At 41.3% G+C, this 142,736-nt stretch overlaps 8 protein-coding genes and 2 pseudogenes across 12 annotated transcripts; 1 reads left to right on the forward strand and 9 right to left on the reverse strand.

Annotated features, from left to right (window-relative positions):
- Positions 1-647: 647 nt before the first annotated feature.
- On the reverse strand, positions 648-2,843 carry fhl5 (four and a half LIM domains 5). Its single transcript, XM_085257086.1, has 6 exons — positions 2,720-2,843; positions 2,344-2,523; positions 1,997-2,171; positions 1,414-1,583; positions 1,053-1,239; positions 648-935 (listed from the first exon to the last, which is right to left on the reverse strand). Exons 2-6 carry the CDS (start codon positions 2,503-2,505, stop codon positions 784-786), a joined length of 846 nt encoding a protein of 281 aa, XP_085113212.1. The 5' UTR covers positions 2,506-2,523; positions 2,720-2,843; the 3' UTR covers positions 648-783.
- Positions 2,844-8,983: 6,140 nt separating this feature from the next.
- Positions 8,984-11,487, reverse strand: LOC146552325 (4-galactosyl-N-acetylglucosaminide 3-alpha-L-fucosyltransferase 9-like; annotated as a pseudogene).
- Positions 11,488-18,047: 6,560 nt separating this feature from the next.
- Positions 18,048-22,772, reverse strand: LOC146552326 (4-galactosyl-N-acetylglucosaminide 3-alpha-L-fucosyltransferase 9-like). Its single transcript, XM_085256382.1, has 2 exons — positions 22,636-22,772; positions 18,048-22,373 (listed from the first exon to the last, which is right to left on the reverse strand). The coding sequence occupies exon 2, from the start codon at positions 22,363-22,365 to the stop codon at positions 21,283-21,285; it is 1,083 nt and encodes a 360-aa protein (XP_085112508.1). The 5' UTR covers positions 22,366-22,373; positions 22,636-22,772; the 3' UTR covers positions 18,048-21,282.
- Positions 22,773-26,646: 3,874 nt separating this feature from the next.
- On the reverse strand, positions 26,647-33,021 carry manea (mannosidase, endo-alpha). Of its 4 annotated transcripts, none has more exons than XM_085256378.1 (5): positions 32,679-32,903; positions 31,793-32,402; positions 30,193-30,302; positions 29,975-30,051; positions 26,647-29,854 (listed from the first exon to the last, which is right to left on the reverse strand). In XM_085256378.1, the coding sequence occupies exons 2-5, from the start codon at positions 32,292-32,294 to the stop codon at positions 29,221-29,223; spliced, it is 1,323 nt and encodes a 440-aa protein (XP_085112504.1). In that variant the 5' UTR covers positions 32,295-32,402; positions 32,679-32,903; the 3' UTR covers positions 26,647-29,220. The 4 variants fall into 4 exon arrangements, with proteins under 4 accessions (XP_085112504.1, XP_085112507.1, XP_085112505.1 ...); XM_085256381.1 differs by lacking the exon at positions 32,679-32,903 and adding an exon at positions 32,948-33,021 and having other exon boundaries at positions 27,433-29,854; XM_085256379.1 differs by having other exon boundaries at positions 27,433-29,854; positions 32,819-32,929.
- Positions 33,022-36,557: 3,536 nt separating this feature from the next.
- LOC146552328 (serine/threonine-protein phosphatase PP1-beta catalytic subunit-like) lies at positions 36,558-49,412 on the reverse strand. The gene is made up of 8 exons (XM_085256357.1): positions 49,281-49,412; positions 45,217-45,348; positions 40,173-40,403; positions 39,994-40,098; positions 39,799-39,870; positions 39,367-39,518; positions 38,511-38,645; positions 36,558-38,419 (listed from the first exon to the last, which is right to left on the reverse strand). The coding sequence occupies exons 1-8, from the start codon at positions 49,330-49,332 to the stop codon at positions 38,315-38,317; spliced, it is 984 nt and encodes a 327-aa protein (XP_085112483.1). The 5' UTR covers positions 49,333-49,412; the 3' UTR covers positions 36,558-38,314.
- A 2,285-nt stretch (positions 49,413-51,697) lies between these two features.
- LOC146552329 (phospholipase B1, membrane-associated-like) lies at positions 51,698-65,551 on the reverse strand. Its single transcript, XM_085257376.1, has 43 exons — positions 65,247-65,551; positions 64,482-64,525; positions 64,307-64,370; positions 64,039-64,102; positions 63,857-63,891; positions 63,190-63,256; positions 63,053-63,101; positions 62,320-62,385; positions 62,155-62,220; positions 62,016-62,071; positions 61,840-61,897; positions 61,629-61,736; positions 61,476-61,517; positions 61,055-61,123; positions 60,841-60,918; positions 60,663-60,723; positions 60,512-60,570; positions 59,868-59,941; positions 59,743-59,786; positions 59,330-59,438; positions 59,171-59,222; positions 58,186-58,266; positions 57,610-57,675; positions 57,430-57,530; positions 57,263-57,344; positions 56,530-56,634; positions 56,320-56,415; positions 56,134-56,205; positions 55,949-56,026; positions 55,765-55,825; positions 55,627-55,685; positions 54,971-55,038; positions 54,837-54,880; positions 54,599-54,698; positions 54,447-54,498; positions 54,239-54,319; positions 53,362-53,427; positions 53,118-53,212; positions 52,714-52,795; positions 52,503-52,607; positions 52,259-52,354; positions 52,076-52,150; positions 51,698-51,986 (listed from the first exon to the last, which is right to left on the reverse strand). Exons 1-43 carry the CDS (start codon positions 65,305-65,307, stop codon positions 51,729-51,731), a joined length of 3,249 nt encoding a protein of 1,082 aa, XP_085113502.1. The 5' UTR covers positions 65,308-65,551; the 3' UTR covers positions 51,698-51,728.
- Positions 65,552-72,664: 7,113 nt separating this feature from the next.
- LOC146552330 (protein yippee-like 5) lies at positions 72,665-76,767 on the forward strand. Of its 2 annotated transcripts, none has more exons than XM_085257433.1 (3): positions 72,665-72,842; positions 74,383-74,554; positions 74,661-76,767. In XM_085257433.1, exons 1-3 carry the CDS (start codon positions 72,667-72,669, stop codon positions 74,883-74,885), a joined length of 573 nt encoding a protein of 190 aa, XP_085113559.1. In that variant the 5' UTR covers positions 72,665-72,666; the 3' UTR covers positions 74,886-76,767. The 2 variants fall into 2 exon arrangements, with proteins under 2 accessions (XP_085113559.1, XP_085113560.1); XM_085257434.1 differs by having other exon boundaries at positions 72,688-72,842; positions 74,411-74,554.
- Positions 76,768-78,840: 2,073 nt separating this feature from the next.
- Positions 78,841-101,669, reverse strand: lclat1 (lysocardiolipin acyltransferase 1). The gene is made up of 6 exons (XM_085257613.1): positions 101,303-101,669; positions 84,687-84,854; positions 84,030-84,228; positions 83,625-83,771; positions 82,174-82,290; positions 78,841-81,219 (listed from the first exon to the last, which is right to left on the reverse strand). Exons 2-6 carry the CDS (start codon positions 84,852-84,854, stop codon positions 80,693-80,695), a joined length of 1,158 nt encoding a protein of 385 aa, XP_085113739.1. The 5' UTR covers positions 101,303-101,669; the 3' UTR covers positions 78,841-80,692.
- On the reverse strand, positions 88,558-93,084 carry LOC146552332 (uncharacterized; annotated as a pseudogene).
- Positions 101,670-108,834: 7,165 nt separating the features above from the next.
- Positions 108,835-116,585, reverse strand: lbh (LBH regulator of WNT signaling pathway). Its single transcript, XM_085257574.1, has 3 exons — positions 116,315-116,585; positions 111,803-111,905; positions 108,835-109,203 (listed from the first exon to the last, which is right to left on the reverse strand). The coding sequence occupies exons 1-3, from the start codon at positions 116,341-116,343 to the stop codon at positions 108,982-108,984; spliced, it is 354 nt and encodes a 117-aa protein (XP_085113700.1). The 5' UTR covers positions 116,344-116,585; the 3' UTR covers positions 108,835-108,981.
- Positions 116,586-142,736: the final 26,151 nt, after the last annotated feature.

The following is a 142,736-nucleotide window of genomic DNA, read 5'->3' on the forward strand; positions in this document are numbered from 1 at the left end:
AGATGGATATTTTTGAGGTGGCCACAGTTACGGCTTCTTGTGTTCTTGGTATGCGCGTAGGGCTGAAGCGGTCACTTTGGTCAGTGGATAATGGACAAGCAGAAGCGATCTGCTGATCGTGGTTTGTTTGAGTTTGTTTACAATGTCCGTGAGATGGGTGTGATGAGGTCAAGAGGCAACAGAAACACAGCAAGGGGGATTGTTTTATAGCGATGATTGCCCCAAGGATGACTAAGAGAAGACACTGTGGTCATAAAAACAGAAAAAAAACCTACCACCGCAGCTATATCTGTTACAGTGAACTTTGTGCCCTCTGTCCTCACTATGGAATTTGAGTTAAATATACAAAAGGCCCGGAGCAGATTAAGTTATGATGAGATGAACAAAAGCAGTACTAAAAAAGATCTATATGGCAAGACATATTTCACCTGAGGCAAATCCAAAAATCATGCATCATTTATTGTTTCTTTAGTGTGGATACGTTTATATCTAGGCACAACAGATGTACAATAAACTGCATCAGACAGCTAATGATTGCTTTGTCATCAAGAAAAACATACATGCCAGATTAACTTTAAAATCTGTGTGTGGGTGTGTGTGAGTGACATACAAGAGATAATGTCTTCTTTTTAAAAAAAAAACAAACACACTAAAATAATGACACTTGAAGGCTTTTTATGTGCAAGGCATTCTTGTGCGAGACTTTCGTAGATCCACAGTATTTCTATCAGACAGCAGGCGTTGTTGTCATTTGGGTAGAGCTGTGATCCTGGCATGTAAAGGTCATTTGTCCCTCCCGCAGTCAGTGCACAAAATGTTGTCACGCTGGGTGAGGAAGCCACGCCCCACCAGTGACACAGAGCACTGCATGCAGGTGAAACACTCACTGTGCCACTGGCGTTCCTCAAAGGAGATGTACTTGGCTCCTGCCAGACCTGCATGCATCAGAGAGCCATGCATTTATGTCAATGTAAAATCATCACCTTGTGTTGCTAACACTCCCTCGACAACACAAACTTAAAAGCTTAAATGTGAGTAGAATGAAAACTCACTAGTAATGGGCTTGGTGCAGCCCACACACTTCTTTGCGTATAGGTTGCTGAAGCACTCCAGGCAGTAGGGGTAATTTTCTCTGGTGGTGAAGCGCTGGCCTGACAGCTGCTTTCTGCATCCAATGCACAGAAAACACTCGCGGTGCCAGGGCTTCTCTTGGTAGGTCACCCCACCTGTTGTGATGGCCTAGAAGAAGCACAAGCAAGAGAAATAGAGCGCTTAGCAAAAAGAGACATACAGTGCTATTCCCATTTCTTCTCTTTATTCTCCTCCCTGCAGTGTGACTAACACAAAAATGCCAGAGTCAGGGGGATTTACTGTAGCACTCAATACACGTAATCCACTCAGCTGTAACCCTACCTTCTTACAAGCGGAGCACTGGTATGCAAACTGCTTCTCGAAGCAGGCCACACAGAAGTAACCGGTGTCTTTAGGGATGAAGGACTTGGTTCCTATTGGCTGCTGGCAGCGGTGACACAGGAAGCAGGTCTCATGCCAGCTGTTCCCCTTGTATTCCATTTTGCGGGAACCTGGCACACGGGACGAGAGCAGCTTAGTCAGCATATGGTCCCTCTATGACAGAAACACACCGCGGCCCAAAGCTGGCCTGCTTTGTCTGCAGGGAGGGGATGATGCAACTGAAATAATCTTGGAAAGAATTTTAGGCAAAGGAAGAAATTCTAGTCTTTTGAACTCTTTTTTTTCCCCAATAAGAAATAAATGTGTGTAATAAATGTGTGTAATAAAAACTTGTTGAATTTAGATTTTCCCAGGCATATCTTTTTGTTCATTGTAGCTTCAAAGTCGATACTTTAAGAGGTTTCACCAATTCATTGCTGCCTTATCCTTAAATTTTAGCCATAACCTCTGAATATATATTTAACACTATATTATGATCTAGCGTTCAGGTGACATTATCCAGTACCATCATCACTGCATGTACCTGGCATGATGGTTTTCTTGCAGGTGGTACACTTGGAGGAGTAATCCTGTGCATGGCACTCAGTGCAGAGCAACAAATCATCCTTGGCGGCAAAGGCCTTTTCCACTAGAGAGCGGCTGCACTTGCCACACTTGAAGCACTGCTCGTGCCAGTGACGATCCTTATAGGAGAGATCCTGCAAATATTTTGCATGTGATTATTATTGATGTTCTGTAAGGCTAATGGTTCATTTAACAGCTCTAAAACTGAAATCCTTCCACATTTCTCATCTACAGACTCAAACCACTAACCTCACATTCTCATCTCGCACTACACTATTCTCACTGTCTACACTGTTGCTTCCTTACCTTGCAGTTACAGCCGATTGGTAAGGAGCATGCCTCGCAGTTGTTAGCGAACAAGTTCTCGTAGCACTTAGTGCAGTACTGCGTGTCATCTTTCATTATGTACTTCTTCCCCAGCAGGGAGTCTTTGCAGTAATGGCAGTCTAAACGCTCGCTGGTGGGCATCTTATTTGCTTTTCTTAGCTGCAGGTCAAAGAGAGCAGAAGGATAAAAAAATGAACAATAAGGAAGAACAGGAGAGATAGGGAAAAGTAATAATAGTCCAGGCAATTTATCCTCTTTCTCATCAAGCAAGTAAAGAGGACAAGCAATTTCCCCTTCTTTCAAAAATAATTTAAAGGGGAAAAAAACAACAGTGTTGTATTAAAGAGTTCTCTACCTCAGTTGATTCAGGGTGAGGATGAGACTGAAGCCAGAGACTGCAGAGGCACAGGGATGGGGCAGGGATGAAAAGGGGTCAGGCAGGATTATGGGGTATCCACTAGGGGGGCTCTTCTATAAATACAGGCCCTCTTATTAGCAGTGATCTCCGGGGAGAATGGGCATACTTCACTGGATCGTTCTGCACCTTTTAAGGGAGTTGATGGTGTGCTGATCTCTAAGCCTTTGGACTGATTTATTCTTTGTTGTCTCATCCCCCGAATGCAAAAAAGCAGAGATTTGCAACTTTAGCACAAGAAGATTACTGTTGGGAAACATGACTGACCACCATATAAATAATGTAAGGCTTCCAAATCAGTTTCACATGTATACAGACAGTACATTAAAAGAGAAGATTTGAGCTTGAAAATGTTAAATCTTTTCTACACACTATTATCAGCTTGGACAGTGGTACCACAGCAGAGATAGTTAGTCATTTGGATGCTGTAACATGTCTGGACACACTTGTGGCCTTTGTCAGTGCCTCCTACACACACAAGCAGTTGCAGATGGCTTATGAGAAGTAGGTGCCAGCAGCTTTGTGACTGCCAGGTACTGAACTATATTGCCAGGACCTCTCAGTGGCTATTGAGAGCACCTTGGCAGCACTTCAGAAGGGTGAAGCTGCGTGCTTGTGGGCCTTCAATCCATCCCCAGCAAAATAAGAGAGGAGGAGCAGTAATGACAGTTTAAATGGTGACCATCCTGCTAATAGCGATACTCTTGTTACTCCTCTCGTTCTTTCCTACCCGTTTAAACATTTAAATTCACCTACGTCTTTGATTGACGGTTGACTAATTGTATTTGAATCATGGAACATATGCTCCGATCAGTTTTCCAAAGGATCAGGGGAGCAGACATCTTCATAAAAATAGCCTGGGAAGACCACCAGCCCGACCCACTGGTTTAATCCCTCACACACACACACACACACACACACACACACACACACACACACACACACACACACACACACACACACACACACACACACACACACACAGGAAGGTCAGTGACAGTGATGAGGCTGACAGGAATGCAGTTTTGTGTAGATGAACTCTATTCCCCTTTGTCTTCTCCCTACATTAACTCCAGTAGCACTCCTTGTGAAGAAATTCATCTAGAATTACACTCTGGTACTAAATCCATTTTGGGATCAGCAGATGATGCTGGTACATGGTTTTGCAGTGTATGTAGGCGGTATCTACAAACCTCTGAGGGATAATGTAACACCATGCTATTTTTTTTTACCTACGCTATATGTGTTATGTTAGGCTTTAAGCACAAAATAACAATTTCATGTCAGTAATTCAGGCAGGTTTTTTGTAATACATTTAAATATGTATATATATTTCTGATTTCAAGTCATAGCATCCTTCAGGTTCTTCTTAATTCTAAGCAGATCCACTGGATTACACCAAATTGTCTGGTGCTCTGGATTAAGTTATCACTGTATTGAATCCTTGTCTCCCGCTGCTCTTCATACAGTAGCAGTGGCTGCAAATCAAAAAGCCACACAAAATGTAAACAAACCAAGCAACCCAACTGTAGGACCAGTGCGGCCACTGCCTTGCGAAAACTTCTAATCTTTGTTGCATTGCTTCTCTGTATGTCTGTCGTCATGTGACACGCAGGCAGGGAGGAGGTGACCTATATTCTCCACCAAACAAAAACTCTTACTCCTCTCCCTGAGTGTGTTGCCATAATACGAAAACCATGAGAAATAAATTGCATGTCAACCGCCAGTGTTATTCATTGGATATTAAAGCGGAGATTATTGTTTATTGCAGCTCTATCTGATAATCTGTGCAGGCATGGTTGTGATTTTATTATCGTGGCTTTGATTTGCATCTGATGGGAAGCAGGTGCTGGTTGTTGTCTCTTGGATTATTAACTTCTAGAGCAGACAGCGCCAACTCTGCCAAGCAAAGAGCTTGCTGATCTTGCATATTCCTTTTTGCCCGCATAATCCTCTGAAGTCAGCAAGTGGGCAACTGCCAACAGATTTCTTATGTGGCCTGTCAAGCCCCAATAAATAGGCCTTTATTTGACCTGGACTCAGGTGTCCTCTTATCTTAATGTATTCAGGCTTTACAATAATCAAATGATCGCAGAGAAGAAGAGAAGCATTTACTTTGGTGGCTCCTTTGAGGTGGTGACTTGTTGTAGACTGAGACAGATCAACACGACACAGTTGCATCTCTCTGAAGCACAAAAGCCTCACTGCACCAAAGCTGACAGCTGGTTGGCATGGTGATGACAGCATAAGTGGGATCCATTAGATTGAGATGAGGAGCTGCCCCAGTAGTTAATAAGTGGACTCACAGAAAGCTGCCCTTTGAGCAGGCCTCTGTGCTTTTCTGCCATGTGGAGAGTCTGCTTTCAACACAATATTTCTAACTGAACAGGATAGCCACACTGGGGGGTCGCTGGGGGGAGGAAGATACAATCTACTAAGTCTACAATCTCACAAAACATTACACCCCTTCAGGGAGGCCCCGTGAATGCCGGGGTAATGCCTTCACCAACTCTGCTCCTCAATCCACACTCTAGTTCTCACCAAAGTGAGTCATGGTATGAGCAAGTGACAAGATGTGCTACAGAGCCAGAAATCTGATTGCATTACTAAAGAGGAGACAGAATTGTCACCTCTTAGGCATGTAGACCCGGAGACTTTGTAGAAGAAGGACTTTGATACAACCCACTGAAATGTTCTCTGGTGACTTGCCTTATTTTGTGGTATTTGGATCAGCTGTAGGTAAAGTTAGCGTTTCACTTCGAATGACAGTGTAGTGCTGAATGTTAGAATTTTTGTAGGCATTTGGAAGTATTTAAATTCTAACATGCCTTCTAGAAAGCTTCTCTTCTTTCTTCTGTGTTCGGCAACACCGTCCTGTAATGGTAGCTTCATGCTTACTGAAAGACAAGCAGTGAAGCATAAATAAACAAGTGTAATGTAAACATGCTTCAGATTCTTAGACAATTATAAAAAAAAAACCCCACACACTCATTAGTGTGGTAGGAATTTAAATGTTTAAAAAAATAGCTGGTGGGAAATTTTGGAACTTATTAGGTTAATTGGCAACACATCAGTGTTGGTTTTGGGTGTTGGTATTGGGTATCTTAGAGAGGCATAGTTTTTCAAAAGTGGGCAGAGGTTCACCAGTCTACAAAAAACTACATCTAACATAACAGTTATCGTCTAGACTGCATAATATCATCAAAATATTCTGGGAGAATCTTATGGAGAAATTCTCAGATTAAACATTTTCAGTTTTCTGTGTTTTATACAGTGAAAAATTTGGATTTGTGATATTTCCTAATCACTATATTCTGTTTTTATTTACAGTTTAGGCAGCTTCCTTTTTTGGAAATGGGGTTGTTAAAAAAAAAAAACTAGGATAGAGGCTAGAAGGAAGATGAAAGGAAATGCAAAGTGCAAAGTGAGTGATAATTACCTCCAGGTTCATCGGTACAAGTCATCTCTGATATGACCATTGTGAAATGTTCTGTATTGTGTGCAACAGAGCAAATGTGAAATCTACAGTTAGGGACAGTGACCCTTGTCTGTGGCACGGACAATCTCCCCACCACCGTCTGAACTTTCACATTAATCCCCAATTGACATGGATGGATTATTTCTGCCACTGATCTCAGCAACACCCATGTTGACCTGTGGCGTTGAGTGGAGGTACTTGACAAAACTGTGTCATCTCTGCGTGGTGTATTGGATGACTGGAAATACCAAAGTACCAGTGAGGATATGGGGTAACTAACAACAGCCGGAAGATTGATTTGTAACCACCACAACACTCTCTCGTCCCTCTCATCAATCAGTTATCAAGGCTTTTGGATGGCTATTTATACCGCTGCCTGCATTACATGGCAATGTAGAACAGTGTGGGCATTGAGTGTGGAAATGACATTTGATATAGATGCAAGAATGCACATTAGGCAGCATCCTGCAAAATATTTCAAGCCAATTCTCATTTTTAACTTGAAAAATGAGAATGTTGACATAATATTTATAAGACAAATTTAAAGGAATAGTTAGGAAATAAGCTTATTTGCTTTCCTGCCAAGATGCAACTGATACAAATGTCATGTCTGTGTAAACGCTATGACACTACGGCAGCAGCTGTTTAGCCTAGCTTAGCTTAGCTTAGCATAGTTACAGGGGAAACAGCTGTATGGGGATTAAACAGGTATTTGTTTAACCCCATTTAAAATGGTTGTGCTGCTTTTATAGAGCTCAGCTTCACTACAAGAGTTTGTTTGTTTTCAATTTTTATGCTAAGTTATGCTGGCTAGCTGGGTTTATAACAATAATAATAATAATAATAATGTATACTTTATTAATCCCTTAGGGAAATTATTCCTCTGCATTTAACCCATTCACTCAGTGAAGCAGTGGGCAGCCACCAATCCAGCGCCCAGGGAGCAGTGTGTAGGTACCTTGCTCATATAGAAGTGGATTTCCAAATGTGTAAAAGCAAGCATTATGTTTTTTTCCAGATAGTTTTAGCATAATCCAGCCATCCTTTGTCATGTAATACATTATGAACGAGCATCATTGGAAAAAAGAAGAAAAAATCATTAGTTTGTCCAAATCTTTATTTTCTTTTTGACACTATCAGACATATACAGTAAAACACAGCAGCTGGCAAGATACAACGATGGCGAAAAAAAATTAACTGACTTCTAATGGATTATTTCAGTGAACTGGCCTCAAATGGTACCTTCTGGAGAAACAACATCCCACCTAACCCCTAAAACTACAGCGTTTTTTTTTAGGGAAACCAGGTCATATATCATCTAGAGAATTACTCTCCGGTGCAGCAGCGATCCACGAACAAATTTAAACAGGATGATAGACAAGCTAAAGCTCCTTTTCTTTGTTTTTGTGCAAAAAAAAAAAAAAGCAAAGAGAGAGAACATGAAGGAGACAGAAGACACCCAAAAAACAGATAAAAAACCAATTCCTGTTTCAGTTCACTACATTGTTTGAATGCAGGGTCCACTATGACATTTGGAACCATACTCCATAAGAAAACAACTGTTTTTATTCTATTTTGCATCAGTGGACACATCAAGGATGAGGTGTAACGCTATATTTTAAAAAAATAAATAAATAAAATAATCGAGAATCACATTTTCCATATGCAGACACTTACTCCCAAACAACACTGTGGTATGATGATTATACAACAACATAGATAACCTTGCAGCAAGCATGAAAACAGATCACATCTTTCACTGTTTTCTTCACATGGGAGCCAATTTCATTAGATCTTAGTTAATACTTACTTTACCCATATGTCAAAGTCTGCCCGAAACCATGAAACAATATCAGTCTATATATCTGAAGTCATAAAGTGGGATGAGAGTGCATCACTCAAATAAATAGCCTAATCAAGTCGATATACTATGTGCTCATTAAATGCTCTTTCTGCTTAATGCAGTCAGTCAGAAATGACAAATTTGTGTGGGAGTTTCATATTGCAGTACAATGGCTCTGTGCTGTGCTATCATCATCATCCACATGGTATCCAAAACACTGTGACAAAAATACAAGAGACAATAAACAATTCACAGCAATATTAATTAGCAACCTCCCTCTCACATAACAGTGACACCTTCTGTCAGATACCACCAGGGTAAAGATCTCCAATTCAAATCTACAAATGCATAATGACCATCTGTCTGATGGTGCGTGCCTGGAGAGGTTGGAAATCCGAATTTTAGAGTTCCCAGTCGGAATTTGAATCTGGAACACCTCCTCAAGTGGAATTTCCCTCTCAGATAGTTGGAGCAGCCCGTGTAGACCGAAACTAAGGGTCCATGATGGCTGCATTAAATGTACACAGTAGTAAAATTTTAAACTTTTAATCTGTACTGCCACTATTGTATATTTGCGACTTACTAAATAAGCCATGTATGTCTTTTTTAAGCACAAAAAGCAATTATTATGTTATATTGCCTGTGATACCTGAATGACTCTACCTTGCTATGGACAAAAACAAATGCTGTTTTTCGTACACACTAACTTGGGAGTGAAGTCACTCCTGATTTCGCATTAGTGTAAGTATGTAAAGATAAATAACAGTTTGATTAGCATTGCAAATGAAAACTACATATTTTCAAAAAGACTCAGTAAGTACATGACCCTGTTAAACCCCTTTCAGATTGGACTTTTGTAAACAATGCATAGGTGAATTCATCATTAGTACACACTAGCTCTGCCTTCAACAATATAACAAGGTCCACGTAGACCTTCAAATCTCTGGTTAACCCAGTACCACTTATCAAGGCTATTGAATGCCTTGTATTCTTTGTGCCTTTGCAAGTAATCACAAGCCAGGCATGTGTGCTCTGCCCAAAAATAGGCCTTCTTTACTTTAAAGTGTTGCCGCCACTCAAAGTACCTGAGGTACATTTCCTCATTTTTGTCCAGGAGCAGCAGGTAATCAGCCAATTCCTTGGGCGAGCTGAAGTCGTCAACATGAATGAAGGAGTCTCGTGGTTCTCATAGTTCTCATAGTTCTTCCTGGGTGGGCCAAACACCACTGGCACTGTCCCCACATTGAGTGGGTTGTAAAGTTTCTCTGTAATATAATCTTTGTGGATGGAGTTCTCAAACGCCAGATAGAATTTGCAACTGGTGATGGTGGGGAAGTAGTCTTGGTCAGAGATGTATTTCCCGAAGGCCTGTCCATATGCATGAACCTCAATGTGTTTGTGCAGTTCATTATAATATTTCACCCGTATGTGTTGCTGGTTCCAGTTGTTTACAATCCAGCAAATCAGCTTGTTTTTGCTGGGTGGTACAAAATCCTCTTCCCCTTCTGCTGCTACGATGGACCCATAAGGCACTTCAATGTCAGCATCTCGATTGAGAGTAGAGATGGACCGATCCGATATTACGTATCGGTATCGGTCCGATACTGACCTAAATTACTGGATCGGATATCGGAGAAAAATAAAAAATGTAATCCGATCCATTAAATATCACGAAAGCACCTCACAAAACTTGCAACACGCCGTAACTCGCCTCAGAACGTTAGCACGTCGGAGCAGTATGCATCACGTGATAGAGCGGCTGTGGCATGCGGGACCTGTCGGTGGTCTGGATAGCATTTGGAGCTTCGCTAGCAACCCGGCATTTCATCTCCGACAAAGTTATCCCGAGAGAAGTAAAGCAAGTGTGTAAGTCCATCTCTGAATGTTTGTAAAGCATTCCTGCGTTAAGCTTAACAAGCGACTGCCTCTCGCTCTCCTGCTGCTACTTCAATCATGAAACTGCTAATGATCAGCTGATCGGCTTTTCTGTCGAGAGTCCTTGTCTGTAGTTTGCTTTTGGCCCACTTTGCACCAGAAAGAGGAAACCAGCGGCTGAACAACAGCAGCACGTTTAAGCTTGATCAGCTGTTGTTAGAATTTATTTAATATTACTTTCTACTCGAGGATCTTTTTCTACGTAGCTGACGGCTGGTAACTGTGCAGGGGCGCATCTAGCAAAGTTTAGCCAGGGGGGCCGATAGGGCATGAACAGGGAAAAGGGGGCACAAAGACATACTTTTCTTTCTTATTCTCATTTAAAATGTCAAGCTTTTAATAAATAATTATCTGACACCCAAAGTTTTAATTTGATGTAAAATGTATAGAAGTCAATTACTGCATATAGTAACTGTTAAGTCTAATATACCCTAGTAAGCTATAGTACTTTTTCCTTTGGGAAGGTACCATCTGTGCAGTCTGCAATTTTGTTGAAGAAAGATGTTGAATCTATTTAATATTTCTTGAAAAATAATTGATTTCTGTGCATTTTTTTTCACACTGCATCAAATTAAGGTTGATTACGTCGATTAAGCATCATGAGGTGGAGCGTGAGGGGTGGTTCCCTATTTTTTATTTATTTATTTTTGTTGTTGCTGGGAGTTGGAACCCTATTAGTTAGGTTGCTTAATATTTATGCTAAGTACTCTTTAAAATACCAGAATAGGGAGGATGGTGTAGGTTTAAGTTTATTAGATTGATCAGTATTGCTGAACTATGAAACATTTTTTTTGCATACAGGTATAACAGAATAGCTTTAGTGTAGTTGTTGTTTTAAACTTGAGTATGAACTTATACAAAATGCAGCAAGATATTTAAAAAACACTATATCGGATTCATATCGGTATCGGCCGATATCCAAATTTATGATATCGGTATCGGTATCGGACATAAAAAAGTGGTATCGTGCCATCTCTAATTGAGAGTCAGATTAAACAGGTTCTCTATCCCAGGCAGCTGGGACGAATGTGTCGGTGACTCAAAGTTCATCCATATCCACTTCTGGAACGACGGTCGCTTGAACGGTGGCAGATTGGACAGGTCAGGGCTAATGTCACAGTGATGGATGACGACCCCATCAGACTTTATGTAGTGCTTCCTGTCTGCTGTGATGAAGAAGCCATCAATGTTAAAGAGAGAGCTGCCGAGGCATGGGTCGTACGTTTGTCCGAAGGGCCAGAGCCAGATCAGCACAGTGGTCACGTTTTTATTGCTCTTGGTGGAGAAGAGGTTCTTGACCCAGTCTGTGGATACTGTTGACTCTACAGGACCTGATAACCAGCTTGTAGAGGGTTTACCATACATCCAAAAAAACAGAGTCACAAAGCATCCCAGTATAAAAGTACCAAGCAGAAGGAATTGCAGGATTCTGTAAAAAGTTGTAGATGCCATATTATGTCCTAAAAAGAGAAAACCAAAGAGAAAGAACATGATCTCATGGACAGCAGGACACAACATCAAGATTAACCATCATATCATATTAAGGTTTTACATATTACCTTACTTAGACTTAGACTTAGATCCTCCCATCGGGCGACAAGAGAACGCCATTGAACTCGGTCTATCGCGGCAGTTGTTGCTTCATCCCATGACAGTTCGACTGAACGTAAATCTTCAAGGAAAATCCTCCTCCGTGTTATTTTAGGTCTTCCTCGCCGTCTCTTTCCATTCTTCGGGTTCCACAGAACTGCAACACGGGCAGGTCTCGGGTCCGGTAGCCGAAGGATGTGACCAGCAAATCTGAACCGACGCTTGGTGACTTGGACATGGAGCGGCTCTACTCCCGCACGGCAATATACTTCTTCATTGGTAACGCGATCCCGATATGTGATCTTGAGACATTATTACATATTACCAACATGTAATAATGTCTGCTGGACCTCTGACTCTGAACAGAATCGATGGCTTTAAACACTTAGTGGTATGAATATCATAAATAAAAATGTGAAGCCTTTTACGCACTATCACAATACAAACCTGGTGGACACAAAGCACTTTGATGACTCTTCCCACACTGCGTAATCTCCCCTTATTTGGCTACAGGTATGCTATCAACCCTGTTTGACAGATACGCTATCGAACTGGTTTCCCAGTTTCTTGGATTCCTCCTTTTTTTCTCTTGGGATGTATCTACTTTCCACAATAAACACGCCCGTTTCACTTAGTTGTAGAGTGCCTCTAAGTGAGCGCACTTTCTTCACACAAGGTTTGATTTCTCTAGCTTCCAAAAGTTTTGATAGCATTTTATGGTGAAATATTGTCAATAGTAGAAATATAATTGACCTGACTTATGACTTATGTAGTGACCTTCCACCCTGTTTTCACTGCAAATCCAAAACTAGCCCATTCTTTTCATTAGTGATGTGTGGATCGATCCTGAAATATCGATTCCTCCAATACCAGTCATTTATGTTCTAGAATCGATTCTCACATTAAAATATCGATATTTTAGTAATTTAGGGTAAATCTGTAGTTTATCATTAACAGGAACACAGTGGAAAGGAACTATAACATTCGGATTGTCTACATTCGAAGGAACTACTTCTTCTTCCGCCTTTCATAGTCATGTGCGAAATACGGCTGTATAAATGTGTGGCAGCCCTTGGCGTGCGCACTCATAACAATGGCTGAGCATAATTGGAGTCATGTGCAGACGTATTTTACCTCCACAAACAGCTGAGACGTGGTTTGCGATACATGTGGCAAAAAAGTGAGGTGTTGCCGCAACACCACTGACCTTGTCAAACACTTCAGAGTAAATCATATCACAGAATATGACGAGCGTATGTTGAGGCGAACTGAAGAGGAGGAGAGGGACAGGTGCTGCTAGGGCGAGACAGACGTCTCTCACGGAGTCCTTTAGTGCTGCAAGCAGGCAAGCAGTTCAAATAGCACAACTTCAGGTTTTTTATTTCTACATGATGAACTCTGCATTATTAAGTGATAAGAACAAGTAATCTGATGTCCTGTAATCATTATGATGCTATAATTTGAGATACCATAAATAAAAGTTTTTGTACAGAGTATCGGTATCGGATCAGTATCGTCGATACCACCCTGAATTTTATTTGGTATCGAATCGGAAAGGAAATCAGTGGTATCGCACATCACTACTTTTCATTCATTCATTTCATGTGTTAATGCTAAACAAGACTTTGTTTATGAAATAAGAGAAATGTGGAAACAATGTGCTTTAGTGCATAGTGTCTGCAGATAATTCCTCAATAATATAGCTGATGGTTGATTCAAACTCAAAATAATTGCAATCACACTTTAACTTTTCCCCACTGGATTAATTATACATGATTTTTCTGATCTTTTTATGATTTCTGAACTGTCAGAATTAGTGTCAAGACAACTACTGTTTGTGATACTTTTTATGAATTGTATGAGTAATGTGTTTATTTATTAATTTATTTATCGTCAATCTTAGGAAAGCAGGGAAGGGCCTCAGCCAGTTGTTGCATTTTAAAATGCAATGTGTTAACTGTCTAAACTGTCAGAATGTGCTGTTTTTGCACTTATAAAGATATTTATATAATACATACAGTACATACATATATAGACACATTTATATATCCATAACTACTGCGGTATTAATTTAGTGACTGAAAGATTGGGCACTTTTTGTGCAGCAAATATATGTTGTTGTGTTTGGAGTATACCTTTTAAAGCATATAAGTATTAAAATGTATCACACTGAGGTGATACACTAATATTAGTGGCAGACAACTGCATCGAATCTCTAAAGCAAGCATGTTGACTGTGACTGATGCTCCTAGGACTTTTAATCGTTCTGATTCCATACATGAGAGGATTGCCTTTAGTTGCAAGTGCAAAGCTCTGGTTCTCTCTACTATAATGCCTCACCTCACCCCAGATTTATTTTTAGACTTTAGAGGTTTTATTTGATTTAGTGCTTAGTTCTGATAAAATAATTATAGTGTGTGATTTTAATATCCATTTAGATGCTGAAAATGACAGCCTCAACTCTGCATTTAATCTGTTATTAGATGAATTGGCTTCTCTTTATCTGATCATTTTTATTAACATCTAAATTTTACAATAATAGATTTCCCTAAGGTGAGAAATAAATTTCATTAGTAGATGTCGTTCTGAAAGTGCTGTGACTAAGTTGAAGGATATAATTCCTCCACTTTTATCTTCTTCAATGCCATGTGCCAACACAGTGCAGAGCAGCTACCTAAACTCTCGAAAGTCACTGTACTCCCTGGTTTAACTCTCAAAGGTTCACCTTAAAGTAGATAAGCTGGAGTCAAATTGGCATGTCAGTAGTTTAGAAGACCTGGAAAAGAGCTTTTTGCCCCTTTTTTTAAAAAAAAGGAAAAAAAAAACCCTCTAGTTCTCTTTTCAGCACTGACAAAAATTCAGAGCTCTATGAATTTATTCACAAATAAAAATTCAACCATTAGAGAAAAATTACTAGTAACCATCTCACAGACTCATCATTACGTACAGCTGCTTTAAACACTATTAATATTTTTTGGACTCTTGCACTCTGATTAATTCTTCTGAGTTAACTTCAATAACTACAAATGCTTTAATCCCAAATGTCACCTATCTCTAATAATAGGCTACATCCATTAAGGTGCCAGTAATTAAACCATTACTTAAAAAGCCATCACAACCCACCTGCATGGACTGCTCTTTAAACTTCCCTTTTCTCTACGCATCCACTTAACACACTGTTTGCTGCTACAACTACACATGTTTCTTTTCCAAATATTTATTTATAAGTGACTTATGTATGTATGTATGTATATATATGTATATATTGTACTATTCTTAGTTAGCGTATTGTCTGTCTTGTCTTAATGTTGGTTTAAAATGGAGCACTGTAACAAAAAATAATTTCCCCCAGGGATCAATAAAGTATTCTGATTCTGATTCTGATTCTGATTCTCTAACATTCCTGAAAGAATAGTTATTAAACAGCTAACTGATCATTTTCAGAGGAACGGTTTATTTGTTTTCTCTGTAATATTTTACGTCACAATAAAAAGCCCCTTGAGGCACCTTGGGGTTGTGTTTTGACGCTGTATGAATTGAAATCTTATTAAAATTTTAGAACAGACCCCCCACATATTTCTTTTATATTTATTTAGAACAGAATACAAACACATACATTATTGGTGCGCAGTTTGAGTGCTCTTTTTCTCACTTGCCCTTGCGTCACATCTAAAATACACCTGTCACTGACAATTCAAGTTTAAATTTTGACTACACTTTTTGTATAGAAACATGTGACAGTGAAGTTAAATAGTGGGCATTAAGGCCAGTTTTGAGATCCTTTCCCAGGCCCCTTAACGCCCACTCACATCCTGGGCCATTTGACCTCAGGAAATCACATGATAGGGTGGGGCTAGGTTTCACTGCGGGTTCACCCGAAACCTTGGCTGTATCCCAATTCAGGGTCTGCAGCCTTAAAGTACGCAGCCTCAACGATCCTCAAGGGCCGCGTACTCAAAGACCGCTAAGGCTGGAAGTGCGAGGCTTGTGAAATGGGACGGTCTAGCCTCCGTTGCGCTGCCCAGGTTGCCTAGCAACCATGATACTAACAGCTGATAACGTGTCATACAGCTTTGTTTGACAGAAATGAAGGAGAAAATCTTTGGTTCATTTGTTTGTTTGTTTCTACATGAGCTTTGATCATTCTCTGTAAGATTAAGCTCAGCTATTGAACGGCGTATATTTTAAAGTAAAGGCTTTAAAATCAAGTTAGTACAAACGTCACTAATGTCACATAACTTTGCCGACATGTGGCCAACAGTAATGTTTAATGTTCTTCGTTATTAAACATTTGCACATAAATAAGTGACATAATATTCAGTACTTACTTAAAGTTTACTCTTCGGCCGCCCCTCATCCGCCGTTTTTTTTCAGCAAAATTATCCACACCCACCGCCGCGCTATGCATTCTGGGATATGTTGGGCCACGAAGTCTACACTGCCACAGCCTTAAAATTCAGGGAAATGTAGGACACATTTCAGGGCCGCATTTCGAGCAGGCTTTGAATTGGGACAGCCTTCGGCGCGCCGCTGTGACATAATCGGCCTTGAAATGAGTACTTTAAGGCTGCAGACCCTGAATTGGGATACAGCCATAGGCTGATTGTGGCCTACACCTGTTTTCACACCTGGGCTCGTCTGATTAATGTAGAGGATCAACAGGGGGTTCTTGACTGACTTGGGGGACACTCCCCTAGGACTTACATCTGGGACTGTCCACCATTTGACCTTAGAACTGAAGAAGCTGTTTGGATGAGAGGTGAAACATCTTCAAGCAACTTAAAGAAGTCCAGATGCTTTTCTTTCCAAAAACTCGTTAGACATCACTTTTTGTCTTCTGCTGTATGTCGCTTGTTCAGTGTGTACAACCTCTAAATTGTATGCTGCCAATTAGCCTATATCAGTGTTTTGAATTATAGAACCCTTTAACATAGAATGGATTAATAAGCAGTGTAGAAAGATGTAAATGAATGAGCTTCCATTGTCACTACCTCTACTGGTGTATACATAAGATATTAGCACTGGTTTTCCTCAGTGCTGTTTAGGGGCATTAACACTTGTGGTGGCTTTATACATATCACAGGCAGGGGATCTCATTGGTCAAGAACCAGCCGAGGATCCGCCAAGGATCCACCATGGTGTTGTCAAGATCAGCTCACCATTTTAAGTAACTGTATTTGTATGTCAATCAGAGATATCCTGTGTTCTCACTGGTAGTCAAAAAAATTTATCTCGGATCCCACACAGTGATCATTTCACTCATAGTCACTGAATATCCTTGACTTTCTGTGGGTTCTGGTTGCCACATTGCAGTAAATTGCTTCCAGTGTGGACATACGCTCCTAGAAATATCAAGTGTGCAGAAAGGATAACTGACAGTACTAGTAGAGGTAAGATAAAAACTTTTTAATAAGTCTACTGTGTCTTTCAATCTACAAGGTTTAATGTGACCCTTTTTGATATTTTGGCTGTTTCATTATTTGGCTAAAACTGGAACTTTTAGTAGATTACAAAATAATATATGTATATGTGGGAGGTTTAGCTGCAGTGATCAGATCAAGCCTGTTAAGTTATAATGTGTGGCTCCACTGTGATTATCATAAGAGGGAGCACTTTTTTTGCATTTTATTTTGATCTGCCTTTTTATCTCTAAACCACCAAACTGTGACTACATGTAGCTCATTAACATTTTAGAATTAAAATATTGAATGCATTGTGATGTATTTTGGACACAGAAAGAGCGATGCATGAATAGTCTTCCATTTCACTCCATCTCTGGTAAGAATTACTTTCCAGCTACTGAAGGTCATTTCAAAATGTGATGCTATAGTAGAGCCACTCATTAAAATGGTTGCCTTTGACACTGCATTGAAGTTGATCTAAAGGAACCCCTTTATTGCCCCTTTACTGTAATAGGAAATATTTTTTTTGCTATCCTGCAATTAAAGAATTATGCAACTGATACCAATGTGATTTCTGTCCAAAAAAATGAACCTACAGTCAGCAGCTGTTTAGCTTACATTAGCTTGGCTTAGTTTAGTTTAGCTTAGCTTAGCTTAGCTTAGCTTAGCTTGGCTTAGCTTAGCTTAGCTTAGCTTAGCTCAGCTTAGCATAGCATAGCATAGTTACAGGGGAAACCAATGTATGGTTATTAAACAGCCATTTTAAAATGGCTGTTCTGCTTTTTGTACAGCTCAGCTCAGAGTTGTCCTGTTTTCAGCCATTATGCTAAGCTATGTTGGCTAGCCAAGTTTATATATAAATCCACTTATATATAAACTTGTTTAAAATGTTTAAAAGCAAGCATCATACATGTTTTTTCCAGACAGTTTCAGCATAATCCAGCCTATGTCATGTAATACACATCAGGCATCTCTTTAAAAAACAAAAATAAAGAAATACTACAGTACACTTTACAAATGTTTGCTCATTTGTCCATATCTTTATTTTCATTTTGACACTATCAGACATATACAGTAAAACACAACATTTGGCAAAATACAATGATTTGGCAAAAAAAAGTATTGATTGACTAACAGATTATTTCAGTGAACTGGCATTAAAATCAAATTTTTTTGGGATACCCAGTCATATAGCATCCAGAGAATCACTTCTGGGTGCATCAGTGAACCTCTCACAGATTCAAACTGGACAACAGAGAAGCCGCAGCTCCTTTTCTTTGTTTTTGTGCAAAAAAAAGAGAGAGAAGATAAAGAAGACTTATGCGGCCCAAAAAGATAAAATGAAAAAAACTTTTTTTCTTAAAGTCACCAACCACATTGGACAAGAAAGCTTTGTTTTCATACATGAGATTGGACTGTACAATATGAAACCATGACTGGCAGCTTCATAGTTATCCTGTGGGACGTGCCAAGGTCTTGGAGGACAGTTTATAAACTCACAATAGCTTCATCTAAGACGACAACTGGCACAGTGAGTCACACTACTCGAAATGAATAAAAGTGCTGTATTTCTGCTGCATTTTGGCACAACTTTTTCAATTAGGTCATGCCAACAGGATTGCCACCAAATATAAACAAAGAAGAAAAAAAAATCACTCCTCAAATGTAAAAGTGCCTGCCTTGATGAAAATGTCCACCTCAAAACCGTTAAAAGCATCATTTCAGATGCTCTTAATTCTTTTTCAAGTGTCTCTCCCTTTAACTTAATTCACAGCCACTCAAAGCACCGGGCATTACTTACAAATGTACAGCGCAGTCACAGTCACTTCCAGACAACAACTGCATGATATAAAGAGATTTACCATGAAAAATATATACAATGCTGCTGGAGTTCCCACTGTCTGCTAGACATAAAGGAATGATCTGTGTTTTGGGCTGGTTTGATCCAATTCCTGCTTCAGTTCACTACAGTGTTTATGTACAGAGTCCACTATGGCATTTGGAACCGTACTCCATAAGAAAAATAATTGGTTTCATCCTATTTTACATCAATGGTCCCTTTGAAATTGAAGAAATGTTAACCTCACTGTTTTTATACTTTGACACAGAAGCTCATCTTGCATAAAATGTTGACAAGAATTTGTACAGTACTTTCTGTAAAAAACATAAATCTCTGTTAATAGCTGCTGAGTGCTGTTGCAATGCATTGTTCAATGAATTAGCCGTTCCAACAACATCTGAATGTGATGCAATATCTGCGATATATGCAGATACCGAGCTGTCTTTTTGTAGTGTGGTCTCAAGGGTGTGGTGCAGTGCTAAAACAATCAGAATCACATGGAAACACTCGCTCCCAGACAACACTGAGGTATGATGATTCATACAAAAATACGGGTAACCTTGCAGCAGCCATAAAGATCACATCTTTCACATCTTAAGTTATAATGTGTGATGAGAGTACAGCACCTAAGTGAAGAGCTTAAGCAAATGCTTGTACTACGTGCTCATTTTGTGCTCTTTCTGCTTAATGCAGTCAGTCAAAAATGACAGACTTTCCAAATTAAGATGCAATGTGAGGAGGTGTGTGTGGGAGTTTCATATTGCAGTACAATGGCTCTGTGCTGTTCTATCATCATCATCCACATGGAATCCAAAACACCGTGACAAAATTACAAAAGACAATGAACAATTCACAGCAATATTAATTAGCAACCTCCCTCTCACATAACAGTGACATCTTCTGTCGGATACCAAGGTAAAGATCGCCAAATCCAATCTACAAATACATTGACCATCTGCCTTAGTGTAAGTATGTGAAAATAACAGTTTGATTAGCAGTGCAAATGCAAACTTATAAAAATATGGGGAAAAAATTACAGCTACATAATTCCAAAAATACACAATATGTACATGACCCTATTGAACCATTTTCACATTGGAGTTTAGTAAACAATGCATAGGTGAATTCATCACTAGCACAGATGAGATTGTTTTTTATCATATAATGCCTCATTTGAATAAATATTACATAAATATTTTCACTTTTATGTCAGCCCCTCTTCTCCAGCTAACACTTTCCCCAATGTCAGCTTGTGCCACTTCATAAGCAGGGGATAATAAAAAACAAAAACTTGCATCATGAATGTTATCAGAACATTTATACAATCATGCAATCACACTAAAAAATAGGACAAAATCATTTAAAAAAATAGCAGCAGATGAGGTTATGTTAAGTAAAACATGGTCAGAAATAATTTTTAAAAAAACTGTGCACTTGTAAATCATAAAAAATAAATTAAAAATTATAAATTAAAAACTCAAAAGGCAAAGTAAGGCTTAACTAAAATTCAAAGGACAAAAAAAGAACAAGCTAGATGTGTCACTGGGCCTCTGAACCAATAGAAAGACACCATTCAGCTGCTCACGACAGAACAGCAACGAACCTTTGTGTTAACTGAAGGACAAATATTTTACAGTACTGCCTTCAACAACATAACAAAAATCACACAGTGTGATGGCATCAGCCACACATGGGTAAATCAGTCCATTTGTTCACTTTATTAGTTTGTTTTGCAGTTTTCTTCATTAATATAATTCATTAATCATTTGGTTAAACCTAACACTGATATTATGAGGCGCGCACATAATAGCGTTGTGTGGTTTTTCTAAAAATGTTTTCTGTTATATTAATTATGTTTTTGTTTTTTTTTGAGTTACCTGGGTTTGGGCGGTGGCTGTTTCCTGTCTGGGAAAAAGGGACCTTCTTCTAAATTTTTATTGTTGGTTGGCAAACAACTGAAAGGTTGTTTGCCAACTGGTTGTGGGGGCAAAAGGCATGGCTGAGGACTCTGAGAACAATAGGCCTGCTCAGAAGGACCAACCATGTGCTCATCAGGAACAGGGATGTTTTAGGTTTACTTAGGTTATTCTGTGCTTAGTTAATATTAGAGTGTGTTTTTGTTTTCCCCCTATTGTGTGTAAACGGCCAAACCACTATAAAAGCTACTCTCTTGTGTCTTTGTAATTAGGGTGGTTTGTGAGTTAAGTTATGTCCACTTTGTTTGTTTAAGCTTCTGAAAATTACTTTTTGTAGAGTTACATTTAGTTGACCTCTTTTATGGGCTTGCTACTTATGTTTTTGAATTTAGTCTTTTTTGAACTTTTTGAGGGTTAAAATAAAGAAAACCCTTTTTGAAGAAATTTTTTTACCTGTGTTCTTGGCTGCTTAGCCCCTCACACACAGCCCTTCAAATCTCTAACCGCCCCAGTACCACTTATCAAGGCTATTGAATGCCTTGTATTCCTTGTGCCTTCGCAAGTAATCACAAGCCAGGCATGTGTGCTCTGCCCAAAAATAGGCCTTCTTTACTTTAAAGTGTCGCCGCCACTCAAAGTACCTGAGGTACATTTCCTCATTTTTGTCCAGGAGCAGCAGGTAATCAGCCAATTCCTTGGGCGAGCTGAAGTCGTCAACATGAATGAAGGAGTCTCCCTGGATAAAGTTCTCGTAATTCTGCCTGGGTGGGCCGAGAACCACTGGCACTGTCCCCACTGAGAGTGGGTTGTACAGTTTCTCAGTAATGTAATCTTTGTGGATGGAGTTCTCAAACGCCAGATAGAATTTGCAGCTGGCGATGGTGGGGAAGTAGTCTTGGTCAGAGATGTACTCCCCAAAGGCCTGTCCATATGCATGAACCTCAATGTGTTTGTAGAGTTCATTATAATATTTCACCCGCACGTGATCCTGGTTCCAGTTGCTTACAATCCAGCAAATCAGCTTGTTTTTGCTGGGTGGTACAAAATCCTCTTCCCCTTCTGCTGCTACGATGGACCCATAAGGCACTTCAATGTCAGCATCCTGACGGTAATTGAGAGTCAGATTAAACAGGTTCTCTATCCCAGGCAGCTGGGACGAATGGGATGGCGACTCAAAGTTCATCCATATCCACTTCTGGAACGACGGTCGCTGCAGCGGCGGCAGATTGGACAGGTCAGTGCTGATGTCCCGGTGATGGATGACGACTCCATCAGACTTATTGTAGAAGTTCCTGTCTGCTGTGATGAAGCAGCCATCAATGTTAAAGAGAGAGCTGCAGACGCTCAGGTCGTACGTTTGTCCGAAGGGCCAGAGCCAGATCAGCAGAGTGGTCACGTTTTTATCGCTCTTGGTGGAGAAGAGGTTCTTGACCCGGTCTGTGGATACTGTTGACTCTACAGGACCTGATAACCAGCTTGTAGATGGTTTAAAATACATCAAAAACAGAGTCACAAAGCATCCCAGTATAAAAGTACCAAGCAGAAGGGGTCGCAGAATTCTGTGAAAAGGTGCAGATGGCATACTCTGTCCTAAAAAGGGCAAACCAAAGAGAAAAATACCACACAGTCAGCAGGACACAACATCAGGACTGATCATCTTATCGGGCTTTACATACTACCAACATGTAATAATGTCTACTGGATCATTGACTCTGAACAGAATCTGTGCCTTTAAATACTTAGTGGTATGAATATATACTGTGTGGTGTGTAAGGCAATAGTTTGCATCGGTGCTCAAATAAAACTGCTAAATAAAACTGTGATGCCTCCTACAACATATTGCAATACAAACCTGGCGGATTTTACTGAATGCTGAAATCCAAGCAAGAGTAGAGGTTGTGGGAATTTGAGGGAACAGCTCCTACATCGGATCGAAGCTTGGGTTAACCTCCTCTGTGATTCGGTGCTCATAGGAAAACAAATTGCAGGATGGAGCTAGAAGATGCTTCTTTGCTCTTAGGCTGAATAATAACGATCCTTAATGACTGAATGAAGTGTGTTTGATCTTGAATTTACTGGTCTTCTTAATGATGCCTCCTTTATACAAGCAAAAAGAGAAAATGAGAGAGAATCTATTAAGCCAGAAAAAGAGACAAAAAGCAAGCACTTTGATGACCCCTCCCATTTTGCCTACTCTCTCCATACTTGACCACAGGTATGCTATAATCAGTCTTGGCATAACAAATTAGTTTAGTGGCTTTTTTCCTAGTTAGTAGTGATATGAATTTATTTTGGACTTTCCTGTTAGTTGGCTCCTATGAAAGTTTATTTTTTATCAGTAGTGTAAAAAAATCTTTCTCGGGGATACAAACAGGTTTTAAGCTTGGACAGAGAGAGCTTCGTTAGCCAATTCTTGTTAGCTCATGAACTTTGAGTTCATTAGTGCAGTGGTGGTTCTTGAACTCACTTACTAGGTTTAAGACACTAGGTTATGTGTAGGGAATCTGAAGGAAACGGTTTCCAGGGCCTACTCCGTGGATCGGCTTCCTCCGAGGCGTGGACGTCTATCAGCAGAGAATGTACCTTCACCTATCAGCAGAGAATGTCCCTTAACACAGTCAAATATATTCTCAAGTAATATTCAAGCATGCCATTCAGCGTGTTAGTACGAGCTCGGGAGCAGCTTGGGAGAACAAGAAAACAGAGACTGTTTCAGGTTGTCTTCCCAAATTGACTCAACTTTATTCACAAGTACAACAGTTTATATAGAGGGTAAAATTCATGAGACAGCAGATTATCAGTTTAAACCAGTACAGACCAAGATAAGGGAGCATCTTCCTGCCCATGGGTGAAGAAGCATCCTTTGTGTAGTTTATTAGTTCAGATACAATTGTGATTATCTCAGCGACATATTTTCAAGGCACAAAACAAAGAGTTCTTTCATTAGTGAAATCTGAAACAAACCATTTGGCCTTCAACAGGCGTCTAAAAGATTAAGAAACTAATGTAGCTGAGGGAGTGATCTCTGTGGTATTTCAACCTTGTACCAGCCTGTGATTCTCACACATCAATTCTTGGGTCAAAGAGAAAAATAACTAAAACAAAGGGGCCTTATTGAATGACAGAGTTTTCCTGTATAATGTCACTATAAAACAATATCCAGTAAATGCTACCATGGTACTAAAATACCTAACAGAATCCACTGAGTCACCTGTTACATTAATGTGGGTAGAGATATATGCTTGGGAACACCTCAGTGGTTTTGATGGGATCACTGGTTTAACCAGTTGCCACTCACTTAACCCCTACTTTTAACTGCCTAAAGGCTAGGGTTAAGTTAGATGGTTTTGGTTGCGAGAGTAGGAGGACTGTTCTCCAGCTTCCTTGGCTTGTCCCTGACTTGTAATCGGCTCCTTCATTAGAGTCACTGAATCAGTGCCCAAAGGCTTTTGTCTTATAAACTGTAGAACACTTTGTTAGTAACTTGTTGTGGTGCAGGACCTTAATATTGCGACAACATATCGCGTTTGGTTAGGATTATTTGTTGCTGCTTTTGGTTGTAACTTGGGTTTTGGCTGTTATGCTCTTTTGTTCTGGATATCTTACTATTGTCTGTGTCCAGTATAGAAACTTTGTCATCCTTAAGCTGTGTACACACTGGAACTGATTCTCCTGTTGCGTGTCGCTTTAAAGCTGGCAGCTGGTGGCTTGCGGATGTTTCAAATTCTGGTTGCCATATTTACCACCAGATCATATGTTAATTAGTGATATCCTGCATTCTCATTAGTAGTCACTTCAGTCAGTTGCCTGGGATTTGAAAAATGTTTACTCCAGGCTCCACTAACTTCATGCAGTGATAATTTCACCCATAGTCACTGAATGTCCTTGACTTTTCGCCATGTTGCACTTCCGGTTTGAAAATAGCTTTTTTCACATGTGGAACCATATGGAGGTTTGGGATATGACTGTCCAGTTAAGCTACCTAGCATGTCACTGTTTGCTTTCTAGTTATTCCTCCTCTGTCTTGGTCTGTTCTGTTCTCTTAAAAATGCTCCTAGAAGTATCAAGACTGTAGAAAGAGTAGCTGACAGTACTAGCAGAGTTGATATAAAACTTTTTAATAGGCCTATAGTATTTGTCAGTCTATAATCTTTAACATGACAAGTGCCAGAGAAATGGCTTTTTGTAAAAAAGAAGCATATCTGTCATCGCTTGGCTAACTGTCAAATACCTGCATCCACACACTCACCATGACTGAGCTAGGCATTGTACAGTTCTTAATTCAATTGTGGTTCTTTCAAACTCCATTACTTTGTGGGTTTCCCTATGTTCTGTGCCCACTGAGCTACTTCATAGCGCCACAGAGAAAGCTTGTATTTCCAGCATGCATGCAGAGATGAGCTTAATCTCTACAAACAAGTGTATAAGGCAAAACAAAACTTCTCACACAAATAGTCAGGTAGTCCTAGATAGTCCTAGATATCTTTTAAAAGTTTCCAGTTAGGCATGGATGTAGGTTGTTATTTTGGGTATCCACTGTGTGTTGTAAGAGAATGCTGCCATCTTAAGGCTGAGAAGAATAGAAGAGCTCTCTGGGGCTCAGCACACCTGCATTTGGCACAGAGGCCACACAAGCCTGACATGCCAAGTGCAGAATCAAAGCTTGAGAGACGATTTTTCTTCCATGCATCCCTGAAGCATATCTGAATCAGTAAAATCAAAGGAAAGGGTAACATGCATCCATGCTTCATCCAAATCTTTGACTTTGTTACACAGATATGCACCAAGCGGACACACAAGTCAGAGATGGATTGAGATAAGAGCCAAATGAGTGCCACTCGTTTTAAAGGCTTATGGTATCAATACATTTTCATGTAGGGACAATCCTCTTACAGCACTCAACCATGCCTCCTGTGAGCTGCAGTGATAAGCTCTGTGGTTAACAGGATGCATCCCATGCATGCCATGATGTGCTGGTGTCAATTATATAAAACACCCCATAGGATGGAGGTTGACCTGTATTGCAGTGATCAGGTCAGGCCTTTGAAGTTCCAGTGTCTCCAATGTGATTATTTAAAGAAGGTGCACAATGTTTTATTTATTTATTTAGATATGTCTTTCTATCTCTAAACCACCAAAATGAGACTAAGGGGAGACTCCTGCAGCTCATTCACATTTTAAAAAAAGCATAGCTGTGATTTTGTTAAATGCATTGTGATGTATTTGGGACACAGAAAGAGCACCGCATGGGTGAGTAGTCTGCAGCGAGGCCACGTTTGAAGTGGCTGGAGAGCAGTAAGGGGAGGAAAAAAACGCAGTCACACATTTTCTGTGGCAATATCAGTCACAGAAATCTCAAATCCCAAACAGCGTTTTGTAACGGGTATGCAAAGGCTAAAGCTGCACATGTACACCAAAATTGTTGTCTTTAGATTGCAACTCATAATTTCTGGAAGGAGCTCCGCACTGGCTGAAAACGGACACTCCATCTCAGGTGAGAATTAATTTCCAGCCACCGAGCACTGAAGGTCATTTCAAAACGTGACGCTGTAGTGGAGCCACTCTTTAAAATGGTTGTCTTTTGGCGTGACACTGCATTGAAGTTGATGGGAATAATAAAGATACACTGGAATATTTTCCAGTGCTGACTAACAGAACCTAGATAATAGCGCGCCGTGGGCATAATATTTGCAGCTATAAGGGCAAGGTTTGAAATACAAGTCACATTCACGGGAGAAAAACATCCATGTCCCCTGCAGTGTGTGAACTGTCTAGTGCATTAAACATTTAAAAATGCAGTGTACAATCAAACACCCCGGGGAAAACGAGAAGCGGTCTATATTTGTAACATTTGTTTTGCGCATTTTCTTTTTGGCGTTTGCAATTAGCTACAGATGATTTGCCTTTAAAATCAGGTAGAAGATCAGACATAGGATGCAAGAATGGGGGGGAGAAAGACTCAGCCAAGCATTTTACTCACCATCGCGACAGGCGTGAGTCAAAATAAAGCTTTCTTCTCATTTCCTCCTCCTCACTTTCAAAGACACATAGGAACATACGGAAGATGTGGATGCGTTTGGAATAAAAAATCGAGCCCGCACGCCGTGTTTGCAGCAATAGAGCCCGCATCCATCGTCTTGATCCCGAAAAAATGATGATACCTACTGTAGTAATGTGCGCTGAATCTTCTCCGCTACTGCACACCGACGCAGAGAATGATGGCTGCAAGTGAAAAAAAGGGGGGAAGAAAGAAAGAAAGAGGGGGAAATCGCGACTACCTCGTTCGCTTGCACACTAAATTCATATCTCGGTGTGCGAGGGCGCCATGTATGCTCAGGGATGTGATGCGATGTGGAATAATTCCCTGCTGGCTGCCCATGCGCTACCTTGCTCTGTTTACCGTGGATGCAGCTGCAGGCTGTGGCGGAGCGCTAGTTTGAGTGGGATGCTGCGATTCCGCTTTAGTACCATATTACACTTTAATCGTTTGTTTAAGGTTCTCATTTGAATAAACAGGTCAGTCATCTCTGAAGGATTCACCTCAATTGGTCTGTACAAATTAATCTTTCAGTGATGTAAAAGCTGAAGTCTGATTGCCAGTTAGCGAGGATAATGCACCACAGCCACCTTCAGAGGCCCAAAAACACAATTCTGTTAATTTTCAGCGAGTTTATTTAATATTTTTCGCATTCTTAAATCACATGCAAAAACAACTTACAAAAAAAGTAGGTTCAATTATCTATACAGAGGCTCACAGATGCAGTTTGCCCCATTAAACCTTGTGATTTCTTTTAGCCAGTCAATTAATCATTTACGGGGTTGCTCTAGTGGTTTAATGTTGTAATTCAAAACAGTTGGAGTCATCATCACAGGGTTCATTTCAAAATTAACGACTAAATTTCAGAAGTGCATCAACACGATTTTGCATGGGTCAAACTCCAAAAAACTTTTCTTACACAGCGTCGGATTAAAGGCAGCCTTGCACAACAGCAAGGCAAGAGGACATGAAGACGAGATCTTTGAGTTTGACTTCAGTAGGCAAAGCAACACCTGGATGAGCCAGAGCCAATTGGAAAACAAGTGCTGTGTGCAGGTGAAGCTCATTTGGCTTTTTTGGCCACAATCACCAAAGGTACCGTTTAAGAAAAACTAGTAAAAAGCATTTAATTGAAAAATAAAGCAAACACACACACACACATAACTTGCCAACTTTTAAGCATGAAAGCTGTTGCAGTAATATTCTGATTTGGGAGCGTCGGGAAAATTGCCTGGATCGAGGCAAAAATAAATTCCAATAAAAGTCAGCAAATTCTGGATGCAAATGTTCCGCAGCCAGCCAAGGACGTACAACTGAGAAGATGCTGGGTTGTACAATTAGACAGTGATCTATAGCAGTCCTTAAAACTTGCTGTGAACTGCTCCAGGAATCCAAGCTGAAGCTGAATGGCTTTCACAGCCATGCTTGCTTATAAACCTGTGGGTAAACATGCTGCATGGCTGCGGAAGCCGAAACACCACCAACAAAAATTCTCACAAGTTCAAGTGATCTGGAAGAAGGACTGGGCTGAAAATTAAGAGGCAAGAATAAAAAGACCACTGTATGTTTTCAGTGGAGAGATGGCTTTGCTGCGGGGGCAGTTTTAACATAATGCGTGATTTGTGCAGATGCAGCCAAACAGCTGTGGCCACGCAGCTGTATGCACTGATAGCACGTCTAGTAAGAGAAGTATCTGTTAGACTTGTACTGTACCATGGCAACAGCTCATAAATAAGAAGGCAATCTACTGCACAGATAAAAACCTATCTTGATTTTGCCCTCCATTCCCTCAGCTACAAATCTGTTTCAACAACTGAACTGCTATCCTTCCATCCCGCCGCTGTTTGCATCATTATGACTCATCTCAGATTTTAAACTGACATGTCTTTGAAATGTCAAAATCTATGTTGCAGGGTTTTTTTATTTTCTTGTACTGTATTTTGGGCTGAAGCCGAGTTGAAAGCAGAATGAGGCAACAGCTTTATTCCACCAGACTGCTTTGTTTACTCGTGTCTCTGCCTCGTTCCAGAGTGCACTTTATTTCTATTCGGGTCTAATATAGTCACAGATCACAGAACTGCAAAACATGCCTATGCTGTTTCGGCTGGTGAAAATCCAGGAATAGCAAAAATGCACAAGGGTGTGCAAACAAGCGTTAATAAGACATCAGTTAAATTCACAATAATTCGTTCAAGTGCAACAAAACGACATACATCAGCGCAGCCAAAATTAGGATAATTAAGTGGTTCACTTGCCTACGGCTTTGCAAATCATTTGGCTTTTCTCATAAAGTTGGTCTTCATTTGCATTTTGCTCTGCGTTCAGCAAGCAGAACTCCATTTAGCTTTCATTTTGTTTATACCCCCATGAATAAACATCTGCTATGGCTTTTAGTCATTTTCATTCCTGCCACTTTCGTCTCTCACCACCAAATATCGCCGCCCATTTGCGAGTTATTTCCAGGTAGATTGATGGTTTGTTGGGCAGATAGTCCAGATACACCGTCTGGCTTGTTTTTGGAATTGCCATTTCAATCTGAGTCCCCTCGTGCCACTCGTTAAAGGATGTGATAGAGATAAAATCAGGCCTGGCTTCCAGTGCTGCACTCAGCGAGGTTTCGTAGTATTTGCCATTGATGCGGTTTCGAGTGTTTTGGAAATTCCAGGGTCGAATGCTCGTGTCGATATATCCCGGGCCTACACTTGGAATGAACATCAGGTTGTTATCTTCACAGAAAGCTTTTATAGAGGCCCAGTTACGCTGCGTGGAACCGTAGGAAAAACCATTAGTGGCAAAGTAGGTGTAAACGCCGTCGAACCCTGCTGTCAGGATATCTCTCTTGTCTTTCTCCTCCACCAGCAGCGCGATGAAGATGGCGTCATACGGGGTATCCCTGATGCTGTTGGTCTCCGTGTGCTTTAGCAGCTTGGCCCACTGCTCCGAGTTCAACAGATATGAGTCATACACATAGAAGAGCGGAAGAAGTTTGCCAGTGTTTGTCAAGTACTTGAAAAAAGCCGGGTGCTCTCCGTATCTGTGGAGGATGGGATGGGAAAAACAACCAGATGTCAAAGGAATAGAAAGATGAATCTAAATATGCAGATAACATTAATGATGACATCTGAATGACTCTGTGGACGAAATCACTACTCACTTCTCAATGATGTATTTAACATTAGTAAACATGTTGACTTCATCCCTTCCTTTGTATGGCTCAATGTGAAAAGCTACCTATAACACACACACACACACACACACACACACACACACACACACACACACACACACACCGGGGATCACAATCACAAATCCTTTCATTAGGAATATAATGACGTTTCATTCAAGCAACTGCTGCAATCTCTACACACACACCTTAATGTGGTATTTATGAGCCACCTCAAACAGCAAAGGCACAATGTCGTCTGTTGAGTCCCCGTTGTCATCCTTCATATTGGGAGGATACCAGGAAACAGCAATGACACCTTAAAATAAACAGTTACAGTATCAATATGAAATCTAAAAGAAAAACACCCAGATGGACATTCATAAAGATAACTGGATTCATTTAATGTAAATGTGTAATAAATCTGTATTAAATGTGTGCCTGGAGCAATATTATTAGGCTTTCCTTGTATCAGTGTGTCACTATTATCATAGCTGCCGACACAATTCAATTAGAAGAGTTTTTGTTTGATAGTTGGGAACAATATGTTTATTTTGTGTGAAAAACTAAACACTAACCTATAAATGTCTGCAGCTCACTACATAGATTCAGAATGATCCAAAGAATAGGCAACATGTCATTCCTGTTTGAGCTTAACTGCATTGATTTATTTGGCCTCCTGGTCTCTGAGGTCATCCTCCATCAGCTTATCTCAGCGCCACCTTTTCGCCTAAAAGCCAAAGGCGAACAGGCTTTTCCAGCTGTTACTGCCACCAGGGCAACAACAGCTGGAATTTTCCGTGAACCCACATAAGCACATGTCTAACTGACAATAAACCACTTCTAAAGACATACAGTGTGGTGAAAAAGTATTGGCTCCCTTATATGCAAAAATCAGTTTTTTAAAAAATGATTTCATTTATTAAAAGGGTGAAATAATAATAAAAAAAGCTATCCAAACCTAACTGGCCCTGTGTGAAAAATGTTATTATCTCCTAATTCTAATAACTGGTTGTGCCAACCTTGGCAGCAATAACTGCAATCAAGCTTTTGCAATAACTAGGAATGAGTCTTTCACATCCCTGTGGAGGAATTTGGCCCACTCTTCTTTGCATTTTTAAAAAAAAATTCAGACACATTAGAGGGTTTTCCCGCATGGACGGCCTGTTTAAGGATTTGACTAGACCACTTCAAAACCTTCATTTTGTTTTTGTTTCATTCAGAGGTGGACTTGCTGATGTGTTTAAGATTATTTTCCAGCTGCAAAACCCAAGGTTCTTTGAGCCTCAGGGAAAAAAAGGATGGCCGGGCATTTTGCTTTAGGATTTTCTAGTAGAGAGCAGAGTTCATGGTTTCGACAATTACAGCAAGTCATCCAGCCGCCCGAGACCACCACACTACCACCGCCGTGTTTGACTGTTGGCATGATTTTTTTAAAATAAAATAATGTGTTAGTTTCATGCCAGATGTAACTGGACTCAAACCTTCCAAAAATATTTTCCTGAAGGTTTTGGGGATCAAGATGTTTTCTAAGAAATGTGTACAGTGTGAAAAAAATTAAGACATCAGGAAGGGAGCAATATTTTTTATACAGCACTGTATATATTTTCACTAGCTTTTAGTCAAGTATGCGTTTAAATTTTTCTTACTGGTCTTTTATTTCTAGTGTTATTTCTATTGTTATACTTTATTTATGACTTCTTTTTATTCATATTTTGCCATCATTGCATTGCCTGCCTGGAAAGCACTCTGGCTCAGCTCCTGTTGTTTTAAATGTGGTATATAATTAAAAGTGACTTGATGCCTTACCGATGGCTGCTGTACGCAGCTGCTGCATATGAGCCTCTATAACAGAGGGGTCTCTAGAACTGTAAACCCCTAAAGCAGGGTAAAAGTTGGCTCCAATGTCATCAGGTGGGCTGTGTCTCCCTTGTGGATATCCCTGAGCTACCTTAACGTCCCAGTGTGGCAGCTGTGGATGGTCCCAGTGTATGTATTTTCCATCAATCTTTGGGTTTCCATACCACGTGTAGTAGAAGGCATGGAGGTAGTAATTTGGAGGAGGGAACTTCCTCAGTGTCGCTTCCAGTTCTGCATCCTTGTCTGACTGAGCTGCGCTGCTCATTTTGATCTCCTCTGGTTTTTTGTTGCGGTTTTCCTGGCTCTCTGGTTTGGGAAACCCCTTTATATCGGCTGGGCTGCTGAATGGAGAGTCCCGTGATATTAGCTCACTTAAGAACACAGTTATGGCGAGTATAAGCAACACCAGAGCAATTAATGTGATGCAAGGCTTGCGCTTAAATCTTGCCATTCTTCAGTTAGTGCTTGAGGCTTTCCATAGTTCATTGTTGAGACACCAGTGAGTGACTGTGGTTGGATGGGGAGCCAGTAAAGCTCAGCCGGAGAGTGTTTACCCAGCCTAGAAATTGAATGATATAAGAGATGTGAGTACGTCTGTTGATCTTCCCAGAAGTGCCCAGTCATTAAATAATAGACAAAATTGCAGCTTTAGTTATTTTTGCAATAATGTAAAGCTAAGTAATTTCCCATCTATTAATTAATAAAGCAAATAAAAAAGTGGAAATACCAAGTTTTATTTACACTATAAATACAATAGCTGGTTACAGTACGTCCATTACTGCAGCTTAGCACCACACAGTTAAAAAGCTAGCAGCATTAGCCACATGAACTCTACCTGCACTGAACTTCAGACTTGTCAACACCACACAGGCACCACAGGGCTGACACGACATCCGTTTTATTCGTCTACGGCCTAACAGTTAGCTTCTTCTTGCACTAAAACTATAACATTTTCATATCTCACATGAAACACACCCAGTCCAATGGCTCGACCCAGTCCTCATAAATTATTTTCGCTGCTGGGATGCAGAGGACGAGACACAACCTGCACTTCTGGTTTATTGCCTGTCCTGGAAAACGTCACAGATCTACAAACACACTGACCTGAGACTGCTACTGCACTGTTACCCATCCATGCGGTATAGGAAGCTGCCTCCTCTTTAGCTAACAACAGTCATAGAGGCGGTTTAACTGAATGACAATGAGTGACAGCGCCCCCATCGCCGTGGAGGGTTCATTACAGAAAATAATAAAATTAATACCACAGGAATGAATGATAAGATAAGATAAGATAAGATAAGATAAGATAAGATAAGATAAGATAAGATAAGATAAGATAAGATAAGATAAGATAAGATAAGATAAGATAGAACTTTATTAATCCCTCGGGTGGGTTCCTCTGGGAAATTCGATTTCCAAAAAGCACAGCACCGACAGAAGTTACAGTTACAGAATATTATATATATATATATATATATATATATATATATATATATATATATATATATATATATATATATATATATATATATATATACACACACACACACACATACACACACATATATAAATACAGAGACAAATATAAATAAAATATACGAAGGGGATAAATAGAATAAATAGGAATAAAAATAAAAATACAAGTGAATTGCACATTTCAAGTATTGAGGTCTATTTGCACCATTGACTATTTACAAACAGTATTGCACAAGGTATTGTACAGTGAGGTGAAGAGGCACTACAGCTTAGTTGTTCCCCCCTCCTTTGTCCTCCTGTTTCCCCTCCCTCTCCCCTCCAGAGAGGAGTTAAACAGTTTGATGGCGTGTGGGACAAAGGAGTTTTTAAGTCTGTTAGTTCTTGTCTTGGGGAGAAGCAACCTGTCACTGAACAGACTCTTCTGGTTGTTTATGGCCGTGTGCAGAGGATGCCCAGCATTGTTCATAATGTCCAGAAGCTTTTTTAGTGTCCTTTTCTCTGCCACTGTCACCAGAGTGTCCAGCTTCATGCCGACCACAGAGCTAGCCTTCCTGATCAGTTTCTCTAGCCTGCATGAGTCCTTCTTTGCTGTGCTGCTCCCCCAGCACACCACAGCATAGAAAAGTACTCCAGCAACCACTGACTGGTAAAACATCCTCAGGAGCTTCCTGCAGATGTTAAAAGACCTCAGCCTCCTAAGGAAGTACAGTCGGCTTTGGGCTTTTTTATACAGGTGCTCTGTGTTGCATGACCAGTCCAGTTTATTGTCCACCCACAGCCCGAGGTACTTGTACTTGTTGACCACCTCCACCTCCTCCCCCTCTATCTGAACCGGCAGTGGACCTTCTCTGGACCTCCCGAAGTCCACAACCAGTTCCTTAGTCTTTGAGGTGTTGAGTTGCAGGTGGTTTGTGTGACTCCATGCGACAAAGTTCCTCACCAGACTTCTGTACTCCTCTTCCTGATCATCCCAGATACACCCCATGATGGCTGCTGTCTACAAACCAAACATCACAGCAGGTCTATCGTCTTGTCTTCATCCACACCGCGCTGCCTGCACTCCCTTAGTCCTCATGTGTACTGTCCATTGCTTTAGATGGTTGACAGGTTTAAACTCATTTACCTTCACTGACTCCACTCCTTGCATATTCATTGTTAATTATATATCATATTGTAATGTTGTGTAAATCAAAGCATTTCTGTGAATGCAACATCACTATTCAAACCAACAAACCTCATTTGAAACAGTGGTTTAACTTCAAAGATCAGATTTGTTTCAGTGAATAATCTTAACATTTAATATGTACAATAATTAGTTTGGAGTGATTATTCAATCAAATGTTATTCCAGAATTATCTGGGTAGTGACATTTTGAATGGAAAAACCAGTGACACAACCAAAGGAGAAACAGAGGACTCCTCCTTATCTGACCTTTTCCTATGTGAAGTCTGTGGACAGTGAATATATCCAGTGATGATGATAGCCTCCAGCAGTGTTTCCACAGGTTATGAAAGAAGATTATTTTGTGCACATGTTTACAAATAAATAAAAACCCCATTGCTATTTCTTTATTGTTCTGAAAGTGGTACTATGGCTCATTGTTGGTTGGCTCTCATCTCATCTCCACTTGGACCCTCACTGTTTTCTCTGTCACTGACCTCATTGTGTTCAGGCCTTTTTTTCCAGAGGGCTCTGAAATGGCCTTAGAGTTGTTTGGCATTTTTAGCTGCCTAAACTGCCACACTGGTTCACTTCTGCTGCATACAAAAGGATGGAGATGGAAATGTATGAATGAGTGAAGAGGGTGTGTTGAAAATATGAAAGGAGTAGAGCACTTTGAAGAGCTGTTGAATGAGGGAAATGAGAGTGAGAGGAGGACAAATTAAGGAAAGTTAGTTAGTGCATAGGATGAGTGAAGGGAAGCGAGGCCAGCTATGAAGAAGATGAAGAGTAGGAATGATGGTTGATTCAGATGACATACTTGTGGAGGTATGAAGATGTCTTGGAGAGACTTGGAGAGAGAGCCGTGGACTTTTTTTCCAGATTGTTTTTTGTTTGGGATGGAGAAGTGTGTTAGCACTGACTTTCAAGAAGAAGCACAATGTTCAGACCTGTAGTAACTACAGAGGGATGATAAGCTATATCATGAAGCCATGGGAAAGAGTTGATGAAGCTTTGTTAAGCAGAGGTGGTGATCAATGAGCAGTAGCATGGCCTCATGCTGAGAAAGAGCACCACAGATGTGATGTTTACTATGACAGTGCTGATGGAGAATTACAGAGAAGCTCAGAAGGAGTTGCACTGTGTATTTTTGTAGATCTAGAGAAAGCATTTGATAGGGTGCCAATAGGAATTCGGGAGTGGCAGTGAAGTATCTGAGGGTGGTGGAGTACAGTGAGACAGGGGTGAGGTATGTGGAAGGCGTGACCTTTGAGTTCAAAGTAGGGTTGGGATGACATCTGGGATTGGCTCTGGAGGTTTTCTGGTTTGCAGCAGTGATGGATAGGCTGAAAGATGAGGTCAGGCAAGAGTGGACAAATATTAATGTTTGCAGACAACATTGTGATCTGCAGTGAGAGGAGAGAGTAGGTCTAAGAGAGACTAGAGAGGTGAAGGTATGCTCTGGAGAAGAGAAAGGAAAGTCAGTAGATGCAAAACAGATTATGTGTGTGAATGACAAGGAGGCAGGTGTAACAATATAGATACAAAGAGCAGAGGTAGTGAAGGTGGACGAGTTTAAATACTTGGGGGTCAAATGTCCAAAGCAATAGATATTAGACCAGAGAAGTGAAATACAGTGCAGCTAAGGTGGAGTGGGTAAAGATGAGTGCCAGGGGTGATTGGTGACAGAAGGATAGCAGCAGGAGTAAGAGGAAAGGTTTACAAGAGGGTAGTGAGGCCTGCTATGATGCATGGTTTGGAAACAGTGCCCTTGACAAAAAAAAAAAAAGATATACTGCACAAAGGATGTTGAATATTGACCTGCCAGGCAGGAGGAGTAAAAGAGGAAGGGCACAGACAAGATTCATGGATGTAGTGAAGGAGGGCATGAGAGGGTTGGTGTGACAGAGGATATTAGATATAGGGTGATGGAGGAGGAGACAAAATGACCACGCAAATGTGGACCCTCTCTTATTTAAGCCAGGAGAATATAAAACTTTAACTATATATTGTGACAAATAAGTGTACAGTGTGTAAAAGCTGCCCACACATTACAGTCAATAATTTAAAAACAGCGTTTAGGTTCCATCCATTTTATTGAATTTAAAGACTTTCAAACAAACTTGTACAAATTGCAAAACAGATTTTGGTAACACCTCATTTTATTCTTATTATCATTATTAGGAAATAAATTAAGTGAAATGAAAGTAAACAATGTGAACAGACAACATAAAAATACAACAAAGAGCAAAACAAAGTAGAAAGAATGAAAGAAAAGAGGCAACTGTTTTTCACAAAATTTCAACTGCACCTCATGTGCAGCACACTAAAGCTGACTCACCAACCAAGCTTATTGCTGGCCAGTGTCTAAGTACTTTCTTGTAGCAAAGGACACCCCATGTGTGGACTGCTAATATGATGAAGCTCCATCCTGAAGTGTCTAATTTGAAATCTTATCATTTTTTTAACTGTAGTATTGTATTTACACACCAGGTGGCAACACAATCGTACAGTGATGCTAAAACTGCCTGCTCCGCCACCCACTCCCAACTCGATCAGTTTATCCTGGACGGCTGGCATTTTCCCACAAAGCTTCTAAAAAGCTTTGTGTTTGTTTTCACTGTGCTACATGCACGTTGAACTAAACACTTGTAATATTGTGGGGCATTTTGTCAAGCTTTTTTTTTTTTTAAACAATGTAAGAGCTTATTTAGAATCCTGTGAAATTGCAGCCAGTGGTTTAACATTTCTTATCTTTATTCTCTCCATACAAAGATCCAGCTTTGCAGAGCACAATCTCCTTATATTAGCTGCTCCCATTTAAAACCCACCACTGTCATAAATGCTTCTGCAAGAACTTAACCCACCACAGACATTCAAACATTCAAAAAGTCTCTCTCGCTCACCTTTCACTATAAATCAAGATCTTTTTTTTTTTTTTAATGAAGGCAAATTATCCTAATCAGAACAAATATTAAATACACCAAAGAAAAGGTTAATGCCAGCTTTCTGTGGAGAGCGGCATGTTTTTGTGTGGGAGTGGAGCTGTGGCGCAGGGAGGCATTAACAGAGTGGAGAAATCGATGCCCAGAGGGCGTTGTTTTCGGGTAGAGCGTGTCACTGCCAGCAGCATCTGATTTAGCCTCTATATTTCATTCAAGTCGGTCTGTTCACATTCTCTGCTACTCATTGGGAGTTGCGCTTTCTCATTGGTTAAATATATAAAACGGGCTTGTGCACAACAACCACAAAGTGCACTGCACATGCTGTAACGAGTTTAAGATGTTAAACTGGATTAAAAGAAATGTTATTTGTGTCTAGGGAACTATCATTGCACAGAAACCGCAGTCTGAACTGAAACACACGGAAAAGATTCTCTCGGCTTTTTCAGAGGTCAAGGCAAAATAACGTTGAACCTTCATTTTGTTTTGAAAAAGATTTATGGTGACTTGGTCATGTTGCCGCTCTAAACAGAGTAGCCATTCCTTTACACAACACAGAAGCCCAGAAAACCAGAGAAGAAAGAAAACAAAGCATTAGAAATAAAACCACCAAAAAAGATTATTTGTTAATAATATCAAAAATACCAACAAACAGGCAAAAAAAGAGAAAAAGATTGGTCACAGCAAATTTATGTACACGTACACATTAAGAAAAGAGCTGTCAGTGGAGTTGACGGGGGGTTGGTTGAGTGGGGAAGGAGGAGAAAAAAAGATTCGGGCAATTAGATAAGCCCTGTATCTTCACTATACAGGGGAGTTACAGAGGGGTGCCATGACGGCAGACGGGGGTTGTATGAGGTGAGAAGGAGGAGGGAGAGCCACGGTTGTATGTTCACCTCTTCTTGGGGGCTTGGGTGGTGCGGGGTGGGGTGACGGGCCGGCCAGAATTTACACCACCGTACTGATACTTGGCCTTCTTCTCTGAGGGCTTTAGGATCTTTAAAACACAAACACAGAGAAATGTGTCACTGTCAGTTCACACACACATAAAACAAACACCCGAAAAAGGCAAATGGTTTTCACACTACCTGGAAGGAGCACATGAGGGATTCATCAACACTCATCATACCGCCTGCATTATCAAACTCCCCGCAGTAGTTTGGAGCAGAGAAAAGTGTGACCAGTTGGCGTTTGGCAAAGAACTCGTATCCATCCTCCACAACCTGTTAAAAGAAAGATGACATTATTCCAGCGCCTACAAAAAAATCAATACCAAGAAACAGGCCTTCAGCTAGTTTCACAATCCAAGTTTGCTATCAAGGTTGAGTGTACGTAACCACCTACATCTGAAATCAATAAGAAAAACCAAATGCAGAGCTGAAATAACCGTGGGTAACTTAGGAACCAGTCTCCTGATTGTTCAGTTGTATGATCAGTACTTTGAGAAAGTCTTATTTGTGACAATCAACAGGCAACAGTGTCATAAGTGGATGACTCTTTATACTACAAGTGTTGCTCCTGTTTACCTTTCTCCATGCACTCCACTCCACTGGTAGGAGATCAAGTTAAGCAAGAGACATCTATTCTATCTCCAGGCCGTAAATGAATAAAGTGCCTCGTCATAGTTTGCATAATAATATTTTAAACAAGAAAAAATATTATAAACTGAGTGCCTGTATGTACAATACATGGGAGGAATACAGAGAACGAATGGGAGCAGGAAATTAGAAAGCTTCTATTAATAGATGTTTTCTGCTCTGTTTTCTGTGTCCTCTCATCAACAACATTAATTAAAATTGAGGATGGACATAACTGAAGCAAATGGATAAACAATTTTAAATCACAGAAAAAAAGAAAGAAAAAGGCTAATCAATATCCTAGCTTTGTGCCTACAGGAACTTTCACTTCACAATCAGACTCGTACCCAATTCCACTCCCAATTACCTGGTGGGCTCTGCAGATGAGGTCCAGGTCATGCCGGTTTAGGAACTTACTGACCACATCTGCTCCGAAGGTGAAGGAGACCCCGCGGTCGTTCTCTCCCCAGCCTTGTACATCCTTGTCTGGATCTGACCACAACAGGTCACACAGCAGACCTGGGATACACACAGGTAGAAGATAGATGGACCCGAGGAACACAAAGCGGGGAAAAAAGTGGAAAGGAGAGAATAAACAGACAAATGGAAAAATCTGCTAAAACCTTGGCTGATGTAACAAAGATGATCTACTGATGAAACAGTCATACACTCAGGAAGAGCGAGGCTGTTTTTTCTATTTAAAAATAAACTTAAATTCCTGGGAGGAATCCAGAGGAAGTGAACATGTTCAGTGTCAAGTACGAGCATACATCTAAGAACGTGCAGGTACACACAGTACCTGTGTCGGGCACGTCTGTGGGCCTCATGATCCTGCGGATTTGCTCCATCGACTGCAAGTCCGGTGACAGCCCTGGAACAAAAAGGCAAAAAGATTGCTTTTGATTAAAGAAACTATAGAGCTATTTCAAACACGGGTTAATAAAAAGCTGCAGTTCAGATTCAGGGCAGCGAGTGTCGACGGTAGCTCCCTCACCTCCATGGCAGCAGAAGATTTTCTCATCAATAATAGCAGCAATGGGGAGGCAGTTAAAGCAGTCAGTGAAAGTCTTCCACAACTTGATGTTGAACCTGCGCTTGCCTGGTGAAAGAAATCAAAAGATATTCTCAGAACTGAACTGCACCTGTGTAAAGCCTCAGTTTATTAGTACTTACACTCGTCGTAGAACCCATAGATGCGGTTGATGGAAGCACACTCATGGTTGCCCCTGAGCAGGAAAAAGTTCTCTGGGTATTTGATCTTGTAGGCAAGCAGAAGGCAAATGGTTTCCAGGGATTGTTTCCCTCTGTCTACATAATCACCCAGGAAAAGGTAATTTGCCTCTGGAGGGAAGCCACCATATTCAAACAGCCTCAATAGGTCTGTGTACTGCCCATGAATATCACCTGAAACAGAGGTAAAAGGGATGAGGGGACAGGCAAGTAAGGGTGTTAATTTGACAGTTTAAAGGCAGGATGTTGTAGTTAAACAGAGACAGGCAGGAGGAGAATTCTGCCTAGAGGGAAAAAAAGTGTAGAAATATTTTTAATGCTGTGTTTTTCTACCTCCTGGCTCCTACATGCACAACTCACTGAAGTTGTTTGGATTTTAAGATAAGATCTGCAAGACATGTAGTTTGGTTGGGACATAAGACTGAGCCTATATTAGGACTGCGTGAGCAAGCCAAACAACACACACACACACACACACACACACACAAAAACCATTAAAACTGTCACCAGAGCACGCAAAGTAAGCTACTGAGGCAAAGAACGCTCGCAATCCACATTAATTACAAAAGGACATCCATCCAAAAATCCACACACACACACATATCTACACAAACTTGCTTTAATTTTAACCACTCTCTGAGGATTAACGCTCAATTTCCTTCCTCTTTGACATTTAGACAGGCAGTGATGAGCGGTAGTCGCTCTCACCAGAGCACAGGGTCTCTGCAGAGGAGACTCACTTCATCACCTAGCCAAGACCTGCTTCCTTTTATATCCTCTTGCACCAGCTAAAGAGATGCTCTAATTTGGGCTAAGTGCTCCAGACACAGATGACTACAGAGAGGCCTACCAGAAAAGCGTTGCAATAATAACAGGCTTTATTATGACCAAAACGGAAAGCCAATTCATGCACCACACTCATTACAACATGGCACAAATTACAATGAAATGACAGCCCTTGTTAAGCAGTCCAGCTGTCTGGCCTTAAAATAAAATGACCAATGAAAAAGTAAATTTTATATTGAAGTCATATTGAGGTTGGCTGGCATGATTTTTTCCCCTATTTCACGGTGCCCATCAGGCATCCATGCACCAAAACCCAAACCAAGGCTGGCACCAAATCGTATATGGCTACAGGCCTACACTTAGGACAGCATGCAAAGGCACATTCTTCCATGCAAACAAATAATTTATGGAATAGCTTTAAGTCTGGCAGTATGTTATTTTCTGTTTTTGGTGTTCTTAGCTGGCTGGCTTGTGTTTCACAGCCTCCTACTTTATCTATTTATTTAAAGTTTTGCTCCAGACATGCAGCCCACTGGTCAAGATCTAAGGCATTTACACTGTAGTAACAACTTCATAATCCTTCACATTAATATTACAATATTGAAACGTGAGCGAATTACATATTAATGCAGACATTAATGCACAAAATCCAGGTCATAAGCTGTCAGTATGAAATCAGCAAAGCTTCTTAAAAGTCCAAACTACCACTTTAATTGCTGTTTTTAAAGTGATATCTGGAGTTTAACCTGCTCATCAGAGAGACATGAGGAGTTGGTGGGTGGGCTGGGGTGTAAGAGAGGGATCAGCATTTTTTTTGTTTGTTATTTTCCCATTTTGAGTTGTGGAGGGTGGCATAGTGACATGGTGGTTAGCACTGCCTTTCTGGATGGAAATTGCATGTTCTCCCTGTGCCTGGATGGTTTATAACTGAGTTTTCTGAAGTTCCCAAACACATGCATCCTAGGTTAACTGCTGATTCTAAATTGGCCATAGGCATGAACGGCTGTTTGTCTCTGTTGTGTCTGTTTAGGGTGTTACCTCTTTCTTGCCCTATGACAGGGATAGGCTCATGACCTTGGACTGGATAAGAAGAAGAAAAATGGATGGATGTCTGATGGAGGTCAACTATAGCTTACTATTATGTTAACTTTAGCTGAGGTGTGATACTATGGCAACTTTTTATTTCTCCCTTCTCCACTGATGATGCTGAATATCCAGATTTTACCTGTACAAGTTTAATATATTTTAAATTACTATTAGTACAAGTCACAGACAGTATTTGTTTTGCTCACAAAGGTCTGCCAGGTTCATTTTACACTCGGTATGATCAATTCCACACTAAGAGCTACTGTATGACTAACATGAAAAAAAAGAAAAAAAAATGAAATGAAACATACTGATATGAATGTGAATTTGCAGGATTTTTTTTGGTTTGTTTGTTTTTTTTAAAAAAAAGGGCAGCCTCTGCCTGCACTCTTACAAGAAACTGTAGGATGTCAGTGAGTGAATTATTTACTTGGCCTGTTTCTGTTCCGTCAAAACAAACAGACAGTAGAAGCACAGAGATTATGGGTTCAAAACCAGTGCAGAAAAAGGAAAGCTAAAAACAAAACAAAACACAATGCAGAACCGCAAATTAGCAGGATTTATCTTCCAAGAGGACGCAATATAAAAGTTCATAAAACATTTTTAGAAAAACAACAGTGCACAACAGCATGGGATATGTTGTCCATTTGTGGTACAAGCATTAGAGTACAGGTGTTTTAGGAATACTGAATAATACCGCTCAGAGTATATTTGTAAACACTAAGCTAACAGGGTTATTGTCTCGAACGATAGTATAGTGTGTTCAGGTAAGAATATCACCTTGGGGATCATGACGCACACGTCAAATTTAAAGAAAAACAACAAATGTAAATAAAACAGGTACAGTACACAGATCAAGTTTTCGTGATCTTTAAAATATTACAGTAGCCTAATACAGCAATGTTTCCTCCTGCTTCTAGAAACACTCTTGCTCCACTGGCTGAGGCCAAACCCTGTCACATGTTTTTTTCCCTTCTTCCTTAAGTTTGTCCTTTACCACTTTCCTTCAACAAAAACAAAATAAACAGCTGTCTGGTTAAAGACTGACCTTGCCGAATTCTGTGATTTAACGATAATGATGGTAAATGCAAGAAAAGAATCTATTTTAGCATCGCAGACAGACTTGCAATCAACTTAATCCAGGGTCTTTAATCAAGAAAACTAGAGACGTCTTAATTAAAGGAAAAAGTCTACAATTGAAACTGATTTGTGGTGCAATCTTGTGTTCTGTTCTAACTAACTATCAACACACACCCGCCTAATGTGCTCCCTACTTGGGACAAACACCACAGTCTCGTTAAGAGCAAAATTGCACCAAATTAAAGTGAAGTTTATATTGCACCTTGGCAGAATTTGTAAAATCTTAGTGATGTTTTGCAGTTCCAATAGCTTTAGGTCCTCTTTATGTTTCCATGGATAGTGTGAGAGTTTATTCTAGCTGCAGCAAAAGGATAATAAACTTACTCTATAACTAAACTAAACAGGGGCTCAAGTATCCTCTATCACTCTCATTAAAAACACACAAGGATAGCATGTCTTTGGGCAAGTATGGAAAAGAGAGATAATTATCGTAAGCAATTTCTGTTTCATAGTTCATATCATAATACTTTCATATTATTCTCTTCAATTTGTGAACTGTTTGTGCTGCTTCTTAATCACTCCTTGTAGTCAAGAAGTAATAAAAGGTATCTTATTTGCTAGGGGTATAATAATTCTGAAACTGAGGCTCATAATATAAACCAAGGATTTGGAGAATTGTTTCACATTTACGATTTACCTCAGGCCTGCTCATACACAGAGCACACAGCATTGATGTTTGTGGTCTTTCTTCAACTAATTCAACTGATTAACAAATCTAACCCTTTGGTTATTTTGCAGACAACTCTAATTACAAGATGGTGGGTTGTTTTTTTTTTTTTTAAATCATAGATTATTTTTTTGTAGCAAAAAAAAATAAAAATCCTCACCCTCATAATGATGGTTATTAGAAGTCTGCGTTTAAGTTTACACAGTGGCAAAGCTGCAAGCTTGGGAAACATTCACTAGTAGAATTACGATAAGCAGATGAGATCGTGTGCAAGTAAGTTCAGAACCTGATCCATGTGACCTAAGTAAATAATTGAAGACATTCACTGTTTGGTCTTTATAGTCAGTGCTTGCCTGCCATCACAGCTGTGGGTTAAAGGCAGCTAATTAGCCTGAGGTTATAGGTTCAAGAACTAAACATATAAAGTTACAATTACAAACAGCACCATCTAGAACTCATCAAAGTTAGACCTGTATGGAGAAAGGCAGACATGGCCTTTGTAAAGCTAGCTGTACTGATCACTGAGATGTTAGACATATAGACACCACCAATGTCAGCATTCAATTAAAATTCCTTACTGCTTCACTTACAATATAAATAGCGCTATCTGAGGCTGAGTGTTTAGGTGGTATACAGTATTACTTTCAAGGGCAGACACATGTAATAGACAGTTCAGAGTTGTTTGAAGTTGCTGCAATACACTGGAGGAATGAGATAAAGCATGTGGGAGTGTGCAGAGATATGCAGAAGCCAGTTAGGCACAGCAACAGTGATGGCTATTTCAAAAGCAGAAAGAAGAAGCTCACTTGTAAAAGTGTATTTCTCTGCTTGTTTTTCATTTATCTATAGTATGTGTGTAATCTGTGCATATGTGTGAATGTATTCTCTGTTACATACATGGAGCAGCTGAGTCAAGAGAGTAACAGTGACTTACTATATGACCCAGGATAAGACAGTGTTACCCGGTCTGGTTACATAAGTCTGAGCTGCATCAAAGAAATAGATTGCTGCTGTGGGCTATGCAAAGTTTGTGGTCTGTGCTTTGCAGAGTGGGGGTTTGCCATCAGTGCACCCAACCCTTTGCAGCCAGACTATAGCATTAAAAATTCAGATTATGTTGTTGTTTGACATTTCAAAAGGCCGCAGAAAAATAATCAAAACCTATAGAGTACGTGTTAAACCAATTATTGGACCAAAGGGAAAACAAACAGACAAAATATCAATGGTGCCCATGTTTTTAGGTTCCTTTAATTTTCTGTGTTCGTAAACAATTTAATTGAGAGTTAGGTCAGGGCAGAAAACACTGACCACAGATCTTCAGGGGCGCTTCCAGCTCCAGCAGGATGGGTTGGCTGAGGAAGATCTCCCTGGATTTGATGCAAAGACCCCGCACCTCCGCCTCTGTCATCTGGACTATCTTCCCCGGGCGACATCCCCGCACTAAGGAGGAGACAAACTACACAGTCAGTGCTATTGTCAAGTGAGTGAGTTATCAACAATCAGTGTGTAAAAAAACTCCCAAAAAACAAAACAACACCAGCAACACAAACTTCATCAAAATTAGGCCATGACAGAATAATGCTTCACCTAAGGGAAAAATACTTGTGGCAGTATCACAAAAGCCAATAAACTGAGGGCGTAATGATTCTGTAGCTGTAGCTGCTTATTCTCAGCCATACTTTAGAAACACGCTGCTTATTCTGTGAGAGCAGCTTGCATCTGAGCACTGGTGTGGGTTTATTGGCTGTGTAGCTGCAGTAGCTTAAGCCTACTTTCTGGCGTTCCGCCACAGCTCTGGGTGAAGATTTATCTTATAACGATAAAAAAGGGGAGTGAGAAATGCAAATGCTGGTTATAGTCAGCAGCTGAAACAGACAAAGATATGAAAAGTGAGATTATAACTTAAGAACTACTTGCTTGCCATCTTATCTGGAGGCTGGAATAGACAAAAGTTAAGTTTTATATTGTTTGAAATAGTCTGTGCCTGATATATTTGACATTTTCAATTTCAGGTCTGAAAAAAAATGTAATATTTCTGAATATTTCTTAAAGATTGTCTATAAAGAGCACATTATCAGTCACACAGCATTATAGCTATGCAAAATCATACCAGTAATCAGAGTCATCCCTGGCTTAGAATCAGCCTTTGGGAGATGACTACGCACGACAGTAAGCGTGACTAGTCTATGTAAAGTAAAGGCAATTGGACTGTAATGTCCTATTTGACAGAAATCTATGCATTTTCTTATTATTACTGACAATCTGATAAAAATGAAACTTAATTTAACAAAAGTAGTTAAAATTATTTAATTGCAACAGTGGAAGAGAGCATAAGAATGCGTTTGAGGGAGGCAGCTATGGTTAAATGAGAGTTGATGAAAGTCAAGATACAAAGTATTTAAGTGTACGTTCTGCTTGTTAAATGGTAATTTGCTGAACTGCTATACAGCTCATGCAAAGAGGGTTTCAACTGCTATTTTTATTCTCAGTTCTTATCATTCTGGCGCTAGTCATGTTCCTTTGGCATTGGCTAAAAACCCTGTAGGCGAGGCAAACATTTCTTTACGCAGGAAAAACCACTTGTTATGGTAGTAACTGTGAACAAAAGCTGAAATGAATATAAATGGATAACAGACTCAATAATGATCTCATAATACTCTCTTTTAACTCCTAGGTTGACATTACAAAAAGCAAATCAAAGCAAGGCATGAAAATATTCTCTGCATGGAAACAAAAGTGATGAACAAATCCACAACAGAGGAATTATGCAATAACTAACCATTTTGTTATTGCCTTTAAGCTAGACGCCCACAAAAGAGCCCAATAAAGGGTAGCTGAGCCTAGTGAAGCGAATGCATGTTAGTCAGAGAATGAGTTTCTATACCCTTTTTCAATGTAGCTTTTTCTGTTGTATTTAATGGATACCATTACAGAATGACCACAGAATGACCCCACAAGGGAGCAGTTCAAATTGATGTGTTTGTGTGGAATTCCTAAAGCTTAGTGCCTGATGTTTCTGTACATATATAAACATTTATATGCATTCTGTTTACACTGAGAGTGAAACTCCCTGACTCTCAGTGTTTCATTAGCTAAGAAATCCAACCAAATCTGAGTTTAAGCGAGTAAATCACAGGAATATAAACCAAATCCACAGTGTCAAAAACTGTTCAACGGCTCCTCCGTTAATATTTCTTATTCTCCATCTACTGAATCAGCACTGCTACATTTCCCATCTGCTTCTCAGAGTGCGGAGCATGAAATCGCAGAAGTAAGGCTCTTTCCTCAACAGCCCAGCCTCATCAGAGCAGAGCAAGTTAAGCTTGGATGTTTAGCCTGCTCAGCTTTAACAGTGAACCTTTTACTGTTCGCACTTGCACTCTGCAGGCTGGCACTTTTAAAAGAGATTATGTACTTAATACTACTGAGGGGGCAAAGGCCAAACTGAAGCAATGACAAGGATTTTGCAACAATCAGAATCAGAATCATTGTTTGTTTGTCTTGCTAAACTGTGCGAGCGTTCACATGTTTTATAAGAATGAATAAGCAGTCTCAATGACACTTTTTCTCACACAGAAAAACAAACAGTAAGCTACTTTGTTATGCTGGAATGCAGAATAAAGGCATTTCAAAGGGCTTTCTTCAGAAACTTGACACAAGACCATTATGAGTCTCTTGATATATAACTGGGAATCTGTGGTAAACACTGGGAAAACAGAGTTTGTGTTTTGTATTACTTTAGTATTCTAATCAGCTCTGAGGCAAAACCTTTGATTAAAGAAGATGTGTCATGTATTTATTGCTTAATTAATACTCAGTTATAACTATTTATGATGCTCACATCAGTAACTGAAAGGGTAACCAAATACTTATCTATGAGACAATAACATAATAATAAAATAAAAAACTTTTGTAGACCGCAAAGATTATTACCAAACTAATCACTTACGAAAGACGTCAAATGCCAAGTTCAACTGGCATTACAAATATGAGCAATGTAATCAACAAGTCACAGTTGGAGCTGAGTGCCAAGGAAAAGTGCGTCAGCGGAGGACTTTTGAGCAGAGATAAATGGTTGGCCAAAAGTCACACACACAGCTGTCTCAAAGTCACCTTTCTGTATTCAAAACAACTCTTTAAATCTGAAATGGTAAGAAACCCAGGGAGATGCAGTTACCACCAAGAATTATCCTAGCATCCTCCCCCAGAGTCAAAGACAACAGTGGAAAGTATGCCAAGGACAGCTGAATTCGCTGTAGTGGTCTGCTATGACTCAAAGGATATCTCAGGGGAACAGAAAACTCACGGTCTTCTATGAAGCAGCTGGTCAGCCATCATCCTTCTTTCTGCTTGGCCCAAATATCCTCATTCTTAGACATCACCAAAATTCCCCAAAGTATAAAAGCAAACAACGTCATTGTGAACACAGTATGACTTAAACATCCCTGTAGATGAGCCAAAGAAACACATATTTCACTAATATTCTTTTATCACATGTGTGTTTCTTAATTCTGATGTACCTTTAGTGCGAACAAAGATATATAAAGGTAATATGTGAGCATGAGTGTCCTGAATCACACCAACCTACCCACTAAAAAAGACACCTCCAAACCAAGTCACTCCAAAAAAGGTAACTTTATTTAAAAAAACAACCCAATAGTTAACCAGCTATGATTCATTCAGGATCTAGTGATAAACGACACCCATTAAAGCTATTTGTGTTTTATTATTATTATTCTTTTCCACTTATTTATAGAGCACACCTAATAACCAGGTCACTAATACACAAAACTTTGTGGGGGCAGCAAATAAAATAATGACAACCGTCAGCACCGCGGATGTGGGGCAAACGCGTTTAAACCAAAGGGATGTGCAATACTACTGCGTAACAGTACAACGATTCAACCTACAACAGTAACAATGACTTTATACTATGCACGCAGGACGAGGAGGAAAGAAAACGTCCCCGCCCCTCCTTCTTGACATCAGCCCCACATAATTTGGCAAATGGGGTAAAACGAAAAATGCCGCAAACACAGCAGACCGAAAGTTTAATTACACACTAAAGTAAAGGCCACGACACGATACGTTATCTGCCAAACGTAACCGCAGATTATTGCTGCGCAAACACACGCTAGGCTTTCAGCGCTTGCAGTGTTTATAAACACGACCAGCTAACGGTAACGTTGGCCGAAGCTAGCCGGGCATAGCGTTAAAATGGACTGACGTTAGCCCTACCAGCTAACACTTTCCTGCATTTTGCGAGGCAACCGCGACAGTTACCGGATATTATTTAAACCCCATTTTTTGAACACCGAACCCTTCACCTGTTCCCCACAAAACACACAGTAAATATAACTCAAATTGTTCACCTTCCAACAGCCGAGAGATGAGGCTATCCACGTTCAATTCACCCTCCGCCATCTTCACACTGCTGTTGTACGTACAGTGTTGGCCGCTTCAGTTCCCCCAGCCGACACCAGGGGGGGTTGTTGCTCACAAACCGGTTGCCAAAGACCTTGACCAGGGAGCAGATTAGTGAATAATCCACTTTATTTTTTATTTTTTACCTCCTTTATATACACCCACCATCTACTATAACTATACAAAAATATTAATAAAATTACAATTGTTTAAATAGGAATTGGGATGAAATCTAAAAACGTACGAAAAGTATGAAAGGTACAGTAGCATGTTCAAGGTTCAAGGTTCTTTATTTGTCACATGCATAGTTATACAAGTATAACACACAGTGAAATGTAGCCTGACACGCTCCTCGACATGTGCAAAAATGGGGGGGGGGGGGGGGGGGGGTAGAGGAAGAACATTATATATATATATATAGTATATACATTGGGTGAATGTGCAGTAGTAGCAGCAAGCAGGCGAATTTTGTACATTAATATGAATAGACATCTGACTATTTTACAGGATAGACAATATAAACATATTTAAAATTAAAGGAATTTGGAATGTACATTGTTCCTTGGTTTAGAGTGTCTGGAAGAGAATCTTGTCTCAGTCAATTATAGATGATGTGAGAGGGCGGGTGTGTGTGTTTAGGGCCCGGATGGCTTGGGGATAGAAGCTCCTCTTGAGTCTCTCTGTCCTTGCCTGGATGATGCGGAAACTTCTACCAGATTGCAGAAGTTTGTTGCCAGGATGGGACGGGTCCTTCAGTATCTGCGCTGCTCTAGTCCGGCATCTCCTGGTGTAGGTGTCCTGGAGCGGGGGGAGAGCAATCCTGCAGCAGCGTTCTGCTTTACGGATCACTCTCTGGAGAGCTTTTTGGTCCTTCACACAGCTGTTCCCAAACCACGATGTCATGTTCTGTGTGAGGATGCTCTCCACAGCGCCTGTATAGAAAATCCTGAGGATCTTTGGAGAGACCCTGAACTTCCTCAGTTGTCGTAGGTGATACAGGCGCTGCCTAGCCTTTTTGGTCTGGACCTGAATGTGGGCAGCCCATGTCAAGTCTGAGGAGATGTGCAGTCCTTTAAGATACTTGAAGGACTGCACCCTCTCCACTTGATGATGATAATGGGCTTGTAGTCTCTGTGCTGACCCCTTCTGAAGTCCACCACCAGCTCTTTGGTCTTGCCGACGTTCAGCTGGAGGTGGTTGTCCTGGCACTATGATGCCAGATTCTTCACTTCATCCATGTAGGCCGCCTCATCGTTGTTGGAGATGGCACCCAACACCACTGTGTCGTCAGCAAACTTCACAATGGTGTTGGAGCCATGGGTGGCCACACAGTCTGAAGTGTAGAGGGAGTAGAGCAGTGGCGAGAGGACACATCCCTGAGGTGCTCCTGTGTTGATGGTGATGCTGTTAGAGACGCATCCACCCAATGTAGATGTGTAAGCAGCCACCCCTGTATAGACTTGCTACATTATTACTGATTAAAAAAACAAACAAAGTAAAGGTTACATCAGGTTACACATAGTAAACTGATCTGGTTTGTAATTATGTCTGCAATGTGTCAAAATAAATACGTATGTAAGTGGCGTAAAGTATAGAAGAAGAAGAAGAAGAAAGTGTACTTTATTGGTCCCCGTGGGGAAAATCCCTCTCTGCATTTAACCCATTCACTCAGTGAAGCAGTGGGCAGCCACTGGGGAGCAGTGTGTAGGGACGGTACCTTGCTCAGGGGTACCTCAGGGTAGCTGTTCAGGGGAATCGTATTTCAGGGGAATAGTATTTCAGCTTGTGCTGAATGAAGGGGGAAACCGCAGAAAATGTTTCTCAATGCTTGAGTAAATGTACTTTTCACCCTGTCACAAGTTTGTGACATAATCAACAGAAGCTGTCGGCATATTTCATCACTCTAAAGGGATCATAAACCATTCCTGTGTATATTTTATCAGCAGGCTCGGCCTTTGGAGGTAATAATCAACCTAACCAGCTGGAGCATTAGTAGTTTCTGTTTTGCAGTGCTTTTTCTGCACAAACAAGTGTATTAAGCTGGGTCAGGATTGAGCAGTCACACTACAGTACACTGTTTCATGAATTATTGCCAATTAACCCTCCATTTCCCACCACCCACACCATACAGTCCCACTAGTATTTGTCTCAAAATGAAAACACATTACAAGTATACACAAAATTACCACAGAAACTTAATTCAGTGTTTATTTTACTGCATATATTTATATATACATAGACATATGTATTTAAGTTACAACATTAATTTATCAAAGCAAACAGGATCATATATAACATTGTACAGTTTTGAAAAACAGCCTCATTGTCAATGTTTGAGTAGCTCTTTATCCCCCCCCCTCCCCCCCTAGTTAGTCCCATGAAAAAACATAACAAAGTTAAAATTCTGTGCCCTTCATCTGCCCCGAAGTCATCATCTTCTTCTTGTTCTTCCTGGCTTTGTAGGAGAAGAGGAGCCAGGTGACAGCTGAACCAATCAGAAGGCCAACAACCGCCAGCACAGCAGCGAGCCATGCTTGCACAGTGTTAGGACACTTTGGATTGCCCGAGGCTTGTGGTGTGATGTCAGTTATGGGTGGTGTGGCTGTGACTGCAGGAGCCACACTGTTTATCTTTGTGAAGATGTAAGGATGTTCCTGGAACATATAAATAGGATGTCAAAGTTCAATTCCATAAACCTGTAAGAAAGCTGCAATAAGAAGTGCTTCTGCAGCTGATTCCTTACCTCAGTGGGACACTTGATTCTGTCTCTGCCATTTGAAAAGGCGTTATACGTCTGTTTTTCCCCAACTGGTTCCATCTAGAGACAAAACCACAAATGCATGTCTGTTCAGCATAAATTGCAGGGAGATGTTGTAATTATAAAGGCAAACAGTTATCCCTTTACTACCCACATTAAAAGACTCACCATGTTATTCCACACAGCTACAGCCATGTCAGCATGTCCCCGTTCACTGAAGTGGAAACAGTCCTGGGAGAAGTATGTGACATCAGGTTGGCCTTCCTGCACGAGGGAAAACACACAATCATCCCTGTTTGTGGGTAAAATGCATCCTGAGCACTGACAGACGTGTTACTGTCCGCAAACTAAATGTTTACATATAAATACATGTAGAGCGTAGTGGAGGGTGATGCGCACACGGAAGACTTACAGCATTGAAAGGTAAGATGGTGCTTTTAAAAAAAGGCTGGAGAACCACAGCAAAATCCTCTTTGTCGTCATAGCGACCTCCATCCAACAATTTTTCGGTTTCAGTCTGGGAGTAACAGATGGCTGATGTTATTAAGGTAATGTAACAATCCTGATTCATCAACACTTGTTCAGAATCAAACATTTTACTATCAAGGCTCCAGCCTGCTAACCTGGTATTCCCGATTGATTCGTTTTGCTTCTGCCAGCTCTGGTGAATTCTCTCCCGGGTCCAAGAAGCATCGGCAGACAAACCTGGGGATACACAGGGAAAAATCACTGATTTGTTATTCATTCTGGTATGAGGCAGTTGTGTCATACAATACAAATTATATCTGATATTCTAGTTTTTCTCAATAGACAGTGCAATGAAGAGGAGGGGATCTACAGGAAAGGGCCTCAGGTCGGAGAACCTCGGCTGTTGTATTTAGCCTTACAGCATATAGTCGCTTGCTCAATCTATCACCTAGACCTGATGTCTTATGACAGATTCCCTAGATATAGACGAGAAGTGATTTAGACTGCCTTGTAATCAATGGTCTTATTCATGAAAAGTTGCTTAGATTGATGAACATACTGTTGCACCACACTGCACCCTAGGGTGTCCTTATTGATCTTGCGAAGACCTTCAATTTCCAGGATCCCCAGCACGTTCACAATCGTCCTGGGAACCTACAATTAAAAAAAAAATCATAGAAGAGTGGAGCTAAAAAACTGGATGAACCCAAATATTTTTTTGGTTCAGAATCTCTTAAAGGTATCTTCACTTATGAGCTTACTATATAATATTATTCTTTTTACGTCAATAAAAATAGTCTCACCTCATTGTACAGCATGTCCAAGCTTGTCATCATATGATAGCTGTAGTTCTTAGGTGAGTGCATGGCCTGTAGTTTGGAGAGATGCAATCAATAAGGCTATTTATTAACACATGAACTTAGTTCAGTTCAGCCACGACTTTTTGCCCCACCCACCACACCCCATTAGTGTTTTCTTTTCTTTTTGTTGTAGCCAGCAGCATAATTAAGGCAGATATGAGGGGAATGTGGCCAAGTTTGAATCCACCAAGAGAGAGCCATGCAACATGTAAGAGCGCACTAGCAACAACTAACCCTAAGCTGTCACTACAGTCTCAGAGCTCATCTTAAATTGATGCTGCACTTTGATATTCTGCTTCAAAGCACAAACATTAAAAGAGAGACTACCCTGACAGTGGAGCTTGAGGGGTGTAATGGGAGAGGGGGTGTGGGGTGGGTTTAAAATGAGAAAGGAAAAAGCGGGAGCGAGCAAGACAGAGACAGGAAGAAGAGAGTCTCGGTTGACTTCTGTGTTGTTTATGCCTCTTAGAGAACAAGGCCTGTCACTGTGTTCTGTGTGCTTGTTCAACGCAGACATAGGCCGGGGTAGAGGAGGGAGGGGGTGATCTGTGTTGCAGGGCTAAAGCGACAGAATGTGCTTATTGAAAACAAACCATGTCTGCTCTCATCCCTGTCTGACACAATAAAACAATAAACGGGGGTGTTCACAAGGCTTAATTATTCTGCTCCAGTGCTTAGTTCCATTTGGGGAGTGATGATATCTCGAGAGGGCGTTTAACACCACTGGATGTTTAAGCACTACACTTGCAGAGGGAAATAATTTTTTCCCTTAGAAATGCCCTTCAAACCACATTTCCTGTGACGACTTAAAGCAACTCACCCGATCGTTGCAGTATTGACACAGGTCATTCCCTCCGATGAAGAGGGTCACAAGCTTCCAGTCGTTCTCAAAATCCACGGCCTAGTTTGATTGGTGGTGACAGATTCAGAGAGACAGGTTTAATTACATATGTTTTCCCGCAGAAAACGTGGCAAGGCTTGAGACAAGGCTACATTAAAAATCACTTGGTAATGCATGTTAAACTCACTGGGTCCTCTTTCATGGCATCAATAAGGCTTCTGACCTGTGCAGGGATTTGTCTGCATGGAATTGCACATAATTAGCCCATGCAATGCTTCCAAGATAGCATAGTAATAAAGCCGTTTATATATCTGATAACACGTCAACGTCAGAACTCACGATATTTTAGCGCCCGATACGGCCACATTGAAACCAGCCTCCTTTTTTCCTGTCCCCTTTGACATTCCTTGGACATCAGGATTAAACTTCTTAAGGATATCTAAAGTATGTATTATAAAAAAGTTAGGGTACAGAGTTTACTCAGTTAAAGACAAAATAAAAATTTTTGTCAGATTATTTCTGCCATCTAGTGGTGCTTATGTGCACTACAGTTCAACACAGGAGGTTTCTGACTTACTGGGTAATGTTGTGACAGTCTCAAGAGTATCATCACCTCCAATGCTAATAAAAAAAATAGGCAAACAAAGAATGTGTGTTTAGAATGCAACGTTTATACTTTATAATGTGCAAAGTATTGTTTTGGTCTCTCACCTCCACGACACTCCTCTGTACTCAGTACTTAGCTCCACCAGACTTTGTGATTTAGCACCAAAGGCGGCCTACATTTGGGAAAAGGTGATTTTACAGCTGAATCATTAACAGAATTCCCCTGTTTCAACCACTCTCTCATTAAGTTGATATTACTCTATCTGTTTATACATTAACTGATTTATAGGTACCTAGAAAAGGTGTGATGTAAATTATTACAGATTAATCTACTCGCTATTGGTCCCAGAGACCAAAAAATGTGCCAGTGAGTATTTTTCAGCTCTTAAGTACTTGAAAACAAAGAAAATCCGTCCTTTAGACAGTAACTCTGTTACTTTGTCTATTAGTGACGTGATTTATGAAATATTACAGTATTAATGGGTTTTTCTGGCATTCAGTTTTTATTGTAGAAGCAAGTACGTTTGATTTATTTAGAAACTTTGAAATAAATTAGATTTGCAAGAACTGAGAACAAACAGAGAAGAAAAAACAAGACGCATAAACCACAGGCAGATAACTGCATAGCTGCCAAATAGTTGACTATGGCTGTGAGAGGCAAATGAAGGATTTGGATGAAAAACAGTGAGCGGAAAATTTTGGGAGTTATTTAGAGGATTTATTCAGTTATGACAAAATTTCAGTCACGCTCTTGAGCTTACCGTTAAAGAGTCTCCCAGAGCAGCCACTACCTTGATGTCTGCTGGTCGCACCTTGTGAGCTATTAAAAAAGTCAACATGAGTATATTTGACATGTAATCACTGTATTTTAGAACTGAATTATAACACAGGATGAGCACCTGAAGTGGGCACAGAGTTGGACGGTGCCGTGTTTGAACAGGAGAAGTCACTCCCCCAGTTCTGTAATATGATAAAGATATATTTCATAATTAAGACTCAATCATTTTCCATTGTGCATAATGTAAATAATAAATGTTTGCCACAAGTGTTTGGGGGGTATGAAACACCTAAATTATAACCTACCTGGACTGGAGCAGGAGTGGGTGGTGGGCCTGGAAAGGTGTAGCCGCTATTAACAGCCGTCCTAATGAATGGGACTGTCTGTATTTGGAAAGAAAAATGGAAATTAAAAAAAAAAAAAAAGCTAATGAAAGCATAAAAGTAATAACATAATAATGCAGAATGTTGAGATTTAGATTCATTTTTACCTCAGAGGGACAAATCAAATCAACACCAGCTGTGAAGTTTTGTGTAGAAGTCTTGCTGCCCAGTGGCTCAAGCTAAAAGAGCATGAAAGTCGGTTACTTAGTATCAGAGAAGTTAAATAACAAAACAAAACAAAAAAACCCGCATGGAGAAAATTTTGATGTCATAATGGCCGTAGAAACTCCTACCATATTGTTCCACAGACCACGGGCCATGAGTGTGTGAGCTTTCTGGCTGAGATGAAAACAGTCAGGGGCAAAGTAAGAGCGATCGGGCCGGCCGTCCTTTTATAAAGAAGCCAAAGAAAGGAAGACATTTTTTTTGTCAAGTTAAACAAATTCCTAAATGAAAACAAAAATATTGTAAAAGTGTGGTGTTTCACATTTGTAAGACATTACCTGTAACTTGGGAAGAGAAAGCCCTCTAAGGAAGGGCTGCAGTATCACAGTGAAGTTACCATGCGTGTCATACCGCCCAGAGTCAACGAGCTGTTGCATGCCAACCTGAGAGGACAGACAGTCATAAGATGACCTCACAAGAATAAAAAGCAAATAAAGTTTTTGACTTTGCAGTGACAGTTATATTCAGTGGACAATGACATCATAATATCGCCCTCTTTAGCCTTTAAAAAGTCCACTTATTTGTTGTAGCAAGCTTTTAAACCTCAAGATAAATTCATTATGACCTCATGAAATTGTTTAAAATACAGAGGTGTCTTTAATTTTTAGTCATAATTATTCAGTTACTATACAATGCAGCTATTAAACCAAAGAAACAAAGAATCTGTTATTATAATTGAAATCTACTTTCATTCCTTAATAGACTGACTGTAGAGTCAGTCTATTTATGCCTTTGAAAATGCTGCTGTCAGGTTTAGTAAGCTTGAGAAATGTGTAATGCACATAAGAAAGCACAGAGAATTGTAATTATTTAGTTTATTTATTTTCTTTCTGTATTCATCTCTTATTTTATCACTTTACTCCAGAGCCATTATTGTAAGCAGTGGAGGAGTAAATTTTGTTTTTTTTCTTCAATTTTTTAAAATTGTACAATGACAAATAAAGGAACCCTGAACCTTGACATGTGGAAATTATGGAAAATCCTTCTTTTTAACTTCTTTCTCTTTCACACCTGGTAGCCTGTGTTGTAGGTCTCAAGCATCTCGAGTTCAGCTGATCCGTCTTTAGGACTCAGGGCACAGGAGCAAAACATACTGGAACATAAATGCACAGAGTGTCAATTAGTGCTTTACGATTTTTGGTCAAACTGTTTGTCCAACACAAGAAAATATTGCTTACTTTGCAAGCCAAGTTGGACACCCCAAAGTCGAATCACTGTGCAGATCACGTAGCTGTTTGACGCTAAACAGCTCTACCAGATTAACAACGGCACGAGGCACCTGGAAAGATTTCGACATTGAAAACATTCAGGGATACTGAATGGCTGTGGCAGCAAGGTGCAAGAAGATGAGAACATACTTCACGGTGGAGTATGTCTAGACCTTCACTGATCCGACGGACCACGTTCCTGGGTGAGTAATAGATCTGTAGGGGGGAAACAAAATCTCTATTACAAAAGATCCCAAGCATAAATGTGAAAAACAAATATCTGGTAAATTATTGAATTAGTTATTCCACTGAAACGTACAATTAAACTATTTTGATTATAATTTAAATGCCGAATAATTTCTTCTAGCTTCACTAATGCAGGAGTTGGCTATGATTACTTGTCTTTAATGATTATTTTGGACTGTTAATCAAGTAAAGCAAGCAACTTTTGAGGCTTTTGTCTCTGAAAGATTGTTATGATAATGAGGATAATTTTAAGTTGTCATTAAAATAATAAAATATTTTGGATGAACAACATGAAAAATATCTCTAAATTTGATTTCGACCAAAAATTGACATTTGAAATTTAAACTATATTTCTAACAGCTTTTTTTCTTCTAATTCAGCAGTTTATGGCAGTTCAATGGTATGAAACCGCCTGATTATGATGGCAAAGTAAGTAAGTACAATATATAAAACAACAAAGACAACATGTGGAGCGCTTACAGTGTCCTTGCAGTAGTCGCATATGTCATTTCCACCAATGAACATGGTGATAACTTTCCAGTCATTGTTGAAATCGATACGCTGGAGGACATAAGAGGTAAAGTTCTGTGTTTAATTTGTTCATTATTAACTTAAAGCTGTGACAAAATACACATGACACTGTGTCTGAATGTACACCCACCGGCCACTCTATTAGGTACACCTGTTCAACTGCTTGTTAAGACAAATATGTAATCTGCCAATCACATGGCAACAAATCAACATGTGGCCAAGGTGATCTAACTGAGTGTCAGAATGAGAAAGAAAGGTGATTTAAGTGGCTTTGAATGTGGTATAGTTGTTGGTGCCAGTTGGGCTGGTATGAGTATTTCAGAAGCTGCTGATCTACAGAGATTTTTACACACATCCACTACTAGTGTTAACAGAGAATGGTCCAATGAAGAGAAAATATGCCATGTTGATGCCAGAGATCAGAGGATAATGGCCGGACTGCTTTGAGATGATAGAAAAAGGAACTATAGCCACTTGTTACAACCAAGGTCTGCAGAAGAGCATCTCTGAATATACAACAAATCAAACCATGAAGCAAAAAGGGCTACAGCAGCATCAAAAGATCTCACAAAGTGCCACTCTTGTCAGCTAAGAACAGGAAACGAATGCTAATGCTTTATGAAAACATGGATCCATTCTGCCTGGTATCGACAGTCTTGGCATTTTCTTGGGTCGGCTTGTGCTCCAATCCAATAAACCATCTTTGTGATGTGGTCGAGCAAGAGATCATGGATCATGGATGTAAACCAGACAACTCATGATGCTGTCAATATGGAGCAAAATCTCTGAGGAGTGTTTCCAGCATCTTGTTGAATTCATGCCACACAGAAATAAGGCAGCTCTGTTGGGAAAAAGAGGTCCAACCTGTACTAGGAAGGTGTACCTAATAAAGTCCCCAGTATGCATATTTCTCCTGCAGTTATTGCTGACTTACCGAATCGCTTTTCATTTTGTCCACTAGGATGCGCGCCTGTCCTGCCATGTCACTAGAAATAGCAACAAATGTTATCTTTAAAACTTGCTGATTATGTTTTTTTCGTATAGCATGCTGCAAATCCTGCTAAGGTTGAAAGTAAGTACAAATGTGACTTACTCGCTCTTTGCTCCTGGAACAGCCTGATTGAGAAAGGCTTTAGCATCGTTCTGTCCACTGATTCCTGTAGAGAATCCAGTCACGGAGGGGGAAAACTCCCTCAGGATGTCTGAAAAAATGATTAGAAGTTAAAAAAAAAAACAACCCTCAAATAATGATTTAATTGTTATACTCTTATATTGTAATTTAGTCATTGTGACAGCATTTAGATTTCTTAAGTATACAAAAGTGCCCTTTCATTTTAGCAACCAAACTCATTTTGTTGATTCAGGTCATTAGATTGCATAAAAGATAGGCCTGTTCAAGCCTATATCCTTTAGTGATGGTGATGAGAACCACAATTTAGTTTAATAAGTGAAATACAACTACCATTTTTTCAACTTCAAAAACATGAGTGCAAAATAGAGACATACTGGCCAGAGTTGTCACAGTGGCTATGTTTTGGTCACCACCAACGCTGAAAGTTGCAGAAATTTAGTTAGTTTTATAAAGTAACTCTTCCAAAATGTAAACAAATTTGTATTTTAACTTGTCTTACCTCCATGACAATCCTCTGTACTGATTAAGCAGTAACAACAAGTTATCTGATTTTGCACCTACGCCATTGGCCGCCTGCAGGAAACATCAGATGCAAGACAATAAAAAGCCGGGCTAATAAAACCCAAAGGAATGAATTGGTTGGTCCTGCAAGGTACTATACCATAGGTGTTAAACATATGGCTCCTGGGCCACAACTAGCCTGCCTTGCATCCTATTCTACCCCAAATGTATAAAGATTGCAGAGAAGTCATTAATAACTGCAATTTTTCAAGAAAATCCAACGTGATTACAAAAAATTGTAAAAGTATGACAGTAAAAAAGTTAAAAACATAAAATCATAAAATACTTTTATGATTGTTTACTTCTAAAATATTTTTTAATGAAGGTTTTATGCCTTTTTAGATCTAGTGGGTCTGTAAATTAAGTGCAAATGAGAGATAGAGTTAATTATTTTTCTTAAGAATCAGACTGCTCACCCTTTCCTACCTTTGAAATTATTTGTTTATTAAATTTTAATGTTTTTGAAAATTATTAGTATTATCATTATTATCATTACCAGTAGTAGTAGCAGTAGTATTATTGATTTTACTGTTTGGACTCCCATTAGATGAAATTGGGCTGTAGGAGAAGGGAAACACTCACTGTTAGAGAGTCACCAAGCGCTGCCACCACCTTGATGTCTCCAGGTTTGAGCTCATTAACTGTACAGTGGAAAGAACAATGTGACTGAGCATGACTGGACTGAGAAACATATCCCTCAGTGTAGTAGTGGAATTTAAAAATCATTTCTCACCCGATGTGGGTACGGTGTTAGACTGGTTACGGTCTGTGCAAGGTATCTCGGTACCCATCTCCTAAAAAAATATACTCAGGTCAGTTTATCTACAGATTTAAATTATCTTCTTTACTTTATTTCTTTCTTTCTTTTCTTTCTTCTTCTTCTTTTTTTTTTTTACATATCTGACTCTTACTTGAACTGCTGCTTTGTTGTAAAATTCCCCCACTGTTTCAGGAGGGGAATTAATCTGTGTACGCAGGAAAGGACGCTCCTGGGATGAGAACAGAAAATTCACAGTTTTAACAGTTTAACATTGAATTTTATAACTTAAAAAGTCTACTCTATGAGATGAAAGCATAACACATTAACACTTCAAAGGCATTTTTCAATAGACTGCAGTGACTCACCTGGTTAGGGCAAGGAAAAGTTATGGCATTTCTGTCTGTAACCTTGGGCTCACTTGTCAGTGGCTGAAGCTGGAGAAGAAAAGGTCAATGAGTGGTTAAGATTTGGGGTTATATGTGCAGCTATTTTGCATCCAGCAGCCTACAAAGTACAATCCACTCATCTGTGCATTCAGAGTGAACAACATTGAGAGGAATCATCGTGTAGATAATCCCGTGAAGTAAATCATTAAATCTTTTGTCAGGCATATTAACACTTTAATCTGTGTTTAATCTGACACTTGTTATTTCTGGCCTTTAAATTGAAGGGATGGTTTTAATGTCAGAATAAAATGAATTTCTAGAAGTCTGCTGCTCTTTCACACTGCCTATTTTCATTTTATACATTTTCCTTTTTGCATCTAAGTGTGGTTTAAGAACTTACCAGGTTTGTCCAGAGTTGAATAGTCAACTGGTCAAGGCTAGACTGTGTGGAAGCACATTACATATGCAAGGTACACATTAGTCAGCAATATTTGATGAGTTGTTAATAAAGGAAAGATTATGCAACGTAGCTGATAGGAACAATGTTACTTACAGAGTCTGATTGGGGCTCAAGGATAGTGGGGGCTGAATGCAACATAACAGTGAAGTCTGCACCGTTGTTATTCCACTTTGGATTTTTGAAGACATGGCTCAGAGTATCCTGAAAACAAATCCCAAATAAAATAGTCAGTTAGGCAGGAAAATATGTCAGAGAGAAAAAAAAAAGGATGCACAGAAAATGCATTTATTTACAAGTAGTTTACCTGCAGTGCTTTCAGGAGAGTTGCTTTATATAGGCGTTTGGCATTACACTCACACGTGCTACAAAATTAAAAACAATCCTATAACTGTACATGCATAACACAGAACAGACTTGAAACATGTTTTACATGAGTTTTTAACACGTTGCTTTTGGTAGATTTTTATGGGAAACACTCACTTATCTTGCTGATGATATCCACTCCAGGTGACCACATGAACTAAAGTACGATGCAGCTGTAAGCATACACCCAGAGTGTTATTTTTGATTGCCAATCCATATGTTCATGGAAAAACTGAATCCAAAAAAAGGACCATACCCGTTTCTGCAGTATCTGCAGAGCTGCTTCCACTTCTTGCACTGCAGCCTCAATATCTTCTTCAACCTGAAGAACAAAGAAATGGCAACATTTTGTATTTTTTCCTTTTCGTCACATGCGGCACCAAAAATAGAGCCTCAGCAGAAATTAAACAAGAGATCTTACATGTGACGAACAGGCACATATGAAATCTGCGGGCACAAACAGCAGCACAAGCTTCCAGTCTTCCACCTGAAAGGACATGCAGTATAATGTATGAGTGTCTAAGTTATTTCTTTTTCATGCACACTTTGTTAGATTTGATTTTCTTGGATAACACAGTGCGCCTCAGTTGGGCGAATGCTTGCAGTTTATGAACTTAACCTGTCATTGTTCACATCTACCCAGAGAAAACGTAACAGTTTCCATCAATCTCACATTGACTTTCTGTTTCTGTTTGATGCTTTTGTTCATTCCTCTCGTTGTGCTTCATAGGATTTTATATATGACTGATTTTCACTCATGCGTTAAAATGTCTTAAATTAAAGTGGCCTCATTTATCAATACGTTTTTATGCCTGTGAAGCTCTTTGAACCTCTGTATGTGATATTGGTTATAAAAATGAAACTTAAAATTAACTAATAACTGTGGCATTTCACCACCAGAGACATTCCTGAATAACCATGACTGGGGGATTTAAATTAGTTAGTGATTATGGGAGTACCCAAGCACACCATGTCTCCTTGTTGAGATATCAAGCTGAGATTGATGTTTTAGTGAAAGTATCCTGTCATCTGTTTCATTTGTATTTATGTATATGCCATTGTTTTAATAGTGGATAAGCTCATTCACTGTAAAGGTCACAGAAACATTCAGATGTTTAAAATGCATAAATTAATATGACAGGGGTTAATTCTACCTGATGTGAAAGGGCGAGTGAAAGATCCTCGGCTTCTTCCAGTAAACTCCTGCAAACACAGAAACTCTCATGTAAAGAACCCTGCATCTGTCTTCTTAAACAGTATTTATCTGTAAAATGGGCATAATGTGTTTTACCTGGACTGTGATGAGCTCTGAGCTGATTGTTGAGCAATCACCGTGGGGTTAAACATGGACAGCAACTCTATTCAAACCACAAAGACATTACAGTGAAGACTGTGGTAGGCGTTAACACACAATAATAATGTACAGACAATGTACATTATGACATAGATGATAACTGACGATAAAAAGAAAGCTTGCTTTCTTTTATGTTCATGTGAAATCAGGGTCACTAACCAATGTTTATGGCCCCTATCTTATCCTTACAGATAAAGGAAACTATATGTTTATTAACCCTGACCTTGAACTGAACTATTAACTGTAAAAGTACATAAAACATAATCACAAAGGCCTTAATGATTTGATAAGCATTTTTTAAAAAAAGCTTTAATCCACTTGAAGTTGGCAGTGAAAGGTGAAATGATAAAGCAGGTTTATAGTGGTTAACTAAAACAAGATTAATGGTCAAGTTCTAGGCCTGATAACATAATAACATAAAGTAACAAAGTATTTTGGGAAAACAGTTTTGTGATTACAAATACTACATGTAAAAGTAATTTCAAAGGTTAACAGTTGATAACCAATGTGATTATTTATATTAGATTGCATTGTACATTTTTCATTTTATACATTCATCTCTTGATATTTGAAAATAGTACAACTGGCTGTAAATGAGACTTACCAGCTAGTCTACTGATAATTCTGGAGGCTTCATCCCTAAAAATGAAGACATACACATTGTATAAGACGGTGGTTGTGTTCAGTTAGGTTTACTTTTAAAGCCACAGTACGTGCTGACCCATTCAGTGTTCATTCTTCAGTATTACTTACATAGATTTGTGCTTTTTTTGTTTTGCAATATACCTGTTTGAATCTGGTATTCCCAAGGTATAAACAGTGGTGATATCAGTAGGTGTCAGAGCATGAACTGGTGTTGGAAAAGCAAGGAAATGAAATGTCAGCAATCTCATAATGCAACACTAGAAAATATATTTAAAAGCAGACCTATTATAGAAGGATGAAAGTAGTGACTAAGCGCCTTCAGGCAACTGTTGTTGTGATTTGATGCTATAGAAATAAAATTGAATTTTAACTCAGTGCCGTCACTGATTATGTCTGCAGGGAGCATTACCTGAAGAAGATGGAGACAAGTGCGGTGGTAATGGTGAGCAAAGTATGGACATGTACATTTCCGTCTGAATCACATAAAAAAGTCTGTACATTAGTACATTACAAGAGCAATATACAGATGATAGTATAAAATATGAATGTGCAGACAAAAAGGTGTGATAACTGGCAAAAAGTACCTCTTCTGTTTTTACTTTTGTCTGGTCGCCACCTTCAACACCATCTAGATGGGACGTAAGTCAAAATTAACACGTTTAAATTTCTAAAATACTGAAATGAAACCAAACCCATGAAATTAATCAGTAGAAGTTAGGCGGTTTATAAAAGTTGAAAATCTTAAATTAAAAAGAGTTAATTAGGTTAAAAAATATTAGCAGGTAACAATAAAAAAGTTGCATTTTTCTTATTTTAATTTTGTAAAACTCTTTGAGATTTTTAGTGAATAATCAACTAAATTAATGTTTGCGCACTCCAAATCTAAGCCAGGTGGAGAGATGACTGATTGGCAAAAAAACTCATTATATTTATTTGAGTTCTACTTTATTTAAAACAGAAAGATAAAGTATTAGCTTTGCTGGGATAGCTAATACACTCTCTCTGAGTGCCCTCATAGATGCTTCTCAGATTTTAAAATTGCAACTTAACAAGACTTCTGTGTAATTTACTACATTTGCATTTTCAACCCAAACATTTTATACTCAGTGTATAAAGTGTACATCAGCAAACACGAGATAATTCTAGTATAAAACACAGCTTAAACACAAGGCACTCTGTAAAGGAAACAATGCTGTCAAACTGGTCAAATTAGGTAAATCATGCATGAGCCAGCAGTGACCGCTCAGTCAAAAGATCATTCTGATTTCAGCTCATGCTGTGCCTTCTTGCCCTTAAAATTCGCTACATAAGTGAGCACATTAAAGTAGTCCAACCTGTTCAGTACTTACCTGAATATGTCATGCATAATCCAACAAGGATAGCCACAATCAGGAGCGCAGCTCGAGCCATGATGTGGTCAGAGTGTTTTCCACGCTGGGGAATTTGTGCAGTTCTTCCTTATTTACCTTTGAGACTCAGAGAACGAAACTCTCACTCGCTGTAAAAGTGCAGCATATCAATAAAGAGTGTGGAAAAGACCGGGATTCCAGAGAGAGCAAAGTTTTAAAAGGCAAAGAAGGGAGCCAGAGAGGAAACCCTGTCAAACAGAAAAGAAAAGAGTCCTCCCTGCTATGTTTGTCCTTTACACATCTGCTCTTATTCTCTTTTATAACCCCTTCTTATCAGTTTATCCAAATGACAATCGATCACATCCCTTTCTCTATCTCTACAGCTATAATTGTGCTGTGTCACCTGTTGGGACACATAAATCAAAGGACCATGAAATGAGTATCAGTTTTTGGACTTCGAAGTCAGAGATTAAATACCTTTATATAACAATGACTGGCATATTAGTGAATCAACTGAATGAATAAAATCCATATGTCGTGATTTTAGGTAATTTTTTGTGTGTAATTTGCTTATTTTAAACCAAATAACTATTCTGAAGTTAAAATTTTACCAGTTTCTGTTCCATTATGTCATGGAAGGGGTTTGTGGACACAATGACACATCGTGAGGATCACATTAGTGATTCACAGTAAAACTCACGTGGGTGTAAAGACACAACTAAGAAAATTATTTGCAGGTTTATAGTTTTCTAGCTTTCAGGGATGATTTCTGTATATTTTAAATATGCTGCCCCACAATTTATAGTTGGACTAATGCTTCACTTTGTCGGAAGACGGTTCTTAACCAATAATGATGAATGGGAGTTCCTGGTGTTGTATGTGTTTCACCCAGGTTATATAATTTTATGCTAACAACCAGCAAGTTCGCTTTTGGAGATGTTTTGAGATATGATTAGATTGCTAAATACTTTATGAGTTGTGTCCTTTGAGATGGCTGTGCAGATAGACCCGACCCTTGGAATCAGTGCAGGATAATCATCAAGCAAAACATTTTAGGTTTATAATGTTATGACATGTTGTATCAAAACAGGCATAAACAGCCAGGTTATAAATAAGGACAAACTGAATAACTAAGCAGAAAAAGATAAGAAACAGCTTCACTAGAGATCGGGACTTTTTTGATCTATGAAAAATGGAGCTAGTCCAGTTGACTGATATCTTACTTACACACACTACATATGTGTTACAACTGCTGATTTAAGGATGTTGCATTTTGGAGAGCCTGAAGGTGTATTGGGAAGGAGCTGAAAGAGCTAAGGTCTACAACTTCAACACAACTGCCTTCTTTTTTCATGTTCACCCAGTTCTCTCGCTGCTGCAGCTTCTCATATTCCATATCAGTGGAATATGGTAGCTATTGGATCTGCAGAAAAGTGTGACAAAGAAGGTGCTTAAGAAGTACAGCCTTGGAAAGACTCACAGCTTTGGCCAGCCGCTTGAAGAGATACACCAGAGAGATTGAAGGTGTTACAGAGTATAGCATGGTGGAAAAGGATGGAGAGAATCCCCCACTAAGCTTTTGGGTTGGCATTTCTTTAGATTTTGTTTTGTATTAATTGCATGCTTTGGTGTTTGTTTGTGTTTGATGTGAGGTGTGGGCCACACCCATGTGGGAGTGGAGATTCTACTCTAGTCCAGCTGCCAGCTATTTGGAGTTGAATACAGGGAGCAGCTGATTGGGGAGGATTGGAGCCCTTCTCTATAAAGGGGAGAGGAAACAGGAAGTAGGGGTTGTCGTTGTTTTTTTTAGTAGGACATTAGTGTAGCAGGGAAGCCTCGAAGATCCAGGATGAAGTGTGCACATTTTAATGGAAAAGATTTTTAACCTGGCCTGGTTTTGCTTTTAAAATAAACTGAGGATGTTGGAGGGAGGACTCATTCTTATTGGGATGTGAGTGGATGTGCTGGAAGGCAGGAAAACAAACACTGGACTGGAGACTCTCTGTGCCCCTGACAAGGAAACTGGACCAGTTTTGGGGAAGTTCCAGCTCCCAGGATGTGATGTGGAGACCCAGCCTCGAACGAAGTCAGGCCTGAAAAGGCTAACAACCCTGACCGTGGTGGCTTTGGGCCTTGGATTCCTGGCCAGAGTTGTGTCTTCAGCCAGTAGTTTTACCCGGAGAAAGAACAAATAAATCTTTTTTTTTTTTTTTTTTAAATGACATCAGAAACAGCAGTATGCGACATTACGTGATGGCAGAGCTTCAGTTCATCCTTTGTCATTTTTTTTTTTTTAATAAATAGGACAGGGGGAATGAATGAGAGAAAGAGGGGGAGAGAAAGAAAGAAAACCAAAGGGGAGAAGAGACGGTGAGAAGGGGGGGGAAGAGAGAGAAAAAAAAAAAAGAACTCCTGGGTCACCTGTATGGAGAAAAAAAACAAAAAAAAAAAAAACAAACAAAAAAAACAAACAGAGGAGACAGCAAACAACAAAGAGCAACATAATAATAGAGAAAACAAAGCACCATCACAATAAACTAGCTAGTCATAGATATCAATATTTACTAAATAATAAACGATATTGTGCAGCCCGCAAGATAGACAGCGCACAGTGTGCTTTGAGGCAGCAGCCAAGAAAGCTTTAGTCCGCGTCTGTGAATACCCATGTGTGCATACCTGTGTGGCAGAGGTGTGGACTCGAGTCACATGACTTGGACTCGAGTCAGACTCGAGTCATTAATTTTATGACTTTAGACTTGACTTGAAAAAATGTTCTAAGACTTGTGACTTGACTTGGACTTTTACACCAATGACTTGGGACTTGAATTGGACTTGAACCGGTTTACTTGAAAAGACTTGATATTTTACCCCAAATATAAAATTTAACATGCATATTATATAGAGATTGAAAATGTGACGTCATTCACGGGTAGAACCGCAAAGGATTCTGGGAACTCGTGGCAAGCGGTACTAGCGCACGCAGGCTTTCAATTAAAATCAGTTAAACAGCGATAAAAAGAAACACAAAAATGTCAAGAAGCCGTTGTATTATTAACTGCAATAGCCGGTCGCATGACAGCCACGGGAAGCCGACGGGTAAAGAGATCGGTTGTTATCGGATTACGTCGTTGAAGAGAAATTGTTCAAGCCATGTTTCCGAAGTAACAAAGACGCGACGGATGGCCTGGATCGCAGCCATTCAAAGACCAAATATAACGTCCCAGAACACTCCAGCTCACAGGTTAGTCTGCTCCAAGCATTTACACGAAGGTCAGTGTTTTTTAGTAGTTAATACGTCATTTTCATAACATAATTAGTGATATAGGTTACAAGCAAGTCTGGCGCTGAACAGAAATTGTCGCGCTATGCTCCTTTATTTATTGTGCATAAATAGTGAATTGTCCTGACACAATATTGCGTTTCGCTTCTGTTATTATGGTACATTGACAAAAACATATACTTTTATTCACAGGATAAAACAGGTTTTTTGTATCACTAATTGCCCAGTGCGATTACAGACTGCGGTAAAGTGAGCCGTCATTTGTGAGCCGCGGTCAAGCCAGCCGCCTCCTATCCGCGCGGTGATTACAGCATACAATATTGTTGTCACTGCTACATTTCTGTAACGCTACCAGAAATTATTTCCACTACTAATTAATTACCGTTGAGCTCAAAGGTCCTATTAATAAACGGTTAAGGAATGTGTATTTATGACGACAATTTGTGAGACTGGTAAACTTATGATACGTACGATGGTCTTTCGTTCTACACGGTGCATTTCAAGGTCCTGCACCCATCCGTCGGTAAACTGTACCTGGGCTTGTTGCAGTGACCTGAAGTTACTAAACTTCATGAGTGTATGCACTCACTCCAAGAACCGTATAATTATAAATATGCATATAAATATGCTAAGATGAGATAGCTGACTTCATCTAACTAGCAAATGTTGTCCAGGCTACGTTGGTGATACAGTTTTTTTTAATGTGTATGATATTTTTGTCATGCGATTTTAAAGCTGGTCCTACAACCGCATCCAAGAATAACATGCAGCTTATCACAGAACTGTCGGTGAAAATTATTCTTGGAGCTAGGTTTAATTGAGCTGCATTTTAAAGAGGTGCAATTTCACAATTTGTGTATATTTTCTAAGTTCACTATTTTGTCATGTGTTGAGAAAAACACAGATTTTAAAATTACATGGTCTAATATTTACATTTAGCATAACTGCAACATTATTTTTTCGTTTTTTTTTTTTTAAAGACTCGAAAGGACTTGAAATTCAAAGTTTCAGACTTGTGACTTGACTCGGACTTGCCTGACATTACTTGAGACTTGACTTGAGACTTGAGGATAAAGACTTGAGACTTACTTGAGACTTGCAAAACAATGACTTGGTCCCACCTCTGCTGTGTGGATCAGCATGCTTGCATTCCAAAGGTTTCTCCATGTAATGATCTGCTAGGGAGTGTGGGGGGGCCACAGCCCCGTCCTCCAGGGTGTGAAGCGGGTATGGAGGAGATCAACAAATAAATCTTGTGTAACCCATTACAGTGTGCGTGTGGTGGTTCGTTACTGGTCAATATTAGAGCTACTACTTTCTTGTACGGAGGCCATTTTGGGCCTTACGTAACAAAGGCATGAGAATAAACCAGCTGTTCTCCACAGAATACTAAAAGAGCATATGGGAGAAGGACACAACCCAATACTCAGTGGATGGTGGATCTGAGAGCAGACCACAGCAACCACCCTGAACAGGGTCCAGTAGCCATCACAGTGGCAGACATCCAAGAAAGGGTCTCCAGTATGAAGAGTTGGACAGCACCAGGCGCCGACGTGGTTCACGCCTACTGGCTGAAGAAGCTGACTGCACTCCATGAGCGTATGGGAGCACAAATGAACCAGCTGCTAATTGACGAGAGACCCCCGGAATGGGCAGCACGGTGGCACGGTGGTTAGCACTGTTGCCGCACAGCAAGAAGGTCCTGAGTTCAATTCCACCATCAGGCCGGGGTCTTTCTGTGTGGAGTTTGCATGTTCTCCCCGTGTTTGCGTGGGTTCTCTCCGGGTACTCCGGCTTCCTCCCACCGTCCAAAGACATGCAACTTGTGGGGATAGGTTAATTGGATAATCCAAATTGCCACTAGGTGTGAATGTGCGAGTGAATGTGAGTGCGAATGGTTGTCTGTCCCTATGTGTTAGCCCTGCGACAGACTGGCGACCTGTCCAGGGTGTACCCTGCCTCTCGCCCTATGACAGCTGGGATAGGCTCCAGCGCCCCCCATGACCCTGAAAAGGATAAGCGGAAGCGAATGGATGGATGGATGGACCCCCGGAATGGCTAACTGAAGGCGGGACAGTCCTGATGCTCAAGGACCCCCAGTACAGTCCGGTCCCATCCAAATACCGGCCAATAACCTGCCTCAGTACTACATGGAAGCTCCTGTTGGCTAAAATGAACAGGCACATGGGTCAATACGTAAGCGGGGCACAGAAAGGAATTGTCAAGAAAACCAGAGGCGCGAAACCTAGCAGTCAGCCAAGACTGCAAGACTAGGCTGACCAACCTGTGCACTGCCTGGATTGATTACAAGAAGGCCTATGACTCAATGCCCCACACCTGGATCCTGGAATGCCTACACCTATACAAGATCAACAGGACCCTAAGAGGCTTCATCAGGAACTGATGCACAATCCAGCACATAACAGCAGGGTGCAAGATGCAAGCAGGCAGGGCATACATTGAACGCCATTACCAAGTGGCCGGCATAGTGTACAGAAACATCTGTGCCGAATATAGCTTGGAAGTCCCGAGGTCAAAATGGGAGACGCCCCCAAGGGTGGTGGAGAATGGCCGAGCTAAGATCCTGTGGGACTTCCAGATACAGACGGACAAAATGGTGGTGGCTAACCAACCGGACATAGTGTGTCACGGTTCTGGGTCCGTTGGACCCAGTATTTTGAGTTTATTGTGTTTTGATTTAAGTTTGCATCAGGGATTGTGTTCTTGTTCTCTTGTCGTGTTATGGTGATGATTATGATGTCTATTATTAGAGTTCCATGTTTCTGTTTATCTGGGTTTTACGATGTGGGTTTAGTTTCATATGTCATTTCCTGTCTGTCTCTCGATGTCGAGCCAGCGTGTGATGTTTTATTGTGAAGGTCTGCGTCTCATGTGAGTGTGTTCAGTTTTACCTCTGTCTCATCTTACTGATTGTTCCCAGCTGTGTCCACCACCTGTGTGTAATTCCCGTGTTTCTCTGTGTGTATTTAAGTCGTGTCCTCCGTCATTGTAGTTGCTGGTCCGTCTGTGTAACCACCGTGTCTCACTCGTGTGTTCACCCTGCTGTCTACCATCGTCTGCCTCTGCTCGCCCTTCTTCATGTTCTGGTTTCTGCGCTATAGTTTAGTTGTTTCCCAGTATAGTTTAGTTCGAGCTCCATTTGCTGTTTGTCCTTATTTTGTGCTCAATAAACCACCCTCACTTCTCCACTACTGCCTGCGTTTGGATCCTCCTTCATTTCCTCCACATGGCTCATCCCACTCACCGTGACATAGTGGTGGTAGACAAATAGAAGAAGACAGCCATATTGATAGATGTAGCGATTCTGAGTGATAGAGACATCAGGAAGAAGGAGCACAAGAAGCCTGAGAAGTACCAAGTGCTCAGAGAAGAGCTCAAGAAGATGTGGAGGGTGAAGGTAACAGTGGTCCCCATGGTAATAGGAGCACTAGGTGCGGCGACTCCCAAGCTAGGCGAGCGCAGTCCTAGGTACAGCTAAGATACAGTGCATGACCCTCAACCTTCCAGGCCTCTGGTAGAGGAACCGAGCTTGAAGGATAGACTGCTGGGGGGCTGGGGCGACCGTGGCTCAGGGGGTTGGGAAGCGTATCTGTAACCGGAAGGTCGCCGGTTCGATCCCTGGGCTCTCTGTCCTGGTCGTTGTGTCCTTGGGCAAGACACTTCACCTACCGCCTACTGGTGGTGGCCAGAGGGGCCGATGGCACGATATGGCAGCCTCGCTTCTGTCAGTCTGCCCCAGGGCAGCTGTGGCTACAACCATAGCTTGCCTCCACCAGTGTGTGAATGTGAGAGTGAATGAATAGTGGCATTGTAAAGCGCTTTGGGTGCCTTGAAAAGCACTATATAAATCCAATCCATTATTATTATATTATTACTGCCCGCAGATCAGAGTTACTGTAGTTTAGCTTTTCTTTATTTATTTGGTATATTAAAATTTTTGTTATATCCAGATATTATGTTTGTTTTTTTTAAAAAATAAGCTTCAGTATTATTTTTTAACGATTTTAATGAGAACGGAGCATATTTTTCAGAAGTTGAGAATAGATGTTATATGCTGACACCTGGCGGAAAACCCGTATGTCGCTGCTGTGCTGCAGAGGGAGCTACGTCACAAACCGGATGTTGATACTAGTTTGGAGCTCAGCTCAGAGGACAGGAACAGCTGAAAAAGAAAAACAAAGCCACGACGACGACAACGGTATAAACAGCAGATGTGCGACTGAAATTTACTTTAAAAAGTCGGTGACACCATCGCTGGGCACGACATTTTGTGTCACCAGACCGAATTTGAAAAGGTAGGCAGCCGTCATTTGGAGTTTAGTAGAATTATCTGTTTTGTGGTCGCTTGTTGACTCTGTTAGCTGAATGGCTAACCTGGCGTTAGCTTCCATTCACACGCTGGCTCGGTGCATTTTTACGAAACCAGTCGGTTAGGTTATCTAAAATCCCAATGAAAATCCTCTGAAGTATTCTCTTTAGGTAGCTGGGAAAATCTCTGCTTCGTTTGTTTTCCATTATTCATAATTGCATCGACACCATGCAAAGCCCAGCTGCCATCTACAGCCAGTATTACTCATAACAAGGCATCCAGGAACAAGAAGTACTTCTGTGGTTGTAACGACTAAAGTGTTGAAACAGGGAGAAACTGTGCCAAGGCGACTGGAGTGCTCTTTGTTAAGATTATTTACACCTTAGTTTCCACATGTTCCACTGACAAACAAACAAAAGAAACCAAATTTTATACAAAATAATGGGAATTGATGAGCATTTTTCAGAGGGCTGGGATGATGTGCCACTGATCCCGGTTCTTACAAAGCCTGACCTGAGATGAGAATAGAAAAGACGAATGAAAAATTAATGAAATGAAAATGTTTTTATCCTATTTATAGGAATTTTTTAAAACATAGACGGATGTATTAAGCTTCTGTAAGCAGTTATATAAAGGACAGTATTTTTGATAATAAATTAGACAAATGGGCAAAGGCAGCTGTTTGTAATCAAAGTAACAATAAGCAAGTTGAAAAGGCCATTTGATTCTATTTTTTGTGGCTTTTTGTCTCTTTGCTCCTTCTTTTTGTTTATCTCGATTATTATTATTATTATTAAGGATTATATTTGTGTTTTAAGGGAACTGAGAAAACAGTACTTTTTCTCAGTATCAGTAGAAACATTCATGTTTTTACTGATACTCTTTCAGTGGCTGTGCTATCAATTTTACCAAAGTATTGTATTATGTGTACAATTCAAAACATAGTTAAGAATCGTAAGCTAGTGCATTCATCTTCCCCAGTCCATATAGAGAGAACGCATAATAGATTTTTGTGATAATAACAGAAACTGTTTTTTTGTTTGTTTGTTTGTTTGTTTGTTTTTCCATAATCATGCTTAAATTATGCTTATGCCTTAATATCTCTGAGAACAACCCTCTTTTTTATTTGGTACAATTATTTTGGATATTTCAAGTTTCTTTCTTTCTTAACTTGTAAAACAGCTATGATAAGTGAGTGACTGAGCTCAGATAGTTTTCCACATATTCCTAAACAAACAAATCTTTAAAAAAACCCAAGTTTTAATGTATTTATTTTTATTTGATGAACAGAGATTGAATGAATCCTTTATATATGTGTATTCAACTTGTATTGTTAATGATTGATTAAAAAACAATTCTGTGTTGTGGAACATGCCAGAAAAAAGTTAGAGACTGATATGCATTATTACTTTGGCCAGCTAAAGGGTATTATTTTATAAGGGGTCACTTTCTTCATACTGTTTACAATCAGTCCAGAATACAGTCTTAGAATACATAGCGTACTATTTAATTTTCTCATGTTTTAGCCTTAATTTAGTCAATCCCGGTAAACAGACAATGGGGCGCATCTTCTTGGACCACATCGGCGGAACACGTCTCTTCTCTTGTGCCAACTGTGACACAATCCTGACTAATAGGTCTGAGCTAATCTCCACACGATTCACAGGAGCCACAGGCAGAGCTTTCCTCTTCAATAAGGTACAGTGAAATTAGCCATGAACACACCATCTGTGACATGTTTCTCTAAACCAAATGAAATACAGGCATTCATTAGTTATACTTTAACTTAAACTCCTCCCTATAGGTGGTGAACCTCCAGTACAGTGAGGTGCAGGACAGAGTGATGCTCACCGGCAGACACATGGTGAGGGACGTCAGCTGCAAGAATTGCAACAGCAAGCTGGGTTGGATCTATGAGTTTGCTACTGAGGACAGTCAGCGGTACAAGGAGGGCCGGGTCATCCTGGAGAGGGCATTGGTTAGGGAGAGTGAGGGCTTTGAAGAGCATGTCCCCTCAGATAACTCCTGAGTCCTTGAAGTGGTATTAGGTTGAGTGGGAAGGCTCAGTCCTGTGCCCTCCTTTCCTTCTCCTTTGCCCCCTTTGCCTCTGTGCTGCACACCACCACCTGCAGACTTAGTGGTCAGTGAAGTTCTGGCTTCACCCTCCCACTCCCCTTCTCTCTCTGGCCAATGATCTTAGATCTTTGCTGACTAAAAGATTGGTGTGCTTGATCTATTCTTGCTGAATAGACTTCCCCAAAATACCTTTTGATTGATGTATCACAGGGCAGTCAATTGAAACAGCTGGAAATGCTCTTAGAGAGTTCGCTAAAGCATTTAAGCACTGTCTCACACACAGTTGTCATCACTGATCCACAAGGCATGTGCCACACTTTCATGGTAATTAAAATACATTCATGATAATACGCAGATCAGTCACATTTTAAAGAATATTTGCTAGCTGTTTTATTTGTTTGTGTAACAGGAGCTAGTGGAGCTTAGTATGATCATTATCCAGGCATGGGCAAAGCGACCAGCCAGTGCTCCATACCGCTGTTAAATGAGCCGAACATACTGGTTTAGTGGTATTTGTGTTTCCGTATTGTGAATGTTGACCCAATGTATCTGTTACTGGTTGCACTGAATGCATTCAATATCATGATAGTTGATTATGTGTCAGTTACCTTTTCTTCGCTTGCAGTGTAGTGGATGTAATTGTGTTCTCATCCCACTGATACAGTGAGGACTGCACAGATTGATGTCATATTTAAGTATTCATTGTTGTGCCTGAACAGTAGTTTTCTTTAGATTAGGCTCATTATTTTAAACACATGACGTATTTCAAATGAACAGAGTAGACAACCTGTTTACTTCAGTTCCACCTGTGTTTAGCTTACCATGGATTCTGTGCCTCTGCGTGTGAAGAGCAGCATGCCACTTTAGTGACTTGTCAGGAGCATGTTCCTTTCAGCCGTTCGCCTTCAGTGTGACACAGTGCGTCTGAAAAATGATGGAGACATTCTCTGACTGCGTGGCAGCTTAAAGGAAAGGATTTTTAGAGAATAGGTCAAATTTGAAAGTCGCTCAGTGATTGTGTGGGACAAGTGTACAGGTTTTGAAGGAATAACTAAAAACACAATGCAGTGGGCATTCATCAAACAGCATTTTCTTGAATCTAAAAATATGTTCAGTACTGTATTTGACCATCGTACATGTATTTAAACCGTTAAACATATCAATGCAAATGCTGCTGAGCTACTTTCAGGTTTGTGACACATCCTCTTTATAATCCTAGGCTTGGGGCATGTTTGGTCATAAGATGAATCGCTTCTTAGAACACAAAGCCAGGCAAGCTTTGAGTATTTATCTTCAAAGTCAAGCCCTTGCTGTTGGAGTAGGCCAGAGCCTGCATTTTATATTGTCAAACTGTAAAATAAAATAATTTACTTGACATTTGAGGTTAATTTGGGACTGGGTTGGAGCACAGCCACCCAGCCCTGATGTTACCTTGTTTATGCTTTGGGCGTTACCAGAATGGTCCAGCCTTCACTAATGACACTTAATGTTTTGCTTGTTTTTTGCAAGGTCATGCTTGACGGTGCAAGTTTTAATTTCCAGAAGACAAAAAAAAATATCCAGGACACTGAAACCACTCATGTTCCAAAGTCAGTGCAGTGTACAGCTAGTGGCCACAATTGAATATCATCATTTTGTTGTTCACGTTTAGCATTTTATTGATAGCAATTGTTTTTACTTTATATTATCTGATTATTGTTTTATTGATCGATTATGTTTATGTTATGACATATTTTCTTGTTTGGGGGATTAATATGATACTTGTTTTCCGCTATGGCTAGATTTTCTCTGATGTGATTTCTAAATAAAGATGTAGTACCTGGGTTTAAACCTTATGACAGTATTCACTGAATATTTTAATGTATTAATGCTCTTAATAGAAGGCAGGTGTGGTTGTAGTTGCTATCAATTGGCAAAACCTTCTTACGTTAACATTTCTGAAAATGAAAGACACATTGGGACATGAAAATACCAGGATTTGGTAGGTGCCATCATGATCAAAACCTAAGCATTTCTCCGCTAGGTGGCAGCAGAATACAGAGAACCAGGTTAAAGATGTTTTCCTTGGTAGGGTGATGCTGAATCCCTTGCCTGCCTCTGACGTAAACCTGCTTGGCAAGATCTGTAGAGCTTCACTGCAGTCTGGCAAGACATATTAGAGATGTTATTCCCTGAAGCAGATAAAAACAAATAAGAGAACTCAAAAATGATATATATTTGATTAGATGTCTGACACTTGAAAATATTTACTTAACCGTTAGAGAAAATGTCATTTAAAAAGGAAATCAAGAATGGACCACATCAAAACAAGTCCCATTTTAATCCCAGCTATTCACCACTCAGTATGAATCACCCACGATGTAAAATTTGACTGCATTTGCTTTATAAATAGGAAGTGACGACTAACTTCTGATCCACCCACTAATATTGCATCTCCGCTGTAGAGTTATTTATAGCTCAGCTCCTGTAGGAGGGCTTCTTTGTTGGTGTGTCTGTAATGGTCTGTGTCACTGTGGTGGAATCAACAACAGGTCTGCTTTTCTGCAGTCACTCCTGCAGGCACAATGCACTAAACCCAGCTCAAACAAATATTAAGTTAGCTGAACACAATATACTTTTCTGATCACGGCTATTTTCGTACCCATCGTAGTTGCTTGTTCTCCATTTTTTGATGGATGTGCGAGGCTTTATGGTTTCCACAGCTATTTACACCCATTTAAAAGCTGGATAGAACCAGAGGCAAAAGTGAGACTCCTAGCTCCAGAGAAGTCACAGTGCTACTTTATAATTCAGTGACTTCGGCTGTGCCTAACCTCTGGATTGTCTGCTGCAGTCGTTATTGAAAAAGCTATCCGGCTAGATAAGGATAATTACACTGTCTTGATCCTATTAGCCTGCATGCAACTAGATAGTCTAGATGTGACAATCTTTATGTAAGATGGCTGTATTTCTATTTGTACAAGTGCTCTAGGGGAGAAATTTGGGATACTGAGTTTCCTGAAAACTTTGACCCCAGATGCCTCCTACATATCCATCAAAGTACTGTTCTAATAAAAGAGTCCGACTTTTGGAAGCTAATCTAATTGAGAGAAAAAAGGTAGATGATAGCCTATGCGAATCATCCATCTTCCTTCCACCCACTGTCAAACCCATCAGGGCAATTTTGAAGTTATATTCAGATACAGACGAAGATACATTCAGATGAAGAGGTGGAAAAGCGAGGGGTGAGGGGGTGGGGCAAGAGAAAAAGTGGGTGGATAAATGCATCTGTAATTGTCCAATGATTCATCATCTGCGGACAGCTAATTTAGTATGTCCTCACTTTTTGTCTTTAATTCGACTGGATGTGTCTGCCCGCTCTCCCGTGCCCACAGGAGAGCAGATATGTATAATATAGAAATAAACTTTTCTTTCCAGCTCTCTCTTCACACACACAAAAGGAGTGACATCATTCTGTCACTGGGAGAAAATGGCATGCTTTCCACTGACATCACTCCACATACTGTTGCCAGGAGACAAGGGAGTCAACATTAGTTACTATGGCGACTGCACTTCACCTTCAAAGCTCCTGACCTTTTTGGTTGTCTATGGTAGACTAGAATGTGTGTGACATGTATATTTGTGACATGTATATGAGTGTTTGTGTATGCGCACAAAACACACAAGGCAGGACGGTCTTCCATCCTTAGTGTTGTGCAACATGAGCATTCAAGGTCTTGTTGAGTCATCCACTGCAATACAGTAGTTGTTACAGGACATGCAAGATTAAAGGACTGCAGTGGAAAAAAAATGCAATGAATGAAACTGCCGATCACATGACACTGGGGCACCAAAAGCGCCGTTACTACTTAAGTTGGGAGTCAACATTTCCTAAACTTAAAAAAACAAAAGATGACGGGAGACATCAGTGAGTCGATACAGCATATTTATTTAGATATATATCTCTTCATTTAAAAGACTGACTCATAACAGTGTCCACTGCGTTTACCTGAGGACAGTGATTTTTAAAGAGGTCCAGCATCGACAAGTAAATGTAAAAATGAGCAACACAAAACGGCACAGGTGAAAGAGACAGATTTCCAGCTGGTTTGGGAGTTTTAAGTGGTTTGAAAAAACAAAACATTTATATAGTACCATATTTGGTAAACAAACATGCTGATGATCGAGTTGTTAACAAAACTATATCACAGTGACTAGAAACAGCCCCTTTTGACATAAACTCGAGGAGCTTCGGATTTGCATAAACCAAACAAAACAAAAAAAGACCCCATTGTCGACTCTGTTGTGTGCCAGACAATTAGTACTTCAAAAGTGGATTGAAGTCGTCAGCTAGATCACACATTTCACAGTGTTACAGAAACTGCTGTAGACCTCCAAACACAAAAAGCTTCTTTACTCACTCAAGTAAAAATGTAATTGAGTTTGAACAGAGAGCAAAGGCAAAGAGAACAAGAGGTGAAACATGCAGCTGAAGAACTGCTTCAATCTTCTTTCAATTTCACTCCTTTTTTGGCACAACTGGAGTCGCTTTCTCAGCTGTCATTTGCTAATTGAGTTTAGCCGGCGCATCAATGCCAGTCCTCTGGAGAGGGATACCAGCAGTGGTGGGCATTACAGGGCTTTTTTGGATTAGGTTGAGTTCAGGGCCAGTTTTCCACTCCAAGTCTGGTTCTCTGTGCCACCCTGCACATTGAGGGGTAACGTTGTCCCAACAGGACATTCTTCCACCCCAGCACCACACACATCCCGTCTCTACAAGGTGTCTCTTCATCCCCAGAAAGGGCACAAAGCCCATCTGCTTCTACAGTAAGCCAGACTTATCAGTCAGATCTTTAATTTTGATAATAATACAAGTGCTGCCTCAATATAGCTACAGGCAACCCTGCCACTGACATGTAGATCTACCGCTTCCTCACATGACAGACTACTTGCTTTTGATTGCTTTTTGTTTTTAAAGTTGACATTTGCTTTTCTCACTGCTGGGTTTACATGGAAAAGCTGCATTGTCATATTGACTTGAGCAATTGAGACATATACAGTGAAACCACCATATAGGCTAAAAGGGTAATTATACCCACTAAACGTAAACAGTTTTACTCATATGTGCCTTAATAACTCTCTGGGAATTACATCTGTCCTTTTTTTCCCCTTGCTGAACACTTCTAACAGAAGCTGATTGATTTAAACAATCCAGCTTATACTGCTAATGTGAATATTAGCAGAAGTCAAATCATCATACATACACGTTCTGTACTATGGCTCTGCTCCATTCATGATTTAAAAAAATTATTACAGCATACAATAAAATACATTTCAAAAATATGAATATCTAACAAGTATGACAAATACCAACAGCAGTATTTTCTGACACAGGTCCATACCGAGGTCCCAAACAACAAACCATGATAAACACCTACTACATGAAACGGATAAAAATGGACAGACGGCAAGCTAAATAACAGTGATTACACAAGAAAAGTCACAGAAAGGGCAAGTGATACATCATTTACGATGAATTCCCTAAACCCAACACAGTTTAATATGGTTAACATTCCTTCCCCCCCCCCAGAAAGCTCTTTCCACTGAAGCCATGCATACCATCGTGGGTGCACTTATTTTTGTCTTTCTAAGGCATGGAGCACTAGGTCCCACCATGGGATCCTTTAGCTCACTGGACTGAACAAGTGTAGACAAATGAGTCCTCAGTCTTTGCTGAGTACAGGTGGTAACACGTCATTGTTCATTCGCAACTGTATTTCCTCACTTCATTTTTCCATCTAGCAATTTATTGTTCTCACTGACGTCAGCAGACATCGACTTCCAGTATCGATGGCAGGCCATCTCCAGCATCTCAAGCCCTCCAAAGCGCTTGTGCTGAGCCATGTACACTCCAACCATGATCAGGAAGTAAAGCCTGAAAGGAGCCCAGAGCCACAGGCCAGTGAAACACAGAGCAATGAAGCTGCTCCAATACAGCAGCGAGGCCGCTTTGATCAGAGTAACTCGCAGCTCTGACTTACAGGGTGGTACTCGTGCAATGCCATCCCTGTCAAAGGCGCGGGGCTGCCCTGAGTAAAAGTCCCGTAACCGGACCTCCTTTTCAGCCCAGCGCTCCCGACACCAAGATTCTAAGTCAGAGGAAGAGGTGGGAAGTGCAGACACTGGATAGCGCCGGACATGGAAATGGATCTCACGTGGGAAATGGCCGGATATGAGGTGGCGTTCTGTCTGTGGGATGTTCTTAGGGTAGGCGACTGTAATGTCATGGACGGCATCCAAATTATCACCTAGGAAAAAAGTAAAAAACAAGTACAATTTAAAATGATGAATGGGAGAATAACACGACTTACTATTTTAAAAAGATGAAAGCAAATTCATTTAGAAGTGTGAAAAACTCTACTTCCGATCCAGAACCACAAACAGCAAATCTTTTAGACATGAAGACAAGCCACTGCAGGGAGAATTATTATCTCTCTTACAAAACCACACTAGTTCACTGGCCCCGTTACTCAGACACCTCCAATTATCCAGTAACTCGCCGTTTTAAAACTACCGTCATCACTGATCTACAGTGCCCTTGTATACACAGGGGGAACAAAATAGATTACCAAAAGCACAGGATGACACCCGCAAGCGCCTGCTCTCACAGTAAAAATAGAGCTTAGAGGGGCACAGTGGATATGGACAGGGAGAACATGATCAGCATGAGTATGTCAGTCAGTGGCATAAAGAAAGGGAGATGAAAATTGACTTAGTCTGACGATATCACAGTGTTTCACAACACCTGCTTGGAGAGTCTGTGTCACTGCTGAGCATGCAGGGTTGGGGGGGGGGGGGGGGGGGGGGTGAGACAGCAGGACCAGAGATGGTATTTATTTAAGACCTTTGGAAGACTGCCAGGTTGAGCTCACACAGAAATATGATAATATCGGGTAGCTGTAATGACTGGCATTGGGATGAAAGCATATGTCTGAGACTCTGAAGAATAACAGGTATAATCCCTCCTTGTATGAACAGCGTCAGTGGAATAAGTACAGTCATCGTAGCAGCGTGTCATTTTCAGTTGGTTTTAGAGATAAAATATTTCCGTCCTCATGACAGGCTTTGTGTCCTGGTTATTTTCATGTGAACGCATTACACTGTCTGGCTGCCAACTATCCTTAACGTGTCTATTACAAGTAAATCGGTCACGTGTTTAATGTAGATGATTTCAGAAGCTGTTAATGTCCTTCAAAGCTGACCTTTTCGTAGTCGGTCCACAATGAAGGTGAATCCTGTGGTGCGGGGATGAAGAACATACTCAAACTTCGGCAGGCTGTTCTGTGCAGCAAACGCGTCGCTCTTTGCCCTTGTATTTTCTGCAGAAGACACACACCATAAAACTTGAGTAAAAACTCTGTAAAAACATATCATGTTACTCATTCTCTCCAGGATAAATGTTTTTACTGGGATGCAATCAAGACTCTAAGTTTGTATCATATGACTGCTTTAAGAAGAGTGCATAAACCTTTATGTAGGCACAAAAAATAAGGTAAATAAACCAAGAATTGTTTTAAGATGCTAGGAGTATTAGCTGTCTGTATTCATTTTGACTTTGTACTTTAAAACTATTAAACTTAGAGTACCTTTACGATGAAATTTATACTGTAAAACCAAAATACCATGGACAAGATTAACTGTTGCATATTAGATAGCCTTAATAATAACAACAGCCGAACTCATGGGGATACATAATCAAAAAATTCCAGTGTACTATTATAAAAATAGAAGTAACAATAACAACATGGGTTACGGGATATGATTAGATTCATTAATACACCCACTAAAGATAAACATTTATCCATTTATAAAAATCCATGGGGGGGCATAAACACAGGAAAGGTGACTATTTATTAGCCAAACATTCCTCGGGAACTTGTTGCTGGAACATGTAAACTATATCATGACTCATAAGTTATATTATGCAACAAGAAGCAAATTCAGACAGAGTACTCAGACAACAGACAGCTCTGTTGATCACACCTGTTCTCTTAAACAAAGCTGTTTGTCATTCCTACACAGTCTCTTATTCAATTCAGTTTTAAAAGCTTTATTAAAAAGTTTGCTCTGACCTTGATCCTTTAGTCTGTATGCCTCTAGGATAAGCAGTGTGGGACTAATGAACTTCCACGTAAGAAGTCAACATACCGTGTATATATCCCCTTGTTTCTTGCGTCAAATCAAGCCTTGAAGTCTAAGAGGCTTACTTGCAAACACACTCGCAAGGGTGCAAACATAACACCAACTGTAAAGTAATACTTAGACCCTACTGGCTAATTATGATGTAACTACATTCAGCTCAACATGACATCATGATATGTAAATGGGAGTTAAGCTTCTCCCAGTAATGCTACTCAGGACTTTGACTGGCTCAAATGGGATCTGAAGGGCCTTTAGGCACAAGTGTCACTCTTGCTTAGACCGAGAGATCAGAGCATTCTTGCAGAAATGGCAGTGACAAGAGATTTAGATATGTCTTATCACTCTGAAATTGTGTTTGCATAACAGTGTCGAGCGCAAAGGCATGCAACAGGTGGAGCGCTACGCTGAGCTCTGGAAGCCGACTGGTGGGTAACACATTTTCAGAGTAATAACTGAAATATGGACAGACTGCCCCATGAATGAATTAAACACTGCAAGGTTTACACTTCACCGGTAAGGTCGGTGCCTTCTGGGAAGAGCAGCAACTGTAAGGGCTCTCTGATGTCACAAAAGTAGTCCAGCATGTTCTCCAAATGCTTCTTGTCCTCCTCCCAACGACGCTGAATGAAGACAAAGCAGGCAACCTGCATTGCCCAACCTGCAAAGCAAATATTAAGTTGTCACATGTCTGCTTATCAAGGTAAACTGGCTAACATCTTAAAGTAGGAGCTGAACTTGTATAACACATTAGTGCTCTAACTTTACATCATAATGTTCCTCTTTTATATTTACATTCAGCCAAGTCAGTCTTAATGGTTTTATCTCCTCTTTCAGCATATATTACATTATAGTTTGTGTAAGTGTACACGAGTGTCTTTGTGTGTAGGAAAGGGCAAGGCACCCACTGTATACCCACCAAAGCCAGGAACAGCCTTAAGCGCAGCCTTGAGGCAGATCTTTTCCAGACGAAGGTAGCTGTACCTGAGCAGACAACACCAAAGGAACATCCAGTCCAGGCGGGTACGGTGGTTCATGATGATCACGCTCCGCTCTCCGGGAATGAAACCATCACCTGTTATTACCACCTTCACTCCAAATACTAGCTCCAGCAAGGACTAGAAAAGAGAGACAAGGATGGAGGGAGCATAAAAGAACCGAAAGGGAAGCGAGGGTGACAGATAGGAAGGTGGTCAAGGATGATGACAGGAAAATCATAGAAAGGGAGGAGGCGGAACTAGGAAGAGGTAAAAGAGCCAAAAGAATGAGAAGATAATAAGATACTGGTACTGGTTGGATATTATTGCCATTGTTCATGGTCATATAACCAATCACAGGTGATTTTACATGGCACCACCTTGTGTTTCATCTGATAACGAGCAGGTATACGATCATCAATTGTTGCAGTCATGATACACAAGACCTTTGCCTTGTTCTCAGGCATAATTGGAATAAATGAAGTATAGTTTTGACAAATTAAGAGAAAAGGCATATTTTCATCAGCCTATGCACAGGTAACTTAAGACCATCTGTCGCACACAAGTAGGTTAAGAAAAGGGTAAGCTGGTGTACGCACCACAGGTAGGGTGAGCCAGGTAGCCACAATTCGATCACTGAGCCAGCGGTACCAAGCAGGAGACAACAACATGAGGGGTAAAACTGGCCCCAGCATGAAGACGCTCCCGAAGAAACTACCCAAAAACAGGGTCACCACAAAGTACAGGCCCCGCACTGACACAGCCATCTGCAAGAGATGAACAAGACAAGATTAGCTGAGTACAAGTCCATACAGAATAAACATAACAGTTTTAAAGAAACACTGTTTTATTAAGTGGGTGGATGATGACAGTCACTGTATTCCAGACTTGGATCTCTGCTATGGAAAGAAGCTAAGAAGAAGAACATTGATAATATGAAACAAATGTGGTTTTTAGCGGTCTCGCCAAAAGCAAAGATTGCAGTTCTGTTGCTCTTTTAATATATTTACCCACAAACAGTGGAAAATCCAGGGCAGACATTCCTAGGGTGGAATGTAAATGGGGGAACCTTTTGGTCTGTGGGTGACAGATTGTGGGTGCACAGTCACTAAATCACGTTTTGTTGTGGTTTTGGAATTATTCACTGAATGTACTGCTGGAGAAACTTTCTGTTATTCTTAATAAAATGGCTTTGTTGAATGAAGATCTTAAACTATCACTCAAGTATAATCAGGAACAGAACAGAAGAATTAAAATATTGTAACAGGAACTTGGATGCAATCAATATGGCAATATATGGAGTGTTAAGACACTGAAAGCAAAAAAGCCTGGAAAATGATACTCTTACATTGAAAGTCTCAACTGATTAGGAATGCTAGGTATGTTTTTACTGCATTGGGTGTGTGCTTAGGATCACTGTCATGCTTAATAATGAAGCTATTGCTAGTCAGATGCTTTCCAGATGGTACTGTATGATGGATGATGGAAAACCTGACAGTCCTTTTCAGTGTTCATAATCCCATCAGTTTTGTCAACATACCCAAATCATGACAAAGCCTCCACCATGTTTAACAGATTGCTGTAGCTGCTTGCTGTTGTACCTCTCTCCTTAACCTCCAAACTGATGACTATTTGAACGAAGGTGCTATAAGATTGATTGCCACCGATTTTTCCAGTGATTGCTAGTGATCTTTGGTTCAATCCACTGAGACCATTTCTGATGGGGCAAACAGTGGATGGACTGGTTCATATATTGTACTTTTCTGCTCTTTTCTACTCTAGCATTCAAAACGCTTTATACAACATGCCTTATTCAATTCACACAAGCACTTTTTTTCTACAGCTATGTGCCTTTCTATCTAACATTCCTACTCCGATGGGGCAATTTAGGGTTCCGCATCTTGCCCAAGCGTACTTAAGCCCCTTTCACATAGAAAGCAACATGTGCTGCGCTGACCGCTAGCTGGAGAAAATGGCCCAAAAATTGTGTTACACTCCACTTTTACTTGTTTCTTCATCCCTTGCATTAGGGACCTTTTTTATGCTTGAATTATTTTATAAGTTAGTGTTAACTGGTCTACCAAGGAATAGAATGGAATGAAATGAGTGAAAAAGTAGCCAGTGTATAAAGTAAAGAACCTAAAGACTACTTTTAAAGGTTAGAAGTAATGAGTACAAATACTTACTTACTTAGAATTTTCTGTAATTGAGTAGTTATTTTTCTGACAACTTTTTACTTTTACTCCCTACATTTTTAAACAAATATCTTTACTTTCTACTCCTTACATTTTCAAAACAGGCTCCTGGTTTTTGGTTTAACATTTAAGGGGAGTTATTATTTCACGTCACTGCAGGTCTTCAAACAGCAAACTGATTTGAGCCTAAACAACACATGAAAGCCAGTCCTATTTGTATATTAATCACCAGGCGACATTGCATAAAAAGGGATCAAAGAGGCAAAACGGTGTGCCATAGTTAGGGGTTAAAGTGGGCCTGGAACAAGTGCAGATGTCCATAATTTGCAGTTGTGGTACTTCAGTATTTAGCTAGCTCTAAGAAAGAGGAGTGAGTATAAAGGGAATACCTTTTTTTACGTGGCAGGTAAAAAAAATGCAAAATTTCTATCACCTCAACAAACATCAGCAAACCCACAAATTGTTTCTGTGCAGTTTGTCACAATATGCCTTCTACCTTAAAAGCTACAGCTGCTATATTTCACAGGGGAGAGAATGAGAACTAAAACCACTCAAGATAGAGAAAGACGGGACCGGAGAGGAAGAAGAGAGAATTCTATTTAAAGGTAATAACTGCTCATGATAGTTGATCAACTGGAACTTGAAAGCTTACATGCAAGTCCTGATTTTTTTATGTCAGATGTTATCTGTATATGTGAAGCAATGACTTTTCATATTGTGAAGCGTTCTGCAAAACAAACTGAGGTATGCCAAGTTTGTGTTATTCAAAAGCGGCATGAAAATACTCTGCAGCTTAGTGCAGCATAAACAATTTAGATTTGCCGTACTGTGATGGATTTAAAGCAAAGAACGTTGGGTTACTTAACGTAATCCCTGGTTCTTTGATAACAGAGTGAGGTGTTTCACTATGGGAATCGCCTCGGCGTGACCAACTACGGAAGCTCCAATGACACCACGTCTGTCTATGACAGACCTGTCGAGCCGTGCTCAGGGCTCCGCCCCCTCGTACTAACACGGCCGACCAGCTCCTCCTAACTCATTCCAAGCAGATTTCTTTCCGTGCCTAAGCAAGGAGGGAAGTGTTGGTGAAACACCTCACTCTGTTATCAAAGAACCAGGGATTACGTTAAGTAACCCAACGTTCTTTTTCTAACTTCGCTCGGTGTTTCACTATGGGAGATATGGCCCACTCCCGGATTGCGCCAGCTCCCGAAGCTACTCTCCAGTGCTACTCCAGGATCTCAGGTCGAACCTGAGGCACCAGAATCCAGCACCGTCTGAGCCAGGGATGACTGTGCAACATCCAGCCGATAAAACCGGACAAACGTGTGCGGCGTAGCCCAGCTTGCTGCCGCACAAATATCCTGGACTGATACACCTCTGAACAACGCCCAGGATGTGGCCACACCCCTAGTGGAGTGTGCTCGGAGTCCCGGGGGGGCCTGCAAGCCCTTACAGCTATAAGCCAGAGCTAAGGCCTCTACAATCCAATGAGCTAGTCTCTGGCGTGATACGGGCCTGCCCTTGTGAGGGGAGGCCCAGGAAACAAACAGCTGATCCGACTTCCTGAATCCAGCTGTTCTGTCAACATAAGTCCCCAAGGCCCGGACAGGGCACAAAGTGTTCAGCCTCTGCTCCCTCTCGGAAGAGAATGGAGGGGGGTGAAAAGCTAGGAGCTCTACTGTAGGGCACCTGTATGATGTTTCCAACACTTTAGGGACAAAGGCTGGGTTAGGCCTCAGGAGTGCTTTAGTGAGTCCCGGGGCCAACTGTAGACAAGAGGGGTGAATAGACAGAGCCTGTAATTCACTAACTCGCTTGGCTGTGGTTAGAGCCAACAGCAGAGTGGTTTTAAGAGAGAGAAACTTCAACCCCACTGCCCCAATAGGCTCAAAGGGGTGGTGGGAGAGGGCGTCTAAAACGACTGACAGATCCCATAAAGGGACCAGTGGTCTAGAAACTGGGAGCGTTCGACGCGCTCCTCTCATGAAGTGACCTACAAGGGGGTGCTGCCCAGCAGGTTTATCACCAAACCCCACGTGGCAAGCTGAAATAGCTGCTAAATAGACCTTTATAGTGGAAAAAGCTTTCCTTTTGTCCAGCAAGTCTTGAAGAAAACACAACAGCTCCACCACTGAACACTGAAAAGGGATAATCTGCTTTTCATGGCACCACTCTTCAAAAACACGCCATTTACTGCTGTAAATGGAACGGGTGGAGGAGGCTCTGGCATTCTGAATGGTTTCAATAACCTTCGGAGGCATGCCTGCTGCCTTCAAATTCCACCTTTCACGGGCCAGGCCCAGAGAGCAACCTGGTCTGGATGGGGATGGTATATCTCCCCACGCGCCTGAGACAGAAGGTCCCTGCGGATGGGGAGTGGCCATGGCTCGTCCACCAGAAGCTGGATGATTTCTGCTATCCAGTGTTTGGATGGCCACCGTGGAGCTATTAAAATCAGAGACAGCCCCTGATCCCTCACTCTGATCAGTGTTGGGGAGATCAGGCTGAGGGGAGGGAAAGCATACAGCAGAGTTTTTGGCCAAGGATGGGCCAGCGCATCCACGCCCAGTGGCGCGTGTGCGTCTGACAGGGAGAAAAACAGGGGGCACTGTGTGTTTTCTCGCGAGGCGAAGAGATCTACGGCAGCCCGGCCGTATCTCTGCCAAATCTGCTCCACCACCTGTGGGTGAAGCCTCCATTCTCCGAACAGTGGATTTCCTCTGGACAGGAGGTCCGCCCCCCTGTTCAGAAATCCTGGCACGTGAGTTGCCCGAAGGGAGAGGAGCCGAGTGCTGCTCCACATAATTATTTCCCTGGCTAACCTGTGTAGCTGCCGGGAACGGGTGCCGCCCTGGCGGTTGATATAAGCAACTACAGTGGAGTTGTCTGTTTTCACTAAAACATGTTGACCCCGGAGATACGGCAGAAAATGCCGTAAGGCTAGGAGCACCGCGCGGAGCTCCAGCACATTTATGTGATTCAGAGTGAGTCTCTGTGACCAAACGCCATTCACTGCTCTGCCCATCATAGTTGCACCCCAACCTGACAGGGATGCATCTGTGGTCAGCGTCACCCTGGATGATACTGCCCCGAGCGGTACCCCCGCCGCGAGAGCTGTCGGGCTCCTCCAGGGCCGGAGAGCCGCAATACACGGCTGCGTTATTTTTACACCACGACTGAGATGTCGGCGAGGGCACAGCTGCAGAGAAGCGACCCACCGCTGAAAATCTCTCATCATAAGCAGCCCCAAGTGTACCACCGATATCACCGAGGCCATGAGGCCGAGGAGGCGGAGACAGAGTCGGAACCGCACGACTTTCCCCAGCTGAAAACGGGAAAGACAGTGAGTGAAGGATGCGATCCTCCGCTCTGAAAGTGCGATACGATAAGAGATGGAGTCTATTCTGAGCCCCAGATACTCTGTAAACTGTGCGGGTTCCAAGTGGATCTTTTCCAGGTTGATAGTGAACCCAAGCTCCGTGAGGTGATTCACCACCACCTCGGAGTCTTTGATCGCCTGCTCGCGCGATCATGAGCATATTAGATAATCGTCTATGTAAGAAAATATTCTGATGCCGCTGTTCCTTAACGGAGACAGCGCTGCCTCCACACATTTGCTGAACACCCTCGGAGCTAAGGATAGCCCGAATGGGATAGTTTGAAACTCGTACGCTACGCTCTGATAAGCGAACCTGAGATATTTCCTGTGTGGAGGATAAATGGCGATGTAAAAATATGCGTCTGATAGGTCGATTGTAACAAACCAATCGCCTGTGTGAATTGAGCGACAAAGCATCTTGTGTGTGAGCATTCTGAACGTGTACTTTCTCAAATGCTTGTTTAACACACGCAGATCCAGAATAGGACGGAGCGACGTTCCGTCCTTTTTCGGGATGAGGAAATAGCGGGAGTAAAAGCCCTGCTGAGCTTCTTCGCTCGGAACCGCTCCGATCGCCTGTTTGTGTAACAGGGAGGATATTTCCTCCTCCAGCACATTCGCTGAATCGCGACTGGCCACAGAAGCTAACACTCCGCCGAATCTCGGTGGTTTTGCCGCAAACTGTAGTCTGTAACCATGGGAAATGGTTGACAAGACCCAGGGATGAACTGCGCATGCGCGCCACCGCTCCAGCCGCTCTGCGAGCGGGCCTCTGAAGAAGCGGTAGCGTGACGTCACCCCTGTCTCCCGGAAGGAGTTGGGGCTCTCCCCCTCGGGAAGAGCGTGAGCTCCCCCCGCTGGGAACAAAGACAAATTGCAGTGATTTTCTTTTGTTTTTATTTTGAAACTGGGGGGACATTCTGCCCTTGGCAAACTGCCTGGCTGCAGAAATGCACGTTTTATTTCTTTTGTTACCCCCAAACCACAGTGAAGTGTCTGGTGACTCTGGGCAGTGCTTGGTGACACAGACAGAGTGTTTAGAAGTGTTTGGTGACACTGCGCCATTTGTCCACAAGTCTGTCCTCCCTGAACTGGAGGAGGAGACTGAGAGGGTGCTCCTGGTGAACTGGAAACTTCCGGAGACCCTGAACTTTGGAGTGATTTGGTTACCCCTTCTAACACCTTCCTTCTCTTTGGGGAAGAAAAGAGGGGTGACACAGAATGCTGCAGGTGTGCTAGGCTGACCGCTTTTTTTTTCCCCTCTCCGGGGTGTGACGGCTTGTTCTTTGCAGCAACTGCTGCAAAGGAATGCTTGCCCCAAGGTCTTCGGTTCTCTACCTTGGCCTGGTGGGCACCCTGCTGGCCTCCTGCTCCTCTCTGCATTCTGACCCCACTCTGTCTCCCTCTCGCAGCTGCTGCTGTTGCTGCAAAGCCAGCTCTTGGCACCTGCTGGGGCTGAGAGTTAGGTTTTCTGGGTAAGCAGAGATTGAATGCTTCACCCTCCTGCTTTCTGCGGGTGCTTGTTTCTCTCATTCTCTCCAGGGCTGGGCCAAAGAGACCCTTGGTTGGGTCATAGGCTGCATCCATGACCTCAGCCTTCTGAGCATCACCCAGGCCTGACAGGTTTAGCCACAAGGCTCTCTCACCCGAGACTGCAAGGCCCATAACGCGACCACACCCTTGGACTGCTCCCCTGGAGGAGCGAAGAATGAGATCATTAACCACGCAGATTTCATCCCAGAGGGCTGGGTTCGGGCAACCCGAGTCAAGCTGACGGCCCATGTCTTCCAGAATTTCTGCCTGATATGCTGATAGCAGTGTGACTGCATTAAGCGAGCACACTGACTGTGCAGCATATTTGTATGTCCTTTGATAAATAGATGCCATGAGGCGATCTATCTTGTTGGGCAAAGAAATGCTAGAAGAAGCTGAGATTGCCCTGCGGTTAGGGTGAAGGTGATACGCCACTGAAGGCTCCACTGCTGGGGGTTCAGTCAGCCCCAGTTCACCCATCCCCTGGATCTCAAGCTTAGAGCAGCCCTTGGTCGGAAGCTTGCTTTTAAAAGGGCTTGACCAATAGCGACTCATTTCTTTCATGCAGGCTGGGACTGCTGGCAGAAGCTGCTTTGATGGCGGCAAGGCTGGTGGGAGCCTCTTGCCGTCATACAAGTCACGTTCTGCCCCTTCGGCATCCTGGGCGGCTGGCCATGGGATGCCTAGCTTGGCAGCAGCCCGTTTACAGACCTCGTACAAATTGCTGTCCACCAGGGGTGCAACTTCAGCCCCACTCGGTGGCCTGGACTACTGGGGAGGAAAGGTAGAGTCATCCTCCTGTTCCTCATCCATGTCCTCCAGGTCGAGGAGGTCGGAGTCGGCATCGCCCTCCGCGTCCTCGCCACCCGGCTCGCCCACGTTTTGATCGAGGAGGTCCTCGAACGATGGGGGCATGAGCGGGGACTCTTCTTCCATCATGTCCGCCCAGCTTGTGGAGGCTCGCGGATGACGGATATCGCTCGTAGCAGTAGCAGCCGACAGGCAGGGGTCCTGACTGTTCGTTACTGCTACTCTCAGCCTCCTTTCCAGGACTTTCTCTGGCATCAAAGCACAGTGTGGGCATCCCTGAGGGTCCGCCAGTGAAGCCTGAGCATGCTTGGCACCCATACAGAAGATGCACATTGGATGAGGGTCCCTGCCCGAGATGGTGGCACCGCATGATGCGGGGCACGGGCGGGATGCAGCCTCTTTAGCCTTCGGCTCCGACCTTTTGGCGGGAGTAGGAGCCGTAGACATGGTTAGCGGAAAGGGGTGAGACTAGGCTACACCAGGCTCGTCTCGACACGTTAGCCCGTAAGTAGCTAGGACTAGCAGCGGGTGTTAAATCCGATCTAGTCGCGGCGGGAGTCAGCTCGTCGTGACACGTTGGCTGCACTCCGCTAGCCAATATCGTTAGCAACTTAATGCTAACCGAACCCTACGTCGACCAACAAGCTAATGCTAGTGAGACGCTAATGTGGTTCGTGGCCTGCTAACAAGTTAATGCTAGCCGGACACTGAACGAACAGCTCGCCGTAACGCGTTAGCCCGAGTCACACAACGTCGGCTACCTCGCTAACTAAAACCAGGAACCGCTGGGACAGCTCGCCTGACGCGGTTGCTGTTCCACAGTGCAACTCTAAGTACACTTCTTTCGAAGGACTTACTCAGCACGATCCAAACTGGAACCGGAAAAACTGCGTTTGGCGACGTACTCCTACACGGGACGCCTGAGAACTGTTAAGCAGCTAATCAAGTTAGCCTGGATGCGCTGAGGGAGCTCAAAGTAGTTTCTCACGGGAAGAAAGCGAGAATGAGTTAGGAGGAGCTGGTCGGCCGTGTTAGTACGAGGGGGCGGAGCCCTGAGCACGGCTCGACAGGTCTGTCATAGACAGACGTGGTGTCATTGGAGCTTCCGTAGTTGGTCACGCCGAGGCGATTCCCATAGTGAAACACCGAGCGAAGTTAGAAAAAGAACTGTGTGTGACTAGTGCACAGTGGCTGTGGTGCTCAAGGTGAGAATTCGGTTACATCAAGTGTAGCACAGTTGAATTTGAAGTTAAGCTGATGAATCTTAGATTCATTCACTCAATTCCACCTTCATACCAACCTTATACAGCCTAGTATAAAAATAACATGCACAATATACTGTCATCACAGAGGATGCCAAGACAACTCATGAGACATGTGCTTATATCTTGTTGAATTCAGTTGTGCAAATCTACAAAGACGAGTAAACCTCAGAGCTGCAGTGGCCCAGATCACCTAATCACAGCCTGTACCATTAAGAATTATTACTCATTTCCCCACATTGAGCCACTACAACCCCACGCGTTGAATCCCACTTTAACCCCCAACTGTACTCATTTTTCAGTTTAAAGGTAAAGTCATCCTCTGTTCTGTAAGCAACAGAAAACAGAGGAATTTCTTTATTTTCTCCAATTGTTTGTTCATATTCTACATAACTGATTCAAACTGAGTGCATTCAGTAGAATTAAAATTTAGACTGAAATAAAGTTTCATCTACCAATATTATTTTATTATTGTATTAATATAGCACAAGGTTCAGTTAACTTTGCACAAAGATAGATGGTAGAATATCCTCCCAGAGAGCTACTTTTTACTTTCTTGCTTTGAGTACATTTCAGAACTTATACCTTTTCACTCGTTGAATAAGTACTTCAGCTTTTACTAGAGTATATTTTAATACTAATATCTGTATTTCCACATAAGTACAGAATGTCTGTACTTTTGCCACATCTGACTACTTTAGAAATTACAAGGAGGACTGGTTACTTGGAAACAAACTATCAAGAAATGACAAGTGGCTGCAAATTTTCCACAATACTGTACATGTACTTCCAAACTGGAAGAATGGATTCAGTATGGTGAAAGACTGGGACACAGAGACTTACTCATTTGTGTAATTTCCAGGTAGTGGTTATTATTCATGAGATATACACATTTTTTAAAATGTGCTTTTATGAAGCGGTAGTTAAAAAAAGCAAGACTAAAAACTTCACAATGGAAATGACAAAAACAACTACACCATAAACTTCGGCTGTTATTGAACCTTTGAGCCACTGACTGCACTAAAAACATCACAAGGTGATAAACTCGTGGAAAAATTGGTTGAACCACACTTAAACTTTATTGTATTGTAAAGTTTTTCCTCTGCTTATCAGATTCAGGGTCTCAGGTGTAGGTGGGGTCAGGAGTGTGGGTAGAACCTATCCTAGTTACCATAAGACAAGAGGTGGGGTACACCATAGATAGCTCTCCAGTCTGCTGCATGGCTTCCAAAGAAAGACACACAATCATTCACCATTGTCTTTGGATTGTCAGGGGAAGTTGGAGTACCCGGTGAGAGCCCATGCAGGCACGAGGAGAACATTTGTAGGCCGCTAATGAACCTTTGACCCACTAACCCTGCTACCAAGAAGCATTAAAACATTACATGATAATGAACCAATGGAAAATTTGATAAACCACACTTACATTTTATTGTGTTAGGAAAATTATCCTTTGAAGTCATTATAAGCCCACGTACAAACTGTCATTGACATGGTTGCAAACAAAACTGAAACCTGATGCTGTATGTACTTTGTAATGGTGTCAAATCACAACAAAACGCTCAAGAACAATCGCATCACTCTAACACAAGGTAAAAGGGACTTAATTCAGCCCTTGTCTTTTCAGAGATATGAGAGGTAAACATTTCAACTTCCAATGGTAATTGAAAGTTGAATGTTAATTTGTGCTTCGCAAACTTTCACACAGGTGTTTTCACTTAGTTTTCCTGATTACACCCCTTCTTATGCTGCATTAATGGCACATCAGAAGTGGAAGGTTGGAAAATCTAATCAGGAATCTCATTGGATTTAACTGATTTATGTAATTTCTTGGCTGCCTCCTGGTTTGCTTTTTAGCCATTTTATGAATAACAACCCCCATCACTTAACTGAAGAAACAGATGAGCTAATAAGGCTTGTTTGTTTGATTTTTTTCCCTGGGGAGAGATAAGAGTGGATTCCCCGTGTCCACTGAATGCAGCATTAGTACCAAGACTGGAGACCTCCATGTATTTCTTAGTATGGTTCCACCAAAGCCTGGGAAAAGGCTGAATTAGCCTGAAAAATGTTAAACACCTGTTATTGCACAAGGCATTGACATAAAAATTCAATATTTATGAAAAAAAAATCACCTTTCCAAAAAAACGACAAAGTGTAGACCAATGTCTTTTGATCAATCAAATACAAAATAGTTGGTTAATTTAAGATGAACTAAACCTGTCTTACAAAAGTTTCTAGGGTGATCTAGTCACACAGCCAGTGTGATCACGATGAAAGCAAGCATTATACCAGTTTGCTGCTAAAAATAAATGTCATGGCCAAGCTGGTACTATCCCTTCTGATACTAAACACAAAACAAGAGTTCATTATTGATCTGTCAGGCAGTCATAGTGGAGGAGCAACACTGTGTCATGCCATTCCTTAAGTATATAGTTTACATATTGTTGTGACTTGTGAGGCTCATTCTCCTTATCTTGCAGACAGAGATGCAGAGATTACATTTACAAAACAGCTGGGCTGAAAAGAAATTCTACACAGTGATCTAAGGTCTCTGCATTTTTTTTTTTCAGGAGATAAACAACAAGATATCAAGCCTCAAAACAGTGTGCTTTCTATTTTTTCAGAGTAGCTGGCACTAGCTGTCTGCCTATTGTTTTGTTGTAAATGCATCAAAAAATGTAAAAAAAAAAAAAAAAAAAAAAAAAAAAAAAAAAAAAAAAAAAAAAAAACACAAAACACAAAACAAAACACCAGCAAAGTAGAAGCGATACAATCTTGTACAGTCTAGGGCTGTGCGATATGACCAAAATCTCATATCCCAATATAAGAAATTCTATCGTCCTGATAACGATATAAATCACAAAAATGTAACATTTTCTGTAAATTCTGTGAATCTCGGGCAGCTCGTCTTGCGGGAAGTGTTTCCAGCTGCGCGTCATGTGGCTGGAGTCGAGTGTTTTAACCGATGCATGAAACGATACATTTTTAGACATAAGTTGTAACGGCCGCCGTTTTCTTTGTATTTATTACACAGCGTGCTGCGGGGAAAAGCCCGTTCTAACGTTTGAGTCTAAGGTTTATTTTTTAGCACCTGGCGGCTCTTTTTTAATTCTCATCTGTAAATAATCTGCTCTTTCACGTTATTCCGTTTATTTTGAAAAGTCTCAACAGGATCTTGAGCTTTATTGTGAAAGGTTTATGTGGAACATATACAAGCGGACACGGGATGCTGTTACCGTCGTTGTTGCTAACCACAACGCATAAAAACAGGCGCTTATCCGTCCATAGTGTGGTTATATTAAATATAAGAGAAAGAGAGAACTTTAAGAAATTAATATAGCCACTACAGTGACCATCAAAACGATGAAAAAATATTGCCGTAAACAGTTTATTTTGCGACACCACGAAACAAACGATAGCGTAAAATGAAATGATAGACGTTTTTATATCGTCATCCGATATATATATCGTTATATCGAACAGCCCTAACACAGTCCATGCGTATCTTAACAGTAGGGCTGTGCAATTAATAAAATGTTAATCTCAATCATGATGCTGGCTTCTCACAATTAAAGGAACATGATTGAGTGCCACTGAAAATGTATGCTCTGCCAATAGAAAGTAAAAGCAAATCAAGTGGTCGCTAGATTAACATGCCTCCATGAGCCAATCACAGCTGTTCCCTGCACTGTGCAGCTTCAGGTTTCCTGGACTAGACGGGCTTAGTAAAAGTGCGTTAAAAGAGAGATACATAACCAAATTCAAATGTGTGGCACGGCAGGAGGTAAAGAGCTTTTCCCTTGAATTGAATCGTCATTTGCTGTTCGGAAATATTGCAAATTTAGGTCAAGTGATGTTAACCAGGAACAAATTATATGCAAAGAGTGCTGTAGAGTTGTGTCTGCACCGCAAAACCACACAGGTAACTTATTCAGCCACCTGAAAACAAAGCACAAACTGCAGGCAGGTCAAGAAAATCACTGTTCAGCTCGGACTTCCATAAAAGTGAGCAATGATGCAGTGAAATCACCAACGCAGAGTCGCATTTGGGCAAAGATGCAAGGGTCAACCAAACACGGAGCATAACGATGGCTTCAGGGAAAGGTTTAACATACTGGTCAAAAGATGCTGGCCATCTTTTGATTGAAAGTGTCTTGTGTAGCTGTGGGAAGACCATATACACTCCATGGCAGGGTGCACACAATTATTTTTCTAAAGTGGAAATACCAGTGCCGTATGTAAAACACTACTGGGGAAATACAGAGGGATCTCACAGCTGTCAAGCACTTTGCTATTAGTTTTATTCAGATCAGGTACAATGAATGAAGGGAAAGACTATTTTATGCACTTCACTTGGTGCAATTTTTAAAAAGATACATTTTTTCTTCTAACACGTGCTGAATTTGGGTATATAAGGAAAAGCTATTTTACTTTACTGAAAAAAAGCTTTTGTGCCAATAAATAAAAAAATAATTACATTTATAATATTTATTCTGTAGATGAAAACTATCAGACTGCAAAGAAGATAACATAAACAAGTCTGACTAATTTAACGAAAGGAGTTAGAAATGTTTTTGTATTGCTGATCAGACGGAGCCTGTCATTTTCCACCACACCCCGAGGTTTTGGTGGAAAGCAATACAGGGTACAGTCACCTAGATACTGTGAGGTTATCTTTACTGATATCTGCATGATTTCAGACTGAGTCACTAGACAGAAATCTAACCAGAAAACATTCCAAGGGATCGCTTGTGATCATCTCCACGCAAGCCTTGCTCATCTCAAACAAGCCTATTGAAGTTGGGCAAGTTGAGACATTACACACCTTCCTGTATTAGTAGTTTTTAACCTACTAAAACCGCACGTAAGCAAGTAACCTAAGTGTCAAATATTTTGATGTAATGCACCTTTGCATGCTTGGCAAACCTGATTTGATGCTCGATGAGAAAAAGCCATGCCAAATGATTTGTGTACATTACAGAGAAGGGCGTGGAAACCCTTATAATCTGTAAGACTTACTAGTTTTACAGTTAAGCCCTAAAGCTGGTCAATTACTATTAAGAAGATGAAAGGTTTAAACGGAGAGGCACAGCAAGTCCCTTGCTGACACTGGCATCTCCGAGCTCGTGCTACTGGGAGCAATTTTCTCCTGCAGGTGTTTTCCTCTCTTACGTGAACTTCAGCTCTCACCTTACACCTCAATTACTGTTATGACTGTACAGGCTTCTGGTTCAGACTACCTTCCCCAACACTTTCATCATCCTGCCCTTGTTGACACCTTCTGCGGCATCATGACACAGCAGGTCTCATGGCACCAATCAAAGTGGCAGAAGTTGCATTTAAGCAATCCAAGAGTGTTTGTGCATGATTATGTTGGCATTTAGGGTTTAAGGGTTGCTGGTTTTAACAACGGAAAATGTGAAGCATGAGAGGGCTGAGGACAACAAGCTTGCTCAGCACAATTGCCACAATTAGGCTACGTCCCTTTCCACTCACACACACACAAATAAAACACACACCCTTGGGTGGCTGCTGAAACAACTAGACAAGGCTATTCATACATGCAGTAAAAAGGCCTGACACACCTGGAGCCAGTGATGTGAGAACTGAGTGGAATTATGAAAATTAAATTGTTATATAAACATGTTTTTTTCCTGCTTGGCATATACACATGAGGCCTGGTAACACTATTTGTGCAAGACATCCAGGGAAACTTGTTTTCATACTCCAGGGCCAGCATTGCTTGTGAGTTTGATTTATTCCCGTCTACTTGGTTGGTTTAACATTTATTTAATCACCATAGTAATGATCCTGAAATAATTCCCCCCCCCACACACACACACACACACACACACACACACACACAAACAAACAATTTGGACCAAAATATTCATTCTAAGGGCAGAAAAAGAAAGCAGCGAGGGAAGATAATAAACATAAAATCAATACACAGGATACATTTGTTGTATCAGAAATGTGACAAAAGCTCCTGGAAAAACACAATTGACTATAGAAGGCTTAATAGAGGAAGCTGGTGGCTGTTGTCAAAGAGGATGTGATGGAAAATCTGGTCTAAACTTTAGTGACAAAACCATTTTTTGTCAATCAACTTCCACATTCTTTGCAAGCATACTTCCTGCACGCAGGTGAGGAAGACATATTAAGTAGTCCTGCTCGCTTCTCTTATTTTGTGCCCACTTGGCTCCTGTCCTTCCCATCTTTCTTTGGCACCACATTTAAGAGGTGTGGCAAGCAGCTTGCAACATTATGCCACATTGTAAATTAATTAATTAATTGCACTATTTTGTACATGTAAAAAAAACCCAAAACAACAACTGAAAATAAATTAAAAATGCAAGGCTACAAAAGCGCTTTCCAAACAGGTAATCAAAGAAAACAGAGTTGCTTCCACACAAACTAAACTATTCAGGCTGAAGTATAAATCTGTTTAATCACAACTCTGGTCGAGCGGATTTGAGAGAAAGTTAGAAAGGCGAGGCTGAGATGGTTTGGGCTTGTGCAGAGAATGGATAGTGGATATATTGGACAAAGGACTTTGAATAAGGAGCTGCCTAAGTCTGGTCCCAAGAAAAATGTAGCCAAAATTAAGGAAGGTGTTTGTGTTGGTCCTGAAATCGGTGAAATGATGCTTGACAATGAGTTCAGAAGCCAAATGGATCAGCGGCATGGGAAGCCTTCGTGCAGGTTGTCCAGAATTTTCTTGGAAATCACAGAATTGTGCTCAGCTTATGGATAACATGCTAAAGGCATTTCAGCTAATGACTGCAGAACTTCACTTTAGATGCACTTCTTACGTTCTCATCTCGACTTTTCCCCCCACCAAATCAGCGATGAGCATGGAAGAAAGTCTTCATCAAGAATAAAATGATATCAGGGAAAATTCAATCCTAGCATAATGGGTGACTACTGTTGGTTCTTGCTAAGTCAAGCGCAAAAGCAAATGTATTAAACATTGTTTAACATGTTTAATTTTGAGCTAAATTGACAGGAATTTGCTTTAGCGTCTTTGTCTGGTGTTGTGTTCTGGTTTATTATCAGAATACACACATTAAAACTATTTTGTAGGGGAAATGCTTGAAATTCCAGATATTGTGTTGCTATATTGATATTCAAAAGTGATGTGTATCTCAAAAACCTGACGCAAGTTGGTTGTACTTCTGAAATCAGTGTAAAAAACAAGAACAAAAAAACAGATAAAAAGCAGGTGTGAGGTGCCCAATAGCAAACAAAAAAGAGTTTTTTGTAGAGCAGTGTTATCAATAACTATAACAATCTCATGTTAAGCAAGTCTTTATTTTAGATAAGGGGAAAGCTCAATCGCCTCAGATAAAATCTATATGCTGGTTTGTTTTGAAATTATAGAAATTTATTAACCCCTAAGGCTGCCTGAAAAGGAAACTGATATGCAGTTACTTTGGGTAGCTGTGTTTCCAAACTACGATATCTTTTAACTAATATCATACAAGGGCAACTGACAGCAACTTACGCCACCTTTAAAGCAACAATAAAAGTAGCTAATGGACCATCGATCGTACCATACTTTTTCCACTATACCAGGGTGGGGCGAGTAAGGAAGGAGGACTTTAGCCAGAAAGAAAGCCTCGATTAGCCTAGATTTAAGTTTAAGCTAAGAATTGTGCCATATTTTATCTGTAAATAATAATGTTGCTACGTAAATATTGACCTAGCAGCAGCCTTTAATGCAATAAACCACGAGGAGATACTGCAGTCAAATGGATTGGCTAATGGAGACGCTAATGTTTACATTCTGACAGTGTGTGCTCTATTACGGTGAACACATTATGAGGAAGGGGTAACATACAAGCACCACTTTGCCTTTCCACAAACTGCCTTTAAAATCACTTGGCTACAGAACAGCTCATCTCCCAACGTACACGCTAACTGCTACATTTATTAAACGAGAAGCTACCTTAAGGTAAACTACTAGACTTTCAATGGTGATGGCTAATGCATCGAGTTTTGTGAAACACATACAATTTAAACATACCCACCTTTCGTGCTTATCCTTCACAATCAACGATCGGTGCGGGTGTGCTAGTCACGTTAGCTCCGGTAAGTCCAAACGCTGGGTTGCGACATACTAGCAGCTAGCTAACTAGCAAACATTAGCAAGAGGAGCTCCGCCAGAACACGAGAGCTGGCGCCGGTAGAACACCGGCTGAAACTGCCTCGCACCCGCTTTGTTTCGTGAAGTATTTGCTGCTCTAATTACGGAGCCGAGGCAGCTTCGCTTTATACGAAAGCATTTACTTACTATTAAAACAGAAACTTGCAGCATCAGCCATAACGTTTAGCTAGCTGAAGCCGACCTCTCAACTTGCTACCTCTCACCTGTCTTTACAGACAGGAGTCGACGGGGGGTGCTGTTTGCACAGGATAGCTTCATTAAGGAAAATGACGGTCTCAAAACCGCAGACCTGTGCCATGTGGAGCAGGTTTTGCCAAGGAGAGCCCTCATAGAGAACGCAGCGTAGATTTCGCAAGCTGATAGTGACTTTCACTGACACATTTCTTATATTTTTAGCAGCAGTCGAACTAGTTTGCACCTTTGAAGTCGTAGGTTGTGCAAAAAGAAAGTAGTTGACAATAGAGAAAAATCCAGCAAAGAAGTACTTAAGTACTTTTTGTGCACAGTATGGTTTTATGCATTTTACGCTTATTCATCATATATAATTTCAGCAGTATTATGGTTTAATTAATAAAAAGGTCTGAAATGCTTTTTATTGCTGCTTGCCCAGGGTGAGCTGCTTCAACTATTTTATAGAAAAGCATGCAATGCATATTTAAACATTTTGCTCATTATCTATTGTACAAGTCCTCATCATAACGCATTGAGAGGTCAGTGCATCATTAACAAAGCAGCAGTCACAGGCGACAAAGGGTAAGAACAGATCATTTGAAAAGTAAACAGTTATGCAGAAATAACCAATGGAAAACATAAAAAAAAAAACCTGTGTTTTGATTTCACTAATCAAAACACAATTCCTTTAAACATTAAAACTGGTTAGCATTAAACAGGGAAAGTACAGAGTACACTCAGAAGTTTAATCATTTCAGGCTCTTGGTTGAAGCTGGATCAGGCTTTCTTTCAAGATATGCAGCCTTTGCAGTGGCCTAAATTTCTTTAAATTCAAACAATGTTCAGATATGAACAGATATGTTTCCATAGATAACTGCCTTTGTGCACATTAAATCTCTCTCTCTTCAGAGCTTAAAATCTTTTTACTTATGTTAAATTGTTCTTCAGTAGGATTCTTGTTAGTCATATATCAGACGTCATTCAGGTACTGATGATATACATCTCAAGTCCTCCAACGCAGCCTTTTAAAGTAGTGTAAATCTTTGCATATGTCATTTGTTTCTTTTACCCACAGTTATGGGCTGTTCTACTAATACAAATTACCTCAGCATTGAGGGATGTGTGTGCACAGAGCGGTCGATGCGTCTTAGTGTGTCAGAGCATGCACACAGCAGCCTACTCTGTGTGCACGCATGGGGAGTGAGGTGGAGATGGACTGACAGACAGCGTAAAAGAGAGAGTGCACCTAGTTAAACTCAAGACTTTTCCATGACTTGCTCCCTGTGGCATGCACTCTATCTGAGAGACTAATTGAACTGCATGGCTTTATCAGTATAAACTTTTCAAGGGTCAGCTCCATCACTTCAGAGGACGATGGAAAAACGTTGTGTTTTTTCAGACTGGTGGCAGCTCACCTTCGAATAAAAAGCAGCAGCTCCACAAGATTGATGACGGTTGTTTAAGAAAATTTAGCAAAAGAATTTTGCTCATTTTCTCCCAAACATATTCCCTAAGAGAATTCCCCTTATCTGAGAGCTCAAGTATTTTTAATCCACGGAAAAGTTAAAACACAAACACTTGTTTGCTGATAAAAAGACAACTTGGGAGGTAAGTGTAGTTAGTGTAATTCACCTTTGTTTTCTTTTTTACAGCGAAAGTTATGACCAAACTGACTGATAGCGCTCGACATGAGCAACAACACTGATTTAAGTTAAACATGCCTTTCCGCTTACATAAGTCCATGTGGGAGAGAGAGTGACTTTTTAGGCATAGTACGCTGTGTTTTGGTTTATTTTGAATAGAATCTATTGATAGCCCTTTAATGAGGTTTTACTGGAAAGAAAAAAAACCCCATTTGGTTTGTTTTTTTATATAACATTCTTGCCTCTGATGACCTATTGCGCTTTTTTGGTTTTTCAAAGAGGGTTAGATCTAAATCCTCTTCCCTTTCACTTCTCTTCCTCTACAAACTTACATGTCTCAGCTCTACATCTGTAACAAGGCACACACAACGCTGTCACTCCATTTTTATTTTCTGTCTGTTTAACTCCATGTCCCCGTCTCTCTGTCCTCACTTTTTCCACTCTGATCTCTACGGAATAGCAGCAGCCTGTGGCTTAGCACATTAACGCACAAAACTCCGACACAAAGTGGACGCCAGCGGTCTTGTATTGATCAAAGCTTTAAAAGCTTTAAACTGAGATGCACCTTGCATCACTGTTAAACAGAGAGCTCAGTCCTGGGGTGCTCTGACTCATCAGTCCTCTGGGCTTTTAGCTGTGCATCCAACTGTTGCATTATGTCTTGTCTGATGAGTTTCAGAGAGCGGATTTGCAGAGTTGCGCATGTTTGAGTCCGGTTATCTTTGCAGGGATGCAGGATTTGTTTCAAATAGCAATTTGTGGTGTTTTGTTCTCGATTGGTTTATCACATGTATCAATGCTGTAGTGTAATTTGGAAAGTACATTGGTTACATTTTATTGGGCAATAATGGCGCTGAACAAAATCACAGGTGTCACTTTTACTATGGTTGCCTTTTACCTTATCTCACTGAGCCTTATTTAGATTGGCCACCAAGAGAGACGAAAGTTCTTTGACCTATGATTTAGCAATGTCAAGGCGCAGGTGTCATTATGCTCTCCCTCCTCATCATCCTTCATTTTACCCCCCTGACTCCTTAATCTTTTAGTCCCCCCTTCTTGTTTGCATCCCTCTCCATGTATCTTATTCTAACTCTTCCCTCGCAAACAGTGCCAGATATGTGTCTACGCTTGGTAGGTCGACTCCAGACAGGTTATAAATAACTATCTGAGTTTTTGCTTCATGTCCTGAGAGCTCTACTTTCTTCTCACACTTGAGGAACCATGGGAAAAGAATCTTTCCCTTACGCACATGGTGCTCATAATAACAGACACAGTTGTACATAAAACCTTCAAGCCCCTGCACCCCTTTGCAAGCTTCGCACAAACACAGAGGCACAGTTATGCATGAACACAAAGAATAAAACTCAGTGGCTTACAGAGTAAGGTTGTAGCACTAAAATAGCAAGGGAACTGTTTATAATGAAACAAAACCTGAAGTGTGGGAATGCAGAGAGCATTTCTACTGTTGTGTAAGTATGGGAATGTTGTTGGAACAACAGAATAGATTAAAAGTATGGGATAGTGAAAGAACAAGAAAACAATCAAAGTGGAGCAAAAAGGGAAAAATCTAAAGTTGCATCAAGGGTAAGCGTTTTGTTTAATGATATGTTTTAGGAAATAAAAAGGGGTTCTTGTGAGTTTATGCGCAGAGGAGTGATAGTGAAACAGTGTTAATGTGGACTATAGCTGGGAGTCGAGGCGAATTCAGGGGTTGGCAGGTCAGACTCTGCTGACACACCGGGATCAGCGATGGGATTGTTTCCATTGGAAAGAATTCCAAGAATGAGCTAGAAGAGCTATCAGTGACTTCACTCGGAGGACTCTGACAGCAGTTTTAATACACAGCCAGGCGCACACGCTCTCACACACTTTTAAAGATACTGCATCTCATGCCAACAATGGTGTGCGAGACACACTCCCCCCCCCCCCCCCCCCCCCCCCCCATGTCACAGGGTTCTCAGTGACTCTGACCAAGCAGTCATCTTACAAAATGAATGCTGTCACCTCTGACCACAAACGCTACAGTTAGCAAAAAAGATTTACAGTGTGAAGAAACTTTGACTGAATATGAGATGAATCTAGTTAAATTCATACAGGCCACAGTTAAATTTAATAGAAAAGTATGCTTAGAAATGATGCACATTTTGGGAAACATTTACTTTAATTTACCTAAAAACAACATAACTGAGTAAGTTGGAGCTGAATTTTCACTGTTTTTTCAGATAGCAAAATGTTGGTGTGCTGTAGAAGTCCTTAGTGATAGGTTTAATTCACAGTGGCTTTGCAACACAACAAAAAAATCTGATGCAAATGGTGTTAAGTCCTGTCTTTTCACTTTCTTACTTTTCAGCATTATTAAAAAAAAAACACGAATGAGGAAACAGCTTGAACTTGTTTCAAGGAACATTTTAGGGTGTTACGGATAAACATTTCTGCAGTCAGATCTTAACTTGTCCTGATGAGGGTATTATAACTTTATTGTTCTGCCATTTGCTTGTCTCAGTTTGGTTTTCAGAGTTAGGTTTAAAGGGGGAAAAACAAATACAGTTTGCAGGGTTGCAAAAAGTCTAACTTCAAAGGTTCTTTACTGAGTTAATCAGCTCCAAAGTGACTGACGAAAAAGAGCTGAAAATAAGAACTGCTTAAAATGTCAAAGTTCCATGGAAAGATGCTGGAGGGCCCGCTTTCATATCTCCCTTAACCTCGGAAACACAGGACCTTTCTTTATTAAACCTGACGTATATTGCTTTCTTCAGCAATATTTGACGGACGCCGTGGAGTTCAGAGGTCTCTGGCTGACGTCATATGATTGCGTAGCTGGATGCAAGTTCAGTCAGCTTCCCCAAGGGCTGTAGTTATCCTTTTCTAACTTCTTGTAATTTCTTCTTTCCATGATCTCATGACTTTTTCCACTGAGATCAAGAAACAGCTATTAAGAATGTCACAAAGGACATTCATTTTCTAGTCTATTCAAAACCAGACGTGGCGGCTTCCTGGGCCAGACACACACATTCTGCAGCCGACCACCATTATCAGCTGGGGGGTATTAATAACTCTTTATGTTCCATTTTTTTCCAGGAAGAAGGAAGCGGGACAGAATGACCTTTCATTGTTCCATTTCCAGGAAGTGACCCTAAGGCCCCAAGAGTACCACCTTGGCCAGTATATGAGGCCCTTGGCCCCCAAAGGGCCTACTGCAGCAACTCTTATGAACTATTCCCAGTACCAGGCAATCCAAGCTGACCTCGAGGGTCACAAATAGAGCACATGGCAGCAAATCACCTGTGAAGTTTCCATTGTAACAGTGATCAGAAAGCTTTTTGCTTAGTCCCTTAACTCCCCCCCCCCAGTTCCCGGTTACAGCTTTTCCACTCAACCACATTTTATTAGTCTCGTTTCATTCTGGAGAGTGTTTATGAGTAGTGCTTGAGGAGCTGCTTCCTCGGGGTAAGACAGCGTTCTATCCTTAATTTTGCAGAAAATGGTGAAGTCTTTCAAAAAAAACTGGCAGGGAAACCCATCGTTCTTTATACTGCTGGATAGCACCACCTTATTTTAAACGTACCATTTAAAAAAATAAATACATTTTTAAAGAACTTAAAATGAAGTCGGTTCAGTGTTCAGGAATGAGGTTTTGCTTATACTAGGTGTAACACTGTGTGCAAGCTGTAGACAGGAAGTAACATGCGGCCTGCTCTCGCTTCTATATATACACACACACACATATATTTGATACATGCATCTGTTTTCGTAGAGAGAGAGAAAGAGATTCTGTATGCGAAAGATGCGAAGCAGGAAGTAATACCGCTTTTCTCTAACCATTGCAGGTGAAGTGAATAGAGAGGGGGGGGGGGGGGGGGGTTAAGATAGAGAATGTAAGTAAACACTGAAGTAAAGTCTCTTGGAAGATACTTCAAATGTGCTGGAGGACTACCCCTCTAAAAACAGCCATTAACTTGTACTGTAAACATGGAAGTCAGACTCACACAGCTGGATAGCAAATTCAAATGTTTATTTACAGCCTTTGTAATAGTCACTGAGAAGAGTGGTCTAAATACAAAAATAATAGGGAAAAAAACAAACAAACAAAAAAAACAAGAGAAAGATGGCGGCTTATCTCCCTGAGCTTTACAAAAACAATGTGGGACCTGCAGGTGACAGGAGAGAGATGTTCTGTACACAGCCCTAATGCCACAAAATGAGAAAATACAAAGACAATATCTCAGACATGCTTCTACAACAGTTAGAAACTGACCCCACATACACCAAGTCATGATGACTGAGTGGAGAAGAACACAGAAACACTGTAGGCAAATAAACTGACATTACTACCAGAGAACCAGTAACAATATTAACAGCGTTTGGCAAACATCAGGAGTTCCAAGAGCGACGTGAACAAAGATTACTTCTGCAAACTGTGGCCCACGGTGCGAATTCTCTACAACCTGTACTTCATGGTGTTGCTTCAAAAGTATGGCTGTTTTAAAAAAAAAAAAAAAAAAAAAAAAAAAACCAAAACAAAAAACAAAAGAGGAAGACTGGGAAAGACAATCAAATGTGTACAGCTCAGAGTGAATCTCAGACTTTGTCTTTCTAAAAAGTTAGAAAGAAATCAAGAAAAAAAAAAAAAAAAAAAAAAAAAGACGATCAGTGCACTACAAGGCCTCGGGAGTCGGCTCACTAGGAACAAGTATTTACATATCCTTCATTGGGTCTGTGCATTGCTTTATTAAGTGCTTTTCAAAATTTAACATTTCCCATCCTTATTCAGCTTTTCTCTTTGAACAGCAGCCTGTCGGTGACACTTTTTGTTCTCAGTCAGATCATTTTGCTGCATCATCAAAATACTGTCCATCATAAGGCTTTCAGGAGGCCAGTGTCATGAGGGGGGATCATAGCATAACTTGACTTTGGTACATAACTGGGGAAAATGAAGACGTCCCACATATATTTATCATGCATACCATTTTTCACCTCTGATTTTCATAACACTTCTTCCCCCCCCCCCCCCCATTTATTTTTTTAATTTCTTTAAATGCGAGTGGCTGACAGTGAAGGACACCCCCCCCCCCCAAAAAAAACCCCTCCCAAAACTAAAACATTCCCAACAACATTTTGCACAAAACCCATTCAACAGACAAGTCACAAAGTTTCAGCTTCTCCAGAACAGACAAGTCTACAGCAGTGGCAATTACAATAATAATAATAACATAGCAAACCAGATTCTGAACACAAACATTGACAGTGTACTGTACAATAATTCCCACGGGTACCACAATAGTTCTGCATACAAGTAGGAAGCCTCTGGGGTCATGACGCCAGCCATTTTGAAGTTAGGTACAGAGCAGTAGTAACATCCTGCAGTGCGAGACCTGTCCATGGAGCACTGAGCTGCCGCTGTCCAACAGGACATCTGGTCTGGGCCGAGACACACACGGTGGTAAGAAGTAGGTGAAGGTTAGAGGTGTGCATTGTCTGATCTCTTCCAAGTCTGTTTTTGATTGATTTGCAGTCCAGGAGGATACGTTACGATGTCATAAAAGTGTGTTTATGTGTGCATATTGCTTCTCGCATGGAGGGATTTGTTTTTCTTTTTTGGTGTCATGGGAAACGAGACGGCATCTGTCAGTTGAGTGAACTGGAGTGCTGATGTGAAGTATAACCAGTGTATGAAACGGGACAGTCCATCAGAAAGAAGAAAGAGTGTATGGGTGCTATAACACAGCCTCTAGTGCTGCGAGTTCTGTGCTGGCTGTCCATTTTGAATGCTGCTATTCTGTTCCTCTTCTTCCTCTTCGTCCTCCTCCTCCTCCTCACTGACCAAAAACTCCTCTGGAGGCCAGCGAAGCTCCCCGCTCTCAACTTCTCCTTCTGTCGGCTCAACCACAATGGATGGGAGGCGATCTTTGAGCTTACAGCAACGGTCAAAATCCGAGGGGTCTGGGAATATCTGTAGAGAAAATACACAAATGGTTATTCATCTGTCATTAGCTGAACGGGGATACTAGTTGGGCTCTGAAATGTAGTGGAGCGTCAGCTATCCCCCCCCAAAAAAGTTATTTGTAAGCAAGACTTTTGGATTCCTACAACTTAACTTGAATCTTGTGCAAGTGTTGCAGGCACCACTATAGGGCTGCAACGAAGGAGGAAGTGATGCGAAGACTAAACATCTGCGATAGGAACGGGTTGATTAAAATCCCAGTGGCATACCTGTGCTTACCCAACCCACATTCCTTCAGTTATACCAGCTTTCTGCATAGATGCTGCACAAGGGTCTGTATGGGTAAATGAGGCATCTCTAGCAGGACTTAGGATAAATGCTGCCTCATGTTTAATCTCAATGTCTTGGAAGGAATTGTGCCAAGCAGCTCATAGCCGCTTATGAGCGTCACCCGCAACTCTGAGGATTATACAATAGCATAATCATAACATTTTAAACCAAGAGTTAAAAAAAAGTAAAATTTCACTGCGACATGATTTGTGCATAATTAGGAAACCTATCCCTGTAACAGTCAGCTTTTGAATATTGAACACTTCTGTGGATGTAAAGTCAAAAATCTCCTCGGAAAGAACACGAAATCTGTTGCGTTATCTGCAAATCCATGTATGCTGATAAATGTGGAGTGTCACACTAAAATATTTGGATCTGAACTGAAGGGCATGAGAGACAGACTGACAACAGAGATTACACGCATTCCCTGTCCTGGCAAGATTTGACATCAACCTCAGACTTTCTCTGTTCTCAGAAACAGGAGGAATGGCCCAGGGGAAAAAAGCCTGCCACTCCTGGTCCAAGAACAGCATTTTTTCCCCCCCTCTTTTTTGCTGTTGTTTGGATAAAGTGGATGAATATTTTTAGACCTGCATATTTCATTCCTAGACATTTGGGGGTGGGGTAAAGGGGGGCGATGTCGCTGTCTGGGCATAGAGCCGAGTGGAAAGAAAGCATTAGATGGGGCAGGAGAGAAAGTGAGACAAGAGATAGAGGAGATCCAGCTGTGTCCAAGTCTCCATGAATTCCATAGGAGACAGATGAGAAGGGAGGAAAAAGAGCTAAGAAAGCAAACGAGGAAAATCTCCCAGGTTATAAAAGGTTGTACGTGTCCATTAGTCATTTTTGTTTTACATTCTTCAAACCCAGGTGCATAACAAACTGTGCCAAGTAAATGCCATGTAATTATGTGTGCACGCAGATCCGTATTTATGTGTAATGCTTGAGTCGATCTGCATTTCTGGCCAGCATCGCTAATCCTCACTGTGCGTCAGCACCAAGGGGAGTTGGGCAGTGAGTGACCTTGCCTTCGGACCCCTAGCTAAAACATGTAATCACTTTCACTTCCAATGACAGGAAGTGAAGACACATCACCCAGGAACAATGTAGGCTATTTTAAGCTCTTCTAGCGTGGTTAGTTGTGAATCATGACATTGCCTTGTGATAATTCAGAAAGTCAACATCTACTCAGTTTTCACCATCTAGTATCATAGCTCATATTTATTTTAGTAGCTTTTGTAATAGCATCTGGGATTTCATGGCCATGGTTACTAGAGTCAAAGTCCTAGGAACTCATAATAGAGGAAGCTACTGATGGAGCATCACCAGTTCATACAGGGCTTCTCTAAGGAGATCCTGGGACATTGGGCAGGATAAGGATAGAAAGAGTGAGGGAGTGACACACTGGCACCCTCCTTTTCTCTTGGCCCCTCTCAGACAGACTCACAGCTGTGGTGTGAATTGAGTGGAGGGGAAGTGGGCCTTTTCCTCTAGGTCAGTCTACATCCTCTCTGAGTCATAGTCTTCACACACAGCTCTATACGGTTTATAAATGCACCAAACACACAGTTTGACACTATAATGAAGTTTTAAATGATCAAAATGAACTTAACAGGAGATGACCTCTTTGATAAGTATTCCATCTTCATGTTAATTTCCCTCCCGTAGAGTATTGACAGAAAGCCTTTTAATTTTTAGACAGTAAAATAATGAAGCAGCTGCATATTCAAATAATTTCATTTCTAAGATGACCCTGCTCAGCTGACAGCAAAACAAAGCCTTTGGCTACAACTTGTCAAGACCACCTGATAGCTGCTTTTAAAAACACTAATCTGTTGAGGGTTTATTTTTGTGACGGACCTCGGATAATTTGAATGTGCAGACCTCGGACAAGTCAGTCGGATAGACAGACTTTTAGGCTGTAACAACTATAATCTGCAATGTCCTTTCCATTACATATTAGAATTTTAAAGAAAGAAACAGCACAAGGGCTGTGCAATTTAGCTATAATGCTTTCTTAGCATCGTAATCTCAGTATCTAGGTGGGCATTCTTGCTTTATCTTAAAACACAGATTTTTATCTGTAATAATTCTAATATTTGCTTCGCTCGTAATGATGGAAGAAAGAAAATAATCACTATATCATTAGATGATACTCAGATTCAAGATAATAAATGGATAAAAGCAGATATGAAATGACAATGCTGCATAAAAATGCACAGGCTGGGAATTTGGAAGGAAGTGCTGTTTATCTGTCATGCATGCACGTGTGTCCTACCTGGAAGGAGAGTCTGTCCTTGCTGGGGCTGAGCCTCATGTCCTCCATGGGGGTGCTGTTGATCATCACCTCAGTCATATCTCGGCTGGGCACAAACACTGGACTGTAGGGTTGAAAGAAGAAGACAAGCAATGTGATTAGACACAGTGACGATCATAGCACAGTTGCCCGGCATCTGCAGAGAAAATAAAAACACTAAGAAGATTTATAGTGTTGAATTATCCAAATGTTTCTAATCAATAATAATGTAATCCCCGTGTATTTTGTATGGCATACTACTGCGCAGACTGTATACAGTGAAGATAAACGGATAAAAGTTCAAAGGCTATAATAACTAACACAAGCATGCCAATGAGAGAGAGAGAAACACTTATCAAACCATCTATTTGCAGCCCAGGTCTGAAAGTTATGGTTGATCTATTTCCCTGCTGATGTTTGACAGTTTTGTTTATACTCTGCACATCTCCACCACAACACAACACGCATCCAGTCCGTCTGCTTTGCTAATGCACTGCAAAGCTGCAGAGCTCATGATGCGGCTTGCATAAGGTGGCCGTTTCTCAATACAGAGTGATGTGCTCTTGCGCTAGCAACCAGAGAACAGTCATTGTGAGAGTGTGCTGGGGGCGTGCTGTGGTATTTGACTGGGGAGGAACTTGATGCACTCAGTTCCATCAAAGCTTGGCCAAACTTTCCATTTTAGATGAAAGTAGCAAGAGGTTGTTTATCCAAGCTCAGTGCATTCACTATCCAGCATTGTCGCAGTAACGCTTAAAGCAGGTCCCAAGACTCGCATAGATGCTGTCTTGAGACAAGATGCTGAGCGGCCTTCTCACGCTCTCTATTTAAAGCCTGGTGCCTAGTGGTCAGTGGCCACAGGCTTGTGGTTTGTGTGGTCACTGGCTAAAAAGGACAAAGAAAATAGAGCATGCCAAGAAGCTCACTCACATGCTCACATTATCCAGTTTGATGGGCTTGCTTATTTATTTATTTTTTGGGACAAGATGTGTGGGCTTCACTTAACCTACTTTAAATCAGAAATTCAGACGGAGGGTTTATTTTTAGATGCATCAGAAGCATGAAAATTATATTTTTTTAAAAGGTAGGCTTTGGTGAAAATGGTATTATGGTATAACTTTTCTTTTTTAAGGATCTGCTGAATTCTCTGACAGAGACATATTTTATTAAAGAAATAAATATATATTGATAAGGGGAAAAAAACTGAAGTCTCTCTACAAACAAATCTGTCAAACCCTCACTTTCACTTCATCTGCCATTACATGGAATATATTATGTGGAATTTCTGCGTAAAGTACTGTTCTGCCTTATTATCTCCATGCATGACTCATTCAAAGCACAGCGTCCTGACAATCCCCTCTGCATTGCTTCAACCTCGATGTTTGAATGGAAGATTTTTATTGTTGACCTTTGTTTTTGTTTGAGAAATTGTCAAGATGACACCAACCCACAAGAACTAACATTAAAAAGTTAAGAGAGCCACAGGCTAGAACAGCACTCAGATCATTCACTGACCCCTGGTACAACCCAGGATTTCTAGGTCTCCGCTTTGTGTATCTGAACCTTTAATCAGTACCGTCAACTTTTGAATGTAACACATGTACCTATACACATACTGCAGTTTCTATGTAGCCTAAATTAAGATGGGATTATTAACAAGGGGGACTGAATCATGAGATATAAGACCGAGATCTTTAACCCCTGGGGCATAGAAATAATCAATTTTTCCATCCCTAAATATACACAACCTCTTGTTGTTTCAGGAAGAAAGACTGCCATCATAGCAGGGTGTACAATGGCTCTGAAAATGTTAAAATTAAAAAGCTTCCGTCTGAATCACTGTTAAGTAACCTTTTCTGCGCTAGTGAGACGACTGGCCAGAAACAATAGCTGGATATCCAGAAATAAACCGAGGAGGCTTGAGGGATATGCAAGGTTTAGGATGGGAAAAAAAAAGTCAGCTCAGGTTATTCTTTAACTAATATCATCGCTGAGTGGGGTTCAGAGGAGCGTGAGGCAGACATGCAAAAACAGCAGAGGTGGAGACAGAAGGATGACAGTGAAGACCTGAGCAGGAGGAGAAGAGGGGAAAGGGAGGGAGAGAAGGAAAAGAAAGATAAACACTTAGGACTTGCCAGTCATATTTCTGTTCGGGGATCTATAAACATCCTGCTCAGCTAAGAATAACAGAACATCAGCCTAATAAAACACAAAGGGGCACAATGAGGAGGAAGTAGGGGTGCACGAGTAACAAGTCAACCTGGGAGGAAACAAACATGCACAAATAGTCCTGGAATTACTGCTTCAGGTGTCAGGGAGGGATCGACGACATGCCCCTCTCAAAGAGGACGCAGGAGTTATCCAAGCAACCAAGTGGTATAGATTAGATGCATTCAGCATGACCGCAACTCGCACGCTTACATGTGACCTTAACAGAGTTAAGGAACAGACCGCCTATTTCTGTAAGCAAGAAACACATTAAAGATACATGATCTCAATGATTAATCGGTGAGGCTGGTGGTGCAGATGGCACTTAATCTCTTACCTCTTGACCCAGTCAGCCTAATGCATACCTGGTCCTGCCAGCTTCCTAATGCCTCAGCGAGCCAGGCCACAGATAGATAGCCAGTACCATCACGAGGCCACTACGGTCCAATATGTTCTTGACCATATGTCCAAAGTTTAGAGCAATTCAGTTAATTAGTTGATTGCTGGGTTCAAGCATAGCTCTTTAAAGCGCTTGCTGTACCAAATCTGCTCTACTTATTCCTAACAACGCTGACCTTACGCTGGAGCCTTTTCACATACAAACGACATGAACTTCTTTGGGTTTCTACAGGAAAGCCTTTCCAACTGCTGTCAAAAATCTTCCTTTTCAAAACGTGAACAAAAACTGAGTCTGCTTGTTAAACAAATGTGACGGTTGTTTTATTCACCTGTCCCTGAACTACAAAGAGGCTAGCTCCATGCTAGTTCCTTGCTTCTCTGTAGTGACGCTGACTGGAGCCCAAATGGTCTTTGCAACAATCTCACACCACAAGAGGAATGTGCAACTTGCATTATTAACATTGTTTCCCCTCTGAACACCCCTGCTAGTCCTTACTACTACTACGACGATCATAAATCTAATGCAATGTGGCAAACACAGAGCAAAGCTGATGAGGTTCAGTGCCAAGTGCTGTGCTTTCCACCACCCAAGTCACCCAGCTCTGCAGGTATGCGGGGCTCAATGAGTAGGACCCTCAGAAGTGAGCAGGAACAAATGAGTTGAATCCAGATTCCTGTGGGCTGACCATCACTGAAAACACATCATATATCAGTGTCCTCTGCGATGTATGTGGAAAATTATCTCTTTACACTGTTGCCAAGTGCTTACTCATATTGAATAGTTTGAGAAACTCAACCAATGGAAGACATTTTTCTCTTTATATGTGATGTAGTATTTTATACAAGATGATGGCATTTTGGGAGAGAAATGTCCTCTTGTTGGCACAGAGAAAGGCAAAGACTTCAGTGCAGCATAACAATCTTGTTTCGCACTCTGAAACAGTTACACCACTCTGATAAAACTAAAGAAGTGAAGGTTTCTGACAGAAGCGCAAGCCTACTGTAAGTAAGCTCAGGCGAGAAAGCAACGTGTGGTTAAAACAAAGAGGTCGATTTTGAACTTCCTGGTAGAGACAAACAGAGGCCTACTGAGGTTTTAACAGTGCTCGCAAAACCATTTTTTTCAAAGCAGCTTGCATATCCTCTGTAAAGAAAGGAAAATATTTGACAGAAGAGAATTAAAAATGCCCGAACAAACAAAGACACATTCCTTATTCCTCCATCAAAGAGTGAATTATGGAGTCATGGTAGGCTACTGATTGCCGGCTATGGAAAATGTAACACTGATAACAGATATTAGTAATAGATAGGGCGCACTTCTCTTTTTGCACGTTCAGTATTTAAGACCAAAAACTGAAAGCAAAGGTCCTATTACATTCACATACAGCAAAGTAAGCCTATTTGTTCCGAGCTTCCAAAAATGGCATGAAAGTGAGAAGAGATCAACTTACATTTACTGTCAAATGGACTGAAATAAGCTGAAAATGATGACAGCACAGTGAGACTAATGCACCTTTCTAAACTGGCGCATGGAGCAGTACCTAAACCTACCGAATATCCTGGTAACCATTTGATTTTTTTCTTTTAAGACCGAGACCTACAATATTCTCGTTTTCCAATCTGAGTGCTGTGACATTTCCAATTTCAGGGGCAACACCCCACAGAAAATCTCAAAGGAAACATGAGTGGGTGTAGCAACAAAAATAGGGTGGCTGATTTTAAGGGAAATCACCAATCTAAACGAAACAACTAAATCCTTCATTGTTCTTGTCTGTCAGGTGCAATGCCGAGAAATCCAGCGCCTGACATATAATTAGTTACGATTTTTAAAATGCATAAACAAAAGCACACACATAAACAGGTACGAACGGAAAACAGAGTACTCACCAGTATATCTGCGGTGAAAATACAGACATGAATTCACAGCTGCTGTCACTTCTGCTGGGGGATCTAATTGCTGCCGCTTACTTCTCTTTACTTTTATTTATTTATGTATGTATTTATTTATTTTTTCTCTTTGTCTACCACAAAAGCAAAACGGGATGCTCACGCAAAGCGAAAGTCACTGTTCAGCGAAGTCTCGAAAGCCTGCCCTTCAAATTGGTGCGTCTGATCAGATCCACAGCTGTGGCGGAGCATTTATGCGAGAGGCGTGTACTCGAGCAGCCAGAGACACACCTCTCCTCAGCACGAGCCAAAAATCCTCAATGGCAGCTCATTAACGACAAGAGCCAATCAGAGCACAGGCTGACTGGAGCTCATCCAGCCTCCAGCCCTGATGACGGCAAACGCGGCTGAACCCGCTCATTGGGGACGGGCGAAGAGATGCTGCGCGATGATTTGCAGTCTCTAAGGCAACTAAATGACAGCCTTACCTCCCCTTGAATGACAAAAGCACTCCAATTCGCCCGCTAGTTTATTCGTGACATTTATCCAAATGAGGAGGAAAGAAAGGCTCATTCATAAATATATTCCAAGGGCAAGTCAATGTCTGTAGACTTCGGCAACAACGCAGGATGGTATTTATTTATTTATTTTGCAAGCCTTTACTGTGTTATATCATAGAATGCAAGCACAAGATGACCACAGATTATTATCAAATTATTGTCAGCGGATTTTGTTTTCCATGACCTCACCATGCTTATTCTGTGTTTTTGGTCAATATCACATAGTCGACCTTCATACCTCACAGAATGCCTATTTGCGTTTTCCGAGCACGCCATGTACTGTACATTTATTTCAGAAAGAGCAGGTGCACTCTTCAGGGGCTGGTGATATAATGCAGGTAGTACTTCACTGCCCCCTTGTGACCAACTAAAAACAAGTTTGATTTGTTGCCCCACTCGTTCAAAACACTTTGAAATAAATGCCTTTATGATACAGCAATTAGTATCTACAATATTTCTTATACGGTTCTCCTATTTAAAAACATCTTCAGTATGCCATTGACACAACATCTTGTTTCAGGCAAATTCATGTCAAACAGGCATGGCTTAGTTACTAAAAAAGAATTTGGATTGCAAAGTCTATATGCTATATTTGGCACTTGCCAGCTCTTTGAGACTTAGGTAAAAGGTAATGCCTCAGCAACAGATAGAAAGCTGAGCATTACAATATAGCTCCTCTGGGTATGAACTCCTGTGGTGCAAGCACAAAGCTGTTCAACAATGTGTCCATGTAGTTTTAAGCCCCTGCACTGTGGGCACTGTGTGGGTGTTGGAAGGGCTGCATATCTCACCGCAGTTATATTTTATTTAAAGCCCCTGCATGGTAAAGGACTTTAACATTCACACCCTTGAATAGGCTGGAGCTAAAGTTAGCAGCATTTGCCACTGATGTCATTGCAGCATATTGTTACAAATATAAACAGGTATTTTCACTTGGTTCTTTGCCATCCTTTATATTTATATACCATTAGCAGCTACCTTGGGTATGAGTGACTCAGCCAGTTACATCATCACATCACTGTCACATGATGTCATGGGCAGCACTGAGTTTGGCATCCCCTAACAAGACATCAAGAAACAACATATCGTTAGCTTCATAGCATAATTGCCTAAGTCATTTGACTAAGTCAATGACTTAGGCACTTATGCTATGAAGCTAACGATATGCAAGATTTAAGATTCACTGACACCAAATGCCCACATGATGTCACCAGTGTCAAAGAAGTTTCCGAGAAGGGACTGAACAAGATGGGTGGCAGCCAACAGGAAAATGCTGCTAGCCAGGTTAAACTCATATTTAGTAATTGCATGAACTAATTTAAACTAAAGTGATTTGTTTTACAGCCCTCTCAATAACTGCATGAAACTATAACTGTAAGATGTTACCGCATTCACAAGTAAAACTGGATGCTGTGCTGTAAAACAAACATAATCAGTTTATAGTTACTTTTTTAGGATAACACATTTAATTTGAGTTTATAAAATAGAAATATAAAAAATATTATTTATGTTAATTGTCCTCAAAGTTTAGCACTCAATACCTCTTTCCCCCCCCTTTATTACAGCCCTTATGCCTTTTTTCTGTAAAAAAAAATTGATTTCTAAATATAGAAATAAAAAACCTGACCTATCAAAGTAACTGTGACAAAAAAGGTTAAGGAAAATATTTACGATGCTGCAAATGAATAGGTTAGAAATGATGTGTCTGTGAAGTGAGCTTTGCACTGTTTGTCAGCATAAAGCACAGTGTTTGAATACATGATTTATTTTGCAACCACACTGCATGAAACAAAAAGACCCGCTTCTATTTGTGCATCAATGCCTCTCCTAGCCCTGATACTGGTTAATTATAATTGATGACTAGTTAATTGTAAATGATTTTAGGATTAATTACATTAACTTATCTCACAACCATGAAAAGTTAAATCTGATAATGTGAACAGTCCAAATACACAGTAGAATGGATAGTGTGTCTAAAGCAATCCTTTCCCTCACTGAAAAAGCACAGAATCAAGAGAATGGCGACCCCCACTGTTCAATTTGCAGATGTGCTCACCAGCTGCTTTTTTTTCATGGCTTCACAAAAACAGTTGTACATCTGGCCAGGCATGGATGTCTCGGTGGAGCAGAGGGGAGGCCGGGGACCAACTGCACAATGTGTAAATGAACGAGGCCCTGAAGGGGACGGCAGTCAACAAGCACCCGTTGTGTTCCTGGCTGCTTTTCAAAGTAGGCTTAGGTTTCTTCTTGGACTATGATCATACCAAGTAATGCTGCATCTGTCATGGTCTTCTTTTATTTATTTTCGTTCTCTTTTTCATCATCATGGTTCTCTGCCTTTGCTGACATTGAGCACAGCTTTGAACAGAAACCTACTGGAGAAGCACAGTAAAGACATATTTCTCAGTCTCAAGAATGCGCAGCAGTTCTGTGTGTTACAGCCAGGAAACATGTTTTTGCAGAATAAATCTCTCCTCCATACATCAGCCTGACAGTTTCCATTTTCACATTGCTTTTTATCCCCTTTCTTTTTAAAAAAATATGTGTTTACATCCATTAGTGTAAGCATGTGCATTCCTGTATGTTGTACCCTGTTTGGGAATATGAGTGCTTGTAATTTTTTCTTATTCATTCATGTGTGTTTGTGCATGTGTGTTGCTTAGGGACATCTGATCACCGGGCTTGCCGCACGCCACACCGCTTGCAGGTGGTCTGTCTGCACTTAGGGGCCGAGAACATTTAATATTTCATAGGAGCAGAGTACACCCCTGGACGCCGTCATTGAGTCCACATGTCCTGCAAAAAGAAAGCTGGTCTGTGAACACTGAAATATGCGGCCTGCCGGCCCCCTCTCCACCATGCTGCTCGCTCACTTGCTGGGCCTCACAATTAAAAGCTAGCCACAGCTACAGATGTTGGCAGCTGTCTTTAACCCTTGATGTGCCACTCTGTTATTACAATCTGCTATTTTATCCTGTGTGAAATGTAGATAAAGGTCAGGTAACTTACCAGAACGTGTGTTGGTTTACAGAGAAAGAAAAGCAGAAGCCAAGAAAAAGCCAGACAAAGAAAAAAAAGGAGAGAGAGAGAGAAGAGAAAACAGCAAGAGTTTCCCAAAGCATTTCATTTTGAGAGGTTCCAGACTGAGTGTGCGAGCATGCAAGCTAAACCCTCAGCTCCAACAGTTTTAGTGCCCCCTCCAACCTCTATTCACCATATAAACAGGAAACCAAAACCAAAAGTGTTTATAACCACCTTGCAAAATCCAGTGTTAGGAATTTCAAGCTCAGGTCAGAATTTCTTTCACCATTTGTCACATTCCAGCGAGGCCAAACCTTGCTCTGTATTTGCCGTCATGTACGCAGTGGAATTGGACTTCGGCCAAAGAGAACAGAAGGAACTTCACCGGCACCATTATTCAGCAAGGTCAAACCCGATTTAGGTTTGAAACCAAAGCCAAAACAGGGCATCTTGAAACTGTTAGGAAACTATTCCAGATCTTAAACAGACCAGGGGGACTGTGTACATCTCCCTAATTGCACATGTCAATTTATGTACAAGCACTTGGTTTAGTCAAGCTCCATTACCCCCCCCCCCCACCCTCCATCCCATCCCACCTCACTTCTCTTTTTCATCTTATTCACAAACTGAGCTCGGTGGATGTATATGAAAATTATAACACATGATTATGTGTGTCGCTCACACCATTAAGACGTGTATTCTTTAGTGGGGTAAACGGTGAGGTAAAGAAACACACACACACACACACACACACACACACACACACACACACACACACGCACACGGGCGCTCAAAACAAGTCGCTGAGACAAACCATTTCAATTCACAGCTTGACAGCTTGTTAATGTTGTGTGACTTGTCTGGGAACAAAAGATGCATTGCAGAAACTCAAGATTGCATGTAATTAATCCAATCCCAGCAATAACTCTCTCAGATGTTTACTGTATTCCGCTATCAGTGCTTAGGGAGACAAATGAAGACCTCACACATCCATGGGAGTCTGCTGCTTCCAGATAGAGCGGATAGCAGGGCAGGTGAAAGAGCTGTTGCTCGCTTCTTAAGCCGCCGAGCACTATATAATGTTTTAACACACTTATTATAACCCTTTAGGGATCTAACTACCATAATGCTGTCATCACCTGGTCTCAGAGCTGTGGCGCGTTTGTGTGACACAATCGTCCGTGAGAGAGAACCATGGGAGACCGACCAAAGCAAACACAAAGCAGAGATTATGTAGGCTTTCCCCCATGAGATTTGGTCTTTAATAGATCTTTAATTCACATTGATTGCTGACATAAATATTTATATATATATATTTTACCCAGTTTCATCTTTACATGGCAGGGCTGGAGCGCATATTATTTCAGACACCAGTCCTAAGCGATACTAAGTAAACACAGGGCCAGTATTGACTATACCAATATTGATACCAATACTTTTAAGCTTTAAATGCAGCTTTTGTAGGGCAGAGCAGTGTCTCATGATTTATGAGATGAATCATAATCCAATTTGCAAATTCTGAACACAATAACCACTAAATCACTGTGATTTTTACTTTCTATAATAATAAGGAAGTTAACAAAAGAAGAAACACCTTTCAGTTTGTCATATATTTTGAAATTGTTTCATTTTTAGACCTTAAATGTAAATGTGCCTGGCTCTTTCTATAGACCACAAAAATGCATGCGACAGTAAGAACAAAAAGGTTCTGATATTTTTTAATAGTCCTTTAAGATATATTTTTAAGGTCAATTTGATATCAGTCTGATACCAATACCAGCGTCAGTATCAATGCTATCGATATTTAGATAGATCTGCTCAGCTCTAGCAATGGTTCATTATATGGTGCCCCTGCAGGTGGTGGATTACTAGTGGGAAAATTAAGGAGCTAAATAAAAATGGATTTTTATTAAATAAAGTTTACCGATGCGATCATGCAGACCTTTTCTCCAGAAAAGTTCAACTGGATTCTTTAAAAAAAAAAATCCTAATAAATGTAAAGAGAAAAAAAAACTTTAAAATTGTGGTGTATGGCTCGTGAAATTGTTCCTGCTTCTGAGGTGGAGCTTGCCAGGAAAAGTTCAAGAACTGCTGCATTTGGGGAAAGGAAAAAAAATCTGTCAATTAAAAAGAAATCTTTTCACAACAACTTCACAGTGTCTGTACCCTGGCTATTTTGGATTTTCGAGTAAATAGCCATGTTTGCAAAGCAATCTTCTGGTGGACACTTTTAAATCTAGATGTAGGATGAAAGTGAGGCAAGGCTCCGGCACGGTGACCTCAAAAACAAAAAACAACAAGGCTGTAAAAGTCAAATCATCTTTCTCTGCATCTGGATCTGTAGGACAATAAGACAAAAAAAAAAACTAAACTAAATTTTAAAACTGTAAAAGTTATATGCTTATTATGCAGGAGAGAACAACCATCCAGAAGCATAGCGTTGTTACAGTCCTATCTGTGATTCAGCTTTGGTGTGTTCTTGATTTGTGGCACTACATGATTAATCCTGGTTGGTGTGGAGGACGGTGACTTTCATTGCCCTGTTGCGAGCCATAATGACTTCAAACACTAGGGTAGCCTATTCAAACAGGATTAGCTGTTTTCCCCACTTCACACAGGCAAAATTACCCTACCCCACCAAATATTTCAATAGTGGGTACATTGGGTTGTTAAAATACCTTTAAAAGGTCACCCAAAGCCATCATCAAGGTTTGTTGTCTCACAAGTTCTGAGTTACACTGAGAGGCGGTCAGGATGTCTTCTGGGCTTTGCAAAGAGGGGAGTCACTCTCCCGGTTCACAGGAAAGATGGCCAAACATGTTTGCTCATGCCATGGGACACAGTGTTTTCAGTGGAACAGCAGGAGCAGCACAGGGTGGGGAGGAGTGAAAGAAAGAGCGAAGGAGTCTGGTGGCCACATGTCGCTGGTGCTGCTCAGTGCTTGGATATTGCAGTCTTTCGTGTTAAACATCGACACATAGGTTGAAAATAAACCAAATACAGAGTTAGAGTTGTGGACTGACGTACACAGGCCTCAGCTAGGATTTCTTCACAGTTCAGGGCTGAAAACCAACCCTGATCTTCAAAGTTTCACCTCAAAACACTCTGAATGACTTAAATGCTTCAATATTTCTATTCATCTCCAGATTTCACTATAATACCAATGACTTAGTTTAGGTGATGTTGCAGCCTGATGTTTATGAATTTGGATATAAATATTTACATGACCATAATTCTGCTTCAGATCTAAACATCTAAACTCTCTTAAAGTGCTGCAAAACACAGTTATTGATTCCACTATAGCTGAAAAATTATATGCTGGTACAATGCCAGCCCTGTTGCCATATTAAGAGCAGACATGCCTATATTAGTGTCAGCGACACAGAGAGGTACGTCTCATTACCACACAGTAAAACCGGTAAAAGAAGACTTTAATTGCTTGGTTGCTGTCCTTTGAAAAGCCAAGTTTTCCTTGAAAAAAAAAAAGCTTCCAAAAGCAGACAAACAGAGGTTAAAGCAGGAGGAGAGAGCCACATCAAACGAGGGGAGTACATGAATCTGTCAACAATGAAGGGCTATTACTGTAGGAGCAGCACCCAGCCTTTGGGAATATGCTGTCAGCTTTGTCATTAAAGGACTGACCTGCACAGGAGAATCCTCAGGCTAGCTCGCACACTGCTGCTGATTTGCTGTTACTTAGCAAAATTTTGTGATCACAATCATGCAAAGAAGGTTTCAAAATCGCACTCTTTTTTCCAGGTCTAGAAGAATGTGTGTGCGTGGTAAAGGGAGAGAGAACAACAGCGCGATTAACAGCATATGTGTGTGTTTGCATCCTGTCTGTGAAATTAGAAACACAAACACATCCGATCTTAAACAAGCTTACACCATCCAACTTCTGTGAGCAATTACAAAAGTATCGACAACATTACACACCGACTTTGACATGCTAGGCTTAAACCCTTCACCTTTCCCAATGAGTAAACACACAGATCGGTGATAAAGCTAATGGGGCTCCTGCAAACGAGCCACACGGGGAGCAAAGAGAGAGGGAGTGATCCATCTCCATTGTAGGTAACCTTCTCCTCAGTCCAGCCTGGGGACAGGGGAACCACCGCAGAGCTTGTGCGGTAGTTCATGAACCTGTCTGTCTGCTGTCAGACTGCTGTCACACACACATCAGGGAAAGCATCAATACACGCTGGCCTTTCCCCTCGTTTTTCCAGGTCTATGTGTGCGTGTTTTGATTGCTGACGGCCATGTCAGGAGTCAAGTAGAGCCTCTTAAAATGTGGCCTAGGGGCAAGGGTCATCCGCTAATGAGTAGAAGCTTTTTTTCCCCTTTGTTGGCAGGGAGGGAGTAAGGAAATGTGCTCACTAGGTGGTAGCGAGGTGAAGAGGGGGAGAGAGGGGAGGAGAGAATGTGTGAAGAGATGGGTAGTGGCAGGGGAGAGAAAGGGTGAAAGGGCCCAAAGGGGTGGACGGTGGTGGGGGGTGTCAGGAAGTAGAGCGAAATGGGGAGACAAGAGGTGAGGTCTCAGGTGAGAGGGGGTGATAATGATAAACTGTGCTTCTCTGCCGTGTCTCACAGACAGATGGAAAAAATGGGACGAGAGAATAAGATGATTAAAGTGAGTTTAGGTTTAGAAAGCACTTGATTGAATTACTTTTAAAAGCCCAATTCTACAGCACAGCCAGCAACCATGTGGCTGTGGTGGTTAAAGTGAAAGCTTAAGTCTGTTTGTCTGGTTCTCAATCCCTATGACAAGTCAGACTTTAAATGACCAAAATAACTACACTTGACTAGCTCACTAGCAGCTCAGGTTTTACTGTATCAATGGGAAATTTTGGCAACTGATGAGGAGTTTTAGAACTTTAAGCCGCAGACATTTACAGAAACTGTTTAAATGTCTAGTGTCACACTGAACATGCTTGCTTTTTACTTATTGCTTGTCTGTTTTTTACATTTTATCCTTGGTGTTTGGCGAACTGAAGAAAAATTTCCAGAACAAACGGAGAGTAAACATATATTGTAATCTACTCCATGCTGTATGTGGATGTGTGATAAGCAGCTACTATTATCAGGGATCCACATGCAGCACAACGGTTATCCCTCCCCGCTACACACGAGGTGTCGTATAGGAGCTTGTCAGAGGCCAGACTGACCGACCCTGACATACTCATAGTGTTTCACAAGATGCACCTCATACCTCACGGTCTGTATCCTATTGGGTCTGAGACCCTGACAGAGAAGCATGCATGAGGATGTGTATATGGGACCCTGGTGGAGAAGAAAGCTAGCCCTTGTGCTTGGAGAGTTAACCTAAAGTGCTGCAATATCACACAGTGCAAAGAGATGCTTTTTGTTCCCTTGGTTCATCTGATATGACCTTTACCTCGGCAGCCAAGAGGTGTATGTGTGTGTGTGTAGCTTTGTGAGCGTGTTTGTGTTAGCAGCGGCGGGCCGTTTGAAGACGCCTTGATGGTTCTTTTGGTGCTCTCCAGGAAACGTTTGTCTGTGCATTGGATGAGCTCCTCCAGATGTTCCCATAACTCCACCGGTTGTGTGTGCGCGCATGGTGCAGCGTATATCTAGATGAGTGAATGCACGTGTGCTTATTCGTGTACATGTCTATGTGTTTAGATAGAAAGAAGAGGAAGGTGGGCCATGTTCCAATTAGAGATGGGTAAATTGTTGATGTAAAAGAAACTAAAGCTAACATTTACAGGCCGTGACTCTGTGATGTCTCCCATTGTGCCTTCGCTCTGCACTGTGGCATTGAGCCTAAAGTACCGTTCAGATGAGAGACGGGCCTGAAGGACTGTTTTTAAATTCCACATTATAGTTTCCAAAGTGCACTTCGGTGCTCTAAACACATTTTAACATAAAATCACCACAGAAAACACTTAAGAGTACTCTTTTTTTTCTTGTCTGAACTTTAAATGCCCTGCTGAAGTGTCAATGAGCAAGACACAAACTCCTATTCAGCTCCAGGCAAGCTGATCTGTGGCTGATCTGGGACTTTGACCCCTCTGCGGACAAGGGAGCAAGTTAATATATGATTTTCCTTTGTGAAAACAGAGAACTACAGAAGAGCCATAAAATCACTCACAACTTAATGGCCAGTAAGAGACAAACCTGAATGCACCAAAGGTGCATATACGCTGCCACAGTGTGATGGTGAGAAAAAAACACAGTCTTTTTGGAGCAGTGAAGTAGTTTAACCAGGAAAAGTTGAAAACATTTCTCACAGATGCCACTTTTGTGCAACACTAAACTATTAACAAAGTAAACATGCTGCCTGTGACATTGCCAGTTCATTGCAGACCATTAAAACAACAGCAAAACAATCTCCCCTTAAGACCCATTTATCATATGGTCTTCGTCAGCAGTTTGAATTACCTCGTTATTCTGAACATATTTAGAACTTGAGTAGTTCATTTTGGCTTTGGACTTATCAATTAATAATGCAATAATTCATTCTGGAAAGTTCCAAAGCAGTTGAGCAACATTCATCTGCTGATCAAAACCATGTGATGCAGCTGAAAGCTTCAGACAAAAACGAAGTCACTTCCCTTTTCTCCCTTTTGCTTGCTCTTCTGTTTTAATCGCTTATATTTAGGAGACTACCTATCTTAGCGGGTTCCCCACCAAAACTTCCCGTATTTGAATGCAATTAGAAATCGAGTGGTTAAAATGTTCATTCACTTCACTGCATGCAGTCATGCTCGCTAGCAATGGCCATATGGTGTCACACCACAGACAGTCCTCCATTTTTAAACACGTGAATGACTTATAAAGTCATGCAGAAAATAAGTTCTCAGTGGCAAAGGATGTTTTACAAGCTATTGAATCATGGAATGTACTTAGTTGTTTTTTAAGCTTCTTCTCGTACATGATTACATATAGGAAATGTCTGTTTGCTTCTTCTCACTGAGGTACAGCAGTGTGTCTTAGAAATTATAACAGATACAGGATTTCTAAAGACAAATTCTAGCAGAAGCATATAAAAAAATAAAAGAGGGCATCGGATTGAGGCATGGGGTGCACCACTGTGATGACTAATCTTGAGTGTTTACCACATCCTTGAGATTTTTTCAAAAGCAGGCCAAGTGAAATTAAAATGGCTTGGTTTCTGGCACTAAGAAACATCCAAAGCCATTTGGCTTCTTAAGAAAAAACATTTTCTTGACTTTTGAACTGATTTAAACTGGAGGTGTAATATTAAAAAGAGCTATGATAGTTTTTTTTTTCTTCAAGACTCAGTATAGTGGTGCAGGAAACATGAAGAAAATACCTGCATGTGATCATCAAAGGTACTGAACAATAACATTGAACAAACAAAAACACAATGCAATGCTTTACAAATCTCGTAAACCCATATTTTATTTACAAGAGATCTGTCAAGGTACGGCTGTGTGGCAGGCAGGATGTGGGACCCAAACGCAAAACACTCAACAGAGGAATAAACTTAAAGAGGCTTCTTTATTGCAGTAGCATATTTTACAAAACAAAAACTTGCAAAAACAATACCAAAACTAGAAACTGGGAACGAATAACAAAAACACTGGGAAACCTGGAAACTAGGGATGGCGCTCTCAGGGAGCGCAGAAGGAGACACACACACAATATGGAGAGGGGATGACACAACACTGACTGAGAGAAACACAGGGCTAAAATACACGGAGGGATAACGAGGGAATGGGACACAGGAGGTGAGCACACCTGGGAGTAATCAAACACAATGCGAACAGGGGAAGCCAAACTAGACATGAAACACAGACTTACAAAGTAAAACAGGAAACATAACACATAGACGTGGACTTGACAAGGGGATACAGAGCAACCATGGAACACAGAGACATAAACCAGAATACTGAGAACGCTAACATTGAAACCAAAAGACTAGAAATGATAAATACTGACAAAATCAAAATTCAATAAGAATGCACAACTCAAAACACTGGGTCACCGACCCAGGACCGTGACAAGAATATAGAAAACATCAAATGTTTAAACTCAGAACATGATTGCAGGAACACATCTCTAAAAAGTTGAGAAAGGCTCACGTGAAGGGAATGTGAAGGGTAGTGTCACGATCCTGGGCCATTTTGCCCCAGTGTTTTGACTTTTAGTTTATGTTTAAGTCCTTTAGGTTTCCTAAGTTTATTTCTATCATGCCTAGGTTGTCATTATAGCTCTTTGTTATTAGCTTCCCCTTGTGTCTTCCTACCCCTATGTTAAGTCTCCCTTGCCCTTCATGTGTTTCATGTCTGCATGTCTTATGTTGTCAAGTTCATGTTGTCATATCTGTGTCTCATTATGTTTCCTGTTTTATTTTGAAGAGGTCCTGAGTTCATTGTGTTTAGTTTTACTCTTCCACTGTGACATTGTTATGTTCATTTGTGTCAGCTGTTTCCCCGTGTGTTTCCACTTCTCCTGATCACCTGCTGTGTGCTTTTAGTCTGTGTGTGTTCATTCATTACGTGTCAGCGCGTCTGTTATGCTATCTTGTCTCTATCATTATGAATTTATGCCAGGTGTCCATGTTTCAGTAGTGATGGGCAGATGAAGCCTCATGAAGCACTGAAGCTTTTCATCCAATTGGTTCACCCCAACGCGAAGCTTCTTGAAGCTTCTTTTGCTCTAGCAGGACACCTACTGGACGTAAAAATATTAGTTGGCATGAATTTGAAGAGTGTGGCATTTTGCACACAGCCTGTAAATGTCAACAACAAAAGGAGTGTGTAAAACATCTATATTGTAGTGATGGCAGTATACTGTGTATATTTATGCTGGCAGTATGGAAAATGATTATTTGCGGCAAAGTTCGAACCGCTTCCTGAACCAGTCACGTGGTACAGCCGGGCAGCGAGGCTTCGGACGTCATCATTTTCAGCTCCTCCCATAAATGAAGCAAGCCTCGATACGCGCTTCGCGGAAACGCCCCCTCCATTACTCGACACACGCTTCGAAGCCTCGATACAGAACGTCACATCACTATGTTTCAGGGTTCTGTTATGTTTAGTTCACCCAGTTTAGGTTATGATTTAGTTTTGCCTTTGCCTTTGTTTTGTATCTCTTAATCCAGCCTCTAATAAACGGCTTGTTTTCAGTTAATATTACATTTTGTTATTTTGCGTGTCTGCACTTGGGTCCACCTTCTTCACTTCTTACAGTCTGCCTCACCCAGACTGTGGCAAGTACATGGGTGGTGTTACGGCCGCTGGCCTCAGGTGGCCCCGCCTTCCTCCATGGAAGCTACAGTGCTCCAGGCCTCACGGATTGGCTGGGGCGGGCATATGTCCGGGCCAGCCAATCCGTGAGTCCTGGAGCACTGTAGCTTCCATGGAGGAAGGCGGGGCCACCTGAGGCCAGCGGCCGTAACACCCCACCCCTTAAAATACCAACTATGTTGGGCTGAAGCCAACGTTACAGAGCATAAACAACAACAAAAGACAAAAGCAGTAAAACATGTTTACAAACGGGACAGACCGTCAGCTAAAACATTTTCAGTCCCCTTTTTGTGGTGGATACTTAAGTTGTATTCCTGCAACAACAGAGCCCAGCGCATAAGGCGCTGGTTGTGATTAAACATACGCGCCAGGAACACAAGTGGGTTGTGGTCTGTGTACACGACAAGAGGCAACATGCTGGACCCCAGGTACACGTGAAAGTGCTGAAGAGCCAACAACAAAGCCAGGGTCTCCTTTTCAATGGTGGAGTAGTTTAACTGATTTTTATTGAACTTGCGGGAAAAGTAACAAACGGGGTGGTTCAAATGTCACTAGAGTGGCATTAGTAAAAAATAAACTGCAGAATGTGGTATGTATTTAGAGGTATATTTTGCTGGTGCATTAAGTGAAGAGACAGGTGCTGTTATCGCATGAGGGTGTCTCATCATGGCACTGCAGCTTTATCGAGGAATAGTGCATTGTTGAAGTGGACCTATGTGCTTCTCGAGAGAAGATATCCAAATAGGAAATGCAAATTTAAAATTAACCGTGTGTGTGTTGAATTCTTTATGTTGCGAATGTTCACTACTTAAGAGATCAAGTGTTGAAAGTAGCTCTTTATTAAGTTACTGCTGCTGATGAGTGTTACCCTATTATAGGAAAGATCCTGCGTATGATGGCAGCACTGTCTAGAGAGAGGCCTTAGCTTTGGAGAGTAAGAAGATGAAACGCCATTATGATAAGGCTTCTGTTAAAAGAACCTTTCAGGTGGGTGACCAGGTTCTCGTGCTCTTGCCTGTCCCTGGCTCAGCCTTGTCTACTAGGTATAGTGGCCCAGTTAAAGTTTGTGAAAAGAGAGGGGAGACAGATTATGTAATTTGCACTCCCGACCGCAGACGCAAAACACGTGTCTGTCACGTAAACATGTTGAAACTGTACCATCCGCGGTCAACACCAAAGCCTGCAGGGCTCTGTGTTCCTATTGTAGCCTCAAGCCACCAGGAGGAAGCAGGGGCGGATGGGGGTGATGGGTTAAAACTATGTTATCCCACCTGTTCTAGACCCCGTTTGTCTAACTCTGAAATGCTAAAAGCATTGCCGGGTTTGCTTGAGCATCTGATTTCAGAGCAGCAAGAGGACATAATTGCCTTAATTAGGGAATACACCTGTTTATTCGGGGATGTGCCAACTGCCACTACGGTGCTAGAGCATGACATTGATGTCCAGGGCGCTAAACCTATTAAGCAGCATCCTTATCGAGCCAGCCCCCATAAGCGCGTGCTCATGAAACAGGAGGCTGACTATCTGCTGCAACATGGTTTAGCGAAGCCCAGTCAAAGCCCCTGGAGCTCGCCTTGTATAGTGGAGTCTAAGCCAGATGGCTCGCCCCGTTTTATTACAGACTTCCGGAAGGTGAACTCTGTGACTGTGGCTGACTCACATCCTCTCCCAAGGGTTGAGGATTGTGTAGACAGTATTGGGACTGCTCAGTATGTCTCCAAGTTAGATCTTCTTAAGGGTTACTGGCAGGTCCCTTTAACTGAACGTGCCTCTAACATCGCTGCCTTTGTTACACCCGATGATTTTTTACAGTACACAGTCATGGCTTTCGGCATGTGTAACGCTCCTGCCACCTTCCAGAGGCTAGTAAATAAAGTCCTCCGTGGTCTGTCCAACTGCAGTGCCTACCTAGATGATCTAGTAGTTTACACTGAAACATGGCAAGATCATTTGGAAACGTTACAACAGGTATTTCACCGTTTGGCACAAGCTACCCTAACTCTCAACTTAGCTAAGTGTGAGTTTGCCAAAGCTACTGTGACGTACTTAGGCAGGGAGGTGGGACGTGGACAGGTCCGGCCCATAGATGCCAAAGTGGAAGTGATTAAACAGTTTCCCACGCCTACCACCAGGCGTGAGTTACGTCGGTTTCTAGGGATGGTGGGCTACTACAGGAACTTTTGTAAGAATTTCTCCTCTGTAGTAAAGCCATTGACTGACCTGCTCAGCCCAAAGGTTGAGTTTAGCTGGTCGAGTGAGTGTCAGGATGCTTTTGAGAGTGCAAAAGCCCTCCTCTGCCATTCTCCTGTGTTAGCTGCACCTGATTTGACGCGACCATTCAAACTCGAGGTTGATGCCAGTGCTGTCGGGGCTGGGGCAGTGCTGTTGCAAGAAGACTTGCTGGGTTTGAACCACCCCGTTTGTTACTTTTCCCGCAAGTTCAATAAAAATCAGTTAAACTACTCCACCATTGAAAAGGAGACCCTGGCTTTGTTGTTGGCTCTTCAGCACTTTCACGTGTACCTGGGGTCCAGCATGTTGCCTCTTGTCGTGTACACAGACCACAACCCACTTGTGTTCCTGGCGCGTATGTTTAATCACAACCAGCGCCTTATGCGCTGGGCTCTGTTGTTGCAGGAATACAACTTAAGTATCCACCACAAAAAGGGGACTGAAAATGTTTTAGCTGACGGTCTGTCCCGTTTGTAAACATGTTTTACTGCTTTTGTCTTTTGTTGTTGTTTATGCTCTGTAACGTTGGCTTCAGCCCAACATAGTTGGTATTTTAAGGGGTGGGGTGTTACGGCCGCTGGCCTCAGGTGGCCCCGCCTTCCTCCATGGAAGCTACAGTGCTCCAGGACTCACGGATTGGCTGGCCCGGACATATGCCCGCCCCAACTTCATGCGGATCCGAGCCTGTCTGACTACGCACACCATTGGCTGCCGCAGGAGCCTGGAGTACGACGGACACAAGTGACACAGCTGTCTGCAGTTATGACAAGTGACACAGCTGACTGCAGTTAACGGATAGTATAAAAGGCTGAGGAGTCTTCATTCGTCGAGGGACTTGTTGATTTGAACAGACTGTACAGAGAGTCCCTCCCTTTTCCCTTTTGCCTGTGTTTTGTGTTGCCTCCTGCGAGACGTTTAGTAGAGCAGTGCTCTACTGGTGTTATTAATTGTGGTGTTTGCTTAAAGTTTCTCTGCTGCCTAGTGAGTTGTTTCACTAACGGATTTCAGTTGTGTTAATAAACCTTATGTTTGTCTTCCTATCTAACTCCTTGGTCTCTGGGCTCGTTTATGTTACGTCCGCTGCCGCCTAGCAGAGCCGGGCCGTAACAGTGGCTGTAGCTCAGGTGGTAGAGCAGGTCATCTACTGATCGGAAGGTTGGTGGTTCGATTCCCGGCTTCCCCTAGTCTGCATGCCAAATATCCTTGGGCAAGATACTAACCTGAAATTGCTCTCCGATGCATTCATCGGAGTATGAATGTGTGTGAATGTCAGTTGTGCTTGTGCGAATGGGTGAATGCACAAGTTGTGTAAAGCGCTTTGAGTGCTCAGAAGAGTGGAAAAGCGCTATATAAGAACTAGTCCATTTACCATTCTTACAGTCTGCCTCACCCAGACTGTGGCAAGTAATTGCAGGAGGTTTGAAAGAATGGGAACGTTGTTCTGTTCTCGGCCGATATAAGTAAAGGTACAGAATATATTGCTAAAATATGCAGGGCATTCCATGACTTCACCAATGAAGGTACCTTTCCAAAAAAAAAGTTGCCAATTCCATAGGCACAGATGGACCCCTATACCATCAGTGATGCGGGCTTTTGAACTGAACCTGATAACAAGTTGGATAGATCATCTGCTCTTTAGTTCAGAGGATACAGCATCCAAGTTTACCCCAAAGAATTTCAATCCCTATTCATCTGAGCACAGAAGAGTTTCCTTAGTCCATTTTCAACGAGCTTAGGCCAGAGAAGACAGCAGTGTTTCTGGACCATATTCTTTTCATGACTTTGTCTTTGCATGATAGTTTTAACCTGCAAAGAACTGGAAGTGTTCCTGAACCCATGCAATGATTTGCATGACAGAATCAGGCCTGTTTTTAAAGCAGCACCACGCATAGTTCTGACGATCACGGGCTTGTCTTTTATACACAAAAAATCTCTCCAGATTTGAGGAATCTCTTGATGATTGAATGTACTGTAGCAGATGAAATATTCAGTCTTTTAATTTTACATTAATGAACATTATTCTGAAAATGTTCCACAACTTCTAGAGTCATTTGTCTTGCTAATCCGTGAACCTCTGCCCATCTTCATTTCTGAGAAACTGTCTAAGATGCTCTTTTGTACCCAAATATGTTACAGACCTGTTGCAATGAACCTAATTAGTTGTAAAATGTTCCACCAGGTGTTTCCTTTTAGTACTACTTACTTTTTCAGCCGTGTGGAAAGTAAGTAGAACTAAACTGTTTTCAGACATGTTGCTTCAAAATGAGCTAATATTTTTTCACAAGTTATACAATTTCTCTAATCAAACAATGTTTCATGTGATATACTGTTAATAAAATATGTACTTATGAGATTTGCAAATCATTGCTTTTGGTTTTTATTTACAATTTACTCGGCATCCTAAGATTTTTGGTATAAATTTGAGGCGCTAGCCTGTAAGACAAGCACCACATCACTGACTTATTTAAAGCACATACTGTAAATGGATCGACGATAAGTTAACTCAGTGTTACATTTTCCTCTGTTAGGCTGTCTTCTCAACCCACTAAAAACATCTCCTGCCTGCCAATTTTTAGCCAAAAATTTTAATCCTTCCCTACTACTGAAAAGCCACATTTGAGTGTGGACCATGAGCATCTGTGGAGTACAAACAATTAATCCATTAGTATTAAGAACTGCTCTTGCTCACCTAAAGGAGCCCATATCCTTGCCCACACCTTCTGTACTAGCCTCTGCTCCCCAGCACATACACACATACAAAACACCTCCATCCTCCAGACAATCTTGGGTTTTGCATGCTCCCACGTCTGAGGCTGCATGGGAGCATCTTGGTATCGTGAGGTGTGGTACTTCTCTGCAGGGGAGGGGGTCATGGGGATCAATGGTCCTCTCCTGCTTGACAAAGCGCAGACAAAAAGGGCCTTCTCTGACTGAGACAGGCGGGCCAGCCCACACACACCTGGATAGCCAGGAATATCATAAGAAGGCTCATAGTGCTTCAAAGCCACTCTGCCACCTGGCTGTGTGTGTGTGCGTGTGTGTGTGTGTGTGTGTGAGGATATGACACACACCCACACCAAAGAGGTTTAAATGTTAAGTCTCAGCAAGTGAAGGCCTACTTATCTCAAAGTGGTAGATACACACAGCCACCAACACAAGCAGCTATACATCTACATGTACAGACCAAACAAACACTTAACCACCAACGCACACACGCTCAGGCACATAACCATCCGCACACACACACAGATACAAATGCGGCTGGGAACCTGGGTGCAGGGCTGCTGTAGGAGCTGTTTGAAGCCAGCTGTCACAACCTGACAGCCTGTTGTTTTAGAGGCCTTTGGTATGGCCGAGGGGCCGAGGGGAGAAAAACAACACCAGGAATGTGTACAAGTCAGGACCCAACAGTAAATCCTTCGTCCGTTTCCTTTCTCTCAGCGCAGACAGAGGTGAGCAGGGTCGTCCGAGGGAGAGACCAGAGGGACGTGGGAGCACCTCAAGTCTCCCAGATGCGCCACCAAAGTAATTTTCTCACACCTTTTAGTCTTTTTGTCTTGTTTTGATTTCTTTTTTGTATCTCATATTCCCCCTCAGCCTCTTGCTATCTGTGTTATACTTCACATAAAGTATTTGCTTACGTATAGAACTCTTTCATTATGTGACTGTATCCATTTAGATTAGACACACAAGCAAGTGCTTAGAGGGGAAAAAGAAAAAAAAAAAGAAGATAACAGACATTCAACACATGCACATTCTCCGATGATGCAAATGGGCTGCGCTAATCCAGCTAACGTAACACAAATGCACAAACAAACATTAATATACACGTTCCTCTGACACGAGCACGTACAAGAGCTCACAGATGTGAACTCTCGCTCTTGTGGGAAAACAGGTCCTGCTGTAACAATATGCAAATAGGTCAAGAATATGCATGGTCACAGAATATGAGAACATGCAGACACAAGACTCTAAACAGGAAGGTGGAGACCACAGTCTCATGAAAGCACCTGGGAATTGGGTGTGATGTTGCATTGAGTGGTCACTTCACTGCTGAGTTTTTGTAACATTGTCAAAGAAAATAAACAGATTAAAACAACTAATATCAATATTGATGTAAATAGAGGGTGGCACAGTGGGACAGTTTGCCTATTACTGATGCCTCACAGTGAACAGGTCCTGACTTCATATCCATCAACAGTCTGGGGCCTGTCTGTGTGGAGTTTGCATATTCTGTGCCTGTGTGGGTTTGCTCCACAGTCCAAAGACATGCTTATTTGGTTAACTGGGGATTCTAAATTGCCAGTAGTTGTGAGTGCAAGCATGAATGACTGTCTGGTTCTCTATGATAGACTGGCACCCTGTCCTGGGTGTACTCTATTCACCCTATGAGAGCTAGGATAGGCTCCAGCACTCTCATGACCCTAAAATGGATAAGCAATTAAAAAAATGGATGGATGGAAGCTACAGTGGGGGAGACAATTATTTGAAGACCTTCAGAATTAGTTTGGTTTGCTCACTTACGAAGAAATGAACAATTTCTAATATGTTAGTCAGTTTGTCATTGAGTAAATTAAGTATTTGATCCCCAAGTGATACATGAATTTGTACTTGGTGGAGAAGCCCTTGTTGTGTCTTGCTTGCTACTCCATAGTAAAGCATCCCTGTCCTTCAAGTTACTCATCTCATTGTTTTTCTCTCAGTTTGTTCCAGTTTCCATTTTTTCCAGTACATCACTGTTTCCTTTTAAACCCTATGGGTGTATATTCCAAGTAAAGGAAGAAAACAAGTATAAAGTATTACATCACATTAAACTACATTTTCCTAAGTGGGGAAACACCACAAGAACACATGAAATTCAGTTTGTAACATATGAAAACAACAAAATTACCCCTAGTTCCAGCTCAGCCTGAAATATAATGATGTTCAAATGATTTTATACAGTACATGAGATTATCTTTATTTTTTATATGTCTGACAGCATCCAACCATTTAATTTAGAGAATTAAAAAGTCTGATGGCTGATGAATGATTTTCTGTATTTCTGTTTTACAACGAAGAGAGGAGTACTGGTGTGTGTTTGGTTCATAAATGTGTTATAAAGTAGTGTCTTCTAACATCGCTAGTATACATCTTTCCACCCACTCCAACCCAATTATATAAAAAAAAATGCATTTAATGATAGTCTCAGATGTTGATCCAATACAGTTGAACACATTCTGCAACAGGTTCCTGGATATGTTTAATGTTTATATGAACAACATAATGTAACTCTCCGCCCTAAATTGGATTCTGTTTAGCTGCCTCTAATCTTCGCCAGATTATAAAATTTCTCGAACGACAATTAAAGTATAAAAATGCCGCTGCAATAATGAGCAGGTTGTTATAGAGGCTAATTCATCTTCTATAGTGGATGTTTAGGATGTTTAAGCAAGAGTATTAATTATTATTGTATGCGTGTTTGCATGTGTGTGTCATGGGAGAAGGTGTATTTGCAGATGTAGACACACAAGTTCACAGGCACAGAAGGGTTACACTGAAGCAGTAGGCCTGGTGGTCCACTTTGCAATACATCATCTTCCTCTACACTCCTCAAGCTCCTCTCTGTGCTTTGAACTGAGCTCAGTTCACTGAGCAAGCTGCCGCCTCCCTATTGGGATACATAGAAAAACCCGGAAAAATCACCATAACACTCGGTGGTGAAATTTTATGGGGCTCTCAAAGGAAAGCTGGACAGATGTTTAAGGCAGGCCTTAACTTTCTCTAGTGTATATGCAGCCCCACAGTAAAATAGGAAACAGCTTTTACTTCTACAAATTATTGTTGTTGTTGTGACTGGCATTCATCATATAACAAAGGAAATGATTCAGATTTAGACGCATGAAATGGTAAATCCCATTTCCAAGCTGTGCCTGCTCCACGTCTCTCAATGACTAATTAAGTTCCTTGGTAATTACATCATGGTCATGAGAGAAAGCAGAGAGGAGGTAGCGTGGAAGGTCTGAGAATAATATTGCCGTATGCACAATTACAGTGACAAATCTTGGTTAAGTGTGAGTATGCTGTGCCGTGCCTGCTTGTGTGGTCAGTGAACATTTGTTTCCACCTTACCCTCCACATAAATACAGCGTAAGTGAGAGCTCTGACAATCAAGCACCTGAGCTAACATGACTCCCTTTTCCCTTCGTTCGCCGACGGGATGGAATGAGATATTCAGGCAAAGACAGAGGGAGGGTGCAAAGATGGAAAAGGGAACATAAAAACTGATATAGAGAAACAGAGGACGAAGAGGCAGTAGGGGAATTTCTTTTTTCTTACAGAAGGTCCCATATGTGAAAGAAAAATCTGCCAAGAAAAGAGCTTTTAGCCTCCCCTGGTTATAGCAGAATCAATACCATCCACCATAACTTTTAAAAGACCCTGGTTTTGAACATAAATCCATGACTTTGTCTTCAGGCATCAATTTAAAATGTGGTAGAACGCAAATGTCTGACATAGCTGATTAAACCATTGAGCTCAGACTTATCTCTGTATTGTACAGCTGAGCCTATGGCATGGCTTACTGTCCTGTGACTCTGACTGGATCTGTGTGTCCTACCTCCTGCACAGAATACCCTCACCCCAGTGAATTAGACGAGTAGGGTTATTTTGGGGCTTAACAGATAAAATTTGGATAAAAATGTATAAGGGTGCATTATTTGAGAATCTTAAGCTAGTTGTATGCTAGACATATATATTGTTTCCATTGCTATATTTAAGTCTAAAATTATCTTGACCACACAAAACACAATATTTCCCATTCTGAAAATGTATCTGAAGCAGACTATCTCCTGCTGCGCGCTGTTCTGTGTATGTAAGTCTGGACTGCTTCAGCTTGATTCTTCTAACACTGTCTGGAGTTCATTTGTGAAAATATTTTTGACTCTCTTGAAATTTGACTTGGTAAACCATAGGCCAGGAAATAACATCGTAAAATCAATTTACAGCATGCTAGTAGTGTGTATTAATGAAGTCGTTTTTGTTCCAGGGCATAATCACATACCTTTGGTTTGGGTGGCGTACCAATCATAGGTTCGATCTTTGTCTCCTCCTATCTGCATGTCAAAGATATTACACCACAAGCCATAGGTCAATTAACATAACTCTGCTATATACTACAAATGTTGCTGGAGCTTTGACTTTTTCACATCCTTGTTCCTCTCTGTGTGCCTTGGAAGTAGGCGAAAATGTGTAAGAAACTTCTCTTCTGTTTTCAAAGATACTAAACCCCAGTGCATCTATCGTGGTGTACAAAGTACCCCACATTACTCGCAGGGCATCTTTTGTCACCAGTGCTTTGAGGCATCTGCTGCATCGACGTGGGTTGTAATACTGATGCAGGTAAGATAATGACATCATTTTAGAGATCTACAAAATCAGCATTAGGAGGCTGGGTGATGGTTGCATAAGTTGCAAATTTATGAAGACTTTGGTTTGCATCCCATTTGGATTTGTGTTTTGTGCCACCTTTTTTGGTTTAATTTCATTATAATTCACTCATCAGGTTTGTTGCATCCAGCTACCTACGCTAGGGTGAGGAAAATATTGTGTTTGAGTAGAAATGGAATTTTTACAACATTAACACTTTGTGTTTGATATATGCCAGTTTCTGAGCCCAGTATCACTAATGCCATGATCAGATTGCATTAATGGGACTGCTTCATCTAGCATTGAAGCGCTTAAAAAAAGGAGATAGATTGACATATAAACTTTTCAATGTCCCTTTAATCCCTTAAAATTTTTCACTAAACAATGTGCTTGCAAAAGTCCACTAAGCTTAGCAAAATACTTAACTTTAGGCAAAAGTGTCATGCCAATGCACTTCCTTCATGACAGAATACAGTCACTAATGATTTTGTACAAATTCATTTATGTCCTTGAGCAGGAACTAATACAGAGCGCTTACTGGTTAATATTTATGAATATATGTAATGCAGAGCCTTCCGTTAGAACTCTAATGACCTGTCTACAATCTGACCTACATACAAATATATTTATTTAGAAAGTAACACTAGCCAACTGTTTCACAGCCGCATTCTTAATCATGATGTGAAGCCGTCTATAGGGACACTGACAATAAATACGTACCACGAGGATACTGCACACTCTCGCGACAGCATCTCTCAGTTGTTTATACGCAGCTTGTACATAAATGCTAACATGGGGGTCTCCTGATTTTAAAGTCTCATATCGAAGCCTGACACTAAGACTAAACCTTCTTTCCAGACTGCTGCACTGGTCTCAGTCCTGGGGGATGATTGCTGGCCTCGACTGCTGCTCCCCGGCCCACCCCTCTGCGGGCTCATGTATTGCCTCGAGTAGCCTCAGTCCTCGGGGAGCCATGTTAAGCAACCCCCCTTGTCTGTGGCTCTCTCACCACCAGGAAACAGGGGCCTTCTCGCACACCTCTTGGCTGCAACATTTGACAGCTAATATTTTTCTGCCAAATCTGCGTCTGTAATCCGCACTTCAATGTAGGGATCCCGTTACGACCTGTCTTGAGGAGGCCAGCTGTTCAAACAGGGTGATTAATTCAAGGAATTCTGTTTGTAAAACAATCCCCGACCTCTCTCTCTTGCCATCCCATTCTATCCCTTCCTGCACTCTCTCTCTCGCTTCATCAACACTCATTTTCTCTCTCCTCTCTCTCTCTGGTTCTCTCCCCTCGGACTCCCTTTCCAGTTCTGGCCAAGCTCGGCGAGTGGTTAGTCTTTATTAAGACCACAGAGCGCAGAGTTTGTGGTCTCCTTGCATTAACTCTGATTCTCCCAGAGGTACTGCACATTAGCAAGACAAACATCTCAAATAAAGCGGGTTGAGCTGGTGTGTGTTTGTCTGTGTGTATGTGTGTGTGTGTGAGTGTGTGTTTCGTCCATCTGTGCGCATGATAGCGAGGGTGGACCCGAGCTCTCAGGGAGGCAGGAGGGGAGGTTTGCAGGGAGGCTGTTTTTTATTGCTCCATGCCTTATAGCAGGTGAGGTCTCTTGTTGCCAATTTCAGAGCTGAACATTTACTTTCTTTCCTCCCTTCATCTCCAGCTCTCAGTCTTTCTGCTTTCCGTGAGTAGTGCAGGTGCTTGCTATTCATCACTGCAGACAGATGCCTCAATTCCCATCAGCCTGTAGCGCACGATGACCTTGCTCGTTCACACCGCAATTCTGTGTCAGAGCAAAGGGTCACATGGACGATGAGCAGGACCAGGGCGGCGTGCTCACACGATCACATTTTTTATAAATGTCGCACACTCCATTGCACAGCTGACTCATCACAGGAACACTGAAGCGCACAAACCCCTGCCTGAAGTGCTTAGAGAAACTAGACGCTGGAGTGCTCACAGTACATGAACCACTCTGGGGAGAACACAGCACAGATCCAAGATGTAAACAGCTTTGGCCACACCTAGCACACACGAGACATGCATACACCCGGTGCTCTCAGCTGTAGTCTGTCCACAAATCGGCACAGATGTTTCATCACAAGACACAAAAGAGGTCATAAAACCAATTGGACCAAAACCCATAGCACACACGACCTTACACATGCCTCGCAGTCGGTTCTCTCCCTAAAAAGCCAACGGGGAGTTTTTGAAACTATTTCTATTAGGAGTCTGGGTTTTGTCTCTGTAACAACATCTGTTGTGAAAACAGACTTGGTGAAAGAATTAAGGCAAGGTCCCGGATGAGGGGCCTCGCTACCAGGGTTACTGAACAATGCTGCTTATGAGCAGCAACTACACCACCTGGTCAGCTCAGGGCTCACACACATCAAACACATCACGTCACCTGGGTTGTGGCTGAGACTGTGCACCTGACCTCGTTCACACCAGTGTAATTAGGGAGATTGTGCCAAGTGCCTGTCATGGAGTTTATTAGCAAAATGCCCAAACTTGTTACAAATAAGAATCCAGCCTTGAGAAAAGCACAAATTTAAAAAAAAAAAAAAGCTGGGAAGTCATAAGCTTTGTGCTTTTGTTCCTTTATAAAACTCGAGAATTTACTTTATCTTTGTATTCTTGTCAGTGAAATCCACTGTTATTTCCTTCATCTGAGTTAAGCTGCCAGACAGGGAGATGTTGAGCCTGATGCTAAGCCTAGTTTAATGCGGAAAGGAGAAACTTAAAAGTGGAATTATATTGCTGCTTTGTGGCTTACAGCAGCCTGGCTCTTCCACAACTCTGGATTCCAACCCTCTGAAATTCCAGGGAGGTATTAGGTGACTCTAACCGGAAATCCCCTTTCTGTGACCGCTGGCGTTTGTTTTCCTTTGCTGAGCTCCGAGATGGGTGGCATTGTGGGTCTAGGCCTCACTCGTTCTCTCTCTCCCACTTCCAGATGCATAGGAGGGAATCGTTAGAGCTGCCTTCATGCCCGGTTGGCATCGTGTGGATCAGGTCCAGCTTCTTACATGCTGGGCTGCTTGGTTACATTTTGCACCCCTCCCTACCTCACTCCCTCCCTTCTTCCTTTCCTCCATCCCTCCCTTTTCCATCTGGCCTTGTAGCCAAGGCTATACCACCAAAAAGGAGGCTCGCTATTCTCAGTGTCTCAGAAGCTGCAAGACCTTCGTGGATAATTACAAACATGCACATATTCATGATTTTGGCAAATTGGTGATATTACGCCTCTGCTCTGTTGGCTGCCTGACTGTTCATGAGGAGTTAGCCAAGGGGCACGCACTGATGACTGGTGCAGGAGTTTATTCCTGACTGGACAGGGTAGTTGGAGGGGACAGAATCCTGTTTTTATCAGGGTGAATAAAGGCAAACATTGAGGGTTTAAAACAAACAAACAAAAAGGCAAAAAAATAAGCAAACCCCCCACTATGCTTGGAAAGAAAACAAGATAGAGATATGTATTAGGAGGCAATGGGCCAGTTTGGGCAATCCTTTATTTGTGAAAAGTCACAACAAACATGAATAATAGAAAAAACCGCAGGATATCAGAAATGAGAAAACAAGAAAGGGAAGGGAAGGAGCTGGTTGAGGAAAAAAGAAAAAGAGGGGGAAAAACATCTTGAGCTGGAAACATTCCTTTATCCTGGCCAATCTCGGCTGCACCTGTGATGACAACCCCTTGTGTGCAGTGCAATGATTGTGTAACCTGGAATAAAAGGAAGGGGGACTGTGGATGGTGCAAGGGGCTACAGAGAAGGAGAAAATGACATAAAGCGTTCCCCTGACTTGTAAATCTGTGACAAGACCCAAACAGTCACCCTGAAACACCCACCCAGTGTCCCCCTGAAGGGCATAGATGGAAGAAAAAAGGGAGGGTGTCCAGGCACACATCCAATGCATTCCTTCTTTATTCTTGTTACCCATATTTCTCCCCTTGCAGA

This window comes from Mchenga conophoros, linkage group LG19 (assembly GCF_057382185.1).
Source record: "Mchenga conophoros isolate Kocher_MC1m ecotype Shallow Benthic linkage group LG19, M_conophoros_male_GT1.1, whole genome shotgun sequence".
Lineage (NCBI taxonomy): Eukaryota > Metazoa > Chordata > Actinopteri > Cichliformes > Cichlidae > Mchenga > Mchenga conophoros.

Excerpts from the sequence above, each read along its gene's own strand:
- fhl5 (XM_085257086.1), bottom strand. The coding sequence starts at position 2,505 with ATGCCCACCAGCGAGCGTTTAGACTGCCATTACTGCAAAGACTCCCTG. Across the intron at positions 1,240-1,413 it reads AGTGCTCCGCTTGTAAGAAG|GCCATCACAACAGGTGGGGT; the intron begins GTAGGGTTACAG and ends TGCTTCTTCTAG. Across the intron at positions 936-1,052 it reads CTGCACCAAGCCCATTACTA|GTCTGGCAGGAGCCAAGTAC; the intron begins GTGAGTTTTCAT and ends TGATGCATGCAG.
- LOC146552326 (XM_085256382.1), bottom strand. The coding sequence starts at position 22,365 with ATGCCATCTGCACCTTTTCACAGAATTCTGCGACCCCTTCTGCTTGGT.
- manea (XM_085256378.1), bottom strand. The coding sequence starts at position 32,294 with ATGGCAAGATTTAAGCGCAAGCCTTGCATCACATTAATTGCTCTGGTG. Across the intron at positions 30,303-31,792 it reads GCTGCGTACAGCAGCCATCG|GTGTCATTGCTGTTTCCTGG; the intron begins GTAAGGCATCAA and ends GTTTATTTTAAG. Across the intron at positions 29,855-29,974 it reads GTTAAATACATCATTGAGAA|ATACGGAGAGCACCCGGCTT; the intron begins GTGAGTAGTGAT and ends CATCCTCCACAG.
- LOC146552328 (XM_085256357.1), bottom strand. The coding sequence starts at position 49,332 with ATGGCGGAGGGTGAATTGAACGTGGATAGCCTCATCTCTCGGCTGTTG. Across the intron at positions 40,404-45,216 it reads AGCGCCCCTGAAGATCTGTG|GTGATATTCATGGGCAGTAC; the intron begins GTCAGTGTTTTC and ends CCTCTGTTTCAG. Across the intron at positions 40,099-40,172 it reads CTATGGGTTCTACGACGAGT|GCAAGCGCAGGTTCAACATC; the intron begins GTAAGTACTAAT and ends TTCTTTCACCAG.
- LOC146552329 (XM_085257376.1), bottom strand. The coding sequence starts at position 65,307 with ATGGCTCGAGCTGCGCTCCTGATTGTGGCTATCCTTGTTGGATTATGC. Across the intron at positions 56,416-56,529 it reads TTTCTCTTCCCAAGTTACAG|GACGGCCGGCCCGATCGCTC; the intron begins GTAATGTCTTAC and ends TCTTTATAAAAG. Across the intron at positions 52,796-53,117 it reads GGGTGCAGTGTGGTGCAACA|GTTTGTCTGCCGATGCTTCT; the intron begins GTATGTTCATCA and ends GTGTATCCCCAG.
- LOC146552330 (XM_085257433.1), top strand. The coding sequence starts at position 72,667 with ATGTTGATACTAGTTTGGAGCTCAGCTCAGAGGACAGGAACAGCTGAA. Across the intron at positions 72,843-74,382 it reads ACCAGACCGAATTTGAAAAG|CCTTAATTTAGTCAATCCCG; the intron begins GTAGGCAGCCGT and ends CTCATGTTTTAG. Across the intron at positions 74,555-74,660 it reads GAGCTTTCCTCTTCAATAAG|GTGGTGAACCTCCAGTACAG; the intron begins GTACAGTGAAAT and ends TCCTCCCTATAG.
- lclat1 (XM_085257613.1), bottom strand. The coding sequence starts at position 84,854 with ATGGCTGTGTCAGTGCGGGGCCTGTACTTTGTGGTGACCCTGTTTTTG. Across the intron at positions 83,772-84,029 it reads TAAGGCTGTTCCTGGCTTTG|GTTGGGCAATGCAGGTTGCC; the intron begins GTGGGTATACAG and ends TTTGCTTTGCAG. Across the intron at positions 82,291-83,624 it reads AGAAGGCACCGACCTTACCG|AAAATACAAGGGCAAAGAGC; the intron begins GTGAAGTGTAAA and ends TGTCTTCTGCAG.
- lbh (XM_085257574.1), bottom strand. The coding sequence starts at position 116,343 with ATGTCTGTATTTTCACCGCAGATATACTG. Across the intron at positions 111,906-116,314 it reads TTTTCACCGCAGATATACTG|TCCAGTGTTTGTGCCCAGCC; the intron begins GTGAGTACTCTG and ends TCAACCCTACAG. Across the intron at positions 109,204-111,802 it reads AGGACAGACTCTCCTTCCAG|ATATTCCCAGACCCCTCGGA; the intron begins GTAGGACACACG and ends TTTTCTCTACAG.